The sequence below is a fragment of the Dendrobates tinctorius genome, unplaced genomic scaffold, assembly GCF_039654945.1.
Source record: "Dendrobates tinctorius isolate UK_male_01 unplaced genomic scaffold, ASM3965494v1 ptg000316l, whole genome shotgun sequence".
Classification (NCBI taxonomy): domain Eukaryota; kingdom Metazoa; phylum Chordata; class Amphibia; order Anura; family Dendrobatidae; genus Dendrobates; species Dendrobates tinctorius.
Genome location: NW_027361983.1, coordinates 1 through 112092, shown reverse-complemented (window position 1 = coordinate 112092; position 112092 = coordinate 1). Strand labels below are relative to the sequence as shown.

The 112092-nt window shown below is 51.5% G+C and overlaps 2 protein-coding genes across 8 annotated transcripts; one reads left to right on the top strand and one right to left on the bottom strand.

Annotated features, from left to right (window-relative positions):
* The first annotated feature begins 1566 nt into the window (after positions 1-1566).
* On the top strand, positions 1567-56381 carry TJAP1 (tight junction associated protein 1). Of its 6 annotated transcripts, none has more exons than XM_073561382.1 (12): positions 1567-1837; positions 2967-3012; positions 17911-18014; positions 18211-18265; positions 18502-18641; positions 19883-19911; positions 23211-23315; positions 33871-34032; positions 34110-34176; positions 37236-37343; positions 50902-50985; positions 54275-56381. In XM_073561382.1, exons 5-12 carry the CDS (start codon positions 18525-18527, stop codon positions 55433-55435), a joined length of 1833 nt encoding a protein of 610 aa, XP_073417483.1. In that variant the 5' UTR covers positions 1567-1837; positions 2967-3012; positions 17911-18014; positions 18211-18265; positions 18502-18524; the 3' UTR covers positions 55436-56381. The 6 variants fall into 6 exon arrangements, with proteins under 6 accessions (XP_073417483.1, XP_073417487.1, XP_073417484.1 ...); XM_073561383.1 differs by having other exon boundaries at positions 1836-1889; XM_073561386.1 differs by lacking the exon at positions 23211-23315 and having other exon boundaries at positions 1573-1837.
* A 3277-nt stretch (positions 56382-59658) lies between these two features.
* Positions 59659-108064, bottom strand: LRRC73 (leucine rich repeat containing 73). 2 transcript variants are annotated; one of them, XM_073561387.1, is made up of 7 exons: positions 107960-108064; positions 80905-81244; positions 80669-80829; positions 80440-80562; positions 60793-60893; positions 60386-60572; positions 59659-60053 (listed from the first exon to the last, which is right to left on the bottom strand). In XM_073561387.1, the coding sequence occupies exons 2-7, from the start codon at positions 81174-81176 to the stop codon at positions 59983-59985; spliced, it is 915 nt and encodes a 304-aa protein (XP_073417488.1). In that variant the 5' UTR covers positions 81177-81244; positions 107960-108064; the 3' UTR covers positions 59659-59982. The 2 variants fall into 2 exon arrangements, with proteins under 2 accessions (XP_073417488.1, XP_073417489.1); XM_073561388.1 differs by having other exon boundaries at positions 107895-108003.
* Positions 108065-112092: the final 4028 nt, after the last annotated feature.

The following is a 112092-nucleotide window of genomic DNA, read 5'->3' as shown; positions in this document are numbered from 1 at the left end:
GGGGGAGAGAGAGAGAGAGAGAAGGGGAGGGGGAGAGAGAGAGAGAGAGAGAAGGGGAGGGGGAGAGAGAGAGAGAGAGAAGGGGAGGGGGAGAGAGAGAGAGAGAGAAGGGGAGGGGGAGAGAGAGAGAGAGAGAAGGGGAGGGGGAGAGAGAGAGAGAGAAGGGGAGGGGGAGAGAGAGAGAGAGATGGGGAGGGGGAGAGAGAGAGAGAGATGGGGAGGGAGAGAGAGAGAGAGATGGGGAGGGGGAGAGAGAGAGAGAGAGAGAAGGGGAGGGGGAGAGAGAGAGAGAGAGAGAAGGGGAGGGGGAGAGAGAGAAGGGGAGGGGGAGAGAGAGAGAGAGATGGGGAGGGGGAGAGAGAGAGAGAGATGGGGAGGGGGAGAGAGAGAGAGAGAGAGAAGGGGAGGGGGAGAGAGAGAGAGAAGGGGAGGGGGAGAGAGAGAGAGAGAGAGAGATGGGGAGGGGGAGAGAGAGAGAGAGATGGGGAGGGGGAGAGAGAGAGAGAGATGGGGAGGGGGAGAGAGAGAGAGAGAGAGAAGGGGAGGGGGAGAGAGAGAGAGAGATGGGGAGGGGGAGAGAGAGAGAGAGAGAGAGAGAAGGGGAGGGGGAGAGAGAGAGAGAGATGGGGAGGGGGAGAGAGAGAGAGAGATGGGGAGAGGGAGAGAGAGAGATGCGCGCCGGGCACTTGTGGGGTTAAAACTCATAGTGCCCGGGCATGCGCAGTTGAAAAAGCCGGTCCGGCGCTGCAAAAAAACGTTGCAGCCAACGTTTTTTGCAGACGCCGGACGGCGCATGTTTGCTGTATCCGGCAAAACCCGGAGGCGCCGCATGTCCATCTGGCACGATGCGGCGATCATTACATTCTATGTGAAAAAACCGGAACCAATTCCGGATCCGATTTACACAAATTTCGCCGCATCGTGCCAGATTTAAAAAAACGGATGTGTGAAAGTAGCCGCTGAGGTGCGCCATTTCTGGGGTGGCAATATCCATGGACCCTCTCTAGGCTATGAATATCGGCCCGCAGCGCCTTTCTGGCTATAAAATATAGGGGGACCCCACGCCATTTCTCTTTGGGGTCCCCGTATGTTAGTAGCCAGGAGAGGCGCTGCGGACAGCTGCGGGCTGATAGTCATAGCCGGGGAAGATCTGTGGCTATCACTGGCCCCATATTGTTCTAGAACATCGGCCTCGCTATTATCGATCCCATATCTGTCTGTGATAATTGGTAACGAGGAGGTTGGACAGAAATGACATCACAAATCTTTTCTTTATTTACCTTATAAACCCGCAGGCAAAACCGCACTGAAAAACCCCGGGAAAAGATGTGCAGATCCCTACGTTTTCTGCCGAGAGAAGCGGATTCTGTGCAGAAAATCCTGCAGCCAATAATCTGCACTGTGTGCACGCAGCCTGAGCGCGCTGGAGGCGGGGCTGGGTGCAGCCTGGGCGGAGTCTCAAGGGGCCCCCAAGATGGAGCCAGTCTGGGGCCCCGAAACTCCTGGTGGCAGCCCTCAAGCAGTCCGCACAATTATGTGAGGTGTGAGTATATAAGCCGCTCTGTGACTGGTCGGCAGGCACTCTACAGCGCGCTCGGAGCCGCAGTGGTCGCTAGAGGCTGCCCGGCTTCTCTATTCAGTGTCTACTGAGCGGCGCCATCTTTCCGAGGCGCACTGTCTGGTGACGGAAGCGCTGGACTCCGAGAAGATGGAGGCCCTTGTACATTGATGTGCCGCGGACAGACGCACAGAGGACTCGGACTATGATGTCACACGTGTAACGTGGGGATTCCGGAGGATTACCCGGTGTGCTTCGCGGAAACATGGCTGCCAGCAGGTAAGAGGAGGAGGCTGCCTGTGAGGCGGACACCCGCTGTGTACTCTTACTGGTGTGTGGTGGGGAGGACGGCGTGTGTGATGGTGGGGGGGGGGGAGAGGACGGCGTCTGTGATGGTGGGGGGGGGGAGAGGACGGCGTGTGTGATGGGGGGGGGGGGGGAGAGGACGGCGTGTGTGATGGGGGGGGGGGGGAGAGGACGGCGTGTGTGATGGGGGGGGGGGGGGAGAGGACGGCGTGTGTGATGGGGGGGGGGGGGAGAGGACGGCGTGTGTGATGGGGGGGGGGGGGGGGGGGAGAGGACGGCATGTGTGATGGTGGGGGGGGGGGGAGAGGACGGCGTGTGTGATGGGGGGGGGGGGAGAGGACGGCGTGTGTGATGGGGGGGGGGGGAGAGGACGGCGTGTGTGATGGTGGGGGGGGGGGAGAGGACGGCGTGTGTGATGGGGGGGGGAGAGGACGGCGTGTGTGATGGGGGGGGGGGAGGACGGCGTGTGTGTGATGGGGGGGGGGGAGAGGACGGCGTGTGTGTGATGGGGGGGGGGGGAGAGGACGGCGTGTGTGTGATGGGGGGGGGGGGAGAGGACGGCGTGTGTGATGGTGGGGGGGGGGGGAGAGGACGGCGTGTGTGTGATGGTGGGGGGGGGGAGAGGACGGCGTGTGTGTGATGGTGGGGGGGGGGAGAGGACGGCGTGTGTGATGGTGGGGGGGGGGAGAGGACGGCGTGTGTGATGGGGGGGGGGGGGGGAGAGGACGGCGTGTGTGATGGGGGGGGGGGGGGAGAGGACGGCGTGTGTGATGGGGGGGGGGGGGGGAGAGGACGGCGTGTGTGTGATGGGGGGGGGGAGAGGACGGCGTGTGTGTGATGGGGGGGGGGGGGAGAGGACGGCGTGTGTGTGATGGGGGGGGGGGGGAGAGGACGGCGTGTGTGTGATGGGGGGGGGGGAGAGGACGGCGTGTGTGTGATGGGGGGGGGGGAGAGGACGGCGTGTGTGTGATGGGGGGGGGGGGGAGAGGACGGCGTGTGTGTGATGGGGGGGGGGGGAGAGGACGGCGTGTGTGTGATGGGGGGGGGGGGGGGTTTCTGGGGTCTGGACTCCACTGTTCCAGCTCGTGTTTGTGTCTTGTAGATGATCTCGCGGCTTCTCTTCCGGAGGCGGTGGACCGGGCTGTGAGGTGAGCAGCTGCTTCCTGGCTTTAATCTGTGAAATCACACTCTCATTCCCGGAGTCTCCTGTTGGGGGCCCTGCAGTCCCCAGACCTTGATCACACTACCGTAAGGCTTGGTGGTGGCGCCTCCAGTGTGTGAGTCACGCTTGGACTGTGACCGCTCCACATCTCCCTGGACTTTGGCTCAGTCACTCGTGTGGAGTCCGGAGACTTAAGAAGATGGGAGTTCTCCTCCTGGGGAACATGTGAGGTCGGCATGTGGGTCGTGTCTGCTCAGGGGATGATGGGACTGTTTCCTCAGTGTGTGTGAAGCTTTCCCTTGTGCTGTGTTGGTGGATGATGAGTGAATGTTTGTTCTCCCTCTATAGTGGGGGAAGGTTCGGTCGGGCGGTTGTCTGTTGCCCTTTAGCTTGTTGGGTTTTTTCCCCTATAAGGGTCTGGTCCCTGTGTAGCTGCTCCTGGCCGTGTAGCTGGGCACCCGCGCGCTGCTCCTGGCCGTGTAGCTGGGCACCCGCGCGCTGCTCCTGGCCGTGTAGCTGGGCACCCGCGCGCTGCTCCTGGCCACGCGCAGTCGGACACCAGTGACACCACACAGGACCGTCTTTCGTGGAGCGGGCGGTGAGAAATATAGTGACTGCACATACGGTTTTTTTTTCGGCACATGAGTTCCCATTGTGTCTATAACTCCCCAAGGTTCTGAGCTTAACTGTGGTATCTGAGGGGTTAACCCGCCATTGTAGCGTGAAGCATCATCAGGCGGCAGTGAGGGGAACAACAACTCCCAGCAAGTTCTGAAGGTTTACAGATGTCGGTGAATGCTTGGACTTGTAGTTCCTCGAGCTGAAGAGGACTACTATCACAGGGTTTGCAGCCAATCAGTGGCCACAGGTTGGCTGCAGCGGTTGTGAGAAGATTAATGTGGGGTTTTTCTACCTTCACTACCCCATGGGCCAGACCCTTTAAACGTCTGAAGGAGGGCCGGTGTTGTGCTCGGGTGTTTTTCTCGCTTTCTTCCCCGTCGCTGTTTGTTGGGGATGAGTTGTCGTTTGGAATAAAATGTACAGAGAAAATCCGAGCGCGACTGCGAAGAATCCGCTCTGCCATTGTCCTTGGGGTCCCGCTGCGTGCTCGCGCTTCTCCGCTGCGGCTCAGGTGATCGCAGCTTTGGCCGCTGTTTATTTTTTTTATTTGAATTGTGTAAGAATTCCATTTTCCGAGATTGGTAAATGTTGCCTGAGCGGTGGAGTGAGCCCCTCGTGGGACCCTCCATCGCACATCTGTGACGGTGGGCTCTCGGGGAATCCTGCAGCTCCTGGGAGGACCGGTCTCACCCTGTGGGTTTTGTATATGCGAATGTTGGAAAAAAAACTAGAAACAAAAATACCAAAACCTCTGGATGTATCCAGTCCGGAGTGTGAGCCTTGCAGAAATCCCGGCACCCAGACTGAGTAAGGTTTTGCCACTGAACATGGCTGGAGTGAAGGTCTGGCTTGTCTTGGACACAATGGCTGGAGTAGCTTAGTGTGGAGACACGCCGGGTCACTGGGTGCTTTAGTCTGCTAGCTGAAACCGCATGGACCAGGGATCGTCCCATCGAACGCCCGCTCTCCTTTAACTGTAGGTATGGTACTATCCAGACAACGCAGGGTGAGGGGGACAGTGCGGCGATACTTTATTGAACCACAAAACAGGCAGATAACACGTAGCTCAGTCCCAGCACAGTACCCAAGATGGTGACATTACAGGGTCTCACCCTTCCCTGACCCCCCGGGATAATGGCGGCTGTTACTTCAGAGCTTCCAGGGCCGACTGCCCCACCTGTGGCATGCACAGAGGAGGTAGCGACAAGTGTAAGCAGATGACCGTCCATTGAGGTAGAAGGCCAGGTGACCGGAGGGTCACAATTTGGCTGTTCCAAACAACTCAATGGAGCTAGGCGACCGGCAGGTCCCAATCCTGGCTTTCTCCAAATGTGTCCTGGGATCTGCAATGGTCAGTGGAGCAGATCTGTATTCTTACAGCCGGGGCCGAGGTCCCCTAAGCTGGAATCCTGTAGAATGATAAATCTGTGTCCCGCTTGATGTTGCTGTCCTGTAGAGTGTCTCTGGATGTCTCTCTGTATATCTGGAGATATTTCTCCTTTTTAAAGTTAACAAATGTCCATCAGTCCAGTATTCTTGGGTAAAGGGGAAGAATGGTGATCTATTCACATAGTTTCTCATCCTCTGTTTCACAAGCCAACCAAGTAGCTGTCCTGGACAATGTGTATTTGGCAGATCAGCAAACCCTGCATGAAAGAAGAGTCAACATTTCAGAATCTTGACCAACTGAAGAAAAAAACACACACTCCAAAGTCACCATATAGAGAAGTCTATTCTTCCTGGCTTGCTGAAAATAGACGCGTCTGGCTAATGACGATACAGTGCTGTGTCCCCCACACCTACGCTACCGTTCAAAGGTTTGGGGTCACCCGGACAATTTTGTGTTTTCCATGAAAACTCACACTTTTATTAATCAGATGAGTGGCCAAATGAATGTAAAATCTCGTCCAGACATTGACAAGGTTCGAAATAATAATTTTCTCCTTCACACTTTGCTTTCGTCACAGAATGCTCCTTTGCAGCATTGCAGACCTTTGGCATTCTAGCAGTTACCATATATAATCGTGTATAAGCCGACCCGCATTTAAGCTGCCCCCCCCCCCCAATTTTGCCACAAAAAGCTGGGAAAACTTATTGATTTGTGTATAAGCCAAGGGTGGTGCTGCTCAAGGGTTAATGGTGGTCCAAGAAGATGCTCCATAGATACCCCGCATATGCTGCTGCCTCTGCTGCAATTTAAAAAAAAAAAAAAGACATACTCGCCTCTCGTCGCTGGGGGTCACGTGCTGGTGTCGCCACTTGCACAAGCCCCCGGCACTGGCGATATTTACCGGTCCCCGATCCATCGCTGAGCGCCGCTGAGTCTCCCGGGTCTCTGCAGTGACGTTCAGCAGAGGGTGCGCACTGACTGTCATCACACCCTCTGCTGAGCGTCACAGTCAGAGGACCCGGAGACAGAGCAGTGGAATGGGGACAGGTGAATATTGCTCTGCCCCCCGTCATACTCACCCCCTCCTGGCGCACGGTCTTCTCTGCAGCCCCTGCTTCTCCCTCGGTCGTCTTCCTGCGTTCAGCGGTCACGTGGTACCGCTCATTTAAGTCATGAATATGCGCATATTCATGACTTTAATGAGCGGTTCCACGTAACCCTGAACACAGGTGCAGGAGACCTACGGAGAAGCAGGGGCTGCAGAGACGTGCCAGGAGGGGGTGAGTATGGTCTCTGACACCCTCGCTCCCTCTCCCCCGCCGACTCCGGTATATGTCTCGCCTATAAGCAGAGAGGGAGACTTTCGGCCTTAAAAAAAAAAAAAAAAAAAATGGGCTGAAAATCTCGGCTTATACGCGAGTATATACAGTAATTTGCTGAGGTAATCTGGAGAAATTTCACCTCGTGCATCCAGAAGCCCCTCCCACATGTCGGTTTGGCTTGATGGGCTCTTTTTGCACCATACGGTCAAGCTGCTCCCACAACAGCTCAATGGGGGTGAGATCTGGTGACTGCGCTGGCCGCTCCATTACAGATAGAATACCAGCTGCCTGCTTCTTCCCTAAATAGTTCCTGCATAATTTGGAGGTGTGCTTTGGGTCATTGTCCTGTTGTAGTATGAAATTGGCTCCAATCAAGCGCTGTCCACAGGGTACGGCACGGCGTTGCAAAATGGAGTGATAGCCTTCCTTATTCATAATCCCTTTTACCTTGTACAAATCTCCCACTTTACCAGCACCAAAGCAACCCCAGACCATCACATTACCTCCACCATGCTTGACAGATGGCGTCAGGCTCTCTTCCTGCATCTTTTCAGTTGTTCTGCGTCTCACAAATGTTCTTCTGTGTGATCTAAACACCTCAGACTTGGATTCGTCTGTCCATAACACTTCTTTCCAATCTTCCTCTGTCCAGTGTCTGTGTTCTTTTGCCCATATTAATCTTTTCCTTTTATTAGCCAGTCTCAGATATGGCTTTTTCTTTGCCACTCTGCCCTGAAGGCCAGCATCCCGGAGTCGCCTCTCCCCTGTTGACGCTGGCGTTTTGCGTGTACTATTTAATGAAGCTGCCAGTTGAGGACCTGTGAGGCATCGATTTATGAAACTACAGACTCTAATGCACTTGTCTTGTTGCTCCGTTGTGCAGCGGGGCCTCCCACATCTCTTTCTACTCTGGTTAGAGCCTGTTTGTGCTCTCCTCAGAAGGGAGTAGTACACACCGTTGTAGGAAATCTTCAGTTTCTTGGCAACTTCTCGCATGGAATAGCCTTCATTTCTAAGAACAAGAATAGACTGTCGAGTTTCACATGAAAGTTCCTTTTTTTTTTTTTTCTGGCCATTTTGAGAGTTTAATGGAACCAACAAATGTAATGCTCCAGATTCTCAACTGGCTCAAAGGAAGGTCAGGTTTATAGCTTCTCTAATCAGCCAAATTGTTTTCAGCTGTGCTAACATGCCTGCACAAGGGTATTCTAACCATCCATTAGCCTTCTTACAGAGTTAGCAAACACAAAGTACCATAAGATCACTGGAGTGATGGTTGTTGGAAATGGGCCTCTATACAACTATGAAGACATTGCCTTACAAACCAGACGTTTGCAGCTAGAATAGTCATTTACCCCATTAACAAAGTATAGAGTGTATTTCTGAATCATTGAATGTTAGCGTCATTGGAAAAAACTGTGCTGTTCTTTCAAAAATAAGGAAATTTCTAAGTGACCCTAAACTTTGGAACGGTAGTGTATGTATCCATGGTTACGACTACTCTTATAGTCACAGCTAGCTAGGTTCTAATGGATAACTAAGCTACTGCAATGCCTGCACATGAGGAAAGAGACATAGCTAATCAGAAAAACTATACATTTCTAATTGGAGATATTTGATATTGCAAGGAGGGAAAGGGAATGAGGAAAGTCAGCTCACCGTATCCAGATGCATATTATTAGGAAAAACGATCAGCACGGAGCACCTTCAGTCTAGGATGCATTCAGCAGAGGCAAAGCAAGGAACTAGGTCTCCAGCCATAAATTTCACAGAAGCAGTGATAAGTAAAAAAAAAACCCACAGCAAGTGTTAGCAAACATAAATAATCCATGTCATGAACCGGGGCTGTCTGGTTGCCCCCAGTTCATCAGAGATTTATTATATCCTACTTTCCAGTTCCGGTTTAGGAACTTGCACGTCTCTGGCGCCCCCTTTACACTCAGGTCAGTCAGGGAACCACACCTGGGATAAGTAGTTGCCAGAAAGGCTGCCTTACTGGCTATTGGGCACTCTGTAGTGAGGGTGGAATGTATATCCCCAATCACAGGCAGGAAATTCATATATAAAATTCTGTACAGTCACTGCCAGAATCTCCCAAATCCCCCAGAACACACTTTGCTGCCTCCATCTCCTCGTTCTACAATAAAATCAATATCAGGTCAGGAGCCGACCCACTTGGTAGAGAAGTTTTAGCACGGCGGACGTGGCAATACGTTTATAGAGCAAGGAAAACAAAACTAGTACATTTTTATAGGTTTACTCCAGAAAATATAGGCAGTGTTTACCAAAACATAAAAGATGTTACAAAGGAGACAAGTTACAGTATACACAGGGAATTACAAAATAAAAATGGATTCCAGGATGAACTTACACTTATCAGTCAGAGGCACGCCATGTGGAGGAGGGGGAGGGGTTCCCAAAGGCAAAGTTTCAGTCCACAGCATGGATAGTAAATAGCTGTCCTCCCCCAGGTACTGAACACCCTGAAAAATGGCTGTTCCTGTTTTATAATTGGCCCATAAACTTAGAGACTTCCCCCGTGCTGACCTCACCAGGTGACTGGATACATCCCATTTGGAAAGTTATGAAAACCTTCTATTGGCCATAACTCTTGGGGTGAAGCTCGTAGAGGGACGACAGAAGTATTATATGTCTGCTTACAACATCATCTTTCATTTGAGACTAAACATCACATCTCTAGGTATTACGGGGAAGCAGACACCCGTTTCTCAGCTTCTGGTGATCGAGGAGATCGCAAAACGCTGCGGTGAATAGCTTTGATCATGCAGATTCCAAATATATACGTTTCCTGCATCTATACCCAATCTGCGTTATTATATTCAGGTTTGAGGGAACAAAGGAACTTCCAAAACCATGTGCTTTTAAACATGGGCGGCACGGTGGCTCAGTGGTTAGCGCTGCAAGCGCTGGGGTCCTGGGTTCGAATCCCACCAAGGACAACATCTGCAAGGAGTTTGTATGTTCTCCCCGTGTTTGCGTGGGTTTCCTCCGGGTACTCCGGTTTCCTCCCACATTCCAAAGACATACTCATAGGGAATATAGATTGTGAGCCCCATCGGGGACAGTGATGATGATGTGTGCAAACTGTAAAGCGCTGCGGAATATGTTAGCGCTATATAAAAATAAAGATTTATTTATTTTATTAAAGGCTGGTTCATCCCCTGTAATATAGGTGTCTCCCGCTCCTCATCCCCTGTAATATAGATGTTTCCCTCCTCTCATCCCCTGTAATATAGATGTGTCTCCCGCTCCTCATCCCCTGTAATATAGATGTGTCTCCCTCCTCTCATCCCCTGTAATATAGATGTGTCTCCCTCCTCTCATCCCCTGTAATATAGATGTGTCTCCCTCCTCTCATCCCCTGTAATATAGATGTCTCCTGCCCCTCATCCCCTGTAATATAGGTGTCTCCCTCCTCTCATCCCCTGTAATATAGATGTGTCTCCCTCCTCTCATCCCCTGTAATATAGATGTGTCTCCCGCTCCTCATCCCCTGTAATATAGATGTGTCTCCCTCCTCTCATCCCCTGTAATATAGATGTTTCCCTCCTCTCATCCCCTGTAATATAGATGTCTCCTGCCCCTCATCCCCTGTAATATAGGTGTCTCCCTCCTCTCATCCCCTGTAATATAGGTGTCTCCCTCCTCTCATCCCCTGTAATATAGGTGTCACCCTCCTCTCATCCCCTGTAATATAGATGTCTCCCGCTCCTCATCCCCTGTAATATAGATGTTTCCCTCCTCTCATCCCCTGTAATATAGATGTGTCTCCCTCCTCTCATCCCCTGTAATATAGATGTGTCTCCCTCCTCTCATCCCCTGTAATATAGATGTGTCTCCCTCCTCTCATCCCCTGTAATATAGATGTGTCTCCCTCCTCTCATCCCCTGTAATATAGATGTGTCTCCCTCCTCTCATCCCCTGTAATATAGATGTGTCTCCCTCCTCTCATCCCCTGTAATATAGGTGTCTCCCTCCTCTCATCCCCTGTAATATAGGTGTCTCCCTCCTATCATCCCCTGTAATATAGATGTGTCTCCCTCCTATCATCCCCTGTAATATAGATGTGTCTCCCTCCTCTCATCCCCTGTAATATAGATGTGTCTCCCTCCTCTCATCCCCTGTAATATAGATGTGTCTCCCTCCTCTCATCCCCTGTAATATAGATGTGTCTCCCTCCTCTCCTCCCCTGTAATATAGATGTGTCTCGCTCCTCTTCTCCCCTGTAATATAGATGTGTCTCGCTCCTCTCGTCCCCTGTAATATAGATGTGTCTCGCTCCTCTCGTCCCCTGTAATATAGATGTGTCTCGCTCCTCTCGTCCCCTGTAATATAGATGTGTCTCGCTCCTCTCGTCCCCTGTAATATAGATGTGTCTCGCTCCTCTCGTCCCCTGTAATATAGATGTGTCTCGCTCCTCTCGTCCCCTGTAATATAGATGTGTCTCGCTCCTCTCGTCCCCTGTAATATAGATGTGTCTCGCTCCTCTCGTCCCCTGTAATATAGATGTGTCTCGCTCCTCTCGTCCCCTGTAATATAGATGTGTCTCGCTCCTCTCGTCCCCTGTAATATAGATGTGTCTCGCTCCTCTCGTCCCCTGTAATATAGATGTGTCTCGCTCCTCTCGTCCCCTGTAATATAGATGTGTCTCGCTCCTCTCGTCCCCTGTAATATAGATGTGTCTCGCTCCTCTCCTCCCCTGTAATATAGATGTGTCTCGCGCCCCTCATTCCCTGTAATATAGATGTCTCCCGCCTCTCATCCCCTGTAATATAGATACAGTGCCATGCGAAAGTATTTGGCCCCCTGGAACTTTTCAACCTTTTCCCACATATCATGCTTCAAACATAAAGATACCAAATGTACATTTTTGGTGAAGAATCAGCAACAAGTGGGACACAATTGTGAAGTTGAATGAAATTTATTGGCTATTTAACATTTTTGTGGAAAGTCAAAAACTGAACAGTGGGGCGTGCAATATTATTCGGCCCCTGTAACTTAATACTTTGTTGCGCCCCTTTTGCTGCGATTATAGCTGCAGTCGCTTGGGGTATGCCTCTATCAGTTTTGTACAGCGAGAGACTGAAATTCTCGCCCATTCTTCCTTGGCAAACAGCTCGAGCTCAGTGAGGTTGGATGGAGATCGTGAACAGCAGTTTTCAGCTCTTTCCACAGATTCTCGATTGGATTCAGGTCTGGACTGTGACTTGGCCATTCTAACACCTGGAGACGTTTATTTGTGAACCATTCCATTGTAGATTTTGCTTTATGTTTGGGATCATTGTCTTGTTGGAAGACAAATCTCCGTCCCAGTCTCAGGTCTTTTGCAGACTCCAACAGATTTTCTTCAAGAATGGTCTTGTATTTGGCTCCATCCATCTTCCCATCAATTTTAACCATCTTCGCTGTCCCTGCTGAAGAAAAGCAGGCCCAAACCATGATGCTGCCACCACCATGTTTGACAGTGGGGATGGTGTGTTCAGGGTGATGAGCTGTGCTGCCTTTACGCCAAACATATCGTTTGGCATTGTTGCCCAAAAAGTTAGATTTTGGTTTCATCTGACCAGAGCACCTTCTTCCACATGTTTGGTGTGTCTCCCAGGTGGCTTGTTGCAAACTTTAAATGACACTTTTTATGGATATCTTTGAGAAATGGCTTTCTTCTTGCCACTCTTCCATAAAGGCCAGATTTGTGCAGTGTACGACTGATTGTTGTCCTATGGACAGACTGTCCCACCTCAGCTGTAGAGCTCTGCAGTTCATCCAGAGTGATCATGGGCCTCTTGGCTGCATCTCTGATCAGTCTTCTTCTTTGAGATGAAAGTTTAGAGGGACGGCCGGGTCTCTGTACATTTGCAGTGGTATGATACTCCTTCCATTTCAATATGATCGCTTGCACAGTGCTCCTTGGGATGTTTAAAGTTTTGGAAATCATTTTGTATCCAAATCCGGCTTTATACTTCTCCACAACAGTATCACGGACCTGCCTGCTTTGTTCCTTGGTCTTCATGATGCTCTCTGTGCATCAAACAGAACCCTGAGACTATCACAGAGCAGGTGCATTTATACGGAGACTTGATTACACACAGGTGGATTATATTTATCATCATTAGTCATTTAGGACAACATTGGATCATTCAGGGATCCACAATGAACTTCTGGAGTGAGTTTGCTGCACTGAAAGTAAAGGGGCCGAATAATATTGCACGCCCCACTTTTCAGTTTTTGAATTTCCACAAAAATTTAAAATAACCAATAAATTTCATTCAACTTCACAATTGTGTCCCACTTGTTGATTCTTCACCAAAAATTTACATTTGGTATCTTTATGTTTGAAGCACGATATGTGGGAAAAGGTTGAAAAGTTCCAGGGGGTCGAATACTTTCGCAACGCACTGAAGCTATGTCTCCGGCCCCTCGTCCCCTATATTATAGCTGTCTCCGCCCCCCCCCCCAGCCCCTGTGTTGTAGCTGTCTCCGGCCCCTGTGTTGTAGCTGTCTCCGGCCCCTGTGTTGTAGCTGTCTCCGGCCCCTGTGTTGTAGCTGTCTCCGGCCCCTGTGTTGTAGCTGTCTCCGGCCCCTGTGTTGTAGCTGTCTCCGGCCCCTGTGTTGTAGCTGTCTCCGGCCCCTGTGTTGTAGCTGTCTCCGGCCCCTGTGTTGTAGCTGTCTCCGGCCCCTGTGTTGTAGCTGTCTCCGGCCCCTGTGTTGTAGCTGTCTCCGGCCCCTGTGTTGTAGCTGTCTCCGGCCCCTGTGTTGTAGCTGTCTCCGGCCCCTGTGTTGTAGCTGTCTCCGGCCCCTGTGTTGTAGCTGTCTCCGGCCCCTGTGTTGTAGCTGTCTCCGGCCCCTGTGTTGTAGCTGTCTCCGGCCCCTGTGTTGTAGCTGTCTCCGGCCCCTGTGTTGTAGCTGTCTCCGGCCCCTGTGTTGTAGCTGTCTCCGGCCCCTGTGTTGTAGCTGTCTCCGGCCCCTGTGTTGTAGCTGTCTCCGGCCCCTGTGTTGTAGCTGTCTCCGGCCCCTGTGTTGTAGCTGTCTCCGGCCCCTGTGTTGTAGCTGTCTCCGGCCCCCCCGGCCCCTGTGTTGTAGCTGTCTCCGGCCCCCCCGGCCCCTGTGTTGTAGCTGTCTCCGGCCCCCCCGGCCCCTGTATTGTAGCTGTCTCCGGCCCCCCCGGCCCCTGTGTTGTAGCTGTCTCCGGCCCCTGTGTTGTAGCTGTCTCCGGCCCCCCCGGCCCCTGTGTTGTAGCTGTCTCCGGCCCCCCCGGCCCCTGTGTTGTAGCTGTCTCCGGCCCCCCGGCCCCTGTATTGTAGCTGTCTCCGGCCCCCCCGGCCCCTGTGTTGTAGCTGTCTCCGGCCCCCGCCTCTGGCTGTTGTGTAATTGAACCTTCTCTCATGCTTCACTTGTCTTGTTTGGATGTAAGAGCCGCAGTTTTTCCAGACATTTGATCTGCGGGTTCTGGTTTCAGGACTCGGGCCTGGTGTATGGTCGGGGTCATGGTACGCTGCACAGGAGGATGGTGCTCGTTACTTCTCTGCAGAAAGAATGGAACAGATGTGGCCACAAAGCATGACTGCTGTGCTGTGAATTCATGCCGCTGTGCGTGGCACTGAGCGTGTGCGGCACCTGGGATCCATGGGCCTTGCGCAGCACAGTGTGGAGGTGTTGGATCTGCGTAGCGTGGATTGTGTGGGCATTTCCAGGATCATGTACCTTGCGTTGAGTGCATTGGCATTTCCACGTAGCGCTGGGTGTGTGGGGCGCGTCGGGAGGATCGTGGGCCGCATGTAGCTCTGGGTGGGGGCCGTTGTTGTGGACCGTGTATCCCCACTGTCCTACACATTGTGCAGTATGAGCGGATTCGGGGGCCTCTCTTTGGACAGACGGCTGTTAGTCACTGCCTGCAGCGGATGTCGGGTGCTCGCCCGGGCTCTGGCGGTCACACGTGAGTGTTTCCTGTCTGACACCCGTGGCCCCGCTCTGTGCGGAGCTGTGATCCCGAGTGACTGCAGCCAGTCTGCGCGCAGGTCGTGTCTCGCCGCTCGGGTTCCCCGCTCTGCCAGGTCTTGTCTGGACGTGGGAGGATGACGGAGGTTCTGTCCTGAGTGTGTGTTTTTGGCGTTCGATCGCTCATAACATTCCTGTCGGTACGAGTCAGGCACGCTGTTCATAGCTGGGGGGTACAAACTTTCTAAAGAGGCGAGGAAAGGGCAGGGCCGCACCACGCGTGTCTTCACCTGGATACACCTGAAGCCCTAGAGGCACGAGGCAATATAAGAGGTGGAGGAGGGGGCGGCATTACTGCTCTGATTCCTAGACAAGCAGTTCTCTCCATGAGCATCCCCCCCATCACCTCTTCTTCTGAGGGGCGCACGCTTTATACCACCTGCTGCACCAACCGAGCAGCCCTATGGTATCAAAGAGCCCCTGCCAGATGGTTAGACCCCCAATGTGCCCCCTACTGGACCACAGAGCGCTGATGTATAGTGACTGTGCCCCCTGCTGGGGGATAGACCCCTGATGTATAGTGACTGTGCCCCCTGCGGGAGGATAGACCCCTGATGTATAGTGACTGTGCCCCCTGCGGGAGGATAGACCCCTGATGTATAGTGACTGTGCCCCCTGTGGGAGGATAGACCCCTGATGTATAGTGACTGTGCCCCCTGCGGGAGGATAGACCCCTGACGTATAGTGACTGTGCCCCCTGCGGGAGGAGAGACCCCTGTTGTATAGTGACTGTGCCCCCTGCGGGAGGAGAGACCCCTGATGTATAGTGACTGTGCCCCCTGCGGGAGGATAGACCCCTGATGTATAGTGACTGTGCCCCCTGCGGGAGGATAGACCCCTGATGTATAGTGACTGTGCCCCCTGCGGGAGGATAGACCCCTGATGTATAGTGACTGTGCCCCCTGCGGGAGGATAGACCCCTGATGTATAGTGACTGTGCCCCCTGCGGGAGGAGAGACCCCTGTTGTATAGTGACTGTGCCCCCTGCGGGAGGAGAGACCCCTGATGTATAGTGACTGTGCCCCCTGCGGGAGGAGAGACCCCTGTTGTATAGTGACTGTGCCCCCTGCGGGAGGAGAGACCCCTGATGTATAGTGACTGTGCCCCCTGCGGGAGGAGAGACCCCTGATGTATAGTGACTGTGCCCCCTGCGGGAGGAGAGACCCCTGATGTATAGTGACTGTGCCCCCTGCGGGAGGAGAGACCCCTGATGTATAGTGACTGTGCCCCCTGCGGGAGGAGAGACCCCTGATGTATAGTGACTGTGCCCCCTGCGGGAGGAGAGACCCCTGATGTATAGTGACTGTGCCCCCTGCGGGAGGAGAGACCCCTGATGTATAGTGACTGTGCCCCCTGCGGGAGGATAGACCCCTGTTGTATAGTGACTGTGCCCCCTGCGGGAGGATAGACCCCTGATGTATAGTGACTGTGCCCCCTGCGGGAGGATAGACCCCTGATGTATAGTGACTGTGCCCCCTGCGGGAGGATAGACCCCTGATGTATAGTGACTGTGCCCCCTGCGGGAGGAGAGACCCCTGTTGTATAGTGACTGTGCCCCCTGCGGGAGGAGAGACCCCTGATGTATAGTGACTGTGCCCCCTGCGGGAGGAGAGACCCCTGTTGTATAGTGACTGTGCCCCCTGCGGGAGGAGAGACCCCTGATGTATAGTGACTGTGCCCCCTGCGGGAGGAGAGACCCCTGATGTATAGTGACTGTGCCCCCTGCGGGAGGAGAGACCCCTGATGTATAGTGACTGTGCCCCCTGCGGGAGGAGAGACCCCTGATGTATAGTGACTGTGCCCCCTGCGGGAGGAGAGACCCCTGATGTATAGTGACTGTGCCCCCTGCGGGAGGAGAGACCCCTGATGTATAGTGACTGTGCCCCCTGCGGGAGGAGAGACCCCTGATGTATAGTGACTGTGCCCCCTGCGGGAGGAGAGACCCCTGATGTATAGTGACTGTGCCCCCTGCGGGAGGAGAGACCCCTGATGTATAGTGACTGTGCCCCCTGCGGGAGGAGAGACCCCTGATGTATAGTGACTGTGCCCCCTGCGGGAGGAGAGACCCCTGATGTATAGTGACTGTGCCCCCTGCTGGGGGATAGACCCCTGATGTATAGTGACTGTGCCCCCTGCGGGAGGAGAGACCCCTGATGTATAGTGACTGTGCCCCCTGCTGGGGGATAGACCCCTGATGTATAGTGACTGTGTCCCCTGCTGGGGGATAGACCCCTGATGTATAGTGACTGTGTCCCCTGCTGGGGGATAGACCCCTGATGTATAGTGACTGTGCCCCCTGCTGGGGGATAGACCCCTGATGTATAGTGACTGTGCCCCCTGCTGGAGGATAGACCCCTGATGTATAGTGACTGCGCCCCCTGCGGGAGGATGGACCCCTGATGTATAGTGACTGCGCCCCCTGCTGGAGGAGAGACCCCTGATGTATAGTGACTGTGCCCCCTGCGGGAGGAGAGACCCCTGATGTATAGTGACTGTGCCCCCTGCGGGAGGAGAGACCCCTGATGTATAGTGACTGTGCCCCCTGCTGGGGGATAGACCCCTGATGTATAGTGACTGTGCCCCCTGCTGGGGGATAGACCCCTGATGTATAGTGACTGTGTCCCCTGCTGGGGGATAGACCCCTGATGTATAGTGACTGTGTCCCCTGCTGGGGGATAGACCCCTGATGTATAGTGACTGTGCCCCCTGCTGGGGGATAGACCCCTGATGTATAGTGACTGTGCCCCCTGCTGGAGGATAGACCCCTGATGTATAGTGACTGCGCCCCCTGCGGGAGGATGGACCCCTGATGTATAGTGACTGCGCCCCCTGCTGGAGGATAGACCCCTGATGTATAGTGACTGTGCCCCCTGCTGGGGGATAGACCCCTGATGTATAGTGACTGTGCCCCCTGCTGGGGGATAGACCCCTGATGTATAGTGACTGTGCCCCCTGCTGGGGGATAGACCCCTGATGTATAGTGACTGCGCCCCCTGCTGGGGGATAGACCCCTGATGTATAGTGACTGCGCCCCCTGCTGGAGGATAGACCCCTGATGTATAGTGACTGCGCCCCCTGCGGGAGGATAGACCCCTGATGTATAGTGACTGCGCCCCCTGCTGGAGGATAGACCCCTGATGTATAGTGACTGTGCCCCCTGCTGGGGGATAGACCCCTGATGTATAGTGACTGTGCCTCCTGTGGGAGGATAGACCCCTGATGTATAGTGACTGTGCCTCCTGTGGGAGGATAGACCCCTGATGTATAGTGACTATGCCTCCTGTGGGAGGATAGACCCCTGATGTATAGTGACTGCGCCCCCTGCTGGAGGATAGACCCCTGATGTATAGTGACTGTGCCCCCTGCTGGAGGATAGACCCCTGATGTATAGTGACTATGCCTCCTGTGGGAGGATAGACCCCTGATGTATAGTGACTGCGCCCCCTGGTGGGGATAGACAACAGCTGCTACAGCATGGTGAGGGGGCTGTGAGCACAGATGAGGGATATGATACTCGTCTCCTCGTGTTTCGCAGGCACAATGCCGTCTCCAGCATCTTGAATTACACACGACGGAGCAGATTCAGCCGACATCACCCAGATGGCGGCAGGTGGGAGCGCGACGCTATACCCTTCACAGGTGAGAAGACCCCTGGTTGTGCCCCCTTAAGGTTCATATTGGCTTCTTGTTTGTGATGTAGTAGTGCCACCAAATGTGTAGAGTGAGGTCCCGCAGCCATCTGGTCGTCTGTGCCTCCGCTCTCCCCGAGAGTTAGCTTTGTGCCCTCGTTTTTCCAGGGTCTTGTGCTCCTACGCTCACCTGTGCTTCTCCGCAGGCCTCCTGACACGCTGCAGAGCTCCCATCTGACCCAGCGTAGAGTTTTGTGTGTGGTGAGTACTTCCTGCCCTGCGCACCGTCGGCTCCTGGGTCCAGTGTATGATGTGAGGGTGGCCTCCTCATCGTGTTGTCCTGCCTGTCCGATCAATCGCTCTTTCCCCAGTGAGCGTTGCCTCCTCCTGGAGGGATCAATGTTCTGCCTGTGGCTCTGGATGTGTGTGTGCTGTGCTCACTCTGCCGCCCCGGTGCCCTGAGTGTGCAGCCTCTGACTCTTCTTACTCTGCCATAGGATTGGTGCCCGTAGATCTCAAGATGAGCAGCACAGCCCCCATTAAGAAGCCGTACCGTAAGGCTCCGCCGCAGCACCGCGAGGTCCGCCATGAGCCACCTGGAGCTCGGGAGGAGGTGACGGAGCAGCTGAATAGTCAGGTAACCACAGGTGCAGCAGCTGGGACCCAGCGCACGTGCTTCAGCCGAGCCGAGGCGGTGGAGCTGGACGCTTCCGACCACTTGAGCTGCTCCTCCTCTTGGTCCATAGCCTCTAGCAATGATAAGGAAGGAGAATGGGAGGGCAGGGATAGAGGCAAACCGCGGACCCTGCTTCGAAGGGTCAAGTCGCTCAGGGGTAAGGGGAAGGTGGGCAAATCCAAAAGGCTTATGGGACTGCGTCAGTTCCTAAGCCACAGTGGAGAGAGCATTGCCACGTCAGAAGTGGGAAAGCTGGAGAGCAAGAACTGCAGCCTGGAACGTAGCCTGGTGTTTAAAGAACCTGCCGAGGTCCTGGCCCCTAAGAAAGCCCAGCACTCGTCCAGCGGTCAGCCTCTGAAGAGCATCCTGAAGCACCCAGATACACTGCGCTCGCCATCCCACCCAGGATCCCCCTCCCCAGACTGCAAGACCCTGCAGGAGAGGGCCAACTTCTCCAGGTTTCTGGATGAGATCACCTACCGAGTGCTGAGCCCGACCAACCAGCAAACCGCCCAAAGGAGAGGGGGGAACACCAACGACGAGGCTCCCCTGTTCGTCAGGACACCTGGCAACGGATGTGGGCGCCCAGCAGAAGAGCGGCATGGCAGGAAGACGGGGCACCGGAGGGCAGCGGGCAGGAGGAGCTCATCAGACAGGAGGCATGAAGCCGCCTCACACACCAAGGAGCGGTGTCCCTCTCCATCCGAGCAGGGCTTCCTGGACACAGAGTCCCTCTCTTCTGCTTCTCACTGGAGTCCTGAGGGCAACAGCCCCTCACCCAGAACATCACCTTCTCTCACTGCCGCCCGCTACAAGGTTAGTGCCCACGCCTTCCCGTAGCCCTAATCTGGGCCCTCCGCATTCTGCGGCGGCACTCTAGACCTCCTCTCCCGGGTGCCCCCTCCTCGTGGTTACGGACTACTGCTCCCAGCATCCCAAGCCCCTGCATGAAAGATTGTTCTCTGCTCATAGGTGACGGCCACTGACGGCAATAATCACAACTTTGCTCGGTGGTCCGGTATGAATATTTTGAGGGGCTTGGATGTAGCAGACAGCAGGGTGATGTGTGTAATTCCCCCTTTCCCAGACCCCTGATATCTGCATCGCACCCCAGACGTTATAAGGAGAGGGCTGATGGTGCGTCGGCGCCCCCGGACGGTGACCACTGCTCGACCAGTGACTGATGTTCTCTCTGTTCACAGGAGCCGGTGACCGAAGCCGACAGAATCCAGTAAGTTGCCACCTGTCGCCCGTCTTACTCCTTCCGCTCCTCACCCCTCCCCCAGTCCTCTGCTTTCCTGTGTGACCCCCTCTTTTCCTTCTTCTTGCCTCCTGATCTCCTTCTGTTGCCATCTTTTTGCTTCATCCTCCTCGTCTTACCCCGATCATGCCCTCGGCCTCCTTCACTCATGAGGCTACTGCCCTCGAGTCCTCCATGTAATGTGCCCACCGGTGACGTACTGTGCTGAATCTAGGACACCAGAGCCATCACCATAGTGAAGCGCGGCCACGCAGGAGGAGTGGTACTGTGTGTGACAGCCAGACGGGTGTTAGGGTCACTGGTGTTACAGGCCGTGTATGATCCAGGCGTGTTGTAGGGTCACTGGCGTGTTACACGCCGTGTATGACATCCAGGCGTGTTTTAGGGTCACTGGCGTGTTACAGGCTGTGTATGACATCCAGGCGTGTTGTAGGGTCACTGGTGTGTTACAGGCGGTGTATGACATCCAGGCGTGTTACAGGCAGTGTATGATATCCAGGCATGTTATAGGGTCACTGGCGTGTTACAGGCTGTGTATGACATCCAGGCGTGTTACAGGCAGTGTATGATATCCAGGCGTGTTGTAGGGTCACTGGTGTGTTACAGGCGGTGTATGACATCCAGGCGTGTTACAGGCAGTGTATGATATCCAGGCATGTTATAGGGTCACTGGCGTGTTACAGGCGGTGTATGACATCCAGGCGTGTTGTAGGGTCACTGGCGTGTTACAGGCGGTGTATGATCCAGGCGTGTTGTAGGGTCACTGGTGTGTTACAGGCGGTGTATGACATCCAGGCATGTTACAGGCAGTGTATGATATCCTGGCGTGTTATAGGGTCACTGGCGTGTTACAGGTCATGTATGATCCAGGCGTGTTATAGGGTCACTGGTGTGTTACAGGTCGTATATGACATCCAGGATCACTGACATGTTACAGGCGGTGTATGACATCCCGGCGTGTTGTAGGGTCACTGACATGTTAGAGGCGGTGTATGACATCCAGGCGTGTTGTAGAGTCACTGGCGTGTTACAGGCGTTGTATGATCCAGGCGTGTTGTATGGTCACTGGTGTGTTACAGGCGGTGTATGACATCCAGGCGTGTTACAGGCAGTGTATGATATCCAGGCATGTTGTAGGGTCACTGATGTGTTACAGGCGGTGTATGACATCCAGGCGTGTTACAGGCAGTGTATGATATCCTGGCGTGTTATAGGGTCACTGGTGTGTTACAGGCTGTGTATGACATCTAGGTGTGTTGTAGGGTCACTGGCGTGTTACAGGCGGTGTATGACATCCAGTCGTGTTGTAGGGTTACTGGTGTGTTACAGGCGGTGTATGACATCCAGGCGTGTTATAGGGTCACTGGCGTGTTACAGGCTGTGTAGGACATCTAGGCGTGTTGTAGGGTCACTGGCGTGTTACAGGCGGTGTATGACATCCAGGCGTGTTGTAGGGTCACTGGCGTGTTACAGGCGGTGTATGACATCCAGACGTGTTGTAGGGTCACTGGCGTGTTACAGGCGGTGCATGATCCAGGTGTGTTGTAGGGTCACTGGCGTGTTACAGGCGTTGTATGATCCAGGCGTGTTGTATGGTCACTGGTGTGTTACAGGCGGTGTATGACATCCAGGCGTGTTACAGGCAGTGTATGATATCCAGGCATGTTGTAGGGTCACTGGTGTGTTACAGGCGGTGTATGACATCCAGGCGTGTTACAGGCAGTGTATGATATCCTGGCGTGTTATAGGGTCACTGGTGTGTTACAGGCTGTGTATGACATCTAGGTGTGTTGTAGGGTCACTGGCGTGTTACAGGCGGTGTATGACATCCAGTCGTGTTGTAGGGTTACTGGCGGTGTATGACATCCAGGCGTGTTATAGGGTCACTGGCGTGTTACAGGCTGTGTAGGACATCTAGGCGTGTTGTAGGGTCACTGGCGTGTTACAGGCGGTGTATGACATCCAGGCGTGTTGTAGGGTCACTGGCGTGTTACAGGCGGTGTATGACATCCAGGCGTGTTGTAGGGTCACTGGCGTGTTACAGGCGGTGCATGATCCAGGTGTGTTGTAGGGTCACTGGCGTGTTACAGGCGTTGCATGATCCAGGCGTGTTTTAGGGTCACTGGTGTGTTACAGGCGTTGCATGATCCAGGCGTGTTGTAGGGTCACTGGTGTGTTACAGGTCGTATATGACATCCAGGCATGTTGTAGGGTCACTGGTTTGTTACAGGCGGCGTGTTACAGGCAGTGTATGATATCCTGGCGTGTTATAGGGTCACTGGCGTGTTATAGGGTCACTGGCGTGTTACAGGTCGTGTATGATCCAGGCGTGTTATAGGGTCACTGGTGTGTTACAGGCTGTGTATGACATCCAGGCGTGTTGTAGGGTGACTGGCGTGTTACAGGCGGTGTATGATCCAGTCGTGTTGTAGGGTCACTGGCGTGTTACAGGTGGTGTATGACATCCAGTCGTGTTGTAGGGTCACTGGCGTGTTACAGGCGGTGTATGATCCAGGGGTGTTGTAGGGTCACTGGTGTGTTACAGGCGGTGTATGATCCAGGTGTGTTGTAGGGTCACTGGCGTGTTACAGGCGTTGCATGATCCAGGCGTGTTTTAGGGTCACTGGCGTGTTACAGGCGTTGCATGATCCAGGCGTGTTGTAGGGTCACTGGTGTGTTACAGGTCGTATATGACATCCAGGCATGTTGTAGGGTCACTGGTGTGTTACAGGCGGTGTATGACATCCAGGCGTGTTACAGGCAGTGTATGATATCCTGGCGTGTTATAGGGTCACTGGCGTGTTACAGGTCGTGTATGATCCAGGCGTGTTATAGGGTCACTGGCGTGTTACAGGTCGTGTATGATCCAGGCGTGTTATAGGGTCACTGGTGTGTTACAGGCTGTGTATGACATCCAGGCGTGTTGTAGGGTCACTGGCGTGTTACAGGCGGTGTATGATCCAGTCGTGTTACAGGTGGTGTATGACATCCAGTCGTGTTGTAGGGTCACTGGCGTGTTACAGGCGGTGTATGATCCAGGGGTGTTGTAGGGTCACTGGCGTGTTACAGGTGGTGTATGATCCAGGCGTGTTGTAGGGTCACTGGTGTGTTACAGGCGGTGTATGACGTCTCGATATGCTACAGATGATCGGCTGTAATAATGACCGGTTGCCCAGATAAGGCTCGGCGCCGTCGTCATGTACAGTTATTGTTGTCTCTACATACAATGTTGCAGTAAGGAGACAATTATTTCCTCTTAAAATATGGAGACAAGAAATTTACAGACGGCCGCCATGGAAACCACAGCCGCTCCATTCTAGATGTGTGGAACAAGAACACATAGCAACCAATCGGAGCTCACCTACTTCAACAGTGTAAGAAATGACTGACGCCGTCTCCTTATTTCTCCCGGTTGTATGGTTCTCGGCAGTGATATGTGTGATACACTGTGTATGTGATAGTGGAGGGCAGCAGTGATGTGTGTGATACATGGTGTATGCATACCTCCCAACTTTTGAAGAAGGGAAAGAGGGACAAAGGATGCGGCGTGTGCAGCGGCAAATTTTAGGCCATGCCCCGACCACACCCATTTCACACCTAGTCACTCATGTCCATGCCCAAACGCACCCATTTAGCACTGCTGATTGTACTGAGGGCACAGTGGTTGGTACCGAGGAAAAGAAAGAAAACAGAGAGGAGAAAGAAAGGAGAGAGAGAAAGGAAGAACCGCGAGAGAAGAAAGGACAGAGAGAAAAAAGGAGAAAGAAAACAGAGCGAAAGAAAGAACAGAGAGAAAAAGAGAACAGAGAGCAAAAGAAAGGGGAAAGAAAGAACAGAGAAAGAAGAGAGACAGAAAGAAAAGTAAAGGGAGAAAGAGGGGGAAGAAATGGAAAGAAAAGAGGTGAAAGAGAACAGAGAGAATGAGGAAAAAAAAAAGATGAGAGGGAAAAGAAAAAAAAAAAGAGAAAAAGTAATAGAGAACAGAGAAAGAAAGAGTGGACAGAAAAAAAAGAACAAAGGGAGAGCGAAAGAAAGAACAGAGAGAGAAAGGGGAAAGAATAGAGAAAGAAAGAGAACAGCGATAGAGAGAGGAAAAAGAGGGGAAAGAACAGAGAAAGAAGTAAAGAAAGAGAAAAAAAGATTAGAGAGGGAAAGACAGAACAGAGAATGAGAAAGAAACGCTCCGCACACACTGTGTATGTGACCGTGGAGGGCGGCAGTGCTGTGTGTGATACACGGTGTATGTGACAGTGGAGGGTGGCAGAGATGTGTGATACACGGTGTATGTGATAGTGGAGGGTGGTAGTGCTGTGTGTGATACACGGTGTGTATGTGATAGTGGAGGGCGGTAGTGCTGTGTGTGATACACGGTGTGACAGTGGAGGGTGGTAGTGATGTGTGATACACGGTGTATGTGATAGTGGAGGGCGGTAGTGCTGTGTGAGATACACTGTGTATGTGACAGTGGAGGGCGGCAGTGATGTGTGATACACGGTGTGTGTCAGTGGAGGGTGGTAGTGATGTGTGATACACATTGTGTGTGATACACGGTGTATGACAGTGGAGGGCGGTAGTGCTGTGTGAGATACACTGTGTATGTGACAGTGGAGGGCGGCAGTGATGTGTGATACACGGTGTGTGTCAGTGGAGGGTGGTAGTGATGTGTGATACACGGTGTATGACAGTGGAGGGCGGTAGTGATGTGTGATACACGGTGTATGACAGTGGAGGGCGGCAGTGATGTGTGATACACGGTGTATGACAGTGGAGGGCGGCAGTGATGTGTGATACACGGTGTATGTGATAGTGGAGGGTGGTAGTGATGTGTGAGACACTGTGTTTGTGACAGTGGAGGGGGCAGTGCTGTGTGAGATACACGGTGTATGTGACAGTGGAGGGCAGTAGTGCTGTGTGTGATACACGGTGTGTGTGTGACAGTGGAGGGCGGCAGTGATGTGTGATACACAGTGTATGTGACAGTGGAGGGCGGTAGTGCTGTGTGAGATACACGGTGTATGTGACAGTGGAGGGCAGTAGTGCTGTGTGTGATACACGGTGTGTGTGTGACAGTGGAGGGCGGCAGTGATGTGTGATACACGGTGTATGTGATAGTGGAGGGCGGTAGTGATGTGTGAGACACTGTGTTTGTGATAGTGGAGGGCGGTAGTGCTGTGTATGTGACAGTGGAGGGCGGCAGTGATGTGTGATACACGGTGTATGTGACAGTGGAGGGAAGTAGTGCTGTGTGTGATACACGGGGTGTGTGTGTGTGTGAGACAGTGGAGGGCGGCAGTGATGTGTGATACACGGTGTATGTGACAGTGGAGGGAAGTAGTGCTGTGTGTGATACACGGGGTGTGTGTGTGTGTGAGACAGTGGAGGGCGGCAGTGATGTGTGATACACGGTGTATGTGACAGTGGAGGGCGGCAGTGATGTGTGATACACGGTGTGTGTGACAGTGGAGGGTGGTAGTGCTGTGTGTGATACACGGTGTGTGTGATACACGGTGTATGTGATAGTGGATGGCGGTAGTGCTGTGTGTGATACACTCTGTAGGTGACAGTGGAGGGTGGTAGTGATGTGTGATACACGGTGTGTGTGATACACGGTGTATGTGACAGTGGAGGGCGGCAGTGATGTGTGATACACGGTGTATGTGACAGTGGAGGGCGGCAGTGATGTGTGATACACGGTGTATGTGATAGTGGAGGGCGGCAGTGATGTGTGATACACGGTGTGTGTGTGACAGTGGAGGGTGGTAGTGCTGTGTGTGATACACGGTGTATGTGATAGTGGAGGGTGGTAGTGCTGTGTGAGATACACGGTGTATGTGACAGTGGAGAGCGGCAGTGATGTGATACACGGTGTGTGTCAGTGGAGGGTGGTAGTGATGTGTGATACACGGTGTATGTGACAGTGGAGGGCGGCAGTGCTGTGTGAGATACACGGTGTATGTGACAGTGGAGGGCGGCAGTGATGTGTGATACACGGTGTGTGACAGTGGAGGGTGGTAGTGCTGTGTGTGATACACTGTAGGTGACAGTGGAGGGCGGTAGTGCTGTGTGTGATACACTGTGTAGGTGACAGTGGAGGGCGGTAGTGCTGTGTGATACACAGTGTATGTGACAGTGGAGGGCGGTAGTGCTGTGTGAGATACACGGTGTATGTGACAGTGGAGGGCAGTAGTGCTGTGTGTGATACACGGTGTGTGTGTGACAGTGGAGGGCGGCAGTGATGTGTGATACACGGTGTATGTGACAGTGGAGGGCGGCAGTGATGTGTGATACACGGTGTATGTGACAGTGGAGGGCGGCAGTGATGTGTGATACACGGTGTGTGACAGTGGAGGGTGGTAGTGCTGTGTGTGATACACTGTAGGTGACAGTGGAGGGCGGTAGTGCTGTGTGTGATACACTGTGTAGGTGACAGTGGAGGGAGGTAGTGCTGTGTGAGATACACGGTGTATGTGATAGTGGAGGGTGGCAGTGATGTGTGATACACGGTGTATGTGAGAGTGGAGGGCGGTAGTGATGTGTGATACACGGTGTATGTGAGAGTGGAGGGTGGTAGTGCTGTGTGTGATACACTGTAGGTGACAGTGGAGGGCGGTAGTGCTGTGTGTGATACACTGTGTAGGTGACAGTGGAGGGCGGTAGTGATGTGTGTGATACACGGTGTATGTGATAGTGGAGGGCGGTAGTGATGTGTGATACACGGTGTGTGTGTGACAGTGGAGGGTGGTAGTGCTGTGTGAGATACACTGTATGTGACAGTGGAGTGCGGCAGTGATGTGTGTGATACACGGTGTAAGTGATAGCGGAGAGTGGCAGTGATGTGTGATACACGGTGTGTGTCAGTGGAGGGTGGTAGTGATGTGTGATACACGGTGTATGTGACAGTGGAGGGTGGCAGTGATGTGTGAGATACACGGTGTAAGTGATAGCGGAGAGTGGCAGTGATGTGTGATACACGGTGTGTGTCAGTGGAGGGTGGTAGTGATGTGTGATACACGGTGTATGTGACAGTGGAGGGTGGCAGTGATGTGTGAGATACACGGTGTAAGTGATAGCGGAGAGTGGCAGTGATGTGTGATACACGGTGTGTGTCAGTGGAGGGTGGTAGTGATGTGTGATACACGGTGTATGTGACAGTGGAGGGTGGCAGTGATGTGTGAGATACACGGTGTATGTGACAGTGGAGGGTGGTAGTGCTGTGTGTGATACACGGTGTATGTGACAGTGGAGGGTGGTAGTGCTGTGTGTGATACACGGTGTATGTGACAGTGGAGGGCGGTAGTGCTGCGTGTGATACACGGTGTATGTGACAGTGGAGGGCGGTAGTGCTGTGTGAGATACACGGTGTATGTGATCGTGGAGGGCGGTAGTGCTGTGTGAGATACACGGTGTATGTGACAGTGGAGGGTGGCAGTGATGTGTGATACACGGTGTATGTGACAGTGGAGGGCGGTAGTGCTGCGTGTGATACACAGTGTATGTGATAGTGGAGGGCGGCAGTGATGTGTGAGATACACGGTGTATGTGACAGTGGAGGGTGGCAGTGATGTGTGATACACGGTGTATGTGACAGTGGAGGGCGGTAGTGCTGCGTGTGATACACAGTGTATGTGATAGTGGAGGGCGGTAGTGATGTGTGAGATACACAGTGTATGTGATAGTGGAGGGCGGTAGTGATGTGTGAGATACACGGTGTATGTGACAGTGGAGGGTGGCAGTGATGTGAGATACACGGTGTATGTGATAGTGGAGGGCGGTAGTGCTGTGTGAGATACACGGTGTATGTGATAGTGGAGGGCGGTAGTGCTGTGTGAGATACACAGTGTATGTGATAGTGGAGGGCGGCAGTGATGTGTGAGATACACGGTGTATGTGATAGTGGAGGGCGGCAGTGATGTGTGAGATACACGGTGTATGTGACAGTGGAGGGTGGCAGTGATGTGAGATACACGGTGTATGTGATAGTGGAGGGCGGCAGTGCTGTGTGAGATACACGGTGTATGTGATCGTGGAGGGCGGTAGTGCTGTGTGAGATACACGGTGTATGTGATCGTGGAGGGCGGTAGTGCTGTGTGAGATACACGGTGTATGTGACAGTGGAGGGCGGTAGTGCTGTGTGAGATACACGGTGTATGTGACAGTGCAGGGCGGTAGTGCTGTGTGAGATACACGGTGTATGTGATCGTGGAGGGCGGTAGTGCTGTGTGAGATACACGGTGTATGTGACAGTGCAGGGCGGCAGTGCTGTGTGAGATACACGGTGTATGTGACAGTGCAGGGCGGTAGTGCTGTGTGTGATGTTCCTCCGGCCATTTCCCTTTATCGGAGGGTGTTCTGGGTTCCCTCTGATCCCGGTTGACAATCAGGCTGAGGAGAAAGGTAGAAAACGAGCAGAGAGAAACAATAGCCAGCGCGATAATTCTATGTAATATAAATAGTAACATCCAAGTCAAATAAATAAACTTCCTGACTAAATGGCCCCTATATAAGCAGCGGGACAGCCGGAAAATTACCAACAACACAACAACAGACACACTTCGACCATAAGTCCCTAAATTGTAGTTTATTGATATAGCAGGGATAATAATGAAGAGAAAACCATGTGTAGATGCAAAAAATCTGTATATGCCGAAAAAAATGGGGCAGAAGTATCCAGGAAAATTACAGACAAATATTATGCCTGACGAAGGCAAACGTGCCGAAACGCGCGTTGGGGAGGGCGCCTATCCAGGAGACCAGGAGCATTGTACGCTGTAAGTTCTGATAGACTTTTTTACACTGATTACATTGCCCTGGTCCCTGCGCGGTGTGTCTGTATACCGCTGCCTGCGCGGTGTGTCTGTATACCGCTGCCTGCGCGGTGTGTCTGTATACCGCTGCCTGCGCGGTGTGTCTGTATACCGCTGCCTGCGCGGTGTGTCTGTATACCGCTGCCTGCGCGGTGTGTCTGTATACCGCTGCCTGCGCGGTGTGTCTGTATACCGCTGCAAGCGCGGTGTGTCTGTATACCGCTGCCTGCGCGGTGTGTCTGTATACCGCTGCCTGCGCGGTGTGTCTGTATACCGCTGCCTGCGTGGTGTGTCTGTATACCGCTGCCTGCGCGGTGTGTCTGTATACCGCTGCCTGCGCGGTGTGTCTGTATACCGCTGCCTGCGCGGTGTGTCTGTATACCGCTGCCTGCGCGGTGTGTCTGTATACCGCTGCCTGCGCGGTGTGTCTGTATAGCGACACCTACTGGTGTCCTTTAGCGCTCGCATTTACTTACAAATTCTTTGATGTTGCTCATCTAATATATAAAGCTCAAAGTGTGTATGTACTGTGTGTATGTCCGGGATAGGCATCCGCACCGTCGCAGCTACAGCCACAAAATTTGGCACAGTCACACGTCTGGACCCCGAGAGCGTCCTAAGATATGTTGTGAGGCAAAATTTTAACCCCGCGCGTTCGAATTCACCAAACCGCCCCTCATTATGATGTCATAATGCCCCTATTTGCATACTGGGGAAACAGTGTGTGCTTATCAAGCCCCGCCCCTCATTATGATGTCACAATGGTTGCCATGGCGACGCTGATGTCATCATAGGTTGCAAGCCCCGCCGCCGCTCATTATGATGTCATAATGGTTGACTATGGGATGGAGGATATGTATGATGGGTATATGGGCACGGGACTATGGGATGGAGGATGTGTATGATGGGTATATGGGCACTGGACTATGGGATGGAGGATATGTATGATGGGTATATGGGCACGGGACTATGGGATGGAGGATATGTATGATGGGTATATGGGCACAGGACTATGGGATGGAGGATATGTATGATGGGTATATGGGCACGGGACTATGGGATGGAGGATATGTATGATGGGTATATGGGCACGGGACTATGGGATGGAGGATGTGTATGATGGGTATATGGGCACTGGACTATGGGATGGAGGATATGTATGATGGGTATATGGGCACGGGACTATGGGATGGAGGATATGTATGATGGGTATATGGGCACGGGACTATGGGATGGAGGATATGTATGATGGGTATATGGGCACGGGACTATGGGATGGAGGATATGTATGATGGGTATATGGGCACTGGACTATGGGATGGAGGATATGTATGATGGGTATATGGGCATGGGACTATGGGATGGAGGATATGTATGATGGGTATATGGGCACTGGACTATGGGATGGAGGATATGTATGATGGGTATATGGGCACGGGACTATGGGATGGAGGATGTGTATGATGGGTATATGGGCACTGGACTATGGGATGGAGGATATGTATGATGGGTATATGGGCACTGGACTATGGGATGTAGGATATGTATGATGGGTATATGGGCACGGGACTATGGGATGGAGGATGTGTGATGGGTATATGGGCACAGGACTATGGGATGGAGGATGTGTATGATGGGTATATGGGCACTGGACTATGGGATGGAGGATGTGTATGATGGGTATATGGGCACGGGACTATGGGATGGAGGATATGTATGATGGGTATATGGGCACGGGACTATGGGATGGAGGATATGTATGATGGGTATATGGGCACTGGACTATGGGATGGAGGATATGTATGATGGGTATATGGGCATGGGACTATGGGATGGAGGATATGTATGATGGGTATATGGGCACTGTACTATGGGATGGAGGATATGTATGATGGGTATATGGGCACTGGACTATGGGATGGAGGATGTGTATGATGGGTATATGGGCACTGGACTATGGGATGGAGGATATGTATGATGGGTATATGGGCACTGGACTATGGGATGGAGGATATGTATGATGGGTATATGGGCACTGGACTATGGGATGGAGGATATGTATGATGGGTATATGGGCACTGGACTATTGGATGGAGGATGTGTGATGGGTATATGGGCACTGGACTATGGGATGGAGGATATGTATGATGGGTATATGGGCACTGGACTATGGGATGGAGGATATGTGTGATGGGTATATGGGCATGGGACTATGGGATGGAGGATATGTATGATGGGTATATGGGCACTGGACTATGGGATGGAGGATATGTATGATGGGTATATGGGCACGGGACTATGGGATGGCGGATATGTATGATGGGTATATGGGCACTGGACTATGGGATGGAGGATATGTATGATGGGTATATGGGCACTGGACTATGGGATGGAGGATATGTATGATGGGTATATGGGCACTGGACTATGGGATGGAGGATATGTATGATGGGTATATGGGCACTGGACTATTGGATGGAGGATGTGTGATGGGTATATGGGCACTGGACTATGGGATGGAGGATATGTATGATGGGTATATGGGCACTGGACTATGGGATGGAGGATATGTGTGATGGGTATATGGGCATGGGACTATGGGATGGAGGATATGTATGATGGGTATATGGGCACTGGACTATGGGATGGAGGATATGTATGATGGGTATATGGGCACGGGACTATGGGATGGCGGATATGTATGATGGGTATATGGGCACTGGACTATGGGATGGAGGATATGTATGATGGGTATATGGGCACTGGACTATGGGATGGAGGATATGTATGATGGGTATATGGGCACTGGACTATGGGATGGAGGATATGTATGATGGGTATATGGGCACTGGACTATGGGATGGAGGATATGTATGACGGGTATATGGGCACTGGACTATGGGATGGAGGATATGTATGATGGGTATATGGGCACTGGACTATGGGATGGCGGATATGTATGATGGGTATATGGGCACTGGACTATGGGATGGAGGATATGTATGATGGGTATATGGGCACTGGACTATGGGATGGAGGATATGTATGATGGGTATATGGGCACTGGACTATGGGATGGAGGATATGTATGATGGGTATATGGGCACTGGACTATGGGATGGAGGATATGTATGATGGGTATATGGGCACTGGACTATGGGATGGAGAATATGTATGATGGGTATATGGGCATGGGACTTTGGGATGGAGGATGTGTATGATGGGTATATGGGCACGGGCCTATGGGATGGAGGATATGTATGATGGGTATATGGGCACTGGACTATGGGATGAAGGATATGTATGATGGGTATATGGGCACTGGACTATGGGATGAAGGATATGTATGATGGGTATATAGGCACTGGACTTTGGGATGGAGGATGTGTATGATGGGTATATGGGCACGGGCCTATGGGATGGAGGATATGTATGATGGGTATATGGGCACTGGACTATGGGATGGAGGATATGTATGATGGGTATATGGGCACTGGACTATGGGATGGAGAATATGTATGATGGGTATATGGGCATGGGATTATGGGATGGAGGATATATATGATGGGTATATGGGCACGGGCCTATGGGATGGAGGATATGTATGATGGGTATATGGGCACTGGACTATGGGATGGAGGATATGTATGATGGGTATATGGGCACTGGACTATGGGATGGAGGATATGTATGATGGGTATATGGGCACGGGACTATGGGATGGAGGATATGTATGATGAGTATATGGGCACGGGACTATGGGATGAAGGATATGTATGATGGGTATATGGGCACTGGACTATGGGATGGAGGATATGTATGATGGGTATATGGGCACTGGACTATGGGATGGAGGATATGTATGATGGGTATATGGGCACTGGACTATGGGATGGAGGATGTGTATGATGGGTATATGGGCACTGGACTATGGGATGGAGGATGTGTATGATGGGTATATGGGCACTGGACTATGGGATGGAGGATATGTATGATGGGTATATGGGCACTGGACTATGGGATGGAGGATATGTATGATGGGTATATGGGCACTGGACTATGGGATGGAGGATATGTATGATGGGTATATGGGCACGGGACTATGGGATGAAGGATAATTATAATTTGCTATAGCTAACCACAGTTAGTTACTATGCCCGGGCAGCGCCGGGCTCTTCAGCTAGTTCTTTATGCATAGTTATGCTTGCTATAACTATTTTTTTGTGCACATGTTGTCATATTAGGCGGTGTGATTTTACAGCCATCTTTCAAGCACTTGATAATATTTGTCTGTAGTTTTCCTGGAGAGCTCTGCCCCACTTCTTCTGCATATACAGATTAGTTTTTGTAGCTACACATTGTTTTTTCTTCATTGTTATCGCTGCTAGATCAATATATACTACAATTCTGGGACTTATGATCGAAGTGCGTCTGTTGTTGTGTTGAGGAGAACGGTGACGGCCTGGGTGACTCCCGCACCTTACTGGCCCCCATCTGACAATAGACCGTGGAGGGGATTGTCTCAGTGGGTTGTTATGCGCTTTAGACGGTTTGTGGTGGGAGTGTGAACGTGAAAACCAACACCTTCATAATATGGACGCCGGACAAGGAGAGATCGATTCTGGGCGCGGAGGCTGGATGTTCATCCGAATAATGGACGTCATGTCTGGTGATGGTAAACCTCGGAGCGAGGGAGGATGTGTCCATCACCATGCCATAGACATCGGATGAGTTCTCGCCAGCAGAGCTCCATGCTGCAGACTGAGGACATGGAGGCTGGCCTCATGGAGGACAATGTGGCCTCACAAGGCGTGAGCTGTATGTCGGAGTGTCTGGATTTCCTTCTCGTCCTGTACCATATACATGTGGCGCACACATCGCAGCAGCTCTCTACACCCTTGTACCCCCACATCTTTAGAACATGCTATTGCCCCTCCCCCATGACCATCGTATGTCATTGTCCCCGACCCTATGGATAATGCCATCTGCCTCATAGAATTAACCCATCCTGTCATTCCGCCATATCAAGTAAGTTCAGATGACCGTCTTATAGCGTAGACCTCTGCCCGGGCACAGGGATGAGTGGTGATCTGTCTCAGTGCTTTACTCATTTTTTTCTTTCCAGCTTTCTGCAGCATCAGAATGATGAGCTGCGCAGGCGATTGGCCTATGCCACAACCAAAATGGAGGCCATGGAGCACGAGGTGGATGCCGGACGACATTATTTGGAGATGGAGGTCAGTCGCAATCGTGAGGAGCTGGAGAAAATCAAGGACAAGTTCCGCAGGTAATTGATGTGGAGCTGGAACTTTGGCATTCCATCACACGTGACCCTTGATCCCACCATCACCCCCTGTCCTACAGGTTACAGAACAGCTACACGGCCTCTCAGAGGACCAACCAGGACCTGGAGGAAAAGTTACACACCCTGGTAAGACACTGCAGGTCTCCTGCACTAATGGGGGGGCATGCAGAAATGTCCTCCATATTTCTGACATCTGGCTGCAGTAGTAAATCTTGTAGGATGGAGAATGTGTAGTGGATGGCTGTTGTAGTTGTCCGGCTGACTTCCTGTCCAAGGTGAAGGTGGAGCGAATGAGGCCCGGCTGACGGCTTATTCAAGGTGAAGGTGGAGCGAATGAAGCCCGGCTGACGGCTGCTTCAAGGTGAAGGTGGAGCGAATGAGGCCCGGCTGATGGCTTGTCCAAGGTGAAGGTGGAGCGAATGAGGCCCGGCTGACGGCTGCTTCAAGGTGAAGGTGGAGCGAATGAAGCCCGGCTGACGGCTGCTTCAAGGTGAAGGTGGAGCGAATGAGGCCCGGCTGATGGCTTGGTGAAGGTGGAGCGAATGAGCCCGGCTGACGGCTTGTCCAAGGTGAAGGTGGAGCGAATGAGGCCCGGCTGATGGCTTGTCCAAGGTGAAGGTGGAGCGAATAAGCCCGGCTGACGGCTTGTTCAAGGTGAAGGTGGAGCGAATGAGGCCCGGCTGATGGCTTGTCCAAGGTGAAGGTGGAGCGAATAAGCCCGGCTGACGGCTTGTTCAAGGTGAAGGTGGAGCGAATGAGGCCCGGCTGACGGCTTGTTCAAGGTGAAGGTGGAGCGAATGAGGCCCAGCTGATGTCTTGTGCAAGGTGAAGGTGGAGCATATGAGGCCTGGCTGATTTCTTGTTCAAGGTGAAGGTGGAGCGAATGAGGCTCGGCTGATGGCTTGTTCAAGGTGAAGGTGGAACATATGAGGCCCGGCTGATGGCTTGGTGAAGGTGGAGCGAATGAGGCCCGGCTCACGGCTTGTTCAAGGTGAAGATGGAGCGAATGAGGCCCGGCTGACGGCTTGTTCAAGGTGAAGGTGGAGCGAGTGAGGCCCGGCTGTTGGCTTGTCCAAGGTGAAGGTGGAGCGAATGAGGCCCGGCTGATTTCTTGTCCAAGTTGAAGGTGGAGTGAATGAGGCCCGGCTGATGGCGTGGTTGTGGTGATGGAGCGAATGAGGCCCGGCTGACGGTGCGTCCAAGGGGATGGTGGAGCGAACGAGGCCCGGCTGACGGCATGGTTGTGGTGATGGAGCGAATGAGGCCCGGCTGACGGTGCGTCCAAGGGGATGGTGGAGCGAATGAGGCCCGGCTGACGGCATGGTTGTGATGATGGAGCGAATGAGGCCCGGCTGACGGCGTGGTTGTGATGGAGTAGATGAGGCCCGGCTGATGGTGCGTCCAAGGGGATGGTGGAGCGAATGAGGCCCGGCTGACGGCGTGGTTGTGATGATGGAGCGAATGAGGCCCGGCTGACGGTGCGTCCAAGGGGTTGGTGGAGCGAATAAGGGCCGGCTGATGGCGTGGTTGTGATGATGGAGCGAATGAGGCCCGGCTGACGGCGTGGTTGTGATGATGGAGCGAATGAGGCCCGGCTAACGGTGCGTCTAAGGGGATGGTGGAGCGAATGAGGCCCGGCTGACGGCGTGGTTGTGATGATGGAGCGAATGAGGCCCGGTTGACAGTGCGTCCAAGTGGATGGTGGAGCGAATGAGGCCCGGCTGACGGTATGGTTGTGATGATGAAGCGAATGAGGCCCGGCTGATGCGTGGTTGTGATGATGGAGCGAATGAGGCCCGGCTGACGGCATGGTTGTGATGATGGAGCGAATGAGGCCCGGTTGACAGTGCGTCCAAGGGGATGGTGGAGCGAATGAGGCCCGGCTGACGGCGTGGTTGTGGTGATGGAGTGAATGAGGCCCGGCTGACGGTGCGTCCAAGGAGATGGTGGAGTGAATTAGGCCCGGCTGACGGCGTGGTTGTGGTGATGGAGTGAATGAGTCCTGGCTGATGGTGCGTCCAAGGAGATGGTGGAGTGAATTAGGCCCGGCTGATGCGTGGTTGTGATGATGGAGTGAATGAGGCCCGGCTGACGGTGCGTCCAAGGGGATGGTGGAGCGAAGCGATAAGGGCCGGCTGACGGCATGGTTGTGGTGATGGAGTGAATGAGGCCCGGCTGACGGTGCGTCCAAGGGGATGGTGGAGCGAATGAGGCCCGGCTGACGGCATGGTTGTGATGATGGAGCGAATGAGGCCCGGCTGACGGCATGGTTGTGATGATGGAGCGAATGAGGCCCGGTTGACAGTGCGTCCAAGGGGATGGTGGAGTGAATTAGGCCTGGCTGACGGCGTGGTTGTGGTGATGGAGTGAATGAGGCCCGGCTGACGGTGCGTCCAAGGAGATGGTGGAGTGAATTAGGCCCGGCTGACGGCGTGGTTGTGGTGATGGAGTGAATGAGTCCTGGCTGACGGTGCGTCCAAGGAGATGGTGGAGTGAATTAGGCCCGGCTGTCGGCGTGGTTGTGTTGATGGAGCGAACGAGGCCCGGCTAACGGTGCGTCCAAGGGGATGGTGGAGCAAATAAGGGCCGGCTGACGGCATGGTTGTGATGATGGAGTGAATGAGGCCCGGCTGACGGTGCGTCCAAGGGGATGGTGGAGCGAAGCGATAAGGGCCGGCTGACGGCATGGTTGTGGTGATGGAGTGAATGAGGCCCGGCTGACGGTGCGTCCAAGGGGATGGTGGAGTGAATTAGGCCCGGCTGACGGCGTGGTTGTGATGATGGAGCGAATGAGGCCCGGCTGATGATGTGGTGATGGAGCAGTGAGTGCTGCACGTTGAGCTCTGCTGTATCTTACATGTAATTTTCTTTCTCTTTGTCTCGCGCTGTCGCAGGCCTCATTCAGCCAGAGCTGGATCTATTCAGTTGCGTTTGGTAGCGGTTACGGGGGGCATGGGAGGGATAGTTTTTGGCTTTGTGTGTTATTTCTCCAGAACGTCCCCTTTTTCTCCCGTCTTCCCTCTTTGGTAGCCTTGGTGTTGATAGAGACCCCGCCGGTATGCCTGCCACGCTGGGTCCTCCTGTATGTAGCATGTATGACCTCATGTGTTTCCTCATGACTGCACCTCCCCCGCCCTCTGTCTGCTCCGCGGCATCACTGACCTCCTTCCTTTTGGCACGTCTAGATCAAGAAGGCCGAGATGGACAGAAAAACCCTGGACTGGGAGATTGTGGAGCTGACTAATAAGCTGCTGGACGCCAAGACGACCATCAACAAACTGGAGGAGCTGAACGTGGGTGTTTCCTCCTCTCCTAACGTTTCTACAGCCGTATGAGGCCTGGGTCTGGTGGGAAGGGTCGTAGTTTTCAGAGATCTCATTCGTATAATGTTCTGAAAAGTGGATAAAAATATCCAGGTCACTGAGATGGTGAAGAGCTCGTAGTTCTGACAGGTGTGGGGGTTTTGCTTTTTTGGTTCCCATTGTGGTTCCCGCCTGGAGCGCGGACGGCCCGGGTCGCTCCGATGACCACAACATCAAACTCGCGTAGATTTTATTTAAGGGGTGGAAAAAAATCATTAGTTTGTAGTAAAAAGAAACAAAGCCTTTCACTGAAGGCTTCCCATGAGCCGTGGCGTTTGCAGCTGGGCGAGGGCCTGTTTTCGTGCCGAGCCGATGGTTTATTCTAGTTTTGGTAGGTTCGGTGTTTTTAATCGTCTCCGATATGAATTTTATTCTTTTTGAAGTGAGGTAGACGAAAAACTGCAATTGTGGCAATCTGTTTTTATTCCTTGCTCTCTATGGTTTTTACTGTAGGGGTTAATATCGTATTTTGATGGATTCTTTACGGACGGGGCGATGTCGTGTGTATCGTATTTGTGTCTCTTCTAAAAAGAAATAACGTTTTAGACTTGAAAAAACTGTAATCTTATTTTTTCCTCTTATTTTTTTGTTAGTCCCTCAGGGGACGGGCACCTGGGGCCTGGGGGTGTCGTGTGGGAAAATGGCACCTGGGACACTTCCACATTCCCTCGTGAAGCCTCTTCATGGTGCTGCCCACATGGTCTCCTGACCAGTCTCGGGCTGTCAGTCTGTCCCAATCAAAAGCCGGACTCATTGCTCAGGACAGACCTCCACTCCAGCCTCCATTGCGGTCCTTGTCTACTCTACTCCATGATGGCCTATGAGAACGGTGGTGTGGACTTTGGTGGCCGGACGTCTGGCTCGTAGCCCATTGTCTTTTGATGGTTTGTGTAGATGCTCAGTGACTCCTTACTCTTGGTGTGACTGTCACTTGCAGTACAGACCGGATCACTGCACGCCTTTCTCTTAATCCAATGAGGCCACGTGGGCAGCGCCATGAAGAGGCTTCATGAGGGGATGTCGCGCTCGTCCTACTCCCCAACATTATGTTGTGGGATATAGTGTTCGCTAGCTGAACTCCTCGAGTTTTCATTCCCGGTCACTAACCTTTCGGTGGTGGAACCAGCGGTGCGGCCATTTTTCCAGTGCTCCAGGAACAGTTTTTCCACACGACATCCCAGGGCCGCGTGTTCCTTGCTTTGCTGTGAGCGACTGTGTGACCTGATCCTATTCCCGTTCCTGCAGTGTCTCCAGACTTGTCTCCCTCGAGCACATAGGGGACGTCATTGGTTGGTGATTACACAGGAGCTGCGTACACAGGAGCTGTTGGCAGTGGATCCTGATGCGTTGAGCAAATCAGTTAATAACATTCCTTATACGACCATTAATAACCTCAGTGACCGCAGCTGTGGTTGGAGGCACCAAGGTTTCTGATTTGAGGCTCAGACTTCGGACTGGAGACATCCTGTGCAGATCAGTGACTTCTCCATCCTTTCGTTTCCATCTTTCCACCACTTCTCCTTTGTTTGGTAATTTCGCTGTTGAGGGTATCGTTCCTCCCATCACCAGTCCTCGTGGGGGCAGATTTCAGTTACTTTTATGGATGGTGAAGATCTGGGGTTGTTGGTTGTAATAATCACCTGGGCAGGTTAACGGTGCAACTATTTTGTATTCCTTACATCCATGGTCTAAGGCTATGTGCCCACGTAGCGTTTTAAACCGGACACTCAAAACCAGACTCCTTCCCAGGAAACGCGCGTTTTTTTCCGCGATTATGATCGCGTTTTTGCCGCGATTTTTGCGTGCGGAATTCAAGCACTTTCCAAGCGATTTGAAGCATCGCTTGGAAAGTGATTAACAGGTTGGTCACACTCGTCAAACATAGTGTTTGACAAGTGTGAGCAGCTTTTTACTATTGAGGCCGCCTATGCGGCATCAATAGTAAAAGAAAGAATGTAAAAAAAATGCTAAAAGAATAAAAAATCGGGGTATATTTACCTTCCGACGTCCCGCGCAGCCTCAGCGACGCTCCCGTTCCCAGCGATGCCTTGCGAGACCTGTGATGACGTTGGTCTCGCGTTGCTATAGTGATCTCACGAGATCGCTAGAGTAACGCGAGACTACGTCATCACAGGACCTTGCCGCAAGGCATCACTGGGAACGCTGAGGCCGGGAATACAGCGCGGGACGTCGAAAGGTAAATATACCCCGATTTTTTTTTTTATTCTTTTTGTTACAGGGGTATGGTGCCCAGGGCCTGGAGGACAGTCTCCTCTCCTCCACACCGTGGGTACCAACCGCACATGAGACGCTTAACTTCGCGCATGGTGGGCATAGCCACATGTGGGAAGTAAGCGATTCTCATGCATTCCTATGGGTGCGGAATCGCGGCAATTCTTTGCGATTCCGCACAAAAGAATGATCATGTTGTGATTTTTTTCCGCTATGTGATTCTGCCACGGAAAAAAAACCGCAGCATTAGCACAGCATGTGCGGAATGCCATAGGAATGCATGGGGGGCGTTCTGTACAAGATTTTTGAACGTTTTCGCGCCGAAAATCGCGGCAAAAAACGCTTAAAAATCGCATCGTGGGCACACAGCCTTAAGCAATTGCGGGGAGATGGTCACAATGCAATGTCCCCAGGATCCCATCCTGGGGCCGATAGAGAGCATCGCCTGGTAGGGGGGCAGTGGAACTATCTCCCAACTTTAGGTTGGCCCACAGCTTTTGTATCTCCTGCTCCAGCTGGCTACAACAGTCCTTAAGATAGTTCCTCACATCCAGATGACAGATATTGCAACCATAGCACCTGCCGGCAACAACATATAGTACAGCCCCAACCGGGGTTCTCCAAATGTCTATGTGGGTGATGGGCAGAAGAGCAGACCTGTATTCCATTAAAGCACCAGAAGCAACACAAAAAAAACCCCTAAAATATAGCTTTTAATTCAATCACTAAAAACATTAGTAGAAATGACTAAAAGAGGGGGGGGATCGAGGACAAAAAATGAAGGGTGGCAGAAATACTGTTATATCTATGTAGTCATAACAAAATATGGACCAAAGGCTAAATTGCCCTAGTCCTTCCTAGCCGCAGAGGTTGGCACCCTAGTTGTTGACGATATGGCGCCCCTGCTCAGCGTCGGTATCCCTAATAGCCCCTAAGCCTCCCTACGTAGACAAAAAAGGACACAAAAAATGTACACACACACTTATGATACCGAAAACAAAAGTGAAGAGACCTAAATAGTCTCATAGACAATACTAAAGTGCTATGAACTTATCTCGTAGTAATTCTGATAATGTAGATACCCCACAATATAAGCTTATCTCGTAGTAAAAAGGGGGTAGTATCAAAATGCAGCTTTAGATAAGACTTATCTCGTAGTCACCAAAAATGCAAATAATTGCAATTGCAGCTTATTAGCATTTTTGGTGACTACGAGATAAGTCTTACCTAAAGCTGCATTTTGATACTACCCCCCTTTTTACATAGCTATATAACAGTATTTCTGCCACCCTTCATTTTTTGTCCTCGATTTCCCCCCCCCCCCTCTTTTAGTCATTTCTACTAATGTTTTTAGTGATTGAATTAAAAGCTATATTTTAAGGGTTTTTTTTTTGTTGCTTCTGGTGCTTTAATTGATTCAACAATCCCATATCAATTTCTTTTGGAGGTCTGTTTTTTCAGACCTGTATTCCACCAGATGGGAGCCATTGTTCATTGGGCTGTTCCTGAAGCGAATCTCTTTGCAGAGGAAGCCAGAGACTTTAAAATCTACAGCTCCCATTCAGGACATTCTTCCACAGGATTGGAGGAAGATGGGGGAAGTAGTGATCATTCATTGTTTGTTCAAATAATCTGCATATTTATCCTACGTTGTGCGTATTACATCATCAGCCCGCTGTAGTTTACCGATCAGCAGGCATTCACAAATTAACATACGATATAAGTCACGGTACAGTCTCATATGAAACAATGGCTCCATTGAGGCCTCTGAGACACTATCAAGAGTAATGGAACGATCGCTTTCACCTGGATCTTATGTAGACAGACCATTGCTTCTCACAGAATGAGGATATCATCAAAAAGTGACTCTCCTCTATTCTATAGAGTCATTACACACAGAGTGATCTATTTCATGGGTTTATTTCTGGTAATGTTGATGATTATGGCTTACAGCCAATGAAAACCCAGAAGTCATTATCTCAGGAAATTAGAATACTTTATAACACCAGCTTGAAAAATGATTGTAAAATCTGAAATGTCCTCCTGAAATGTCTGATCAGTAAATGCTCTCAATACTTGGTCGGGGCTCCTTCTGCATCAATTACTGCATCAATGCGGCGTGGCATGGAGGCGATCAGCCTGTGGCACTGCTGAGGGGTTATGGAAGCCCAGGTTGCTTTGATCGCAGCCTTCAGTTCATCTGCATTGTTGGGTCTGGTGTCTCTCATCTTCCTCTTGACAATACTCCATAGATTCTCTATGGGGTTAAGGTCAGGCGAGTTTGCTGCCAATCAGGCCCAGTGATACTGTTGTGTGTACACCAGGTATTGGTACTTTTGGCAGTGTGGACAGGGGCCAAGTCCTGCTGGAGAATGACATTTCCATCTCCATAAAGCTTGTCGGCAGAGGGAAGCATGAAGAACTCTAGAATGTCCTGGTAGACGGCTGCGCTGACTTTGGCCTTGATAAAACACTTTTGACCTACACCAGCAGATGACATGGCTCTCCAAACCATCACTGATGGTGGAGAATGTCACACTAGACCTCCAGCAGCTTGGATTGTGGCCTCTCCACTCTTCCTCCATCCATAATCATCAGCATTACCAGAAATAAACATGTGAGATATATCCCTCTGTGTAATGACTCTATATGACCAGTGTAACGGGGCCTTCTGTGCTGTAATACCTCTTACATTACCACCCCGTGTTTCAGGAGGTCCACTCTGCTTTTCCTCACTTCTGGATGAAGGGTGCTGGCTCGAAAGTCTTTGTAACATGGGAACATATAAAAGATCACTGCTTCTCCATGTATTTCCAGTGTGACATTTTACTCACCGGTCTCAGAATATATCTACATACAGAGGACAAGACAATCAATATGTGGCGGGCCAGTAGATAACAGGCTCCAATTAAGACGCCAGACGTACATTACAATAGCCGCAGGTGGCCAGCGACCCCCGATCATTTACCGTGGGATTTACAAAGGTGGGGGGAGGTCAGAAGTGGGATATCTCGTTACCTCTGCCCAGGGGTCGCAGCCGGTTGGTTGCTGCATTAGGGGTATGCATCTCACATTGCACCTATTATACATACATCTCCTATTCAGGGTGCTTGGGGGTTCTGTAACACGGCTCCCCCTTTTCAGCGACACGATCGGCATACAAAGTCTGATCCTATGTCTATGGGGTTGGTACAAGTTCCGTTTGTCGACTTAGTCCATCGGCGTTACCGTTTTTGTTTGGTTGCAACTTCTTGAATGCCCATACTACTGCCAGGCACTCCTTCTCGATGGCCACATAGCTTACTTCACGGGGCAGTAGTTTCCGGCTCAGGTAAGCTACCGGGTGTTCTTGGCCGTCCGGCCCCACTTGGCTCAGCACTGCCCCCAATCCAAACATAGAAGCGTCTGTGTGAACAAGGAAACGTTTAGTTGGATCGGGTGCGGCCAATACAGGGGTATTGGTGAGGGAGTCCTTTAGTTGGCGGAAGGCTTCCTCACACTCTGAGGTCCAGGTTACCTGGCGGGGTTGGTTCTTACGGGTCAGATCAGTGAGGGGCTTGGCTACGCTGCTGTAATTGGGGACAAATTTCTATAATACCCTGCTGTCCCTAGAAACGCCATGACCTGGGTTTTAGTGCATGGGGTGGGCCATTTGGCTATGGCCTCAATCTTGGCTGGTTCTGGTCGCTGTTTCCCACTTCCCACCCAATGCCCTAAATACTGAACCTCTGCTTTGCCCACGTGACACTTGTTTGGGTTCAGGGTGATTCCGGCCTGGTGGACCCTGTCCAATACTGTTTCTAGGTGATTTAGATGCTCTTCCCATGTCGCACTGTAGATGGCGATGTCGTCCAGGTAGGCACAAGCATAGTCCTGGAGACCAGCCAGAAGCCGGTCAGCCAGCCTTTGGAAGGTCGCCGGGGCATTCTTCATCCCGAATGGCATAACTCGAAACTGGAATAAGCCGAACGGGGTGACAAATGCCGACTTGGGAATAGCATCAGGACTAAGGGGAATCTGCCAGTAGCCTTTGCATAGATCGATGGTGGTCAAGTACTTTGCCCCCGCCAGCCGGTCTATCAACTCATCCACACGCGGCATGGGGTATGCATCCGTCACTGTTTTCTCATTGAGCTTACGATAGTCTACACAAAACCTTGTAGTCCCATCCTTCTTGGGCACTAACACTACGGGGGATGCCCAGGGACTATCTGACTCTTCAATGACCCCTAAAAACGCAGCATCTCTTGTCGCATCCCTTCTCGTACAGACTCAGGGACGTGGAAGGGGGGTTGTCTCGGGGGGGGGGGGGGGGGGGTCTGATCCTGGGTTGTGTTGTGCCAGGCGGGTGCACCCCGGTCTCTCTGAAAACATCCTCTGTCGCTGCCTCAACAACGCCTCCTCCTGCTGTCTCTCCCGGGGGCCTAGGTCTTCACCCAAGTGTACCTGGTCCCATGTTTTAAACTGAGTCCTTTCCCTTAAGACATCCGGCAAGGGAAGTCCGGCTAAATCTTCTGCTTCAGGTGCACAGATGGCCACTACCTCTTCAGGGGGCTCCCGGTAGGGCTTCAGCATATTCACGTGGAACATGCGGATAACCCTGGGGTCGTCACAATCGGCGACATTATAGGTTGTGTCGGCTACTTTCCCCACTACCTGGTAGGGCCCCTGCCATGCAGCTTGAAACTTATTCTGCTTAGTGGGCTCTAACACCAGGACCTTCTGTACTATCTCAAAGGTGCGTTCTCTGGCCCTCCGATCGTACCATATGCGCTGGCGCCGCTGGGTCTCCTGCATGTTCCCACGTACAGCCTAAGTCAGCTCCTGTAGGCGGTCCCGGAATTCCAGCACATAGGGTACAATAGGTACCCCTTCTATGGTTCCCTCCCCTTCCCAGTGTTTCAGCACTAAGTCTAGGGGTCCCCTTACACGCCTCCCATAAAACAGTTCGAACGGGGAGAACCCCGTGGATTCTCAGGGCACCTCCCGATAGGCAAACAGGAGGTGTGGCAAGAATTTCTCCCAGTCCCTGTAGGTCCTTGTAAAAGTCCCAATGAGTTTTAATGTTCCGTTAAGACGTTCACACAACCCATTGGTTTGCGGGTGGTACGGGACGCTTCTAATGGACTTTACGCCGCACAGCTTCCACAGTTGGTTGGTCACCTCTGCTGTAAACTGGGTACCCTGGTCTGAGATAATCTCCCGGGGAAATCCAACCCGTGAGAGAACCTGGAGCAGGGCGGCCGCCACCGTCTCTGCCAGTATGTTAGGTAACGCAACCGCCTCTGGATACCGTGTGGCATAATCTACCACTGTCAATATATACTTTTTCCCTGACGGACTGGGTTTGGCTAACGGCCCTATCAGATCGACCGCTACTCGGCTAAATGGTTCCTCCACAATGGGGAGGGGGCGTAATTTGGTCTTGCATCGATCCCCCCTCTTGCCAATGCGCTGGCAACTGTCACAGGTCTGGCAGTACTGACGAACATCATAGGTTACCCCCGGCCAAAAGAAGTTTTGTGTCAGACGATGCCTGGTGCGACTGACGCTGAGGTGCCCGGCCAAGGGTATGTCATGAGAGATGTAGTAGCTCCTACCTATACTTCTTGGGAACTACCAGCTGTCGTTTTATAGTGGGGCTCGTCCCTGTGTGGTGCTGCTCTGTGATCCGGTAGAGGAGTCCCTGCTTCCATACAAACTGTTCCCCTTCCAGTACTCCTCTCCCCTCCTGTGCCTTCCCACGATATCCCTCTAATGAAGGATCCTCAAGTAACTCCCTCTTAAATTCATCTGGGGTGGCCCAAGAAATGTGTCTGGCTATGGGAATACGTGCAGGGCTGGGATGTCTTACCTGGGCCTCCTCTGAGTTTGATTCCGCCTCCGCAGCTCGAGCTTGTCTCCGGGTGGTCACAGGATAGGTCTCAGCCAGAGGGGCCACCGAGAATGCAGACAACATGGGCCCCTAGTCATTTCCCAGCAAGACGTCCGCAGGTAAATCCTCCATCAGGCCGACCTCAACAAGGCCATCCCCGACTCCCCAGTTCAGGTGAATCCTGGCAGTGGGCAGTCGATGTATGGCTACACGGACAGCCACTGTCCGGTCCGTCTTCTCTTGGTCCCAGACGAGATGAGGCTTCACAAGGGTCAAACTTGCTCCGGAATCTTAGTCCCTGCATACATTTCCCATTAACCCACTATGACGTAAGCGCATCCTGTGCCACCAATATGTCACGATCCCACCACTGACCCAGGTGTGTCAGCGGACGGAGGGACATGACGCACTGCCGGCACACGGCTATCACAGGCACAGTGGGGGCTTATCTTAGTTATCCCACCACCGGCACCATGTGACAAAAATATACAGCAAGCTAATCTTGCCCTAACAATTTATCGCTGGGGGGTATTTTGGATGCCCTACCACTGCTAACAACCTTCCAAGAACTGCGGGGATTTATATATATCCCACTTTCTCCGTTACACTTTGGAACTCGCAGCTCTCCGGCGCCCCCGTTACCCTCAGGTCAGTCAGGGAACTGCACCTAGGATAATTAGTCGCCGGATGGGCTGCTTGTTGTGCACGGGCAATTAGACTACTGCAGTAAGGGAATTATCAATGCGTTGGCCTCAGCCACTCATTCAGCAATATAAGACCCTTCTGTACTGCCAACTAGCCTAACCAACCGCACACACCACGCTGCCACCATTCACTTAATCAAAGAGTTAATTAAGCGGGCCCGTGGCAAACCCCCAAATTAGTAGCGATTATCTAAAAAAGGCGCATAGTTCGTTTCTTAGAGCATGAAGGCAGACTGATAATTTTATCATTTATTCCCAAAATGTGGGCAGTGATTACATAGATAAAGTTGCTATAAATTGGGACATTAAATATGTACAATTCAAATATGAAAACAACAAGGATTAAAAAACGAGTGACACTTACATGTGCTTAGTTGGTATTAGGCAGACCATGTGGCTCGGGGGAGGGGCAGCCAACCACATATCCCCGGACATCTGCACGTCTTGTCAGCATCAAAACTCCAGCTTAACTGAATGAATTTTGGGAGGGAATACCTTATCCCTTTGGGTTTGTGACCTCACGAAAGGGGCGGTCTGGTGAGGTTCAACCCCCCTACTCTCTAAGTTTTAATTTAACTAAAAACTTATAATAACCATATCTTAACGAGGGAAGCTCGTATAAACACACCGATGGTATCATGTTTCTCAGTTTACCGAATACTATAAGACAACATCAAGCATGCCATAATTAAGACACTCCATTTGGGAGCAATCCATATCTCCGTTTCTGGAGGGGTTTGACCCGTGAAAACTAGGGGGTAGGAAGCTGGTTTCGTGCCCTTTGCAGAAATGTAATTATTATATCTCTGCCGCGAGGGAGGTGCATGATAGAGCTTCTTTTTAATATTTCCTATACCTGTATCCAGCCTCATGTTTCAGAACAAAAGACATGCTCTCAACTCAGCTCAATTAACATTCCTTTCTGTGGAGAGGAGCCAAATGCTTGTAACAGGAAGTGTCCTATTACCAATGCGGGCACAGAGCTGTTAAGGAGGGGGGATGCTGCAGCTATGGCAGGCCACAATGTCCTCAGTGGAGTGAAATGGGAGATTTCTAGCATGTTCCAGAAACATCATGCCTTACAGTACATTACACCCACACCGCCTGTCGATTGCTATTGTTGATTATCTGCCTGGGCTGCCTGCACAGGGTCTACTTCATGCAGCATTTCCTCCATCTCTTGCATCCCCGGATTAGTCCTAGCCCCCAATGCCGGGTCAGCTTCGCCTTGGTTGTAGTGTACGGCGGCCCAGTTGACGGTAGTCGCTCCCGCCTTTGGCCACTGGGTACGCTAAGTCCAGTTAGGACATTGTCTTTGCAGGTGCCCCAGCTGATGGCAGGTGTAGCATCGCGCCCCAGGGGGACTCTGGTAGGCCGGGGTTTTAGCTGGTCCCCCGACAATCTTCTGTGGTTTGGGGCCCTCCAGGTCCATGGGCGGGCCCCTAGTGACATTCTTTGATCCTGGCAACTGAGACCTCCTGGCATCATGATGTTCATCGGCCAGACGAGCGGCCTCCTCAAGAGTCATTGGCCGTCTGTCCCGAAGCCATTCTTGTGTCTCGGGGTTTAGTCCAGTAAAGTATCGTTCTAACAGGAAGAGCTGGAGGACGTCCTCCTTAGTGGTTGCTTGGCTCCCTTGTACCCACAGTAGCAGTGACAGCCGTAGTTTACAGGCCCATTCAGCGTGGTTATCGGTTACGCGTTTTATAAGTCCGTGGAACTTTTGGCGGTAGGCCTCTGGTGTCAGCGCATACCGGGCCAAGATCACTTCTTTGACCCGCTCATAGTCCATACAGTCCTCATCAGGTATCGTGCGAAAGGCGTCCACTGCCCGGCCTGTCAGCTTGCTGGCGAGAACCTGAACCCGTTCCTCCGGCTTCACTTGATGAAGGGCACACTGCCGCTCAAAATCCTGCAGAAAGCCATCAATGTCTTCCTCTGCTTCCCCCAACTGTCGGAAGGCATTATACTGGATCTTTTTGTGGCTTACTGTTGAAGGTACCTGGTCGAAGGCCAGAGCTCCCCCTGCTCGCTGACTCTCCTCTCTCTGCTCTGCCATCGCCATCTTGGCCAGCTCCACTTTGGTCCGCTCTGCCATCTCCATCTTGGCTAGCTCTATCCTGGTCCGCTCGGCCATCTTTTCCTTCAGATCAGTACGCACATCAGCCATCACCTCTCGTATGATCTCTACTGCAGGGTTTAGGCCATAGAACGCCAATCTGTTCTTTACCTCCCTCTGGAATTCGGTCTCCTCCACGTTCACATTGGGGGGCGCTGCACTGTCGTGTTCCATGATGGCTGCTAGCAAATCCGCTTTTGTTTTGTTGCTGGCGATCAACCCTCGGGCTTCCACCAGATCTTTTAATGTAGTCCTCTTTAACTTCTGGTAGTTATTTTCCATTCATTCCTTTCCTCCTGTAGAAGGGGTATCATATCCCCCTGGCTGCCACCAGTGTAATGGGGACTTCTGTGCTCTAGTACCTCTTACATTACCACCCCGTGTCTCAGGAGGTCCACTCTGCTTTTCCTCGCTTCTGAATGAAGGACGCTGCATCGAAAGGCTTTGTAACATGGGAACATATAACAGATCACTGCTTCTCCACGGATTTCCAGTGTGATAACATTTTACTCACCGGTCTCAGAATATATCTACATACAGAGGGCAGGACAATCAATATGTGGCGGGCCAGTAGATAACAGGCTCCAATTAAGACGCCAGACGTACATTACAATAGCCTCAGGTGGCCGGCGACCCCCGATCATTTACTGTGGGATTTACAAAGGTGGAGGGAGGTCAGAAGTGGGATATCTCGTTTACCTCTGCCCAGGGGTCGCAGCCGGTCGGTTGCTGCATTAGGGGTATGCATCTCACATTGCACCTATCATACATACATCTCCTATTCGGGGTGCTGGGGGGTTCGGTAACTTTTTGTATTGAAGAACTGAAATTTACCCTTTGATGGTCTAATTTGTGAGAAGCCCTTGTAAGATCCGAACCGCGCTGCTCCTCTGCTCACTGTCTGAATGGAAACTATGTCACCAGAGCTGCCTGCAGGATGTCATCAGGTGGACTGGACCACATACATTCCTCAAGGGGATGGGGGAGACAGAAAATCCTCTCCACTGCTGATGACTGCACAGCTCCTGTCACACAGCTATAATGGAGATGAGAGCTCGGCCTCATGACAGCAACACTAATATGAGCTCATCTACGAGGGGGGATCACAATGTCATCCAAGCAGGCAGTGAGCACCGACTCTAGCTTACCATGTGACTGCACCAGCAGAATAGTGAGTACAGCTCTGGAGTATAATACAGGATGTAACTCAGAATCAGTAATGTAATGTATGTACACAGTGACTGCACCAGCAGAATAGTGAGTGCAGCTCTGGTGTGTAATACAGGATATTACTCAGGATCAGTAATGTATGTACACAGTGACCGCACCAGCAGAATAGTGAGTGCAGCTCTGGAGTATAATACAGGATATAACTCAGGATCAGTAATGTAATGTATGTACACAGTGACTGCACCAGCAGAATAGTGAGTGCAGCTCTGGAGTATAATACAGGATGTAACTCAGGATCAGTAATGTATGTACACAGTGACCGCACCAGCAGAATAGTGAGTGCAGCTCTGGAGTATAATACAGGATATAACTCAGGATCAGTAATGTAATGTATGTACACAGTGACTGCACCAGCAGAATAGTGAGTGCAGCTCTGGAGTATAATACAGGATGTAACTCAGGATCAGTAATGTATGTATACAGTGACTGCACCAGCAGAATAGTGAGTACAGCTCTGGAGTATAATACATTACATTACTGATCCTGAGTTACATGCTGTATGTACACAGTGACTGCACCAGCAGAATAGTGAGTGCAGCTCTGGGATATAATACAGGAGGTAACTCAGGATCAGTAATGTAATGTATGTACACAGTGACAGCACCAGCAGAATAGTGAGTGCAGCTTTGGAGTATAATACAAGATGTAACGCAGGATCAGTAATGTATGTACACAGTGACTGCACCAGCAGAATAGTGAGTGCAGCTCTGAGGTATAATACAGGATGTAACTCAGGATCAGTAATGTATGTACACAGTGACTGCACCAGCAGAATAGTGAGCGCAGCTCTGGAATATAATACAGGATGTAACTCAGGATCAGTAATGTAATGTATGTACACAGTGACTGCACCAGCAGAATAGTGAGTGCAGCTCTGGAGTATAATACAGGATGTAACTCAGGATCAGTAATGTAATGTATGTACACAGTGACTGCACCAGCAGAATAGTGAGTGCAGCTCTGGAGTATAATACAGGATGTAACTCAGGATCAGTAATGTAATGTATGTACACAGTGCCTGCACCAGCAGAATAGTGAGTGCAGCTCTGGGGTATAATACAGGATGCAACTCAGGATCAGTAATGTAATGTATGTTCACAGTGACTGCACCAGCAGAATAGTGAGTGCAGCTCTGGAGTATAATACAGGATGTAACTCAGGATCAGTAATGTAATGTATGTACACACTGACTGCACCAGCAGAATAGTGAGTGCAGCTCTGGAGTATAATACATTATAAGCTTTTTTTATGTAGTCAGTGACTGCGTTATATATTGAAGCACAGGTCGTCCTCAGTGTTCTGTTATAACGCCTGTCTCTTCTTTTCCAGGAGCGTTACAGACAGGACTGTAATCTCGCTGTGCAGTTGCTGAAATGCAACAAGTCTCACTTCAGGAACCACAAGTTTGCAGATGTTAGTACTGATATTGCGATTGATGTTTCAACTAATGGGTTACACTAGTGCCGAGACCTATGAGCAGTATGGCTGTTCATGTGCATTTTGGTGGAGGTTCTGTGTGACAGAATGTAGATTGGAGGGTTGTGGCATCAGCCCCAGTTTGACTGTGTCCAGGTGGGAGTGTCGGTGCCAGGTCTGGTGTGAGCGCGTGTAGATGGGGGTTGCAGTGCCGGGTCTGGTGTGAGCGCGTGTAGATGGGGGTTGCAGTGCCGGGTTTGGTGTGAGCGAGTGTAGATGGGGGTTGCAGTGCCGGGTCTGGTGTGAGCGCGTGTAGATGAGGGTTGCAGTGCCGGGTCTGGTGTGAGCGAGTGTAGATGGGGTTGCGGTGTCGGGTCTGATGTGAGCTCATGTAGATGGGAGTGTCGGTGCCAGGTCTGGTGTGAGCGCGTGTAGATGGGGGTTGCGGTGCCGGGTCTGGTGTGAGCGCGTGTAGATGAGGGTTGCGGTGTCGGGTCTGATGTGAGCTCCTGTAGATGGGAGTGTCGGTGCCAGGTCTGGTGTGAGCGCGTGTAGATGGGGGTTGCAGTGCCGGGTCTGGTGTGAGCTCGTGTAGATGGGGGTTGCGGTGCCGGGTCTGATGTGAGCTCGTGTAGATGGGGTTGCGGTGTCGGGTCTGATGTGAGCTCATGTAGATGGGAGTGTCGGTGCCAGGTCTGGTGTGAGCGCGTGTAGATGGGGGTTGCGGTGCCGGGTCTGGTGTGAGCGTGTGTAGATGAGGGTTGCGGTGTCGGGTCTGATGTGAGCTCCTGTAGATGGGAGTGTCGGTGCCAGGTCTGGTGTGAGCGCGTGTAGATGGGGGTTGCAGTGCCGGGTCTGGTGTGAGCTCGTGTAGATGGGGGTTGCGGTGCCGGGTCTGATGTGAGCTCGTGTAGATGGGGTTGCGGTGCCGGGTCTGGTGTAAGCGCGTGTAGATGGGGTTGCGGTGTCGGGTCTGATGTGAGCTCGTGTAGATGGGAGTGTCGGTGCCGGGTCTGGTGTCAGCGCGTGTAGATGGGAGTTGCAGTGCCGGGTCTGGTGTGAGCTCGTGTAGATGGGGTTGCGGTGTCGGGTCTGATGTGAGCTCATGTAGATGGGAGTGTCGGTGCCGGGTCTGGTGTCGGGTCTGATGGGAGTTGCGGTGTCGGGTCTGATGTGAGCTCATGTAGATGGGAGTGTCGGTGCCGGGTCTGGTGTAAGCGCGTGTAGATGGGAGTTGCAGTGCCGGGTCTGGTGTGAGCTCGTGTAGATGGGGTTGCAGTGCCGGGTCTGGTGTGAGCTCGTGTAGATGGGGTTGCGGTGCCAGGTCTGGTGTGAGCGCGTGTAGATGAGGGTTGCGGTGTCGGGTCTGGTGTGAGCGCATGTAGATGAGGGTTGCGGTGTCGGGTCTGGTGTGAGCGCGTGTAGATGGGGTTGCGGTGTCGGGTCTGATGTGAGCTCCTGTAGATGGGAGTGTCGGTGCCAGGTCTGGTGTGAGCGCGTGTAGATGGGGGTTGCAGTGCCGGGTCTGGTGTGAGCTCGTGTAGATGGGGGTTGCGGGGCCGGGTCTGATGTGAGCTCGTGTAGATGGGGTTGCGGTGCCGGGTCTGGTGTAAGCGCGTGTAGATGAGAGTTGCAGTGCCGGGTCTGGTGTGAGCTCGTGTAGATGGGGTTGCGGTGTCGGGTCTGATGTGAGCTCATGTAGATGGGAGTGTCGGTGCCGGGTCTGGTGTCAGCGCGTGTAGATGGGAGTTGCGGTGTCGGGTCTGATGTGAGCTCATGTAGATGGGAGTGTCGGTGCCGGGTCTGGTGTAAGCGCGTGTAGATGGGAGTTGCAGTGCCGGGTCTGGTGTGAGCTCGTGTAGATGGGGTTGCGGTGCCAGGTCTGGTGTGAGCGAGTGTAGATGGGGGTTGCGGTGTCGGGTCTGATGTGAGCTCATGTAGATGGGAGTGTCGGTGCCGGGTCTGGTGTCAGCGCGTGTAGATGGGAGTTGCGGTGTCGGGTCTGATGTGAGCTCATGTAGATGGGAGTGTCGGTGCCGGGTCTGGTGTAAGCGCGTGTAGATGGGAGTTGCAGTGCCGGGTCTGGTGTGAGCTCGTGTAGATGGGGTTGCGGTGCCAGGTCTGGTGTGAGCGAGTGTAGATGGGGGTTGCGGTGTCGGGTCTGATGTGAGCTCATGTAGATGGGAGTGTCAGTGCCGGGTCTGGTGTGAGCGCGTGTGGGTCTGGTGTGAGTGCGTGTAGATGAGAGTTGCAGTGCCGGGTCTGGTGTGAGCTCGTGTAGATGGGGTTGTGGTGCCAGGTCTGGTGTGAGCGCGTGTAGATGAGAGTTGCAGTGTCGGGTCTGGTGTGAGCTCGTATAGATGGGGTTGTGGTGCCAGGTCTGGTGTGAGCGCGTGTAGATGGGAGTGTCGGTGCCGGGTCTGGTGTAAGCGCGTGTAGATGGGAGTTGGTGTCGGGTCTGGTGTGAGCTCGTGTAGATGGGGTTGCGGCGCCAGGTCTGGTGTTAGCGCATGTAGATGGGAGTGTCGGTGCCGGGTCTGGTGTGAGCGCGTGTAGATGGGGGTTGCGGTGTCGGGTCTGATGTGAGCTCATGTAGATGGGAGTGTCGGTGCCGGGTCTGGTGTGAGCGCGTGTAGATGGAGGTTGCGGTGCCGGGTCTGATGTGAGCTCGTGTAGATGGTAGTTGCGGTGCCGGGTCCAGTGTTAGCGCGTGTAGATGGAGGTTTTGGTGCCGGGTCTGGTGTAAGCGCGTGTAGATGGGAGTTACGGTGCCGGGTCTGGTGTAAGCGCGTTTAGATTGGAGTTGCGGCGTCTGGTTCAGTGTTAGCGCGTGTAGATGATGGTTGTTGTGTCTGGTCCAGTGTGTGTGCACATTTAGATGGGAGTTGCGGCGTCAGGTCCAGTGTGAGCGCGTGTAGATGGGAGTTGCGGTGTCGGGTCCAGTGTTAGCCCGTGTAGATGGGGGTTACCGTGCTGGGTTCAGTGTGAATGCGTGTAGATGGGGTTGCGGTGTCGGGTCCAGTGTGTAGATGGGGTTGCGGTGTCTGGTCCAGTGTGAGCGCTTGTAGATGGGGTTGCGGTGTCTGGTCCAGTGTGAGCGCGTGTAGATGGGGATTGCGGAGACGGGTCCAGTGTTAGCGTGTGTAGATGGGGGTTGCGGTGTCGGGTCCAGTGTTAGCGTGTAGATGTGGGTTGCCGTGCTGGGTTGAGTGTTAGCGCGTGTAGATGGGGGTTGTGGTGCCAGGCCCTATATGTCCTCACTGACTCGCCTGCTCTCTTCTCGCAGTTGCCCTACAAGCTGCAGGACATGGTCAGTAAGCATCTTCAGAGCGCGGCCTCCTCTCTGGGCTCCGGTCAGGACACTCCTCCTCCGGGTCTTTCACATTCAGACGTGGTGCCCACTTCAGTCATTGCCCGTGTTCTGGAGAAGCCAGAATCACTTATTCTTAACTCTGCGACGTCCAGCAGCGGCAGTGGCCCCACCGCCGAGGATGTGTTTGTGCATGTAGACATGAGTGGCTCCACACAGCAAGAGAATGGTGTCCTGCAGAAGCAGAACAGCGTGGACAGTGCTACAGAAGAGCCTCCAGCCTTCGAAAAACTCAGTCCCTACCCAACACCTCCACCGCCCCATCCTCTGTATCCAGGACGTAAGGTTATAGAGTTCTCCGATGAGAAGGTGCGAATCCCCAAAAACAGCCCCCTGCCCAACTGCACCTATGCCACAAGGCAGGCCATATCCCTCAGCCTAGTGCAGGGAGAGGAGGGCAGCCCCGATAGACACCGCACTGTCCCAAACAGCCCTGCATCGTCAGGAGGCTACCCACAGCGTGCACGAAGTGCTGACAACCCCTCCCGCTCTCCGTTAAGTAGTGCGGCCCCCAGCTCGGCCAGCTCAGAGGAGGACATGCTGGCTAATTGGCAAAGGATGTTTGTAGATAAAGCGGCCCCAAGTTCAGAGGGATCCCTGGCTCACCGCACCTCCTTTAGTCGGGACACTGCCCTAGAGTTGCAGCAGAGGTTCAGCCGCTCCATGCAGGAGCTGAGCCACGTGGCGCAAGCGTTCTCTGAACGGGAAATGTCCGGGCACAGCTGGATGAGCAGCCGGGAGAAAGGCTCAGAAAAGGACAACTCTGGCACAAAGAGGGGACAACTCCCCAATGAGTATGGCAAGGAATTCTCCAAGGAGGAGGCCCAAGACCTTCTCTCCGGAGATGTGGAGGAGGAGGACGTGGAGCCCCTGCAGCTGTCCAAAGACATTGACGAGGACCAGGAACTGGAAGATCAAATCCTCCACGCTTGTGAAGAGCAGGAGGATGGTGACATATTAAAGGAGAAACCTCCGAGCAGCCGTCCACACCGAAGCCCTAAACGAATGGGTGTGCACCACCTGCATCGGAAGGACAGTCTGACTCGGGCCCAGGAGCAGGGCAACTTACTGAACTAGCCAGAGAGCACGGTGTTGCTATATATTCTATGTAGAGTGTCTATGGGCGGCGGCCATTACCTTACAGTATATGCAGATTCCCAGGCCCAAGGGTCTCCACGTACAATGCACTACAGTAGGTGGGTTACCCGCCGCACAGCAGAGGACGTGACCGCTCAGTCAGCTGGAGGGGGACGAGTAAACCCCCCCCATATAGACTGAATGGGCCCCTCCCCCGATTCAGGTGCTGCCATATGTAGTGATAGTCCAATGTGTCCCCCCCCTTCCAAGTGACTACGCACATGTCCCACCGTGCTCAACATGGCCACGAGTCAGATGGAGAAATGTAATGAAGGGTAAAAGTGGTCGGAGGGGAGAGCTCCCCTAATCAATACATGTGGGGTCTTCGTTTAGCCGGTTAAATATTGAGTCTCGTGGTCTCCTGACGGCGGCTTGGTGCCCACTGGGTTATTTGTTGGGCGATCTGTTGCTGCAGTGACCTGACCTCCCCTCCGCCGCACTGTCATGGCTGATGGGTAACTCGCCTCTGCCGTATTTCTACAGCCCTGGTGTTGGCGCAGGCTGACGCACCCCCGGTTACGCGTCGGAGCTTTCCACGTCTGCCCCTTCTCTGGTGTTGACTATTTGCAGCTTTTTTTGCTCAGTGGGATGGCGGATTGTGGTGAGCGGACCCCTCGGCGGCCCGCCGGTGTTTTGTGTTCTCTTCTCTGCGTGGCGCCTGTCCCCTGTCCTAGTGCTCATGTCATACTCGTGTCCTTCACGTCTGTATGTAGATGCACATATGTATATATATATTTTTGTATCTGGCGGCCATGTTAGTCCTCCTTGCGTGTCTGGCGCTTCCCGTCCTCTGGATCTCAGACTGTTAACCCCGCGTAGGTTTATTTTCTGACATTTTTCAAAGCTGACGTCTATTTTCCAACGAGAAATAAACTATTTTAAATGAGTTGTGCCTTATTGAGAGAAAACATATCATATACTGGGCACTCAGGGATTTTTGGTGCAAAAAATTAGAATTTTTATACATACAGTAGCCACTAGTAACCAACGTTTCGGACGTGATAGACCTTCATCAGTGTAGTAGGGTTAATTATGAGATGCTAATGTGAATAGCTCACAAATTGTAGACCGAGATCGGATAAAGCAGGGTTCCCCAACTCCAGTCCTCGAGGCCCAACAACAGGTCGTGTTTTCAGGATTTCCTTAGTATTGCTCTGGTGATAACGGCTTCACCTGTACAATACAAGGGAAATCCTGAAAACATCACCTGCTGGCGGCCTTGAGGACTGGAGTTGGGGAACCCTAGGATAGAGGGTGTAGCCCGGCGCATAGGTGGTCAGTGACCTGCAATCAGGTATGTCAAATTAGGTACAAGCCGGATATCCTATGCCGTGGTGACCACCGCAAGACAGGGAGGTGTCTTGTGGGAAGAAGACACTGAGTGATTGCATGGAGAGGGCGGGAAGGTGACGCTCAGTGATTGCATGGTGGGGCGGGAAGGTGACGCTCACTGATTGCATGGAGAGGGCGGGAAGGTGACGCTCAGCGATTGCATGGAGAGGGCGGGAAGGTGACGCTCAGCGATTGCATGGAGAGGGCGGGAAGGTGACGCTCAGCGATTGCATGGAGAGGGCGGGAAGGTGACGCTCAGCGATTGCATGGAGAGGGCGGGAAGGTGACGCTCAGCGATTGCATGGAGAGGGCGCGAAGGTGACGCTCAGCGATTGCATGGAGAGGGCGGGAAGGTGACGCTCAGCGATTGCATGGAGAGGGCGGGAAGGTGACGCTCAGCGATTGCATGGAGAGGGCGGGAAGGTGACGCTCAGCAATTGCATGAAGAGGGCGGGAAGGTGACGCTCAGCGATTGCATGGAGAGGGCGGTAAGGTGACGCTCAGTGATTGCATGGAGAGGGCAGGAAGGGGACGCTCAGTGATTGCATGGAGGGGCGGGAAGGAGATCATAGAATCGTAGAGTTGGAAGGGACCTCCTGGGCCATCTGGTCCAACCCCCTGCTCAAAGCAGGGTTCGCTAAATCATCCCAGTCAGATGTCTGTCCAGCCTCTGTTTGAAGACTTCCATTGAAGGAGAACTCGCCACTTCTCGTGGCAGCTTGTTCCACTCATTGGATGCTCAGTGATTGCATGGAGAGGGCGATTGCATGGTGGGGCGGGAAGGTGATGCTCAGTAATTGCATGGAGGGGCGGGAAGGAGATGCTCAGTGATTGCATGGAGAGGGCGATTGCATGGTGGGGCGGGAAGGTGACGCTCAGTGATTGCATGGTGAGGGCGGAAAGGGGACGCTCAGTGATTGCATGGAGAGGGCGGAAAGGGGACACTCAGTGATTGCATGGAGAGGGCGGGAAGGTGACGCTCAGTGATTGCATGGAGAGGGCGAGAAGGTGACGCTCAGTGATTGCATGGAGAGGCGGGAAGGTGACGCTCAGCGATTGCATGGAGAGGGCGGAAAGGGGACGCTCAGCGATTGCATGGAGAGGGCGGGAAGGTGACGCTCAGCGATTGCATGGAGAGGGCGGGAAGGTGACGCTCAGTGATTGCATGGAGAGGGCGGGAAGGTGACGCTCAGCGATTGCATGGAGAGGGCGGAAAGGGGACGCTCAGCGACTGCATGGAGAGGGCGGAAAGGGGACGCTCAGCGATTGCATGGAGAGGGCGGAAAGGGGACGCTCAGCGATTGCATGGAGAGGGCGGGAAGGGGACGCTCAGCGATTGCATGGAGAGGGCGGGAAGGGGACGCTCAGCGATTGCATGGAGAGGGCGGGAAGGTGACGCTCAGCGATTGCATGGAGAGTGCGGGAAGGTGACGCTCAGCGATTGCATGGAGAGGGCGGAAAGGGGACGCTCAGCGATTGCATGGAGACGGCGGGAAGGTGTGACGCTCAGTGATTGCATGGAGAGGCGGGAAGGTGACGCTCATCGATTGCATGGAGGGGCAGGGATGGCGACTGTCAGCGATTGCATGGAGGGGGAGGGATGGCGACGCTCAGCAATTGCACAGGGAGTGGGAAAGTGACAATCTGATTGCTGAGGGAGGAGGCCGGAAGGTGATGCTGAGTGATTGTGCCGGCTGTTTGGAGGGGGACGGGAGTGTCACTCAGCCCGTATAGTATTTTACATTTGACAACGGCTGTGTTGCTCTTTAGAGTCTGAATCTGCATTGCCCCCACCCTGTAATTTACAGCTGTGAGTAGGGGCTGGAGGCGATAGACTCTTAGGAGCAGAAGTCTTCAGTCTGCACGTTCGGAGCCGTTCAAGAATTAAGTGATTTGGAAAGTGACCGTTATGTCACTGCAGGAGATGTGGCATTTGAGGTTTGAGCTGTCATTGTAGAGCGCAACACAGGAAAAGAAATGTCAATCATGTACTGTGTAAGTGCAGCACAGAGTATTTCAGAAGAAAAGTGTGCGGCTGTAATCTTCCTGCTGTTGGTCGCGCATAGCACCGCCTTCCTCACACGTGCAGCACTCCACTCATGCGCAGCACCGCCTTCCTCACACATGCCCAGCACTCCACATATGCGCAGCACCGCCTTCCTCACACATGCCCAGCACTCCACATATGCACAGCACCGCCTTCCTCACACATGCCCAGCACTCCACATATGCGCAGCACCGCCTTCCTCACACGTGCACCACTCCACTCGTGCAGCACCTCCCTCGTCACACGTGCGCAGCACCGCTTTCCTCACACATGCCCAGCACTCCACACATGCGCAGCACCGCCTTCCTCACACGTGCACTCCACTCATGCGCAGCACCTCCCTCGTCACACGTGCGCAGCACCGCTTTCCTCACACATGCCCAGCACTCCACACATGCGCAGCACCTCCCTCGTCACGCCACGTGCGCAGCACCGCCTTCCTCACATGCGCAGTACCTCCCTCGTCGCAGCACCTCCCTCGTCACACGTGCGCAGCACTCCACACATGCGCAGCACCTCCCTCACGCCACGTGCGCAGCACCGCCTTCCTCACACATGCGCAGCACTTCCCTCGTTGCAGCAGCACCTCCCTCGTCACACGTGCGCAGCACTCCACACATGCGCAGCACCTCCCTCGTCACACGTGCGCAGCACCCCCCACATGCGCAGCACCTCCCTCGTCACACGTGCGCAGCACCCCACACATGCGCAGCACCTCCCTCGTCACACGTGCGCAGCACCTCCCTCGTCACATGTGCGCAGCAGTCCACACATGCGGCACAGATTCTGCAGGAACCTTTATTAGCTTGTGCTTGTAGTGCAGCTCCCGTCACCTGCGGGGCAGAGATTTGGTGAAGCAGGCAGTGCCCAGTACCATGAGGATACATAATATATTAATAAATTCTCTGTGCTAGTAGAAGAGCCGTCATTAACCCCCGACACCCTGTCTGCATTCTGTGCAACACAAACGCTCCCCTGAATTGTGCAAATTTGTGACTCATCCATCAGTCTTCTCCATTGGTGGAGCCGCAGCCATTGCTCACTTCTCAAGGCTTCAGGAGCTGGGTTACCTTGAGCAGACGACAAATTGTGTGATGGTGTCCGAGCCTCACATCTCTGTCTCCGCCAGGAGGTTATCCCCGATGCCGGAGGTCAGGAGAACTCTATGGGGGCCAGTACCTGAGAAATGGGGGGCAAGAGCGTGAGGAAGGGGCAGTTGCTCCAAGTATACAAAGCCAGCCCATGGGATCCTATCCCCTTGCTCTCCGCACTCTCCTCCATTACAGAATACACCCCCTCTGAGTACAGTCCTAACCCTCCACACAACATCCCCTCCCTCCATTCCTCACAATGGGTCTTGCAACCGACCCCTGAATACCACCCTATGCCTGATAGTACATCCATTCACCATAAAACCGTCTGGTCCACACCGCCCTGTCCACGCTACAGCTGTACATGAGCGCAGGTGACACTAACTTATTCTCCTCCTCTTGGACTATGCCGCCTCTCACCTATATTGCTCTTCAGTTCTTTCTCCCTGACGGGACGCTCCTTGCCGTGTTCTTCGCTCTCGTCTTCATCCTCGCCCTCCGAAAGAAGGTCCGCAATCTGCTGCTGAAGCTCCACACTGATGTTATTCTCAGACAGCACCAGAGACTTCAATGGAGTCGGATAATTCTGCACCATGTCCAATAGGATCTGCAGGAAGGACACTGTCAGATCGTCCGACCACTGACCAGTCACATGTAGACAGGAGTGGTAACAAAACCTACAGGAGACAACACAGCAGCTACAGCTTAGCACCAGGGGAATGTGCACACCACATCTCTAGGTGGTGTACTCATGTCTCTAGTGGGGCAAACTGCTCATGCCAGAGCCGGGGTATCCATTACTGGCCACAAGAAACCTGGAAATATACCTGAGCCGACTGATTGCTGAGTCCAGTCCCTTCCAAGTCCAGAACTTCCAGAGTCCGACTGGATGCCACACACACTGCCAACATGGAGGCAATGTGATCCCCTGTAACAGATACAACAGCACACTGAAGACAGCCTGAAGGATGTATGAACATGCATACAACCTCACCCCGAAGACAACAGACTGTATGACATGTATTTGGAAGTCGCCTTGCTACACTTGTAAGGAGAGCTTTAAACTAGAACAATGCGGGAAGGGAAACAAAAGACCAGAAAAAGCCATACACCTGACAAATGCTATTGAGAACTCTGCTATTAGAAGTGGAAAGGAAGAACAAAGACAAAAGAATCTAATTAATAAAAATATTGGAGAAAGAGAAACCAATCACAAACTAAAATGTTTCTATACTAATGCACAAAGCATGGGCAACAAACAAGGAGAATTGGAACTACTAACGCAGGAAAAGAAATATGATGTCACTGAAACTTGGTGGGACAATACACATGATTGGAATACAAGACTAGAAGGATACAACTTATTTGCAAGAAACAGACTTGATAAACGAGGAGGAGGTGTCGCATTGTATGTTAGAAACGCGTATATCTGCACAGAGATCCAAGCTTCAGAGACTGGGAGTTCTGTGGAAACTGTTAGGGTAAGAATACAAGGACAGAACAATGGAAAGGACACCATTGTAGGCATTTACTACAGGCCGCCTGTGCAAGCTGAAGATATGGATGAACTCTTTATGCATCAAATGGCCGAGTTCTCCAAAAAATATGACATAGTTGTCATGGGAGATTTCAACTATCCAAACATTTGTTGGGAATCTCTCTCAGGCAAAACTAACAGGTCAAGGAAATTCTTATCCTCTCTTGCTGACAACTTTATCTTCCAAAAGGTAGGGGAGAAAACAAGGGAAACTGCTACCTTGGATCTAATCCTTATAAACAGGGAGGAAATGGTTGAGGAGGTAAAAGTGGCTGGGACCCTAGGAGGTAGCGACCATGCTATTTTAGAATTTTGGATAACTAGAGGAGGAAGACCTGTGAAGACTCAGGAGGTCAAGGTTAGATTTCAGAAAGGCAGATTTTAAGGGATTCAGAAAGAGAATTGGAGGGATCCAATGGCTGACAAAAATGTCCAGGAAGGATGGAAATCTTGAAAAATGAAATTCTCATAGCACAATCGTTAGCCATTCCGAAAAGAGGGAAGAATAGGAAGCATTTAAAGAAGCCAGGATGGATGAACACAGAACTTAAGCACATGCTGAAAAGGAAGAAAAAAATGTTTATAAAATTGAAAGAGGGAGGCATATCTAAAGAAGAATATAATGCTGTCTGCAGAACCTGCAGGGCAAAAATCAGATTAGCTGAAGCTGAAAATGAATTGAGGCTTGCAAGAGATGTCAAAAGCAATAATAAAGGATTTTGGGGATATGTCAAAAGTAAAAGAAAAGTCAAAGATGCTATAGGATTTTTACAGGATGAAAATGATGAAATGGTAAGACAGGATGTTGAGAAGGCCGAACTTTTAAATTCCTGTTTTGCATCTGTTTTCTCTCAGAAAGGAAATGTAACATCAACTGTTCTTCACTGTCCTATTAAGGGAATAGAAGAATCCAGGATATCTATGAACAGAAAGATAGTGAGGAAACACTTAGCTAACCTAAATGAATTCAAGTCTCCAGGTCCAGATGAATTACACCCCAGAGTACTGAAGGAGATAGCAGAAGAAATTTTTGAACCCCTCTCCATAATCTGAAAATTCTTGGAGAACAGGAGAAGTCCCAGAAGACTGGAGAAGAGCAAATGTTTTCATCTTCAAAAAGGGGAAGAAGGTGGACCCAGGCAACTATAGGCCGGTGAGTCTGACTTCTATACCACGAAAGATCTATGAACAAATTATTAAGCAACATGTATGTCAGTACCTGGATAAAAATGAAGTGATTAAACAGAGTCAGCATGGGTTTGTAACTAATAAGTCATGTCAGACTAACTTAATTTCCTTCTATGACAGAATCACTGATTGGGTGGATCAGGGAAATGCTGTAGATATAGTATATCTTGACTTCAGCAAAGCATTTGACAAAGTATCTCACACAATCCTTATTGAAAAAATGGCTAAGTACGGAATGGACAAGGCAACTGTTAGGTGGATTCATAACTGGCTTAATGATAGGACCCAAAGAGTGGTTGTAAATGGCTGCACATCCTGTTGGAAGAATGTCTCAAGTGGGGTACCACAGGGCTCTGTCCTGGGCCCTGTATTGTTCAACATCTTTATCAACGATTTAGATGAAGGAATTGAGGGTAAACTGATTAAATCTGCTGATGACACAAAGCTAGGAGGGATAGCTAATACTAGAGAAGAGAGAAGATTCAAAAAGATATAAATAAACTGGAGTAGTGGGCAGCAACTAACAGAATGGTTTTTAACAGGGAAAAATGCAAAGTACTACATCTGGGCAATAAAAATGAAAAAGCATATATAGAATGGGAGGAATAGGGCTAAGCAACAGCACATGTGAAAAAGACTTGGGTATACTCATACAGTCATGGCAAAAAGTTTTGAGAATGACACAAATATTATATTTTCACATGATCTGTTGCCCTCTGGTTTTTATGTGTGTTTGTCAGATGTTTTTATCACATACAGAAATATAATTGCAATCATATGAGTAACAAAAGGTTATACTGACAGAATGAGTTAATGCAGCAAGTCAATATTTGCAGTGTTGACCCTTCTTCTTCAGGACCTCAGCAATTCTCCCTGGCATGCTCTCAATCAACTTCTGGATCAAATCCTGACTGATAGCAGTCCATTCTTACAAAATCAATGCTTTTATTTTGTCTGAATTTGAAGGTTTTTGTTTGTCCACCCGTCTCTTGATGGTTGACCACAAGTTCTCAATGGGATTAAGATCTGGGGTCTTTCCAGGCCATGGTCCCAAAATCTCTATGTTTTGTTCCCTGAGCCATTTAGTTATCACCTTTGCTTTATGGCAAGGTGCTCCATCATGTTGAAAAAGGCATTGTTGATCGCCAAACTGCTCTTGGACGGTTGGGAGAAGTTGCTCTTGGAGGACATTCTGATACCATTCTTTATTCATGGCTGTGTTTTTAGGCAAGACTGAGAGAGAGCCCATTCCCTTGGCTGAGAAGCCACCCCACACATGAATGGTTTCAGGATGCTTGACAGTTGGCATGAGACAAGACTGGTGGTAGCGCTCACCTGGTCTTCTCCGAATAAGCCGTTTTGCAGATGTCCCAAACAATCGAAAAGGGGATTCATCAGGGAAAATGACTTTACCCCAGTCCTCAGCAGTCCACTCCCTGTACCTCTTGCAGAATATCAGTCTGTCCATGATGTGTTTTCTGGAGAGAAGTGGCTTCTTTGCTGCCCTCCTTGAGACCAGGCCTTGCTCCAAGAGTCTCCGCCTCACAGTGCGTGCAGATGCACTCACACCTGCCTGCTGCCATTCCTGAGCAAGCTCTGCACTGCTGGTAGCCCGATCCCGCAGCTGAAACACTTTTAAGAGACGGTCCTGGCGCTTGCTGGTCTTTCTTGGGCACCCTGGAGCCTTTTTGGCAACAAGGGAACCTCTCTCCTTGAAGTTCTTGATGATGCGATAGATTGCTGACTGAGGTGCAATCTTTCTAGCTGCGATACTCTTCCCTGTTAGGCCATTTTTGTGCAGTGCAATGATGACTGCACGTGTTTCTTTAGAGATAACCATGGTTAACAGAAGAGAAACGATGATGCCAAGCACCAGCCTCCTTTTAAAGTGTCCAGTGGTGTCATTCTTACTTAATCATGACAGATTGATCTCCAGTCCTGTCCTCATCAACACCCACACTTGTGTTAATGGAGCAATCACTGAAACGATGTTAGCTGGTCCTTTTTAAGGCAGGGCTGCAATGATGTTGAAATGTGTTTTGGGGGATAAAGTTAATTTTCTAGGCAAATATTGACTTTGCAAGTAATTGCTATTAAGCTGATCACTCTTTATAACATTCTGGAGTATATGCAAATTGCCATTAGAAAAAATGAAGCAGTAGACTTTGTAAAAATTAATATTTGTGTCATTCTCAAAACTTGGGCAGGCCTCAACTGCTTTGCTAGCAGCCTTCAGATCGTCTGCATTGTTGAGTCTGGTGTCTCATCTTTCTCTTGACAATACCCCATAGATTCTCTATGGGGTTAAGGTCAGGTGAGTTTGCTGGCCAACCACGCTTAGTAATACTGTTGTTTGTAAACCAGGTATTTTTACTTTTGGCAGAGTGGGCAGGCGTCAAGTCCCGCTGGAGCATGAAAGTCTTTTTGACGGTGCGCCGATCTACGCCAAACACATCGTGTTGCATTTTGGTGCGGCCGGCACACCGTCAAAAGGACGCATGCGCCGGCAAAAGCATACCTGCGCATGGCCTGTGTACCCAATGTTAAAGATAGGGTACACAGGTCGCATGCAGCGTCATGTGCCCATAGGCGGAGCTGACTGGAGGAGGCGTGGCAGGGGTGGAGCTTCACGGCGAGCGTCCGCTGCGCCTCAAAACGCTAGTGTGAAACTAGCCTTATATGTTGATTTGCTTTAGTCGACCCTGCAAGCTCCGAAGTTACTGCTCTTATCTCGGCGAAAGGGTGAAACTGTAATTTTCTGGGACTCTTCTATGTGTTACTTGCCTGTTTTGTGGTTCAATAAAATATTGGCACACTGTTGTCTGAGAAGTATTATGCCCACGGTAAAAGGAAAGCTTGCATTTGGTGGCATGATCCTTGGTCCATGCAGTCTCGAGCCAGCGGACTAGGGCACCTGCTGAACCCTGTGTCTCCACAGCGGGGAGAAGGGGAAGAGCAAGGAAACAGGCCCCGACTGATCAAGACCGGGGATGTTCAGGGTATGGTGTAGTCAGACGTGGGGTGCATCTTCATGTGCATCCACACCAATCGTACTCCAGTCACACACAATCAGGGACTGGCTTAAGATTCCTGGGATAATGAACGCCACAGCTCCTCATCAATTAGAAAATATGGGTATCCTGCACCCGTCCCGCCCCCACTCAATCAATACTGGAATCAAAACACTGAAAGTCAAAACATTTTTATGTGACTCCATGTTGAAACTTTTCAAAGGGATTTGTGCCGAATCCTGGTGTAATCACTCAAATGAGGCGGGGTCCTAACTAGAAATAAGGGTTTATAGACAGGTCCTGTGGGAACGCATCTGGAGTTATATTCAGACCAATAAGGCGTGAAATGTTTGGGTAATGCCCAAAAGACACAGTGCATAGGAGGAGCAGAGAGAAAAAGCTCAGATGATCAATGTATGACTGAGAATACGATGGTGGCAGCAGGGAACCTGGCAGCTGATTCTGCTCCCACAGCCCATCTAATCTGGGAAGGGTCATGCGTTTTTCAGTCCTCTATTCCATTCCCCAGGTGTGACACTTCCGTCTGTGTGCAGGGCGCTCGGCGCTGCACTCATAGCTCTCCGGTCTCTCCACCTCGTTCTCTGACGGTTCCTGGGGCAATTGTCAGGCTTTGGAAACATTGTCAGGACCTGATCGAGGATGGCACCATCTTAGGGAATGACTAAGGCCGGGGTCACACTTGCGAGTGCAATGCTAGAAACTTGCGCGAGTCTCTTGCCTCAATACCCGGCACTCGGCACCGGAGTGTGCGGCTGCATGTATTTCTATGCCGCTGAAAGCTCTGGTCTGAGTGCTGGTGGCAGGGCCACGTATTGAGTCAAGAGACTCGCGCTGCAGTTGCAAGTGTGACCCCGGCCTAAGGCTGAGCAAGTTCTCGGGCAGATAGAGTGACCTGTCAGTCAGCGACTGGAGGCCGGAGAACTGAGAGTGCTGGGCCGAGCCCCCTGCATTGTGACTCCGTCACATAAGAATTGGAAAAGGGATTACTGGGGAATGGAATAAAGGATTGGAAAAAAAACCAAAGGTACCCAATGTATCTGTCTAATGTGGAGAAGAAATCCAGCTCCAGGAATCCCGTAAAAAAAAAAATAAAAAATTGAAAATTCTTAAAATCCTTCACAAACAGTATATGGCTCAAGCACCAAAGGGGAGAGTTCACTGTGGCAGACGCGTTTCACGCCCCAAGCTCTTTAGTCATTGCATACCATGTAGACCACATCCTGTCAGCTGATCATTAACAACCAATCACATATAAACCGCAGTGTGAAGATGTAACGACATACAAAATGCGGAAAATTACTGAGAAATGATGGAACCAAACATAATTACACCCAATGTGAATATGATTACAAAGAAGCAATGATTCCTAACAACCAGAAAGGCCGGGTTGTCTATTCATGCGTGGAGGAGCAGCCAGATCCACCAGGAGGTTTCTGTGGTGGTCACCGCCTCTCAGGGACTTACAGACCCTCTCTATGCCCATGACTCCACAAGCCAAGGTGTCTTCATCGTGGTACATCGAGAAGTGCTTGGAAGCCGCTGGAAAGTTGAAGATATATTTATCAGCGGCATCTGACAAGTGGCGTCTGAGTTTGGCTGGCTAGTGGTGCAGCCGACACTGGAGGTTACACACAGGCGAGCAGATCCGTGACGCGGGACGTTACACACAGGCGAGCAGATCCGTGACGCGGGACGTTACACACAGGCGAGCAGATCGATGACGCGGGACGTTACACCCAGGCGAGCAGATCCGTGACGCGGGACGTTACACACAGGCGAGCAGATCGATGACGCGGGATGTTACACACAGGCGAGCAGATCGATGACGCGGGATGTTACACACAGGCGAGCAGATCGGTGACGCGGGATGTTACACACAGGCGAGCAGATCGGTGACGCGGGACGTTACACACAGGCGAGCAGATCTGTGACGCGGGACGTTACAGGCAAGCAAATCGGTGACGCGGGACGTTACACACAGGCGAGCAGATCGATGACGCGGGACGTTACACACAGGCGAGCAGATCCGTGACGCGGGACGTTACACACAGGCGAGCAGATCCGTGACGCGGGACGTTACACACAGGCGAGCAGATCCGTGACGCGGGACGTTACACACAGGCGAGCAGATCCGTGACGCGGGACGTTACACACAGGCGAGCAGATCCGTGACGCGGGACGTTACACACAGGCGAGCAGATCGGTGACGCGGGACATTACACACAGGCGAGCAGATCGGTGACGCGGGACGTTACACACAGGCGAGCAGATCCGTGACGCGGGACGTTACACACAGGCGAGCAGATCCGTGACACGGGACGTTACACACAGGCGAGCAGATCCGTGACGCGGGACGTTACACACAGGCGAGCAGATCGGTGACGCGGGACGTTACACACAGGCGAGCAGATCGGTGACGCGGGACGTTACACACAGGCGAGCAGATCGGTGACGCGGGACGTTACACACAGGCGAGCAGATCCGTGACGCGGGACGTTACAGGCGAGCAAATCGGTGACGCGGGACGTTACACACAGGCGAGCAGATCGATGACGCGGGACGTTACACACAGGCGAGCAGATCCGTGACTCGGGACGTTACACACAGGCGAGCAGATCGGTGACGCGGGACGTTACACACAGGCGAGCAGATCCGTGACGCGGGACGTTACACACAGGCGAGCAGATCGGTGACGCGGGACGTTACAGGCGAGCAGATCCGTGACGCGGGACGTTACAGGCGAGCAGATCCGTGATGCGGGACGTTACACACAGGCGAGCAGATCCGTGACTCGGGACGTTACACACAGGCGAGCAGATCCGTGACGCGGGACGTTACACACAGGCGAGCAGATCAGTGACGCGGGACGTTACACACAGGCGAGCAGATCCGTGACGCGGGACGTTACACACAGGCGAGCAGATCGGTGACGCGGGACGTTACACACAGGCGAGCAGATCCGTGACGCGGGACGTTACACACAGGCGAGCAGATCGGTGACGCGGGACGTTACAGGCGAGCAGATCCGTGACGCGGGACGTTACACACAGGCGAGCAGATCCGTGACGCGGGACGTTACACACAGGCGAGCAGATCCGTGACGCGGGACGTTACACACAGGCGAGCAGATCCGTGACGCGGGACGTTACACACAGGCGAGCAGATCCGTGATGCGGGACGTTACAGGCGAGCAGATCCGTGACACGGGACGTTACACACAGGCGAGCAGATCGGTGACGTGGGACGTTACAGGCGAACAGATCCGTGACACGGGACGTTACACACAGGCGAGCAGATCCGTGACACGGGACGTTACACACAGGCGAGCAGATCCGTGACACGGGACGTTACACACAGGCGAGCAGATCCGTGACACGGGACGTTACACACAGGCGAGCAGATCCGTGACACGGGACGTTACACACAGGCGAGCAGATCCGTGACGCGGGACGTTACACACAGGCGAGCAGATCGGTGACGCGGGACGTTACACACAGGCGAGCAGATCGGTGACGCGGGACGTTACACACAGGCGAGCAGATCGGTGACGCGGGACGTTACAGGCGAGCAGATCCGTGACGCGGGACGTTACAAGTGAGGACATTAGTAACTTTATGATCTATCTTTTAGTGTTTGTGGAAGGTGTATAGTGTTCTCTATATGTTCACGACAGGTGCAGACCCGGTGTCCACAGGAGGAAACCACTGAATGAAGACAAGTTTCCTCTAGTTTAGTTTTCTGGTTTAGGTATAAACTTGGGGACAGACGATTGCGGAGCGTGGGCGCTTCTCTGCAGATCTGACGGGTTGTTCCGGACCTTTTTATGCTTACTATCTTTTTATAAAATAGGGATACATTTTTGTGTAACACCTTTAATCTCTGGAAATTGTGGACTAAACTGGGTCACAAAGAGAATATGATTGTGATCTTTAGAATCATCGTATCCTTTTATTTGTGTGTTGCGCTGAGCGGCCATGTCAGGGGCTCTGATCCCCATCCACCGTCAATATCCGTGTGCCCTTACGTCACATCACAGGGGATATTTCTTCTATTAACCCTTTAGTGACCGGGCCAATTTTTACCATTCTGGCCACTGTCATTTTATGAGGTTATAACTCTGTGGAAGCATGGCTAAAAGCAATGTCTGACTTTCATCTGTTCATTTTCATAGATTTTTTATTTATTACTTTTGTCAGATTTAAGTTATTTCTGTGACCATTGTGGGGTTTTCTGTCATTAAATGAAGGGTACCAACAATTTTGACCACATGTGTAACTGCACCCGGAGGATAACGTAGAGGACGTGTAAACCCCATACAGATACAACTGCACCCGGAGGACAACTGTCACGGGTGTGTCAGATGCTAGAGACATTGACACTCCTGGACCTGGGTGTTTATAGACTCCCAGTCTGCTTCAGGGAGTCGCCGGTGATATTCACATTTTCCTTTGTGAAGGCTTGGAGCTGTAGCAGTCGGCTTACTTCCTCTCTTGGTGCTGTTGGAGGACGTTTGGTGTTGCCTCTCTGAGTCTGCTCAAGCTAAGTTGCTTCCCCCTTGTTTGTCTCCCTTCTTGTCTTTAGTGTACAGTGGGGACTAACCAGTGCTTACCCCTCCCCCTTCCCTATTCAGGGCCTAGCTCTAGGGATATACAGGGCTTAGGTTCCTGTTCGGCAATTGGTGTGGAACCAATATAAGGATGGTAGGGGAGGCAGGGTGCTATTAGATCTGCCTAGGGGTCTTCACTCCCCCTTTCCCTAGCGTTTGTGCTTCCTACTGCTCTTCCTCTTGTGTTGCACTTATTCTTCCCACACTGTGCGTGACTACAACCTAGAGAACGTGACCCCCCATACAGATACAACAGTGTACTAAGGATAATGTAGAGGACGTGATGCACGTACAGATACAGCCGCATCCGAAAGACAACATGGAGGACAGTAACCCTCATACAGATACAACTGCACCCGGAGAACAACCTAGAGGACATGACTGTCACGCAACGTGTAAGAAAGGCTGAGTGCAACACTAAGCGAAAGGGAACCTTACCCTATCGTCCCTATATAGGTGCCTGACCCTGGCGATAAGCCCTGCACGAGGAAGGACAGGATATGCTAGTCAATCCCTGTCACAGGGTCCTTCTCTGGTATCACACAATCAACAGAGCAAGCGAAGAGTGAACAATTGCAAGACCTTTATTCAGGCAAAAATACGAAAAGGTCCATATTCAGTCCACCACACAAAGGATAAGATAGTCCAGAATAAGAATGCAGTCCAGTATCAGGATAAAATGTCCAGGGAAACGAGATTCCACAACTCTAGCACCAGAGGATAAAAATGGATCCTTCTCTCTGAAATGCAGCCTTTTCACCATCTTGTCTCTACCGGAACTGACTCGTCCAGCTGCCGTTCTTCCCCCCACCCCCTTCCTTGTCCAGGGGTAGTCAAACAAGTTGCCTCCCAGAGGAGAACAAAAGGCCTTAGGGATTAATGCACTACAGGGGGTCATCAAGAGACAGATACAGTGAGGCTGTAGACTTACAGTGTAATAAGAAAAACACTATGAAAATAACTGGAATTGTTAAAAATAGGAATATACAAAAAATGACATCCACATAACATATCACACCATCACAACCTCTCCCCCCCATAATAAGTGAGCACGCCATGAGGTCTACACAGACCTCTGGCCTGCTCACTTTAGTCCACATTGCTCAGTTATTTATAGTTCCTTGTACAGTGGCAGGGGTAGGTCGGCCTGGGGAACCTATGGTTCTTCTTGTCAAGACAGTCCATCGGCGTTCTGGTGTTGGCTTCCTCGCTTGTATTGGATGGAGAAGCTGTAGGGTTGTAAGGACAAGCTCCACCGCAGCAATCTTCCATTGTCCCCTGATACGCGATTCAGCCATGTGAGGGGGTTGTGGTCTGTAACAATTGTAAAGTCTCTGCCATACAAGTAGGGCTGCAATTTTTTTAGCGCCCATACGATGGCAAGGCACTCCTTTTCAATAGTGGCATAGGCAACTTCCCGATCCAGTAGTTTCCGACTGGCAAAAGCAACAGGATGTTCTTCTCCGGCGGCGTTCACTTGGCCAAGTACTGCCCCAATCCCAAAGGTGGATGCATCTGTCTGCACGAGGAACCTGCGTTTATAATCCGGGGCAGCCAAGACAGGAGCAGTGACGAGGGCAGTCTTTAACGCTGAAAAGGCATCCTCGCATGCAGGCGTCCATGTCACATTCCTAGGCATGTTCTTGCGGGTCAGGTCGGTTAGGGGCTTGGCCAAGGTGCTGAAATTAGAAACAAATTTGCGATAGTATCCAGCAGTTCCTAAAAACGCAAGTACCTGCTTTTTAGTCTGGGGTCTACACCAGTTGCTAATGGCTTCCACCTTTTCAGGCTCAGGCCTTAGTGTCCCACCCCCTACTCTATGCCCGAGGTACTGCACCTCAGCCATCCCTATTTGGCACTTATCAGGGCGAATGGTCAGTCCTGCAGTAAGGATACAGTCCAGCACTATGCCCAAGTGTTTAAGATGTTCCTCCCAGGTTGTGCTAAAAATGGCGATGTCGTCTAAGTAAGCACAGGCAAAGTCCTGACATTGTTGTAACAGTCGATCCACAAGTCTCTGGAAAGTAGCGGGGGCAGTTTTCATCCCAAAAGGCATTCCCAGGAACTCATAAAGCCCAAATGGAGTAATGAAGGCTGAGCGCTCCCGAGCGTCCTCTGTTAGGGGTATCTGCCAGTACCCCTTGCTCAAGTCTAACGTGGTCACAAATTGGGCACTGGCCAGACGATCCAATAGATCATCAATCCTGGGCATGGGATAAGCATCACTCTTGGTGGCATCATTTAGTCGTCTGTAATCAACGCAGAATCGTGTTGTACCATCCTTCTTGGGGACCAGGACGACAGGAGAGGCACAAGAACTGTGAGATGGCTGAATAACTCCCAGTTGTTTCATCTCCTCCAGTTCGTTCTTTATCATGCCTTGAACAGCCTCTGGAACCCGGTAGGCAGCCTGCTGGATGGGGCGTTGTCCGGGGGTTTCCACATGGTGACTGGTGAGAGTAGTCTTCCCCGGCTTTGAGGAGAAAGCAGCAGCCCTCGACCTTAGTACGGCGACAATATCGTCCTTTTGTATATCCGATAAATGGGAGCCCAGGGGCACTTGTTCCAGTGATCCTCCCGCTTGGGCAACCTGGAGGAGATCTGGGAGATACTCGTCGTCGGCGGTATCACTAGGGGGGTGTTAGACAGCTAGAACAGGCAGAGATCGGTCGTGGTAGTCTTTCAGCATGTTAATGTGGACGGTTTTCTGTCGTCGACCACTAGAGTCCAGGGCAATAACATAGTTAGTGTCATTAATTTTCTTGACAACCTGATAAGGGCCTTCCCACACTGCTTGAAGCTTGTTGGCAGGGGAAGCAGTAATCATGAGCACTTGCTGTCCTTCCATAAATTCCCGGTTCCTGGCATTACGGTCATACCAGGTTTTTTGTCTGGCCTGGGCCATTCACTGATGTTCTTTAGCGAAGGTAGCTAGCTGGGCGAGACGGTCTCTGAGCTCTAGAACATAGGGAACGATGGGCATTCCGGTATCTGAGATGTCTCCCTCCAAATGTTCTTTCAGAAGAGTGAGAGGCCCACGGACCTTCAGGCTAAACGGTAGTTCGAAGGGAGAGAACCCTGTGGACTCTTGGGGAACCTCCCTATAGGCGAAGAGGAGATGTGGCAGGTACTTTTCCTAGTCTTTTTCAACGTCAACAAAAGCCCTCAGCATATTTTTTAGGGTTCCATTAAAGCGTTCACATAGTCCGTTGGTCTGCGGGTGGTATGGGGTGGTGCGAATGGCTCGAACACCACAGGTATGCCATAGGGACTGGACCAGATCTGACATGAACTGAGTGCCTTGATCCGACAATATTTCACTAGGAAACCCTACCCGGGTAAAGATGGTAACAAGGGCCTCGGCTACCTTTACTGCTGTAATACTGGACAGGGCCACAGCTTCAGGATACCTAGTGGCATAATCCACCACGGTCAGGATATATTTTTTCCCTGACCTGCTGAGGTGGGCCAGAGGACCTATGATGTCGACGGCTACACGTTGAAATGGTTCCTCAATTAAGGGCAGGGATAGCAGGGGTACCTTATGTCGAGCTCCTGGATGCCGCATTCGCTGGCACACATCACAGGTGCGGCAATAATGGGCTACCGACTGCGAGACGCCCGGCCAGTAAAAACTTTGGGTGAGTCTCTTTTCAGTCCTTTTTCTCCCTTGATGCCCAGCCAAGGGGATGTCATGGGCCAGCTGAAGTAGCTGTGCCCTGTACTTCTGAGGGACAATGAGTTGCCTGGTCGTTGCGTCAGGGTTGCTCTGGTCGCTGCCCTTTGTTACACGATAATACAGTCCGTTTTCTCGAGTGAAGCCATCCCCATTATCTCCCATGTGCCCAGTTTCTGCCTTTCGCCTAAGGGCTGCTAAGGTAGTGTCACCCTCTATTTCTTTCCTAAACTCCTCTCTGTCCCAAGACTCTCCCAATGTAGTAGCAACGAAAGTATTGCTTACTGACTCTGATGCGGTTCGTGGTGGTTGCTCCCCGGTGGGGTCCGGATGACGTAGTGCTTGAAGGGCCTGTAGTCGGGTGACTGCTCCCACAAATTGGCAGTGTAACTCCTCAATGTCGTTCCCAAGGAGGATATCTGCAGGAAGTCCTCCCATAACTCCAATCCAACACAGTTTTTCTCCACAACCATAATCCAAACGCACAGAAGCCCGCTGTATATATTTGCGGGCACCGCCCGCCAGGACAATGGGAATTCCCGGACCCTGGTAAATTGCCTCGGGTCGAACCACACGGGGGTCAGCGATAGTCAAGAATGCCCCCGTGTCTCTAAATCCTGACACTTTGTATCCATCAATAAAGACATCCTGCAGGTGGCGTTGCCGTTGCTCTGAGTAGCTAAAGGACAGAGGCCGGAGTCCGTACACTCCAGGAGGGGTATCTATGGTGCCGTGGTCGGAGGTCCACTCTGGTGGGGGTGATGGTAGCTCTTCCTCAGGTGTGGTGGAATGTACAAGATGCACTGGACGAGGTGGGGCTGCCTGGAGCTCCCTCCGAATCCTGGAGGGACAGCCAGACTGCAAATGTCCAGGTTGCCCACACCCATAACACCTCCTCTCTGTGATACCCCCAGGTCGTGGTCGGAACTGTTGGGGCCTAGGATTGTGAGGCGTGATTGTCATCGGCTTGCGACTAGGTGGAAGGGCAGATATAATTGGAGGGGGACGGGGCGCGGGAGCAGGCCGTGGTTCATTGTCCAGAAGCCTCCTCCATTGCGGCCGGATAGTAAGGGCTTCATCGGCCAGGGCTGCAGCTCTATCCACGGTACACGGCGTGCGCTCCCGGACCCATTCCCGTACCTCTGCAGGGCACTTGTAAGAAATTGTTCTATAAGGAACGCCTGTATAACATCTTCCACAGTAAAGGCGTTTTCTGCTTCCAGCCATCTCCGACATGCCTCGGACATCTTATGTGCATACATCCTAAACGATCCCCCCCGTGGTGCATGGGTGGTCTCGGAACTTGGCCCTATATGAGTCTGGGGTGATAGCATGGTAATCCAGGATAGTCCGCTTTTCAATGTTATAATCCCGATTCCGCAGTGCATCAGTGGTTCGGTAAGCCTCCGCCAAGCTTCCGTTCAGGAGCCCCACTAACAAACGCATCCAGCTAGAGTGGGGCACCTCCATCACAGCACACTGCTGCTCAAAGTCTTTGAAGAACCCCTCCACATCTCCAGAAGCCTCATTAAATGGCTTAAACTCTGTCCGGGTGATCCGTACAGGCTCCCGGGTTGTTGGGGTTACACTCCACCTTGCGTTACTCCCTTTTTCAAGCTCCATTGCTTCCTGTCTCCGCTGTGCCCGGCGGGCAGCCTCCTCCTTGTACTCCTGAGAGACGCCGGGGCCCAAAACCGCCATCTCTTCTTCATACCACACCAACCACTGGCTTTTCTGGATGGGGATCCCTGTCTCCAGTGCTCGTCCTTCAGACATCTGGGAGGAGGTGGCCGGGCTAGCGCCCACCAGCAGATCGGTTAAGGCATTTTTAGTCAGTCCCTGGTAGTTCAGGCCCAGGTCTCTGGCTCTCTCCTGTAAACTGCATACAGTCCAATTTCTGTACTCACTCTGTGGGTGGTTCTCCATTGGGTGACGCTCTGTTGATCCCACCGCTGCCACCAGTTTTCACGGGGTCCTTCTCTGGTATCACACAATCAACAGAGCAAGCGAAGAGTAAACAATTCCAAGACCTTTATTCATGCAAAAATACGAAAAGGTCCATATTCAGTCCACCACACAAAGGATAAGATAGTCCAGAATAAGAATGCGGTCCAGTATCAGGATAAAATGTCCAGGGAACGAGATTCCAAAACTCTAGCACCAGAGGATAAAAATGGGTCCTTCTCTCTGAAATGCAGCCTTTTCACCATCTTGTCTCTACCGGAACTGACTCGTCCAGCTGCCGTTCTTCCCCCCACCCCCTTCCTTGTCCAGGGGTAGTCAGGAGACAGATACAGTGAGGCTGTAGACTTACAATGTAATAAGAAAAACACTATGAAAATAACTGGAATTGTTACAAATAGGAATATACAAAAAATGACATCCACATAACATATCACACCATCACAACCCCCACTACCACTAAAGACAGGTGGGATAAACAAACAATGGAAATAGCTTGAGTACACTCAGAGAGAAACACAGACGTCCTCCAAACACCAGAGCGGAAGCCAGCCGACTGCTATAGCTCCAAGCCCCAAAAGAAAAATGAAACTAACAATATCAACCACAACTTCCAGCAGGAAGCTGGAAGTTATAAACACCCCAGTCCAGGTGTGTCAACTGGAGCCGGGGGAAGATTGCCACTGGGTCCTAGAGTCAGAAGGCCCAGGAAGAAGTCTGCAAAGCAAACTGCTGAGACCTTCTGAAGTCAGATGCAGAGCGACAGTCTGCAGCCTCTGTTTTGCTTCTTAAACCCAGAAGCAAAACAGAAAAACTGCCTTTAGATCAGGCAAAGAAATTACAAATGTCCATAACAGGACACTGCTCCGCCAGGCCTATGGGCACACAGGTTGGGGTAGTGTTCAGCACTCCGGCTCGGTCTGGAGCCAAACACACAGGAGGTCTTCTCCCTCCCAACACACAGACCATGTGCCAATCGACAGCCTCCATTATATAGTCTGTTAACCACACCCAGATGTGAGGAAAGTGGGTAGCTAGACCCGCCCATCTCTCATAGCTACCCGCAACACGGTCACAGGTGCACCAAACAAACCTCTTTGTGCTTACATGCACTAGAGAAAATACTCTGGGTTACATTACAGAGAGCAGTCATCTCTGTGACACATACCTCCCATCAACTACGCAGCCATTAGCCTCCTTACACCCAATACAGATTCAACTGCATCTCTGTGACACATACCTCCCATCAGCGACGTGATGCCCATACAGATAAAACTGAACCCCGAGAAGGCCCTAGAGTACATGACCCCCATATAGATACAACTGCGTACTAAGGACAGCTTTATACTTTTTTGATCAAAACGGTGTTTACCAAGTACCCTATGTTAATTATTTAATGCACTTGCTTTTTTACTTATTTATTTTCATTCGGGTGTATGCACACATTGTTTTTTCCTTTGGTTTTGTTTGCTTTTATGGCCAGTGTGAATATGCTTTTACATCATGTACGTCATTCAAGTCTACTCCAGTTCAGTTTTTTGTTTTGTTTTTCTGTACTAAGGACAATGTAGAGGACGTGATGCTGTGAAGGGTTAATACTAAAGTCAAAGCTGAAGTTTCGTTTTGTCCATTCTCTGAAGGTTTCGTTTCTCCATTTTTGTTGCTGTAAGATAAATTTTTGTAATTGGGATGGGCTGTCATGAAACCAGACTGTTCCCATCAGGTGCAAGATAAGGGAGGCGCGGTGTAAAACTCTGAAGAATATGCCATTATACTACTTTCTATTTGGATACGGACATATATGTAGTTTCCGGTTTTCTTGCAATATTATTGGCTTACAAAGTGAAATGATGTTATTGGTAGTTGAGAACTTTGCATAATTAAGCAAAAGGTTTTAAAAGAAGTGACTAAAATAAAGGGGCTTAGTGATCTGTCTCGATCCTCCCGCACAGAGACCCCCGTCTCCGTGTGGTCATTTGAGTTGCTAGCAACACTCTGTGGAATAATTTGGACATCACTGGCTCAACCGTGAAGGGTTAATTTAGCCCTCCCTAAATAGCTACCTCGACAATGCCTGTTCAGATACAACCGTATCTGAAGGTCAACGTAGAGGACGTGTAACCCCATACAGATACAACTGCACCCGGAGGACGACGTAGAGGACGTGTAACCCCACGCAGATACAACTGTACCCGGAGGACGACGTAGAGGACGTGTAACCCCATGCAGATTCAACTGCACACGGAGGACGACGTAGAGGACGTGTAACCCCATGCAGATACAACTGCACCCGGAGGACGACGTAGAGGACGTGACACCCCATACAGATACAACTGCACCGGGAGGACGACATAGAGGACGTGTAACCCCATGCAGATTCAACTGCACACGGAGGACGACGTAGAGGACGTGTAACCCCATGCAGATACAACTGCACCCGGAGGACGACGTAGAGGACGTGACACCCCATACAGATACAACTGCACCGGGAGGACGACATAGAGGACGTGTAACCCCATGCAGATTCAACTGCACACGGAGGACGACGTAGAGGACGTGTAACCCCATGCAGATACAACTGCACCCGGAGGACGACGTAGAGGACGTGTAACCCCACGCAGATACAACTGTACCCGGAGGACGACGTAGAGGACGTGTAACCCCATGCAGATTCAACTGCACACGGAGGACGACGTAGAGGACGTGTAACCCCATGCAGATACAACTGCACCCGGAGGACGACGTAGAGGACGTGACACCCCATACAGATACAACTGTACCCGGAGGACGACGTAGAGGACGTGACACCCCATACAGATACAACTGTACCCGGAGGACGACGTAGAGGACGTGTAACCCCATACAGATACAACTGTACCCGGAGGACGACGTAGAGGACGTGTAACCCCATACAGATACAACTGCACCCGGAGGACGACGTAGAGGACGTGTAACCCCACGCAGATACAACTGTACCCGGAGGACGACGTAGAGGACGTGACACCCCATACAGATACAACTGCACCCGGAGGACGACGTAGAGGACGTGTAACCCCACGCAGATACAACTGTACCCGGAGGACGACGTAGAGGACGTGACACCCCATACAGATACAACTGTACCCAGAGGACGACGTAGAGGACGTGTAACCCCATACAGATACAACTGCACCCGGAGGACGACGTAGAGGACGTGTAACCCCATGCAGATACAACTGCACCCGGAGGACGACGTAGAGGACGTGACACCCCATACAGATACAACTGCACCCGGAGGACGACGTAGAGGACGTGTAACCCCACGCAGATACAACTGTACCCGGAGGACGACGTAGAGGACGTGACACCCCATACAGATACAACTGTACCCAGAGGACGACGTAGAGGACGTGTAACCCCATGCAGATACAACTGCACCCGGAGGACGACGTAGAGGATGTGTAACCCCCATACAGATACAACTGTACCCATAGGACGACGTAGAGGATGTGTAACCCCATACAGATACAACTGTACCCAGAGGACGACGTAGAGGACGTGACACCCCATACCGATACAACTGTACCCAGAGGACGACGTAGAGGACGTGTAACCCCACGCAGATACAACTGCACCCGGAGGACGACGTAGAGGAAGTGTAACCCCATACAGATACAACTGTACCCAGAGGACGACGTAGAGGACGTGTAACCCCATACAGATACAACTGTACCCGGAGGACGACGTAGAGGCCGTGACACCCCATACAGATACAACTGCACTCAGAGGACGACGTAGAGGATGTGTAACCCCATACAGATACAACTGCACCCGGAGGACGACGTAGAGGACGTGTAACCCCATACAGATACAACTGCACCCGAAGGACGACGTAGAGGACGTGTAACCCCATACAGATACAACTGCACCCGGAGGGCGACGTAGAGGACGTGACACCCCATACAGATACAACTGCACCCGAAGGACGACGTAGAGGACGTGTAACCCCATACAGATACAACTGCACCCGGAGGGCGACGTAGAGGACGTGACACCCCATACAGATACAACTGCACCCGAAGGACGACGTAGAGGACGTGTAACCCCATACAGATACAACTGCACCCGGAGGACAACGTAGAGGACGTGTAACCCCATACAGATACAACTGCACCCGAAGGACGACGTAGAGGACGTGTAACCCCATACAGATACAACTGCACCCAGAGGACGACGTAGAGGACGTGTAACCCCATACAGATACAACTGCACCCGAAGGACGACGTAGAGGACGTGTAACCCCATACAGATACAACTGCACCCGGAGGACGACGTAGAGGACGTGTAACCCCATACAGATACAACTGTACCCGGAGGACGACGTAGAGGACGTGACACCCCATACAGATACAACTGTACCCAGAGGACGACGTAGAGGACGTGTGACTAAGGTACAGTCAGCACTGAACAGCAAGATTCATCTCTCCAACTCACCCAGTGGATTATAATCCAGATTTAGGGTCCGGACTTGTGAACTGTGAGCCACAGCCACGGCCAGACGAGCCCAACCTGTGCAAGAAATCCCAGGGTTGGCAGAAAGAGTCAGCTCCCGAAGACCTAAAACCACAGACAGAATATGTCATCTGTACATCAATGTCCAACTATAAACCATGCAATAACATAGGACTGTGGAACCACCGAAAATATACAGAGGACGCCTCACCTGGCTTAGCCCCATCAGGGGGAAGGAGGCAGCAGATCAGGCCGATTCCTTCATCACCAAGCATGCAATCCCCAAGGTCCAGAGACAACAGAGCAGGGTGGCTGGTTAAGGCAGGGTTAAGGAGAGACAGACCAGTGTCTGTAAGGGGGTTGCCATGCAGGCTACAGAGAAGGCAGAAAATGGAAAAAATTATTAGGCGAGCTTCCTGACACTCCTCACTAGAACCTAATACTTACAAGAGGGACTGCAGGGAACGGTTCCGGTGGAGACTTTGTGCTAGCTGCTGGACCCTGGCTGTGCTGGACACGACCCCAAGGTTAAGATTCAGCTGCACCAGGGAAGGGGACTCGGATACACCCTGACACAGCCGGGTAAAGTCTCTGTCCGAGAGGTGACATCCGCGCAGGGAGAGGAGACGAACTGTGCCCTCCACCAGGCCCTCGCACACCCCCTTCACCTCTGCACTGGAGAGGGTTTCTCCTGACATCTGAATGGAGCCCGGTAACATGCTGTGTGTTCGAGGAGAACCCCACGAAGCCGATGACTGCGGGGTACCAGGAGCAAGAGTCAAACCGCCTACAGGAAGAAAAGAGTGACATTGAATCCAGCGTTATGTACAAGAAAGAAGCTGCCCGAAAAGGGCAAGATGCTCCAGAGGCCCACGTGTACATACTGCAAATTATGAGTACAGAGACCTGCAACACATTAGGAACAGACACAGGGTGTAAATGCCAGAGCGCAGGGGTGGAGGAACAAAGAAACCGCACTCCAAGAAAGACACAGAGGATGTGTGACCTCTGGACAGATACAACCACACTCCAAAGAGAACATGGAGGATGTGTGACCTCTACACAGATACAACTTCACTCCAAAGAGAACACAGAGGATGTGTGACCTCTACACAGATACAACCACACTCCAAAGACAACACGGAGGATGTGTGACCTCTACACAGATACAACTTCACTCCAAAGACAACACGGAGGATGTGTGACCTCTGGACATATACAACAACACTCCAAAGCGAACACAGAGGATGTGTGACCTCTGGACAGATACAACAACACTCCAAAGACAACACGGAGGATGTGTGACCTCTACACAGATACAACCACACTCCAAAGACAACATGGAGGATGTGTGACCTCTACACAGATACAACTTCACTCCAAAGACAACACGGAGGATGTGTGACCTCTGGACATATACAACAACACTCCAAAGCGAACACAGAGGATGTGTGACCTCTGGACAGATACAACAACACTCCAAAGACAACACGGAGGATGTGTGACCTCTACACAGATACAACTTCACTCCAAAGACAACACGGAGGATGTGTGACCTCTGGACAGATACAACCACACTGCAAAGACAACATGAAGGATGTGTGACCTCTGGACAGATAGAACCACACTGCAAAGACAACACGGAGGATGTGTGACCTCTACACAGATACAACCACACTCCAAACACAACACGGAGGATGTGTGACCTCTACACAGATACAACCACACTCCAAAGACAACACGGAGGATGTGTGACCTCTACACAGATACATCCACACTCCAAAGACAACATGGAGGATGTGTGACCTCTACACAGATACAACCACACTCCAAAGACAACACGGAGGATGTGTGACCTCTGAACAGATAAAACTTCACTCCAAAGACAACACAGAGGATGTGTGACCTCTACACAGTTACAACTTCACTCCAAAGACAACACAGAGGATATGTGACCTCTACACAGATACAACTTCACTCCAAAGACAACACAGAGGATGTGTGACCTCTACACAGATACAACTTCACTCTGAAGAAAACAAGGAGGATGTGTGACCAACAGATACAACTTTACTCCAAAGACAAAACAGAGGATGTGTGACCTCTACACAGTTACAACTTCACTCTGAAGAAAACAAGGAGGATGTGTGACCAACAGATACAACTTTACTCCAAAGACAACACAGAGGATGTGTGACCTCTACACAGATACAACTTCACTCCAAAGACAACACAGAGGATGTGTGACCTCTACACAGATACAACTTCACTCCAAAGACAACACAGAGGATGTGTGACCTCTGGACAGATACAACCACACTCCAAAGACAACACGGAGGATGTGTGACCTCTACACAGATACAACTTCACTCTGAAGAAAACAAGGAGGATGTGTGACCAACAGATACAACTTTACTCCAAAGACAACACAGAGGATGTGTGACCTCTACACAGATACAACTTTACTCCAAAGACAACACGGAGGATGTGTGACCTCTACACAGATACAACATCACTCCAAAGACAACACGGAGGATGTGTGCCCTCTGGACAGATACAACCACACTCCAAAGACAACACGGAGGATGTGTGACCTCTGGACAGATACAACTTCACTCCAAAGACAACACGGAGGATGTATGACCTCTGGACAGATACAACTTCATTCCAAAGACAACACGGAGGATGTGTGATCTCTGGACAGATACAACTTCACTCCAAAGACAACAATGAGGATGTGTGACCTCTACACAGATACAACCACACTCCAAAGACAACACGGAGGATGTGTGACCTCTGGACAGATACAACTTTACTCCAAAGACAACACGGAGGATATGTGACCTCTGGACAGATACAACTTCACTCCAAAGACAATACAGAGGATGTGTGACCTCTACACAGATACAACTTCACTCCAAAGACAACACGGAGGATGTGTGACCTCTGGACAGATACAACTTCACTCCAAAGACAACACGGAGGATGTGTGACCTCTGGACAGATACAACTTCACTCCAAAGACAACACAGAGGATGTGTGACCTCTGGACAGATACAACTTCACTAGAAAGACAACACAGAGGATGTGTGACCTCTGGACAGATACAACTTCACTCCGAAGACAACACGGAGGATGTGTGACCTCTGGACAGATACAACTTCACTACGAAGACAACACGGAGGATGTGTGACCTCTGGACAGATACAAATTCACTCCAAAGACAACACGGAGGATGTGTGACCTCTACACAGATACATTCACACTCCAAAGACAACACGGAGGATGTGTGACCTCTGGACAGATACAACCACATTACAAAGAGAAGACGGAGGATGTGTGACCTCTACACAGATACATCCACACTCCAAAGACAACGTGGAGGATGTGTGACCTCTGCACAGATACAACCACACTCCAAAGACAACGTGGAGGATGTGTGACCTCTGGACAGATACATCCACACTCCAAAGACAACACGGAGGATGTGTGACCTCTGGACAGATATATCCACACTCCAAAGACAACGTAGAGGATGTGTGACCTCAACACAGATACATCCACACTCCAAAAACGACACTGAGGATGTGTGACCTCAACACAGATACATCCACACTCCAAAGACAACACGGAGGATGTGTGGCCTCTGGACAGATACAACCACACTCCAAAGACAACACAGAGGATGTGTGACCTCCTACACAGATACATTCACACTCCAAAGAGAACACGGAGGATGTGTGACCTCTGGACAGATACAACATCACTCCAAAGACAACACGGAGGATGTGTGACTTCTGGACAGATACATCCACACTCCAAAGACAACGTAGAGGATGTGTGACCTCAACACAGATACAACCACACTCCAAAAACGACACTGAGGATGTGTGACCTCCTACACAGATATATTCACACTCCAAAGACAACACGGAGGATGTGTGGCCTCTGGACAGATACAACCACACTCCAAAGACAACACAGAGGATGTGTGACCTCCTACACAGATACATTCACACTCCAAAGAGAACACGGAGGATGTGTGACCTCTGGACAGATACAACTTCACTACAAAGACAACACGGAGGATGTGTGACCTCTGGACAGATACAACTTCACTCCAAAGACAACACGGAGGATGTGTGACCTCTGGACAGATATATCCACACTCCAAAGACAACGTAGAGGATGCGTGACCTCAACACAGATACATCCACACTCCAAAGACAACACGGAGGATGTGACCTCTGGACAGATACAACCTCACTCCAAAGACATCACGGAGGATGTGTGACCTCTGGACAGATACAACTTCACTCCAAAGACAACACGGAGGATGTGTGACCTCTGGACAGATATATCCACACTCCAAAGACAACGTAGAGGATGCGTGACCTCAACACAGATACATCCACACTCCAAAGACAACACGGAGGATGTGACCTCTGGACAGATACAACCTCACTCCAAAGACATCACGGAGGATGTGTGACCTCTGGACAGATACATCCACACTACAAAGACAACGTAGAGGATGTGTGACCTCAACACAGATACAACCACACTCCAAAAACGACACTGAGGATGTGTGACCTCAACACAGATACATCCACACTCCAAAGACAACACGGAGGATGTGTGACCTCTGGACAGATACAACCTCACTCCAAAGACAACACGGAGGATGTGTGACCTCTACACAGATACAACCACACTCCAAAAACGACACTGAGGATGTGTGACCTCAACACAGATACAACCACACTCCAAAGACAACACTGAGGATGTGTGACCTCTGGACAGATACAACCACACTCCAAAAACGACAATGAGGATGAGTGACCGCAACACAGATACAGTTGTGGCCAAAAATATTGACACCCCTGCAATTCTGTCAGATAATACTCAGTTTCTTCCTGAAAATGATTGCAAACACAAATTCTTTGGTATTATTATCTTCATTTAATTTGTCTTAAATGAAAAAACAGAAAAAGAATTGTCCTAAAGCCAAATTGGATATAATTCCACACCAAACATAAAAAAAGAGGGTGGACAAAAGTGTTTCGTGTTACAGAACCAATCAGCACCCAGAATATGTTGTGCAGTTATATGTATGCATAATAGGTTCCATGTGAGATGCATGTCCCTAATGCATCAGCCCACAAGCTGCGCTCCTGGGCAGAGGGGACGCGATATTCTCCTTTTGTCCGCCCTCCCCCCACCTTTGTAATTCCCACAGTAAACATCGGCAGGCTCCGGCCACCTGCGGCTTTTGTGATGTATGTCTGGCCTGCCGCTTTTCTATTGACCTGCCCTCTGTATCTGTGTGATATATTCTGTGTCCTGTGAGTAAAGTGTTGTCAGACTGGAAATACGTGGAGAAGCAGTGATCTTTTATATGCGCCCATGTAACCAAGGAATTCCAGCCAGCGTCATTCATTCAGAATCCAGCCAACGCAGAGCGGACCTCCGAAAACACGGGGTGGTACTGAAAGAGGTACCCCAGCTTGGTACACCCCGTTACACTGGTGGAAGCGGCGGGATATGATACCCCTTCTACAGGAGGAAAGGCATGAATGGAAAACAACTACCAGAAGTTAAAGAGGACTACATTAAAAGATCTGGTGGAAGCCCGAGGGTTGATCGCCAACAACAAAACAAAAGCGGATTTGATAGCAGCCATCATGGAACACGACAGTGCAGCGCCCCCCAATGTGAATGTGGAGGAGACCGAATTCCAGAGGGAGGTAAAGAACAGACTGGCGTTCTATGGCCCAAACCCTGCGGTAGAGATCATACGAGAGGTGATGGCTGATGTGCGTACTGATCTGAAGGAAAAGATGGCCGAGCGGGCCAGGATAGAACTAGCCAAGATGGAGATGGCAGAGCGGACCAAAGTGGAGCTGGCCAAGATGGAGATGGCAGAGCGGAGAGAGGAGAGCCAGCGAGCAGGGGGAGCTCTGGCCTTCGACCAGGTACCTTCAACAGTAAGCCACAAAAAGATCCAGTATAATGCCTTCCGACAGTTGGGGGAGGCAGAGGAAGACATTGATGGCTTTCTGCAGGACTTTGAGCGGCAGTGTGACCTCTGGACAGATACAACCACACTCCAAAGACAACAGGGAGGATGTGTGACCTTTACACAGATACAACTTCACTGCAAAGACAACAAGGAGGATGTGTCACTTCTACAGACACAACCACACTCCAAAGACAACATGGAGGATGTGTGACCTCTACATAGATACAACCACACTCCGAAGACAACACGGAGGATGTGTGACCTCTGGACAGATACCACTTCAATCCAAAGGGAACATGGAGGATGTGTGACCTCTGGACAGATACAACTTCACTCCAAAGGCAACACGGAGGATGTGTGACCTCTGGACAGATACAACCACACTCCAAAGACAACACTGAGGATGTGTGACCTCTGGACAGATACGTCACTCCAAAGACAACACGGAGGATGTGTGACCTCTGGACAGATACAACCAAACTCCAAAGACAACGAGGATGTGTGACCTCTACACAGATACAACTTCACTCCAAAAATGACATGGAGAATGTGTGACCTCTGGACAGATACATCCACACAACAAAGACAACACGGAGGATGTGTGACCTCTACACAGATACAACCACACTGCAAAGACAACACGGAGGATGTGTGACCTCTGGACAGATACAACCACACTGCAAAGACAACACGGAGGATGTGTGACCTCTTCACAGATACAACCACACTACAAAGACAACACGGAGGATATGTGACCTCTGGACAGATACAACTTCACTGCAAAGACAACAAGGAGGATGTGTGACCTCTACACAGATACATCCACACTACAAAGACAACATGGAGGATGTGTGACCTCTACACAGATACATCCACACTACAAAGACAACATGGAGGATGTGTGACCTCTACACAGATACAACCACACTACAAAGACAACATGGAGGATGTGTGACCTCTACACAGATACAACCACACTCCAAAGACAACAAGGAGGATGTGTGACCTCTACACAGATACAACCACACTACAAAGACAACATGGAGGATGTGTGACCTCTACACAGATACAACCACACTAGAAAGACAACACGGAGGATGTGTCACCTCTGGACAGATACATCCACACTGCTAAGACAACACGGAGGATGTGTGACCTCTGGACAGATACAACTTAACTCCAAAGACAACACGGAGGATGTGTGACCTCTGGACAGATACAACCACACTAGAAAGACAACACGGAGGATGTGTCACCTCTGGACAGATACATCCACACTGCTAAGACAACATGGAGGATGTGTGACCTCTGGACAGATACAACTTAACTCCAAAGACAACACGGAGGATGTGTGACCTCTACACAGATACAACCACACTCCAAAGACAAATCTGAGGATGTGTGACCTCTACACAGATACAACTTCACTCCAAAGACAACACGGAGGATGTGTGACCTCTACACAGATACAACCACACGCCGAAGACAACACGGAGGATGTGTGACCTCTACACAGATACAACCACACTCCGAAGACAACACGGAGGATGTGTGACCTCTGGACAGATACAACCACACTACAAAGACAACAAGGAGGATGTGACCTCTACACAGATACAACCACACTCCGAAGACAACACGGAGGATGTGTGACCTCTACACAGATACAACTTCACTCCAAAGACAACACGGAGGATGTGTGACCTCTACACAGATACAACCACACGCCGAAGACAACACGGAGGATGTGTGACCTCTACACAGATACAACCACACTCCGAAGACAACACGGAGGATGTGTGACCTCTGGACAGATACAACCACACTACAAAGACAACAAGGAGGATGTGACCTCTACACAGATACAACCACACTCCGAAGACAACACGGAGGATGTGTGACCTCTACACAGATACAACCACACTCCGAAGACAACACGGAGGATGTGTGACCTCTGGACAGATACAACCACACTACAAAGACAACAAGGAGGATGTGACCTCTACACAGATACAACCACACTCCGAAGACAACACGGAGGATGTGTGACCTCTACACAGTGTGACGAACGACCCACCGCCGTTCGTCCAAATACGGGCGACTAACGGGGGTCCCGCTGCCACCAAAACGCGACGGACAGCAGACCCTGTGTCACCACTATGTCACAGTCCCACCACTGACACGGGTGTATCAGCGGACGGAGGGACGAGACACACTGCCGGCACACGGCTATCACAGGCACAGTTGGGGCTTATCGTAGTAGATCTAAATAATTATATCATTTATTCCCCGAAAAAGTAGGGCAGTGATTACAGATAAAAGTTGCTATAAAATTGAGACATAAAATATGTACATTAGACAAGTATAAAACAAAGTGGCTGAAAGAAGAAGGTACACTCACATTTAGTCAGTTGTTGTTAGGCATCCCATGTGGCTTTAAGGGGGGTGGAGGCGGAGCTGCACGTCTCCACTCATCTGGGTTCTGCTCAGCACAAGGATTGGAGCTCTTCTCAGCTGGTTTGCCCAGGGAATGCCTTATAGACTTTCCTATGTGACATCACGGAGAGGTGCATTCTGGGTTGATCCCACCTCTCTCATCCAAGTTTTGTTTTGGCTACAAAACTTAGATTAGCTATAACTTTATGGGAGAAGCTGGTATGGACTCATCAGTGGTATCATGTTTCCCAGCGTAATGAGCCCATCAAGAAAACATCAAACATCTATGCGATATGACCGTCCATTTGGGCGCAAATCATATCTCAGGTTCTCGACATGATAGGACTTGGGAAGTGACACTGTAGCGGAGCTGGGACCACTCGGATCACAGAGATATGGTTATTATAGCTCTATGTTGTACGGTTTTCGCAGGGCAGGCTCTTAAAGGTTTACTTCTAACCTTTATTTCAAACAAAGACCTTTTTCCCGCACTTTTTTTTTCCAGCTGAGAGAAGCCAAATGGGGTGACAGGAAATTGGTTTATGGCACTTGGGGGAAGGGAAGCTACTGCAGTGTGCAATGTAACTGAGACACTGGCAGGCAGCTTCTCACAAAATGGAGGATTTGTAGCACATTCCAACAGAAAACATATCTTGCAGACATTGTACATCACACCTCCCCCCTTAAGAGGGTGCTAAGGAGGCATTACCTCTCGGTAATCGGCCATGCGCACCTCAGCGGGTTCGCCCCGGCGGGACAACCCATCGGCATTGCCGTTTTCACTGCCCTTCCTGTGTTTTACAGTGAAGTCGTACTGTTGAAGGGCAAGGCTCCAGCGGAGCAACCTTCCATTGGTTCCGGACACTGTGTGCAACCAGCTCAGAGGGTTGTGGTCAGCTACCACCGTGAAGGCGCGCCCGTACAGGTAGGGCTGCAAACGCTGCAGTGCCCACACCATGGCCAGACACTCCTTCTCGATGGTCGAGTATGCCACTTCCCTCGGCAAAAGTTTCCGGCTCTTGGTCCCCCGAGTCGACCTGGCTAAGCACAGCACCGAGGCCAAACTCGCTGGCGTCGGTCTGTACCAGAAATGGGCGACTGCTGTCGACTGCTCTCAAGACAGGAGAGTTGCACAGGGCTGCTTTCAAAGCTTGGAAAGCCGCCTCACAGTCATCTGTCCAGTTGACTGTTTGGGGTAGCCTCTGCTTGGTGAGGTCCGTCAAGGGTTTGGCAATGGCACTATAGTCCTGTACGAATCGCCTATAGTACCCTGCAGTGCCCAAGAAGGACTTCACCTGTTTCTTGGTCCTGGGGGTGGGCCAGGACACGATTGCGTCCACTTTTTCTGGCTCCGGACTCATGGAACCCCCGCCTACCCGGTGCCCCAGGTAGTGGACCTTGTGCATGCCTATCTGGCACTTCCCCGGCTTGATGGTCAGGCCTGCCCGGTGAAGACGCTTGAGCACCTCCTGGAGGTGCTGAAGGTGTTCCTCCCAGGTGGAACTGAAGACGGCAATATAGTACGCCACCGCGTACTCCTCCAGTCCCCGAAGTAGGTGGTTGACCATCCGCTGGAAAGTGGCAGGGGCATTCTTCATGCCGAAGGGCATGACCGTGGACTCGTACAGTCCAAAGGGGGTGATAAAGGCAGATTTCTCCTGCGCCTCAGGGCTCAGGGGAATCTGCCAGTATCCCCGACTCAAATCCATGATGGATATGTAGTTGGCGTTTGTCAGTAGCCGGCCTGTTGTTGGCAACAGGGACAAGGCCTCCGGAGGGACGGCTAGCTGGGGCACTGGGGTTGGTTGCAGGCTTACCCCCTTTCCAGCTGTTGGCGACTGGCCTCCGCGTCTCGGGCTTCCGGTTGGCCTCGTAGTTGTCGGCGATATGCGCCGCTTTGTCCGCGTTCGTTGGTTCGCGGTCCAAGATGAACTGTCGGACCTCAGCTTGGCAGAGATGCAGGAACTGGTCTTTGATCATCAGGTCCCGTAGCTGCTCAAAGGTTTCAACGGACAGTCCATGGATCCACTGGTCAAAGTGGGTCCTGAGTCCTTGCACCACATCACTGTAGCTATCGTGTGGGCCACGTTGGAGGTGCCGGAACTTCTTTCGGTATACCTCAGGTGTCAGCCGGTATTTGGCGATCAGCGCCTGCTTTATGGCGTCATAGTCGTCATCGGCTTCTGGCGGAAGAGAAGCAAATGCCTCCAGGGCTTTGCCTTTTAGCCCTGGGGTCAAGTACCTTGCCCATTGGTCTCTAGGCAGCTGGTACTGTCTGCAGGCTTTCTCAAAGGCTCGCAGAAACGTGTCCAAGTCCCCGTCCTTTTCCATCACGGGAAAATGCTCTGGCCGGGGTTTAGGAGTCTGGATGCTGCTGGGCTCACCGCTTCGGGCTGTGGGGGCATTCCCACCCCGCTGGAGTACCTCCAGTTCATGGGCCCTCTGCGCCTGGCGCTCAGCTCTCTCAGCCTGGGCTTGACGCTCGGCCCTCTCAGCCTCAGCTTGGCGCTCACGTTCGGCTTGGGCCTCCTGCCGATATTGCTGGATCAGCCTCACCCGCCCATCACTGTCTTCGGCGGGGAGTTCGTCCAAGGCCATTTGCAGATAGGGGTCCACCCCGTTCTGGTTGAATGTGGGGCCAGCGCTCAGGAGTGGAGCCTCTGCTGCAGCCCCATTGCCACTTGGGCCAACTTCTGCGCTCGCTGGATTCTGGTCGTTGTCCAGCTGCACTAGATCCGCGATCATTTGAGCTCTGTTTTTGTTCGTGGCGTCAAGGCCTTGGTACGTGCATAACCCAGCAAGAACTTCCTTTGTCTGCCGTTTGTACCAAGGTTCTCCTTTTGCCGCCATGGTTGCCAAATAAAAGATAGAAAAGAAAAATGGAGAAAAAGGGAGGGAATACTTGCAAGTACACACTAATGTCTCAGGACTAGTAACCACTGAGTCTGTTCTCCAAAACCTATGATGCAGGATTCCCGCAGGAACCGTGCAGGTTTTTAGTGAGAGGAATGATTGCTCAAACCAAATCACTAATGCTCTAGGATTATCCCACCGCTCTGCCACTAATATGTGACGAACAGCCCACCGCCGTTCGTCCAAATACGGGCGACTAACGGGGGTCCCGCTGCCACCAAAACGCGACGGACAGCGGACCCTGTGTCACCACTATGTCACAGTCCCACCACTGACACGGGTGTATCAGCGGACGGAGGGACGAGACACACTGCCGGCACACGGCTATCACAGGCACAGTTGGGGCTTATCTTACTTATCCCACCACTGGCACCATGTGACCAAAATATCCAGCAAGCTACTCTCGCTCTACAATTTGCCGCACGGGGGGTTTAATTTGGATGCCCCGCCACTGCTATCAATCTTCCAAGTACTGCGGGGATTTATGTATATCCCACTTTCTCAGTTCCACTTTGGAACTCGCAGCTCTCCGGCGCCCCCCTTACCCTCAGGTCAGTCAGGGAACTGCATCTAGGATAATTAGTCGCCGGACGGACTGCCTGTTGTGAACTGGCAATTGGGCTTCTGCAGTAAGGGAATTATCAATGCTGTGGCCGCAGCCCCTTATTCAGCAATATAAGACCCTTCTGTACTGCCAGCAAGCCGCAATAGCCGTACACAACACGCTGCCACCAGTCACGGTTACTTAATTCACAGTGTTAAATTAAGAGGGTCCGTGGCAAACCCCTTGAATTAGTAGCGATTATCTATCAAAGGCGTATAGTTTGATTCTTAGAGCATGGAGACAGATCTAAATAATTATATCATTTATTCCCCGAAAAAGTAGGGCAGTGATTACAGACAAAAGTTGCTATAAAATTGAGACATAAAATATGTACATTAGACAAGTATAAAACAAAGTGGCTGAAAGAAGAAGGTACACTCACATTTAGTCAGTTGTTGTTAGGCATCCCATGTGGCTTTAAGGGGGGTGGAGGCGGAGCTGCACGTCTCCACTCATCTGGGTTCTGCTCAGCACAAGGATTGGAGCTCTTCTCAGCTGGTTTGCCCAGGGAATGCCTTATAGACTTTCCTATGTGACATCACGGAGAGGTGCATTCTGGGTTGATCCCACCTCTCTCATCCAAGTTATGTTTTGGCTACAAAACTTAGATTAGCTATAACTTTATGGGAGAAGCTGGTATGGACTCATCAGTGGTATCATGTTTCCCAGCGTAATGAGCCCATCAAGAAAACATCAAACATCTATGCGATATGACCGTCCATTTGGGCGCAAATCATATCTCAGGTTCTCGAAATGCTAGGACTTGGGAAGTGACACTGTAGCAGAGCTGGGACCGCTCGGATCACAGAGATATGGTTATTATATCTCTATGTTGTACTGTTTTCGCAGGGCAGGCTCTTAAAGGTTTACTTCTAACCTTTATTTCAAACAAAGACCTTTTTCCCGCACTTTTTTTTTCCAGCTGAGAGAAGCCAAATGGGGTGACAGGAAATTGGTTTATGGCACTTGGGGGAAGGGAAGCTGCTGCAGTGTGCAATGTAACTGAGACACTGGCAGGCAGCTTCTCACAAAATGGAGGATTTGTAGCACATTCCAACAGAATCATAGAATCATAGAATCGTAGAGTTGGAAGGGACCTCCTGGGCCATCTGGTCCAACCCCCTGCTCAAAGCAGGATTCGCTAAATCATCCCAGTCAGATGTCTGTCCAGCCTCTGTTTGAAGACTTCCATTGAAGGAGAACTCACCACTTCTCGTGGCAGCCTGTTCCACTCATTGATCACTCTAACTGTCAAAAAAAAATTTCTAATATCTAATCTGTGTCTCCTCCCATTCAGTTTCATCCCATTGCTTCTAGTCTTTCCTTGTGCAAATGAGAATAAAGTTGATCCTTCTACAATGTGACAGCCCTTTAGATATTTGTAGACAGCTATTAAGTCTCCTCTCAGTCTTCTCTTTTGCAAACTAAACATTCCCAAATCCTGCAACCTTTCCTCATAAGACAGGGTTTGCAGACCGGTCACCATTCTGGTCGCTCTTTTCTGAACTTGCTCCAGTTTGTTGATGTCTTTTTTAAAATGTGGTGCCCAAAACTGGACACAATATTCCAGATGAGGTCTGACCAAAGAGGAGTAGAGGGAAATAATGACTTCACGTGATCTAGACTGTATGCTTCTGTTAATACATCCTAGAATTGCATTTGCCTTTTTTTCTGCTGCATCACACTGTTGACTCATATTCAGTCTGTGATCTATCAGTATACCCAAGTCTTTTTCACATGTGCTGTCACTTAGCCCTATTCCTCCCATTCTATATTTGCTTTTTTTCATTTTTATTGCCCAGATGTAGTACTTTGCATTTCTCCCTGTTAAAAACCATTCTGTTAGTTGCTGCCCACTTCTCCAGTTTATTTAAATCTTTTTGAATCCTCTCTCTCTCTTCTCTAGTATTAGCTATCCCTCCTAGCTTTGTGTCATCAGCAAATTTAATCAGTTTACCCTCAATTCCTTCATCTAAATCGTTGATAAAGATGTTGAACAATACAGGGCCCAGGACAGAGCCCTGTGGTACCCCACTTGAGACATTCTTCCAACTGGATGTGCAGCCATTTACGACCACTCTTTGGGTCCGATCACTAAGCCAGTTATGAATCCACCTAACAGTTGCCTTGTCCATTCCAAACTTAGTCATTTTTTCAATAAGGATTGTATGAGATACTTTGTCAAATGCTTTGCTGAAGTCAAGATATACTATATCTACAGCATTTCCTTGATCCACCCAATCAGTGATACCGTCATAGAAGGAAATTAAGTTAGTCTGACATGACTTATTAGTTACAAACCCATGCTGACTCTGTTTAATCACTTCATTCTTATCCAGGTATTGACATACATGTTGTTTAATAATTTGTTCAAAGATCTTTCCTGGTATAGAAGTCAGACTCACCGGCCTATAGTTGCCTGGGTCCACCTTCTTCCCCTTTTTGAAGATAGGAACAACATTTGCTCTTCTCCAGTCTTCTGGCACTTCTCCTGTTCTCCAAGAATTTTCAAAGATTATGGAGAGGGGTTCAAAAATTTCTTCTGCTATCTCCTTCAGTACTCTGGGGTGTAATTCATCTGGACCTGGAGACTTGAATTCATTTAGGTTAGCTAAGTGTTTCCTCACTATCTTTCTGTTTATAGATATCCTGGATTCTTCTATTCCCTTAATAGGACAGTGAATAACAGTTGGTGTTACATTTCCTTTCTGAGAGAAAACAGATGCAAAATAGGAATTTAAAAGTTCAGCCTTCTCAACATCCTGTCTTACCATTTCATCATTTTCATCCTGTAAAAATCCTATAGCATCTTTGACTTTTCTTTTACTTTTGACATATCCCCAAAATCCTTTATTATTTATTTTGACATCTCTTGCAAGCCTCAATTCATTTTCAGCTTTAGATAATCTGATTTGTGCCCTGCAGGTTCTGCAGACAGCATTATATTCTTCTTTAGATATGCCTCCCTCTTTCCATTTTATAAACATTTTTTTCTTCCTTTTTAGCATGTGCTTAAGTTCTGTGTTCATCCATCCTGGTTTCCTTAAATGCTTCCTATTCTTCCCTCTTTTCGGAATTGTTAACAACTGTGCTTTGAGAATTTCATTTTTCAAGATTTCCATCCTTCCTGGACATTTTTGTCTTTAAGGATATCCAGCCATTGGATCCCTCCAATTCTCTTTCTGAATCCCTTAAAATCTGCCTTTCTAAAATCTAACCTTGACGTCAGAGACTTCACAGGTCTTCCTCCTCTAGTTATCCAAAATTCTAAAATAGCATGGTCGCTACCTCCTAGGGTCCCAGCCACTTTTACCTCCTCAACCATTTCCTCCCTGTTTATAAGGATTAGATCCATGGTAGCAGTTCCCCTTGTTTTCTCCCCTACCTTTTGGAAGATAAAGTTGTCAGCAAGAGAGGATAAGAATTTCCTTGACCTGTTAGTTTTGCCTGAGAGAGATTCCCAACAAATGTCTGGATAGTTGAAATCTCCCATGACAACTATGTCATATTTTTTGGAGCACTTGGCCATTTGATGCATAAAGAGTTCATCCATATCTTCAGCTTGCACAGGCGGCCTGTAGTAAATGCCTACAATGGTGTCCTTTCCATTGTTCTGTCCTTGTATTCTTACCCAAACAGTTTCCACAGAACTCCCAGTCTCTGAAGCTTCAATCTCTGTGCAGATATACGCGTTTCTAACATACAATGCGACACCTCCTCCTCGCTTATCAAGTCTGCTTCTTGCAAATAAGTTGTATCCTTCTAGTCTTGTATTCCAATCATGTGTATTGTCCCACCAAGTTTCAGTGATTCCAATGACATCATATTTCTTTTCCTGTGTTAGTAGTTCCAATTCTCCTTGTTTGTTGCCCATGCTTTGTGCATTAGTATAGAAACATTTTAGTTTGTGATTGGTTTCTCTTTCTCCAATATTTTTATTAATTAGATTCTTTTGTCTTTGTTCTTCCTTTCCACTTCTAATAGCAGAGCTCTCAATAGCATTTGTCAGGTGTATGGCTTTTTCTGGTCTTTTGCTTCCCTTCCCATGTTGTTCTAGTTTAAAGCTCTCCTTACAAGTGTAGCAAGGCGACTTCCAAATACATGTTTTCCAGTCTTCGTAAGGTGCACCCCATCTCTAGCAAGTAGTCCATCGTATAAGTAGTTCACTCCGTGATCCAGAAATCCAAATCGTTGCTGACGGCACCATCGACGTAGCCAGTTGTTCACCTGCAGAATCTTATTCCACCTCCTTGTTCCATGGCCATCCACTGGGAGGATGGATGAGAAGACCACCTGCGCTCCCAGTTCTTTCACTTTCTTGCCTAAGTCTTCAAAGTCTCTGCAGATGGTTTCCAGGTCGTTTCTTGCGGTGTCATTTGTCCCCACATGTAGTAGCAGGAATGGGTAGTCATCTGTAGGTCTGAAGAGTCCTGATATCCTGTCAGACACATCTTTAATTTTTGCACCTGGAAGACAGCACATTTCTCTTGAAGTTATATCCGGTCTGCAGATAGCGGCCTCTGTTCCTCTCAACAGGGAATCCCCCATGACCACCACTCTCCGTTTCTTCTTCACAACATTTTTCTTTCTCCATCCAGGAGGACTCTGAAGGCGTACAAGGTTGCTGTTTGTTGGAAAAGTCTTACACTGATGTATTTCTTCATCGTTTTCCTGCGTGAGAGCCTGGTACTGGTTTCTGAGCAGTATGGGTGCTGACTGCCTCCTGATCCTCCTGCTTCTCTGGGTCACATGTCTCCATTCCTCTGTTTCTTCAGGTGCACTTCGAATTTCTTCTCTTTCTGTAACATGAAGAGATAATTCTGCTCTGTCCAAGAACTCTTCACCTTCCTTAATGATCTTCAACGTAGCTAACCTCTCTTCGAGATTTTGCAACTTTTCCTCCAACAGGGACACAAGCTTGCATTTGTGGCATGTGAAGTTTGGCTTTTCCACTGGTAAATCTGTGAACATGTAGCAAGAAATGCAGCTCACCAAATGGCTCCTGGCCTCTTCCATCTTGAGATTTCTTAAAAACGATGAAAGATGAGCCAAAATTCACGGTTTTTCCGATTTCCTCTTTTCAGCTGCAACGGCCAAAACCCAGTGATCGTTGAGCTCGCGGAGACTCTTCACTTATCCCAGAAGGCACTGGGAATATGCAAATGATCTCCTCAAGACTCTTCCCCTGGAAAACATATCTTGCAGACATTGTACATCACACACAGATACAACCACACGCCGAAGACAACACGGAGGATGTGTGACCTCTACACAGATACAACCACACTCTGAAGACAACACGAAGGATGTGTGACCTCTGGACAGATACAACCACACTCCAAAGACAACAAGGAGGATGTGTGACCTCTGGACAGATACAACCACACTCCGAAGACAGCACGGAGGATGTGTGACCTCTACACAGATACAACCACACTCCGAAGACAACACGGAGGATGTGTGACCTCTGGACAGATACAACCACACTACGAAGACAACAAGGATGATGTGTGACCTCTACACAGATACAACCACACTCCGAAGACAACACGGAGGATGTGTGACCTCTGGACAGATACAACCACACTCCAAAGACAACACGGAGGACGTGTGACCTCTACACAGATACAACCACACTCCGAAGACAACACGGAGGACGTGTGACCTCTACACAGATACAACCACACTCCGAAGACAACACGGAGGATGTGTGACCTCTACACAGATACAACCACACTCCAAAGACAACACGGAGGATGTGTGACCTCTACACAGATACAACCACACTCCGAAGACAACACGGAGGATATGTGACCTCTGGACAGATACAACCACACTACGAAGACAACAAGGATGATGTGTGACCTCTACACAGATACAACCACACTACGAAGACAACAAGGATGATGTGTGACCTCTACACAGATACAACCACACTCCGAAGACAACACGGAGGATGTGTGACCTCTACACAGATACAACCACACTCCGAAGACAACACGGAGGATGTGTGACCTCTACACAGATACATCCACACTCCAAAGACAACACGGAGGATGTGTGATCTCTACACAGACACAACTTCACTGCAAAGACAACAAGGAGGATGTGTGACCTCTACACAGATACAACCACACTCCAAAGGCAACACGGAGGATGTGTGACCTCTGGACAGATACAACCGCACTTCAAGTATGACACGGATGTGTGACCGCTACACAGATACAGTCATGGCCAAAAGTGTTGGCACCCTTGAAATTGTTCTGGAAAATGAACAATTTTTGCAATTACACATTTTGTTATATACAGGTTTTTTTTTTCCTTTATGTGTATTGAAACAACACAAAACAGAAAAAAAAGGCAAATTGGACATAATTTCACACAAAACCCAAAATGTGGGGCAGACAAAATTGTTTGCACCTTTCCAAAATGGTGAGTAAACAACTTTGTTTCCAGCATGTGATGCTAGTTCAGACCCACCTGTGGCAAGTAACAGGAGTGGGCAACATGAAAATCACACCTGAAACCAGATAAAAAGAGAGACGTTGACTCAGTCTTTGCATCATGTGTGCCACACTAAGTATGGAGAACAGAAAGAGGAGATGAGAACTGTCTGAGAACTTGAAAACCAAAAATATTGATCAATATCAACAATCTCAAGGTTACAAGTCCATCTCCAGAGATCTTGATGTTTCTTTTTCCACGGTGGGCAACGTAAGCAAGACGTCTACAACCCATGGCGCTGTAGCTAATCTCCCTGGATGTGAATGTCAGATAATTGATGAAAGGTTGTAATACTCAGTAGTCCAGTATGGTGGATAAGCCCCAAAGACATTCAAGCTGTCTGCAGGCTCAGGGGGCATCAGTGTCAGCACAAACTATCCGTCCACATGTGAATTAAATGCTATGGCAGGAGACCCTGGACGACTCCACTGCTGACACAGACATAAAATGCTAGACTGCAATTTGCCAAAATGTATGGGAGTAACCAAAATCCTTTTGGTAAAGCATATTTTTGGACAGATGAGACCAAGATAAGGCTTTTTGGTAAAGCACAACATTCTACTGTTTACTGAAAATTAAATGAGACCTACAAGGAAAACAACACAGTACCTACAATCAGATATGGTGGAGGGTCAGATGTTTTAGGGTTGTTTTGTAGGCTCTGACACTGGGTGGCATCACTGTGTGACAAGGCATCATGGAATCTGAAGATTACCAAAGGATTTTGGGTGGCAATGTAGTGCCCATGCTACAGCTGGGTGTTCCTCCTAGGTCATGGGGTCTTCCAGCAGGACAATGACCCCAACATACTGTACTTCATGGAGCCCCCAGAAATGGAAGGAAACAAAGCGCTGGTGAGTTCTGAAGAGGCAGCAATGAATCCTGATCTAAATCCCATTGATCACCTGTGGAAGAGATCTTACAATCGCTATTGGGAGAAGGTGAATTCACATATGAGATCTGGAGCAGTTTACAAAATTCCAGCTGAGAGGAGAAAGAAGCTTGAGGATGGTTATAGGAAACGGCTGATTGCAGGTATTTACTCCAAAGGGCGTGACCAAATAGTGAATGGAGGGCGCCAACAATTCTGTCTCGACCAATTTTGGGGTTTGTGTGAAATTTTGTCCAATTTGCCTTTTTTCTCACTTTTTTGTTGTTCTAAAACACACAAAGGAAATAAACCTCAGTCTAAGAAAACACGAGGAAATGAAATAACGTTCAGGAACGCCGAGGACATATGAAAACAGGATGGGGCAGCAAAAAGGAGAAGAGAGGGAGGAAGATACCACAGCACAGGAGAGAGGGAGGAAGATGCCACAGCTCAGGAGAGGGGGGGGAGATACCACAGCTCAGGAGAGGGGGGGGGATACCACAGCTCAGGAGACGGGGGGGGGAGATACCACAGCTCAGGAGAGGGGGGGGGAGATACCACAGCTCAGGAGAGGGGGGGGAGATACCACAGCTCAGGAGAGGGGGGGGGATACCACAGCTCAGGAGACGGGGGGGGGAGATACCACAGCTCAGGAGAGGGGGGGGGAGATACCACAGCTCAGGAGAGGGGGGGGGATACCACAGCTTAGGAGACGGGGGGGGGAGATACCACAGCTCAGGAGAGGGGGGGGGAGATACCACAGCTCAGGAGAGGGGGGGGAGATACCACAGCTCAGGAGGGGGGGGGGATACCACAGCTCAGGAGGGGGGTGGCAAGATACCACAGCACAGGAGAGGGGGGGAAGATACCACAGCACAGGAGAGGGGGGGAAGATGCCACAGCTCAGGAGAGGGGGGGAAGATACCACAGCTCAGGAGAGGGGGGGGAGATACCACTGCTCAGGAGAGGGGGGGGGATACCACAGCTCAGGAGGGGGGTGGCAAGATACCACAGCACAGGAGAGGGGGGGAAGATACCACAGCACAGGAGAGGGGGGGAAGATGCCACAGCTCAGGAGAGGGGGGGAAGATGCCACAGCTCAGGAGAGGGGGGGAAGATACCACAGCTCAGGAGAGGGGGGGGAGATACCACTGCTCAGGAGAGGGGGGGGGATACCACAGCTCAGGAGAGGGGGGGAGATACCACAGCACAGGAGAGGGGGGGAAGATACCACAGCACAGGAGAGGGGGGGAAGATGCCACAGCTCAGGAGAGGGGGGGAAGATGCCACAGCTCAGGAGAGGGGGGGAAGATACCACAGCTCAGGAGAGGGGGGGGAGATACCACTGCTCAGGAGAGGGGGGGGGATACCACAGCTCAGGAGAGGGGGGGAGATACCACAGCTCAGGAGGGGGGTGGCAAGATACCACAGCACAGGAGAGGGGGGGAAGATGCCACAGCTCAGGAGAGGGGGGGAAGATACCAAAGCTCAGGAGAGGGGGGGGAGATACCACAGCTCAGGAGAGGGGGGGAAGATACCACTGCTCAGGAGAGGGGGGGGGATACCACAGCTCAGGAGAGGGGGGGGAGATACCACAGCACAGGAGAGGGGGGGAAGATACCACAGCACAGGAGAGGGGGGGAAGATGCCACAGCTCAGGAGAGGGGGGGAAGATGCCACAGCTCAGGAGAGGGGGGGAAGATACCACAGCTCAGGAGAGGGGGGGGGGATACCACTGCTCAGGAGAGGGGGGGGGGATACCACAGCTCAGGAGAGGGGGGGAGATACCACAGCTCAGGAGAGAGGGGGGAGATACCACAGCTCAGGAGGGGGGTGGCAAGATACCACAGCACAGGAGAGGGGGGGAAGATGCCACAGCTCAGGAGAGGGGGGGAAGATACCAAAGCTCAGGAGAGGGGGGGGAGATACCACAGCTCAGGAGAGGGGGGGGAGATACCACAGCTCAGGAGAGGGGGGGGAGATACCACAGCTCAGGAGAGGGGGGGAGGAAGATGCCACAGCTCAGGAGAGGGGGGGAGGAGGATGCCACAGCTCAGGAGTGGGAGGCAGGAAGATGCCACAGCTCAGGAGAGGGGGGAGGAGATGCCACAGCTCAGGAGAGGGGGGGAGGAAGATGCCACAGCTCAGGAGAGGGGGGAGGAAGATGCCACAGCTCAGGAGAGGGGGGAGGAAGATGCCACAGCTCAGGAGAGGGAGGGGGTAATTATCACAGCTCTGGAGGGGGAGGGGGTAATTACTACAGCTCTGGAGGGGGGAGGGGGTAATTATCACAGCTCTGGAGGGGGAGGGGGTAATTATCACAGCTCTGGAGGGGGAGGGGGTAATTATCAGAGCTCTGGAGGGGGGAGGGGGTAATTACCACAGCTCAGGAGGGGGAGGGGGTAATTACTACAGCTCTGCAGGGGGAGGGGGTAATTATCACCGCTCTGGAGGGGGTAATTATCACAGCTCTGGAGGGGGAGGGGGTAATTAGTACAGCTCTGGAGGGGGTAATTAGTACAGCTCTGGAGCGGGGAGGGGGTAATTACCATAGCTCTGGAGGGGGTAATTACCACAGCTCTGGAGGGGGAGGGGGTAATCACAGCTCAGGAGGGGGGAGGGGGTAATTATCACAGCTCAGGAGGGGGAGGGGGTAATTACCACAGCTCTGGAGGGGGAGGAGGTAATTACTACAGCTCTGGAGGGGGGAGGGGGTAATTATCACAGCTCAGGAAGGGGAGGGGGTAATTACCACAGTTCTGGAGGGGGAGGGGGTAATTATCACAGCTCTGGAGGGGGAGGGGGTAATTATCACAGCTCTGGAGGGGGAGGAGGTAATTACTACAGCTCTGGAGGGGGGAGGGGGTAATTATCACAGCTCAGGAAGGGGAGGGGGTAATTATCACAGCTCTGGAGGGGGAGGGGGTAATTACTACAGCTCTGGAGGGGGAGGGGGTAATTATCACAGCTCTGGAGGGGGTAATTATCACAGCTCTGGAGTGGGAAGAGGTAATTACTACAGTTCTGGAGGGGGTAATTATCACAGCTCTGGAGGGGGAGGGTGTAATTATCACAGCTCTGGAGGGGGAGGGGGTAATTATCACAGCTCTGGAGGGGGAAATTACCACAACTCTGGAGGGGGAGTGGGTAATTATCACAGCTCAGGAGGGGGGAGGGGGTAAATATCACAGCTCAGGAGGGGGTAATTATCACAGCTCTGGAGGGGGAAATTATCACAGCTCTGGAGGGGGTAATTATCACAGCTCTGGAGGGGGAGGGGGTAATTATCACAGCCTGGAGGGGGAGGGGGTAATTATCACAGCTCTGGAGGGGGAGGGGGTAATTATCACAGCTCTGGAGGGGGAGGGGGTAATTATCACAGCTCTGGAGGGGGGAGGGGGTAATTATCACAGCTCTGGAGGGGGAGGGGGTAATTATCACAGCTCTCGAGGGGGAGGGGGTAATTATCACAGCTGTGGAGGGGGAGGGGGTAATTATCACAGCTCTGGAGGGGGGAGAGGGTAATTCCACAGCTCTGGAGGGGGGAGGGGGTAATTACCACAGCTCTGGAGGGGGGAGGGGGTAATTATCACAGCTCAGGAGGGGAAGGGGGAAATTATCACAGCTCTGTAGGGGGGGGGTAATTATCACAGCTCTGGAGGGGGAGGGGGTAATTATCACAGCTCTGGAGGGGGTAATTATCACAGCTCTGGAGGGGGGGTATTTATCACAGCTCTGGAGGGGGAGGGGGTAATTATCACAGCTCTGGAGGGGGAGGGGGTAATTATCACAGCTCTGGAGGGGGAGGGGGTAATTATCACAGCTCTGGAGGGGGAGGGGGTAATTATCACAGCTCTGGAGGGGGGAAGGGGTAATTATCACAGCTCTGGAGGGGGAGGGGGTAATTATCACAGCTCTAGAGGGGGAGGGGGTAATTATCACAGCTCTAGAGGGGGAGGGGGTAATTATCACAGCCTGGAGGGGGAGGGGGTAATTATCACAGCTCTGGAGGGAGGAGGGGGTAATTATCACAGCTCTGGAGGGGGAGGGGGTAATTATCACAGCTCTGGAGTGGGAGGGGGTAATTATCACAGCTCTGGAGGGGGGTAATTATCACAGCTCTGGAGGGGGAAATTATCACAGCTCTGGAGGGGGTAATTATCACAGCTCTGGAGGGGGAGGGGGTAATTATCACAGCTCTGGAGGGGGAGGGGGTAATTATCACAGCTCTGGAGGGGGGAGGGGGTAATTATCACAGCTCTGGAGGGGGTAATTATCACAGCTCTCGAGGGGGAGGGGGTAATTATCACAGCTGTGGAGGGGGGAGGGGGTAATTATCACAGCTCTGGAGGGGGGAGAGGGTAATTACCACAGCTCTGGAGGGGGGAGGGGGTAATTATCACAGCTCAGGAGGGGAAGGGGGAAATTACTACAGCTCTGGAGGGGGAGGGGGTAATTATCACAGCTCTGGAGGGGGAGGGGGTAATTATCACAGCTCAGGAGGGGAAGGGGGAAATTACTACAGCTCTGGAGGGGGTAATTATCACAGCTCTGGAGGGGGAGGGGGTAATTATCACAGCTCAGGAGGGGGAGGGGGTAATTATCACAGCTCTGGAGGGGGGAGGGGGTAATTATCACAGCTCTGGAGGGGGAGGGGGTAATTATCACAGCTCTGGAGGGGGAGGGGGTAATTATCACAGCTCTGGAGGGGGGAGAGGGTAATTATCACAGCTCTGGAGGGGGGGTAATTATCACAGCTCTGGAGGGGGAGGGGGTAATTATCACAGCTCTGGAGGGGGGAGGGGGTAATTATCACAGCTCTGGAGGGGGAGGGGGTAATTATCACAGCTCTGGAGGGGGTAATTATCACAGCTCTGGAGGGGGGAGGGGGTAATTATCACAGCTCTGGAGGGGGAGGGGGTAATTATCACAGCTCCCGAGGGGGAAGGGGTAATTATCACAGCTGTGGAGGGGGGAGGGGGTAATTATCACAGCTCTGGAGGGGGGAAAGGGTAATTACCACAGCTCTGGAGGGGGGAGGGGGTAATTACCACAGCTCTGGAGGGGGAGGGTGTAATTATCACAGCTCAGGAGGGGAAGGGGGAAATTACTACAGCTCTGGAGGGGGAGGGGGTAATTATCACAGCTCTGGAGGGGGAGGGGGTAATTATCACAGCTCAAGAGGGGGAGGGGGTAATTATCAGAGCTCTGGAGGGGGAGGGGGTAATTATCACAGCTCTGGAGGGGGAGGGGGCAATTATCACAGCTCTGGAGGGGGAGGGGGTAATTATCAGAGCTCTGGAGGGGGGAGGGGGTAATTATCACAGCTCTGGAGGGGGAGGGGGTAATTATCACAGCTCTGGAGGGGGGAGGGGGTAATCATCACAGCTCTGGAGGGGGAGGGGGTAATTATCACAGCTCTGGAGGGGGTAATTATCACAGCTCTGGAGGGGGAGGGGGTAATTATCACACCTCTGGAGGGGCAGGGGGTAATTACCACAGCTCTGGAGGGGGAGGGGGTAATTATCACAGCTTTGGAAGGGGGAGGGGGTAATTATCACACCTCTGGAGGGGAAGGGGGTAATTACCACAGCTCTGGAGGGGGAGGGGGAAATTATCACAGCTCTGGAGGGGGTAATTATCACAGCTCTGGAGGGGGAGGGGGTAATTATCACAGCTCTGGAGGGGGTAATTATCACAGCTCTGGAGGGGGAGGGGGAAATTATCACAGCTCTGGAGGGGGTAATTATCACAGCTCTGGAGGGGGAGGGGGTAATTATCACAGCTCTGGAGGGGGAGGGGGTAATTATCACAGCTCTGGAGGGGGGAGGGGGTAATTATCACAGCTCTGGAGGGGGGAGGGGGTAATTATCACAGCTCTGGAGGGGGGAGGGGGTAATTATCACAGCTCTGGAGGGGGAGGGGGTAATTATCACAGCTCTGGAGGGGGGAGGGGGTAATTATCACAGCTCTGGAGGGGGAGGGGGTAATTATCACAGCTCTGGAGGGGGAGGGGGTAATTATCACAGCTCTGGAGGGGGGAGAGGGTAATTATCACAGCTCTGGAGGGGGGGTAATTATCACAGCTCTGGAGGGGGAGGGGGTAATTATCACAGCTCTGGAGGGGGGAGGGGGTAATTATCACAGCTCTGGAGGGGGAGGGGGTAATTATCACAGCTCTGGAGGGGGTAATTATCACAGCTCTGGAGGGGGGAGGGGGTAATTATCACAGCTCTGGAGGGGGAGGGGGTAATTATCACAGCTCCCGAGGGGGAAGGGGTAATTATCACAGCTGTGGAGGGGGGAGGGGGTAATTATCACAGCTCTGGAGGGGGGAAAGGGTAATTACCACAGCTCTGGAGGGGGGAGGGGGTAATTACCACAGCTCTGGAGGGGGAGGGTGTAATTATCACAGCTCAGGAGGGGAAGGGGGAAATTACTACAGCTCTGGAGGGGGAGGGGGTAATTATCACAGCTCTGGAGGGGGAGGGGGTAATTATCACAGCTCAAGAGGGGGAGGGGGTAATTATCAGAGCTCTGGAGGGGGAGGGGGTAATTATCACAGCTCTGGAGGGGGAGGGGGCAATTATCACAGCTCTGGAGGGGGAGGGGGTAATTATCAGAGCTCTGGAGGGGGGAGGGGGTAATTATCACAGCTCTGGAGGGGGGAGGGGGTAATTATCACAGCTCTGGAGGGGGAGGGGGTAATTATCACAGCTCTGGAGGGGGTAATTATCACAGCTCTGGAGGGGGAGGGGGTAATTATCACACCTCTGGAGGGGCAGGGGGTAATTACCACAGCTCTGGAGGGGGAGGGGGTAATTATCACAGCTTTGGAGGGGGGAGGGGGTAATTATCACACCTCTGGAGGGGAAGGGGGTAATTACCACAGCTCTGGAGGGGGAGGGGGAAATTATCACAGCTCTGGAGGGGGTAATTATCACAGCTCTGGAGGGGGAGGGGGAAATTATCACAGCTCTGGAGGGGGAGGGGGTAATTATCACAGCTCTGGAGGGGGAGGGGGTAATTATCACAGCTCTGGAGGGGGGAGGGGGTAATTATCACAGCTCTGGAGGGGGGAGGGGGTAATTATCACAGCTCTGGAGGGGGAGGGGGTAATTATCACAGCTCTGGAGGGGGGAGGGGGTAATTATCACAGCTATGGAGGGGGAGGGGGTAATTATCACAGCTCTGGAGGGGGAGGGGGTAATTATCACAGCTCTGGAGGGGGAGGGGGTAATTATCACAGCTCTGGAGGGGGGAGGGGGTAATTATCACAGCTCTGGAGGGGGGAGGGGGTAATTATCACAGCTCTGGAGGGGGAGGGGGTAATTATCACAGCTCTGGAGGGGGGAGGGGGTAATTATCACAGCTATGGAGGGGGAGGGGGTAATTATCACAGCTCTGGAGGGGGTAATTATCACAGCTCTGGAGGGGGGAGGGGGTAATTATAACAGCTCTGGAGGGGGAGGGGGTAATTATCACAGCTCTGGAGGGGGAGGGGGTAATTATCACAGCTCTGGAGGGGGAGGGGGTAATTATCACAGCTCTGGAGGGGGTGGGGGTAATTATCACAGCTCTGGAGGGGGAGGGGGTAATTATCACAGCTCTGGAGGGGGGAGGGGGTAATTATCACAGCTCTGGAGGGGGGAGGGGGTAATTATCACAGCTCTGGAGGGGGAGGGGGTAATTATCACAGCTCTGGAGGGGGAGGGGGTAATTATCACAGCTCTGGAGGGGGAGGGGGTAATTATCACAGCTCTGGAGGGGGGAGGGGGTAATTATCACAGCTCTGGAGGGGGAGGGGGTAATTATCACAGCTCTGGAGGGGGAGGGGGTAATTATCACAGCTCAGGAGGGGGGAGGGGGTAATTATCACAGCTCTGGAGGGGGGAGGGGGTAATTATCACAGCTCTGGAGGGGGAGGGGGTAATTATCACAGCTCTGGAGGGGGAGGGGGTAATTATCACAGCTCAGGAGGGGGAGGGGGTAATTATCACAGCTCTGGAGGGGGAGGGGGTAATTATCACAGCTCTGGAGGGGGAGGGGGTAATTATCACAGCTCTGGAGGGGGAGGGGGTAATTACCACAGCTCTGGAGGGGGAGGGGGTTATAGTCTGTCTCGGTCGTCGTCGGTCCCGTCAGTTGTTACCTGCCTCCCCCGGTAATACAGGCCGGTTCCGGGGTACTGGGCTGCGGAGATGCTGTCGTGTTTCTATAGTAACCAATGCGTCACAGTCGGACCACGCCCACAAAAGACGTCATCACTTAGCGTCCGACTCTGCGGGGGGTATAGAGGATAACGCGGGGTATATACAGTGCGGGGGTATAGAGGATAACGCGGGGTATATACAGTGCGGGGGTATAGAGGATAACGCGGGGTATATACAGTGCGGGGGGTATAGAGGATAACGCGGGGTATATACAGTGCGGGGGGTATAGAGGATAACGCGGGGTATATACAGTGCGGGGGGTATACAGGATAACGCGGGGTATATACAGTGCGGGGGTATAGAGGATAACGCGGGGTATATACAGTGCGGGGGATATAGAGGATAACGCGGGGTATATACAGTGCGGGGGGTATAGAGGATAACGCGGGGTATATACAGTGCGGGGGGTATAGAGGATAACGCGGGGTATATACAGTGCGGGGGTATAGAGGATAACGCGGGGTATATACAGTGCGGGGGATATAGAGGATAACGCGGGGTATATACGGTGCGGGGGGTATAGAGGATAACGCGGGGTATATACAGTGCGGGGGGTATAGAGGATAACGCGGGGTATATACAGTGCGGGGGGTATAGAGGATAACGCGGGGTATATACAGTGCGGGGTATAGGGGATAACGCGGGGTATATACAGTGCGGGGGGTATACAGGATAACGCGGGGTATATACAGTGCGGGGGTATAGAGGATAATGCGGGGTATATACAGTGCGGGGGGTATAGAGGATAACGCGGGGTATATACAGTGCGGGGGGTATAGAGGATAACGCGGGGTATATACAGTGCGGGGGGTATAGAGGATAACGCGGGGTATATACAGTGCGGGGGTATAGAGGATAATGCGGGGTATATACAGTGCGGGGGGTATAGAGGATAACGCGGGGTACATACAGTGCGGGGGGTATAGAGGATAACGCGGGGTATATACAGTGCGGGGGGTATAGAGGATAACGCGGGGTACATACAGTGCGGGGGGTATAGAGGATAACACGGGGTATATACAGTGCGGGGGTATAGAGGATAACGCGGGGTACATACAGTGCGGGGGTATAGAGGATAACGCGGGGTATATACGGTGCGGGGGGTATAGAGGATAACGCGGGGTATATACGGTGCGGGGGGTATAGAGGATAACGCGGGGTATATACAGTGCGGGGGGTATAGAGGATAACGCGGGGTATATACAGTGCGGGGGGTATAGAGGATAACGCGGGGTACATACAGTGCGGGGGGTATAGAGGATAACGCGGGGTATATACAGTGCGGGGGGTATAGAGGATAACGCGGGGTACATACAGTGCGGGGGTATAGAGGATAACGCGGGGTATATACGGTGCGGGGGGTATAGAGGATAACGCGGGGTATATACGGTGCGGGGGGTATAGAGGATAACGCGGGGTATATACAGTGCGGGGGGTATAGAGGATAACGCGGGGTATATACAGTGCGGGGGGTATAGGGGATAACGCGGGGTATATACAGTGCGGGGGTATAGAGGATAACGCGGGGTATATACAGTGCGGGGGGTATAGAGGATAACGCGGGGTATATACAGTGCGGGGGGTATAGAGGATAACGCGGGGTATATACAGTGCGGGGGGTATAGAGGATAACGCGGGGTATATACAGTGCGGGGGGTATAGAGGATAACGCGGGGTATATACAGTGCGGGGGGTATAGAGGATAACGCGGGGTATATACAGTGCGGGGGGTATAGGGGATAACGCGGGGTATATACAGTGCGGGGGTATAGAGGATAACGCGGGGTATATACAGTGCGAGGGGTATAGAGGATAACGCGGGGTATATACAGTGCGAGGGGTATAGAGGATAACGCGGGGTATATACAGTGCGGGGGGTATAGAGGATAACGCGGGGTATATACAGTGCGGGGGATATAGAGGATAACGCGGGGTATATACAGTGCGGGGGGTATAGAGGATAACGCGGGGTATATACAGTGCGGGGGGTATAGAGGATAACGCGGGGTATATACAGTGCGGGGGGTATAGAGGATAACGCGGGGTATATACAGTGCGGGGGTATAGAGATAACGCGGGGTATATACAGTGCGGGGGTATAGGGATAACGCGGGGTATATACAGTGCGGGGGTATAGAGGATAACGCGGGGTATATACAGTGCGAGGGGTATAGAGGATAACGCGGGGTATATACAGTGCGAGGGGTATAGAGGATAACGCGGGGTATATACAGTGCGGGGGGGTATAGAGGATAACGACGGGGGTATATACAGTGCGGGGGGTATAGAGGATAACGCGGGGTATATACAGTGCGGGGGGTATAGAGGATAACGCGGGGTATATACAGTGCGGGGGGTATAGAGGATAACGCGGGGTATATACAGTGCGGGGGGTATAGAGGATAACGCGGGGTATATACAGTGCGGGGGGTATAGAGGATAACGCGGGGTATATACAGTGCGGGGGGGTATAGAGGATAACGCGGGGTATATACAGTGCGGGGGGTATAGAGGATAACGCGGGGTATATACAGTGCGGGGGGTATAGAGGATAACGCGGGGGTATATACAGTGCGGGGGGGTATAGGGGATAACGCGGGGTATATACAGTGCGGGGGGTATAGAGGATAACGCGGGGTATATACAGTGCGAGGGGTATAGAGGATAACGCGGGGTATATACAGTGCGGGGGGTATAGAGGATAACGCGGGGTATATACAGTGCGGGGGGTATAGAGGATAACGCGGGGTATATACAGTGCGGGGGGTATAGAGGATAACGCGGGGTATATACAGTGCGGGGGGTATAGAGGATAACGCGGGGTATATACAGTGCGGGGGGTATAGAGGATAACGCGGGGTATATACAGTGCGGGGGTATAGAGGATAACGCGGGGGTATATACAGTGCGGGGGGTATAGAGGATAACGCGGGGGTATATACAGTGCGGGGGGTATAGAGGATAACGCGGGGTATATACAGTGCGGGGGGTATAGAGGATAACGCGGGGTATATACAGTGCGGGGGTATAGAGGATAACGCGGGGTATATACAGTGCGGGGGGTATAGAGGATAACGCGGGGTATATACAGTGCGGGGGGTATAGAGGATAACGCGGGGTATATACAGTGCGGGGGGTATAGAGGATAACGCGGGGTATATACAGTGCGGGGGGTATAGAGGATAACGCGGGGTATATACAGTGCGGGGGGTATAGAGGATAACGCGGGGTATATACAGTGCGGGGGTATAGAGGATAACGCGGGGTATATACAGTGCGAGGGGGTTATAGAGGATAACGCGGGGTATATACAGTGCGGGGGGTATAGAGGATAACGCGGGGTATATACAGTGCGGGGGTATAGAGGATAACGCGGGGTATATACAGTGCGGGGGGTATAGAGGATAACGCGGGGTATATACAGTGCGGGGGGTATAGAGGATAACGCGGGGTATATACAGTGCGGGGGGTATAGAGGATAACGCGGGGTATATACAGTGCGGGGGTATAGAGGATAACGCGGGGTATATACAGTGCGGGGGGTATAGAGGATAACGCGGGGTATATACAGTGCGGGGGGTATAGAGGATAACGCGGGGTATATACAGTGCGGGGGGTATAGAGGATAACGCGGGGTATATACAGTGCGGGGGGTATAGAGGATAACGCGGGGTATATACAGTGCGGGGGGTATAGAGGATAACGCGGGGTATATACAGTGCGGGGTATAGAGGATAACGCGGGGTATATACAGTGCGGGGGGTATAGAGGATAACGCGGGGTATATACAGTGCGGGGGGTATAGAGGATAACGCGGGGTATATACAGTGCGGGGGGTATAGAGGATAACGCGGGGTATATACAGTGCGGGGGGTATAGAGGATAACGCGGGTATATACAGTGCGAGGGTGTATAGAGGATAACGCGGGGTATATACAGTGTGCGAGGAGAGGATACGCGTATAGAGTGGGGGGTATAGAGACCGCGGGTTATATACAGTGCGGGGGAGGGTATAGAGGATAACGCGGGGGTATATACAGTGCGGGGAGTATAGAGGATAACGCGGGGTATA

Bases quoted from the DNA above. Each gene is read 5' to 3' on its own strand.
- TJAP1 (XM_073561380.1), top strand. From the start codon at position 18,870: ATGGGACTGCGTCAGTTCCTAAGCCACAGTGGAGAGAGCATTGCCACG. The intron at 23,316-33,870 runs GTAAGAAATGAC...TTTTCTTTCCAG, and splicing joins AGCTCACCTACTTCAACAGT to CTTTCTGCAGCATCAGAATG. The intron at 50,986-54,274 runs GTTAGTACTGAT...CTCTTCTCGCAG, and splicing joins GGAACCACAAGTTTGCAGAT to TTGCCCTACAAGCTGCAGGA.
- LRRC73 (XM_073561387.1), bottom strand. From the start codon at position 81,176: ATGTTACCGGGCTCCATTCAGATGTCAGGAGAAACCCTCTCCAGTGCA. The intron at 80,830-80,904 runs GTAAGTATTAGG...CCTTCTCTGTAG, and splicing joins CGTTCCCTGCAGTCCCTCTT to CCTGCATGGCAACCCCCTTA. The intron at 60,573-60,792 runs GTATATTTCCAG...TCCTTCCTGCAG, and splicing joins TCAGCAATCAGTCGGCTCAG to ATCCTATTGGACATGGTGCA.